The sequence below is a fragment of the Balaenoptera physalus genome (assembly GCF_965194825.1).
Source record: "Balaenoptera physalus genome assembly, chromosome: 13".
Classification (NCBI taxonomy): Eukaryota; Metazoa; Chordata; class Mammalia; order Artiodactyla; family Balaenopteridae; genus Balaenoptera; species Balaenoptera physalus.
In genome coordinates this window covers 80,817,687-80,961,865 of record NC_138892.1, presented here as the reverse complement: position 1 = coordinate 80,961,865, position 144,179 = coordinate 80,817,687, and the positions used below count along the sequence as shown (strand labels likewise).

Here is a 144,179-nt window from a genome sequence, read left to right as displayed (position 1 = left end):
ATAACCGTGCATTACATTATTCACCACATGCCTAATAAGCATGTACATTAAATCATTGATATTGCATCGTACATATAATTTATTGGTCGTACATAATACATTAGGTTAAATCAGTCTCTACCAATGTACCTGTAATCCTGTCCATTGGACCACGAGCTTGATCACCAGGCTGCATGAAACCATCAACCCTGCCGAGTGGGTTGATGTCCCTCTTCTCACTCCGGACCCATAACTTGTGGGGGTTTCTATTGGTGAACTTTATCAAACATCTGGTTCTTACTTCAGGGCCATTTCACCTAAAATCGCCCACTCTTTCCCCTTAAATAAGACATCTCGATGGACTAATGACTAATCAGCCCATGCTCACACATAACTGTGGTTTCATGAATTTGGTATTTTTTAATTTTGGCGGGGATGCTTGGACTCAGCTATGACCTTAAAAGGTCTTAACACAGTCAAGCAAATTGTAGCTGGACTTAATTAAAATTATTTACTAGCATGAACAACCTTCATTGTGCAATTCAATGGTCGCAGGACATAGCACTCCATTCTCCCCCCGATTTAAAATATTTACCTATCAGAATAAATTAACCTTTAACCCCCCATCATACCAATGAGCTACTTAGATATTCACCACCCATATAGACAGACAAATAGATTCGCCAGCCATTTTATCAAAAATTTAATACTAAATTTGACATAAACCACTCAACACAACCATACAAACACCACCTATATATAACAAGTTAATGCAGCTTAAACACTTCTTAAAGCAAGACACGGAAAATGTCTAGATGGGCTCACTGTCCCCATGAACATAAAGGTTTGGTCCCAGCCTTTCTATTAGTTTTTAATAGAATTACACATGCAAGTATACGCACTTCCGTGAGAATGCCCTCTAAATCACTGAGATTAAAAGGAGCAGGTAACAAGCATGCCGCACCAGCAGCTCACAACACCTTGCTCAATCACACCCCCATGGGAGACAACAGTGATAAGAATTAAGCCATAAACGAAAGTTTGACTAAGTCATATTAATCAGGGTTGGTAAATTTCGTGCCAGCCACCGCAGCCATACGATTGACCCGAATTAATAGAATTATGGCGTAAAGCATGTTAAAGAATTATACAAGATAAAGTTAGAGCTTAATTAAGCTGTAAAAAGCCATAATTAAAGTAAAAATAAACTATGAAAGTGACTTTAACATATCCTGATCACAAGATAGCTAAGACCCAAACTGGGATTAGATACCCCACTATGTTTAGCCCTAAACCCAAATAATCATAAGAACTAGACTATTCACCAGAGTACTACTAGCAACAGCTTAAAACTCAAAGGACTTGACGGAGACCCTCCAACACTAGCAGGTAGGTCTGGTTCAGTCTCCAATGGGGTCACTGCTCTTTCCCCTGGGTCCCAATGCACACACTACTCTGTGTGTGCCCTCCAAGAGTGGAGTCTCTATTTCCCCCAGTCCTGTCGAAGTCCTGCAATCAAATCCCGCTAGCCTTCAAAGTCTGATTCTCTAGGAATTCCTCTTCCCATTGCCGGACCCCCGGGTTGGGAAGCCTGACATGGGGCTCAGAACCTTCACTCCAGTGGGTGGACTTCTCTGGTATAAGTGTTCTCCAGTTTGTGAGTCACCCACCCAGCAGTTATGGGATTTGATTTTATTGTGATTGTGCCCCTCCTACCGTCTCATTGTGGCTTCTCCTTTGTCTTTGGATGGGGGGTACCTTTTTTGGTGAGTTCATGTCTTCCTGTCGATGATTGTTCAGCACTTAGTTGTGATTCCAATGGTCTCACAAGAGGGAGTGATCTCCCTGTGCTATGTGGTTGCTTCCCACTAGCTATCTATTTTATGTTTGGTAGTGTATATATGTCCATGCCACTCTCTCACTTTGTCACAGCTTACCCTTCCCCCTCCCCATATCCTCAAGTCCATTCTCTAGTAGGTCTGTTTCTTTATTCCCATCATGCCACAAGGTTCTTCATGACCTTTTTTTTTTTCTTCCTTAGATTCCATATATATGTGTTAGCATACTGTATTTGTTTTTCTCTTTCTGACTTACTTCCCTCTGTATGACAGACTCTAACTCCATCCACCTCACTACAAATAACTCAATTTCGTTTCTTTTTATGGCTGAGTAATATTCCATTGTATATATGTACCACATCTTCTTTATCCATTCATCAGATGATGGACACTTAGGTTGCTTCCATGTCCTGGCTATTGTAAATAGAGCTGCAATGAACATTTTGGTACATGACTCTTTTTGAATTATGCTTTTCTCAGGGTATATGCCCAGCAGTGGGATTGCTGGGTCGTATGGTAGTTCTATTTGTAGTTTTTAAAGGAACCTCCATACTGTTCTCCATAGTGGCTGTATCAATTTACATTCCCACCAACAGTGCAAGAGTGTTCCCTTTCCTCCACACCCTCTCCAGCATTTATTGTTTCTAGATTTTTTGATGATGGCCATTCTGACGGGTGTGAGATGATATCTCATTGTAGTTTTGATTTGCATTTCTCTAATGATTAATGATGTTGAGAATTCTTTCATGTGTTTGTTGGCAATCTGTATATCTTCTTTGGAGAAGTGTCTATTTAGGTCTTCTGCCCATTTTTGGATTCGGTTGTTTGTTTTTTTGTTATTGAGCTGCATGAGCTGCTTGTAAATCTTGGAAATTAATCCTTTGTCAGTTGCTTCATTTGCAAATATTTTCTCCCATTCTGAGGGTTGTCTTTTGGTCTTGTTTATGGTTTCCTTTGCTGTGCAAAAGCTTTTAAGTTTCATTAGGTCCCATTTGTTTATTTTTGTTTTTATTTCCATTTCTCTAGGAGCTGGGTCAAAAAGCATCTTGCTGTGATTTATGTCATAGAGTGTTCTGCGTATGTTTTCCTCTAAGAGTTTGATAGTGTCTGGTCTTACATTTAGGCCTTTAATCCATTTTGAGTTTATTTTTGCGTATGGTGTTTGGGAGTGTTCTAATTTCATTCTTTTACATGTAGCTGCCCAGTTTTCCCAGCACCACTTACTGAAGAGGCTGTCTTTTCTGCACTGTATATGCTTGCCTCCTTTACCAAAGATAAGATGACCATATGTGTGTACGTTTATCTCTGGGCTTTCTATCCTGTTCCATTGATCTATATTTCTGTCTTTGTGCCAGTACCATACTGTCTTGATTACTGTGGCTTTGTAGTATAGTCTGAAATCAGGGAGCCTGATTCCCCCAGCTCCATTTTTCGTTCTCAAGATTGCTTTGGCTATTCGGGGTCTTTTGTGGTTCCATACAAATTGTGAAATTTTTTGTTCTAGTTCTGTGAAAAATGCCAGTGGTAGTTTGATAGGGATTCTATTGAATCTGTAGATTGCTTTGGGTAGTAGAGTCATTTTCACAATGTTGATTCTTCCAATCCAAGAACATGGTATATCTCTCCATCTATTTGTATCATCTTTAATTTCTTTCATCAGTGTCTTATACTTTTCTGCATACAGGTCGTTTGTCTCCCTAGGTAGGTTTATTCCTAGATATTTTATTCTTTTTGTTGCAAGGGTAAATGGGAGTGTTTTCTTAATTTCACTTTCAGATTTGTCATCATTAGTGTGTAGGAATGCAAGAGATTTCTGTGCATTAATTTTGTATCCTGCTACTTTGCCAAATTCATTGATTAGCTCTAGTAGTTTTCTGGTAGCATCTTTAGGATTCTCTATGTATAGTATCATGTCATCTGCAAACAGTGACAGCTTTACTTCTTCTTTTCCAATTTGGATTCCTTTTATTTCTTTTTCTTCTCTGATTGCTGTGGCTAAAACTATGTTGAATAATAGTGGTGAGAGTGGGCAACCTTGTCTTGTTCCTGATCTTAATGGAAATGGTTTCAGTTTTTCAACATTGAGGATGATGTTGGCTGTGGGTTTGTCATATATGGCCTTTATTATGTTGAGGAAAGTTCCCTCTATGCCTACTTTCTGCAGGGCTTTTATCATAAATGGGTGTTGAATTTTGTCAAAAGCTTTCTCTGCATCTATTGAGATGATCATGTGGTTTTTCTCCTTCAATTTGTTAATATGGTGTATCACGTTGATTGATTTGCATATATTGAAGAATTCTTGCATTCCTGAAATAAACCCCACTTGATCATGGTGTATGATCCTTTTAATGTGCTGTTGGATTCTGTTTGCTAGTATTTGGTTGAGGAGTTTTGCGTCTATGTTCATCATTGATATTGGCCTGTAGTTTCCTTTCTTTGTGGCATCTTTGGTTTTGGTATCAGGGTGATGGTGGCCTCGTAGAATGAGTTGGGGAGTGTTCCTCCCCCTGCAATATTTTGGAAGAGTTTGACAAGGATAGGTGTTAGCTCTTCTCTAAATGTTTGATAGAATTCGCCTGTGAAGCCATCTGGTCCTGGGCTTTTGTTTATTGGAAGATTTTTAATCACAGTTTCCATTTCAGTGCTTGTGATTGGTCTGATCATATTTTCTATTTCTTCTTGGTTCAGTCTCGGCAGGTTGTGCATTTCTAAGAATTTTTCCATTTCTTCCAGGTTGTCCATTTTATTCACATAGAGTTGCTTGTAGTAATCTCTCATGATCGTTTGTATTTCTGCAGTGTCAGTTGTTACTTCTCCTTTTTCATTTTTAATTCTATTGATTTGAGTCTTCTCCCTTTTTTTCTTGATGAGTCTTGCTAATGGTTTATCAAGTTTGTTTATCTTCTCAAAGAACCAGCTTTTAGTTTTATTGATGTTTGCTATAATTACCTTCATTTCTTTTTCATTCTTTTCTGATCTGGTCTTTATGATTTCTTTCCTTCTGCTAACTTCGGGGTTTTTTTGTTCTTCTTTCTCTAATTGCTTTAGGTGCAAGGTTAGGTTGTTTATTTGAGATGTTTCCTGTTTCTTAAGGTAGGATTGTATTGCTATAAACTTCCCTCTTAGAACTCCTTTTGCTGCATCCCATAGGTTTTGTGTCGTCGTGTCTCCATTGTCATTTGTTTCTAGGTATTTTTTGATGTCCCCTTTGATTTCTTCAGTGCTCACTTGGTTATTAAGTAGTGTATTGTTTAGCCTCCATGTGTTTGTATATTTTACAAATCTTTTCCTGTAATTGATATCTAGTCACATAGCGTTGTGGTTGGAAAAGTTACTTGATACGATTTCAATTTTCTTAAATTTACCAAGGCTTGATTTGTGACCCAAGATATGATCTATGCTGGAGAATATTCCACGAGCACTTGAGAAAAATGTGTATTCTGTTGTTTTTGGGTGGAATGTCCTATAAATATCAATTAAGTCCATCTTGTTTAATGTATCATTTAAAGCTTGTGTTTCCTTATTTATTTTCATTTTGGATGATCTGTCCATTGGTGAAAGTGGGGTGTTAAAGTCCCCTACTATGTTTGTGTTACTGTCGATTTCCCCTTTTATGGCTGTTAGTATTTGCCTTATGTATTGAGGTGCTCCTATGTTGGGTGCATAAATATTTACAATTGTTATATCTTCTTCTTGGATCGATCCCTTGATCATTATGTAGTGTCATTCTTTGTCTCTTGTAATAGTCTTTATTTTAAAGTCTATTTTGTCTGATATGAGAATTGTTACTCCAGCTTTCTTTTGATTTCCATTTGCATGGAATATCTTTTTCCATCCCTTCACTTTCAGTCTGTATGTGTCCCTAGGTCTGAAGTGGGTCTCTTGTAGACAGCATATATGTGGGTCTTGTTTTTGTATCCATTCAGCCAGTCTATGTCTTTTGGTGGGAGCATTTAATCCATTTACATTTAAGGTAATTATCGATATGTATGTTCCAATTCCCATTTTCTTAAATGTTTTGGGTTTGTTATTGTAGGTGTTTTCCTTCTCTTGTGTTTCTTGACTAGACAAGTTCTGTTAGCATTTGTTGTAAAGCTGGTTTGGTGGTGCTGAACTCTCTCAGCTTTTGCTTGTCTGTAAAGGTTTTAATTTCTCCATCAAATCTGAATGAGATCCTTGCTGGGTAGAATAATCTTGGTTGTAGGTTTTTCTCCTTCATCACTTTAAATGTGTCCTGCCACTCCCTTGTGACTTGCAGAGTTTCTGCTGAAAGATCAGCTGTTAACCTTATGGGGATTCCCTTGTGTGTTATTTGTTTTTTTTCCCTTGCTGCTTTTAATATGTTTTCTTTATATTTAATTTTTGATAGTTTGATTAATATGTGTCTTGGCGTGTTTCTCCTTGGATTTATCCTGTATGGGACTCTGTTCTTCCAGGACTTGATTAACTATTTCGTTTCCCATATTAGTTAAGTTTTCAACTATAATCTCTTCAAATATTTTCTCAGTCCTTTTCTTTTCCTCTTCTTCTTCTGGGACCCCTATACTTCGAATGTTGGTGTGTTTAATGGTGTCCCAGAGGTCTCTGCGACTGTCCTCAGTTCTTTTCATTCTTTTTTCTTTATTCTGCTCTGCAGTATTTATTTCCACTATTTTATCTTCCAGGTCACTTATCCGTTCTTCTGCCTCAGTTGTTCTGCTATTGATCCCTCCTAGAGTATTTTTAATTTCATTTATTGTGGTGTTCATCGTTGCTTGGTTCCTCTCTAGTTCTTGTAGGTCCTTGTTAAATGTTTCTTGCATTTTGTCTATTCTATTTCCAAGATTTTGGATCATATTTACTATCATTATTCTGATTTCTTTTTCAGGTAGACTACCTATTTCCTCTTTATTTGTTAGGTATGGTGTGTTTTTACCTTGCTCCTTCATCTGCTGTGTGTTTTTCTGTCTTCTCATTTTGCTTGTCTTACTGTGTTTGGGGTCTCCTTTTCGCAGGCTGCAGATTCGTAGTTCCTGTTATTTTTGGTGTCTGTCCCCAGTGGCTAAGGTTGGTTCAGTGGGTTGTGTAGGCTTCCTGGTGGAGGGGACTAGTGCCTGTATTCTGGTGAGTGAGGCAGGATCTTTTCTTTCTGGTGGTCAGGTCCACGTCTGGTGGTGTGTTTTGGGGTGTCTGTGGCCTTATTATGATTTTAGGCAGCCTCTCTGCTAATGGATGGGGCTGTGTTCCTGTCTTGCTAGTTGTTTGGCATAGGGTGTCCAGCACTGTAGCTTGCTGGTTGTTGAGTGAAGCTGGGTCTTGCTGTTGAGATGGAGATCTCTGGGAGATTTTCACTGTTTGGTATTACGTGGAAGTGGGAGGTCTCTTGTGGACCAGTGTCCTGAAGTTGGCTCTCCCACCTCAGAGGCACAGCCCTGATGCCTGGCTGGAGCACCAAGAGCCTTTCATCCACACGGCTCAGAATAAAAGGGAGAAAAAATAGAAAGAAAGAGGATAAAATAAAATAAAAAGTATGATAAAATAAAATAAAGTTATTAAAATAAAAAATAAAGAATAATTATTTAAAAAAATTTTTTTAAGTAAAAAAAAAGAAAAAAAAAGGACGGACAGAACCCTAGGACAAATGGTGAAAGCAAAGCTATACAGACAAAATCTCACACAGAAGCATACACGTACACACTCACAAAAAGAGGAAAAGGGGAAAAAATAATGTATCTTGCTCCCAAAGTCCACCTCCTCAATATGGGATGATTTGTTGTCTATTCAGGTATTCCACAGATGCAGGGTACATCAAGTTGATTGTGGAGCTTTAATCCGCTGCTTCTGAGGCTGCTGGGAGAAATTTGCCTTTCTCTTCTTTCTTCACACAGCTCCCAGGGTTCAGCTTTGGATTTGGACCCGCCTCTGCATGTAGGTCGCCTGGGGGCGTCTGTTCTTCGCTCAGACAGGACGGGGTTAAAGGAGCAGCTGCTTCGGGGGCTCTGGCTCACTCAGGCCAGGGGGAGGGAGCGGTACGGAGGAGGCGGGGAGAGCCTGTGGTGGCAGAGGCCGGCGTGACGTTGTACCAGCCTGAGGCGCACCGTGCGTTCTCCTGGGGAAGTTGTCCCTGGATCACGGGACCCTGGCAGTGGCAGGCTGCATAAACTCCCGGGAGGGAGGTGTGGATAATGACCTGTGCTTGCATACAGGCTTCTTGGTGGCGGCAGCAGCAGCCTTAGCGTCCCATGCCCGTCTCTTGGGTCTGCGCTGATAGCTGTGGCTTGCACCCATCTCTGGAGCTCCTTTAAGCAGCACTCTTAATCCCCTCTCCTCGTGCACCAGGAAACAAAGGCAAGAAAAAGTCTCTTGTTTCTTAGGCAGCTCCAGACTTTTTCCCAGACTCCCTCCGGCTAGCTGTGGTGCACTAACCCCTTCAGGCTGTGTTCACGCCGCCAACCCCAGTCCTCTCCCTGTGATCCGACCGAAGCCCGAGTCTCAGCTCCCAGCCCCCGCCCGTCCCGACGAGCGAGCAGACAAGCCTCTCGGGCTGGTGAGTGCTGGTCGGCACTGATCCTCCATGCGGGAATCTCTCCGCTTTGCCCTCCGCACCCCTGCTGCTGCGCTCTCCTCCGTGGCTCCGAAGCTTCCCCCGTCCGCCACCCACAGTCTCTGCCTGAGAAGGGGCTTCCTAGTGTGTGGAAACCTTTCCTCCTTCACAGCTCCCTACCACTGGTGCAGGTCCCGTCCCTATTCTTTTGTCTCTGTTTTTTCTTTTTTTCTTCTGCCCTACCCAGGTACGTGGGGAGTTTCTTGCCTTTTGGGAGGTCTGAGGTCTTCTGCCAGCATTCAGTAGGTGTTCTGTAGGAGCAGTTCCACGTGTAGATGTATTTCTGATGTATCTGTGGGGAGGAAGGTGATCTGCGCATCTTACTCTTCTGCCATCTTCTCCTCCTTGTCCGATCATATGGTTTTTATGCTTCAGTTTATTAATGTGGCATATCACATCAATGGATTTGTGGATATTGAGCCATCCTTACATCCCTGGGATAAATCCTGCTTGTTCATGCTGTATAATCCTTTTTATATATTGTTCAATTCAGATTGCTAATATTTTATTGAGAAAAAAATTTTCATTTGTATTCGTCAGAGATATTGGCCTGTAATTTTCTGTTTTTATAGTATCTTTGTTTCTTTTTGGTATCTGGGTAATGGTGGCCTCATTGAATGAATTTGGGAATTTTCCATCTTCTTCAATTTTTTTGAATAGTTTGAGAAGGAAAGCTCTTCTTTATATGTTTGGTAGAATTCCTCTGTGAAGCCATTCAGTCCTGGACTTTTGTTTGCTGGGAGTTTTTTAAAATTAGAAGTTCATTTTCACCGTCCTGATTTAGTCTTGGAAGGTTGTACATTTATAGAAATTTGTCCATGTCTCCTAGGTTGTATAATTTGTTGGCATGTAACTATAATATTCTCTTATGATTTTTAAAAATCTCTGTTATACTGGTTGTTATTTCTCCTCTTTCATTTCTCATTTTGTTTATTTGCGTCCTCTCTCTTTTTCTTGATGAACCTGGCTAAATGTTTATCAATTTTGTTTATCTTAAAAAAAAAACTCTTATTTTCACTGTATTTTTCTTATTCATTTTTAATCACTATTTACTTCCTCTCTGATCTTTATTATTTCCTGCCTTCTGTTGACTTTGAGCTTGTTTGCTCTTCTTTTTCTAATTCCTGTAGATGGTATGTTAGGTCGTTTATTTGGGATTTTTCTTGTTTCTTGAGTTAGGCCTGTATCGCTATAAACTACCTTATTAGAAGTTTATTAGATGCTTTTGCTGCATCCTAAAGGAAAGTTGTGGGGTTTTCTTTATTTGTCTGGAGGTATTTTCTGATTTCCTTTTTGATTTCTTCATTGACCTCTTGGTTTCTTAGTAGCATATTTTTCAGTGTTCATGTTTGTGCTTTTCCCATTTTTCTTCCTGTAATCGATTTCTAGTTTTATACCATTGTGGTTCAAAAAAAAAATGCTTGATATAATTTCTATCCTCTTAAATTTGTTGAGATTTGTTTTGTGCCCTAGTATGAGATTTATCCTGGAGATGTTCCATGTGTACTTGAAAAGAATGTGTATTCTGCTGTTTTTGGATGGAATATCCTGTAGATATCTATTAAGTCCAACTGGTTTAATGTGTCATTTAAGACCACTTTTTCCTTATTGATTTTCTCTCTGGATTTTCTGTCCACTGATGTAATTGGGGTGTTCAAATCCCTTACTATTATTGTATTATTGTCAAATTTTCCCTTTGTGTCTGTTAATATTTGCTTTCTATATTTAGATGATCCTGTATTAGGTGCAAAGATGTTAATGAGTGTTATATTCTCTTCTTGTATTGATCCCTTTATCATTATATAATACCCTTCTTTTTATTTTTGCTATAGACTTTGTTTTAAAGTCTGTGGTCTGATATGAGTATTGCTACCCCTGCTTTCTTGTCATTTCCATTTGCGTGAAATATCTTTTTCCATACCTTCACTTTCAGTCTCTGTGTTTTTTTAGCTCTGAATTGTCTCTTGTAAGCAACATATAGGTGAGTCTTGGTTTTCTTTTTTTAAAAAATCTAATCAGCCCCTCAGTGTTTCAATTGGAGTATTTAGTCCATTGACATCTAAGTGATTATTGATATATGTGTACTTATTGCAATTTTATTACTTGTTTTCTGGTTGTTTTTGTAGTTCTTCTCTGTTCTATTCTTGTTTTAGTTTCTTCCCTTATGGTTTGATGTTTTTCTTTAGTGGTGTACTTGTGTTTGCGTCTCTCTAGTTTTTGTGTATTTATTATAGTTTTTTAAAAAAATAAATTTATTTTATTTATTTTATTTTTGGCTGCATTGGATCTTCATTGCTGTGAGCAGGCTTTCTCTAGTTGTGGTGAGTGGGGGCTACTCTTCATTACGGTGCGCGGGCTTCTCATTGTGGTGGCTTCTCTTGTTGCAGAGCACAGGCTCTAGGCACATGGGCTTCAGTAGTTGTGGCACATGGGCTCAGTAGTTGTGGCTCATGGGCTCTAGAGAGCAGGCTCAGTAGTTGTAGCATACAGGCTTAGTTGCTCTGTGGCATGTGAGATCTTCCCGGACCAGGGCTCGAACCAGTGTCCTCTGCATTGGCAGGCAGATTCTTAAGCACTGCACCACCAGGGAAGCCCTTATTATAGGTTTTTGATTTGTGGTTATCATGGGTTTCATATATTTTTACCAATAACGGTATCTACTTGTTTTAAACTGATAGTCATTTAAGTTTAAACACATTCTAAAAGATCTCCACTTTTAAGTTCCCTCCCCCAAATTTTATGTTTTTGATGTCATATTTTACATCTTCATGTTTATTCCTATACTAATTATTGTAGTTATAGTTGATTTTAGATTTTTTTGTCTTTTAATCTTTGTACTAGCTTAAGAGGTTGATCCTTAGCCTTTTTATATATTTTTGCCTTTACCAGTGGATTTTTCCTTTCCTATAGATACTTACTTCTTATTATAACATTTTCATTTCCACTTAGAGAAGACCCTTTACCATTTCTTTTAGAGTAAGTTTAGTATTGATGAACCCTTTAATTTTTGCTTGTCTGAGAGGTTCTTTATCTCTCCTTCAATTCTAAGTGATAATCTTGCTGTTTAGAGTTCCTACGTTGTAGGATTTTTGCTTTAAGCACTTTGAATATATCATGTCACTCCCTTCTGGTCTGCAAATTTTCTGCATAAAAATCAGCTTACAACCTTATGAGCATTCTCTTGTATATGACTCTTTGTTTTTCTCTTACTGCCTTTAGAATGCTCTCTTTAACTAACTTTTGTCATTTTAAGTGTGATATGTCTTGTTGTGGGTCTGTTTGGATTCATCTTATTTGGGACTCTCTGTGTTTTCTGTACTTGGATATCTGTTTTCTTCTTCATGTTTGGGATGTTTCCAGCCATAATTTCATCAAATACATTTTGACCCCCTTCTCTCTCTCTTCTTCTTCTGGTACCCTGACAATGTGAATGCTGGTACACTTGATGTTGTCGCAGAGGTCCCTTAAACTATTTTCTTTTTTTTTTCTGTTCTGAATGGGTAATTTCCATTATTCTATCTTTCATGTTACTTATGTGTTCTTTTGTGTCTCCTAGTGTGCTGTTACTTCCTTCTAGTGTGTTTTTCATTTCAGTTATTGTATTCTTCCATTCTGACTGGTTCTTTTTTATATTTTCTAGTTCTTTGTTAAATTTCTCAGTGTGTTCATCTATTCCTCTTCATAATTTAGTTAGCATTCTTATTACTAATGTTCTGAACTCTTTTTCTTGTAAATTATTTATTTCTGTTTCATTAATTGTTTTTTGGGGGGAGTTTCTTTTGTTCTTTTTATTGAAACAAATTCCTCTGTCTGTTCATTTTGCTTAACTTTCTCTGTCTCTATGAAAGTAGGTGAAGCAGTTACCTGTTGCTGTTTTGAAGGGTTGTCTTTATATGGGAGTGTCCCTATGCTGTCTGCACACTCACAGTGGCTTTGGTGGGAGAATTAGATCTGAAGTGAGCACAGGCCACATCTTTCCCCAGGGTGTGTTGTCAGCTATCACCTTGGTAGGATGTGGGGCTGGAGATGGAGGGGCAGGGCCAGAGCCACGTGTGACCTGGGGCTTTTCCTCTTCTCAGTGGCCAGCACCACCCTATTGGGGGTGGGGTCATGTCCCAAGTTGCTGAAGCAGAAGCCCTGAGGGTTATTTCCCAGCTGGCTTTATTCCATTTAAATGTGTGCTCCTTTCCCCACACCACAGTAGCACCCTTGCCCCAGAGGGGAGCAGAGCTGGAGCAAGAGGGGCTGGTTCATGTGCTCAGGTAGGTCTTGGAGTGGCCTGTGGCAGTCCCAGCAACAGTCAGAAACCTGGACTTCTTCTGAGGTACTGCCTGCATAATCACCAGTAATGGCTGCCCCTGCCTTGGTCAGATGCTGCTCTGGGTCTGAGCCACCTTTGTCTCTCACAGCTGAGCTCTCCTCTCAGTCTCAGCAGCCCTTACCCCATTGTGGAGCTGTGTCGTGAAGCAAGTGGGGCTGGAGCAGGCACTTGCCTTGTGCTGTGGCACGTGCTGGCATGGTTGCAGGAAACTGGTTAGCATCCTGTGCACTTTCAATCCGGCCTCTATGCCCTGTTTTGGGATTAAGCAAGCATGTGCGTGCTCCTCACGAGCAGAGTCCAGGCTTCCCACAGCCTTCCTGTTAGTCTCAATGGGCCTCCAACCAGCCAAGGAGACTTGTGTTCCTCGTGTCAGATCCCAGGGCTGGGGTGCCCAATATGTGGCTTGAACCACTCACTGCTTAGGGAGGATCTCTTCCTGTGCAATCCCCCACCTCTTCTGAGTCTCCTTCCAGGGGCACAGGTCCCAACCTGATTATTTCTCTTCCCTTACTACCTGATTCCGTGTGGAACTTTCTTACAGCCTTGGTTGTACAGGAGTCTTTCTGCCAGTCTCCAGTTAGTTTTCAGTGAGAATTGTTCCACATGTAGATGTATTTTTGATGTGTTCATGGGGTAAGGTGATTTCTACCTCCTCCTACTCCATCATTTTGATCTCTTCCCCAGTAGGACCATAGAACCTTAATACAACAATTTAAGCAAGCAACTTAGCTTGAGGTATCTGGGATAGCATCACAAAAATTTCTTTTCAGTTGCATCCTAAAGGATGAAAGGAAGTTTGTCAGGTGAAGAAATGGAGGAAAAGGTATTTCAGCTGAGTGGCACTGCACGAGCAAAGAAATAGAATTATGAAAGGACATGCATGGAAGGTTTGGAGAAGTTAATATGGCTGTAGTTATAGGACTGAAGGTGGTGGCTACTATTATATTAGCTAGTCATAATGAAATTGTTAATAGTTATAATAACAAGTTAGTTCCATTTATGTTAAAACCAGACTGGAATGCAGGTTGAGAAAGTCTGGGTCTAACAGAGTGAGAGAGAAAATTTCTATATATGATAGAGGTTATTAAGATAAATTAAGAGACGTTTCATATCAGAATGACTGACAATATAACCAAGCTTATTATTTCCAGAGTTTAAGGAAGTCTCTTCAACAAAGAGATAGCCAATGGATTATTTAACTCTGAGATAGCAGTGGTAAGTCATTTCTTGAAGACCAGATGAAACTTGGAGAAACCAGACGCAAAATATCATAGAATAAACAGAATGAATAAACAGAAAAATTTGTGCAGTACTCTTGAATTTTCTTTTTTCTGTTCTTTGGCCATACCACGTGGCTCGCAGGATCTCAGTTCTCCCACCAGGGACTGAACCTGGGCCACAGCAGTGAAAGGCCAAATCCTAACCACTAGACCACCAGGGAATTCCCATCTTTTTTTTCTTTTACTTTTTCTTTTTCTTTTTTTAATGGAGAGAAGTCAAGGAGTGAGCAGTCTTCTTGTGCCTGGGTCTGACTAGCTCTGTGGGCAAGTCACATGTTTATTAGTATAAATAATATTAATATTATTCTATTAACATATATTAATATTATGATAATTAGTATTAATATAAAGAGTTGATAACAGTACAGTTCACCCTTGAACAATGCAGAGTTTGGGGCACTGACCCCCACACAGTTGAAAATCCAGATATAACCTAGAGTTTGCCTTCCATATCAGTTGTTCCTCCTAATCTGAGGATCTGAATTCTCAGTTTCAACCAAATGTGGATCGTGTAGCACTGTAGTATTACTATTGAAAATAATCCGTGTACAAGTGGGCCTTCACAGTTTGCCCGTGTTGTTCAAGGGTCAACTGTATTTAAAAATATAATTTAATAGTATTAAATAAATAGTATTTACTTAATTATATAATTAATATACATGATTAATAATAGTATTCATCATAATCATCATTAAAATGTAAATATTTGATCATGAATGCTCACAGCAGCACTATTCACAGTAGCCAAAGGGTGGAAACAACCAAAATGTCCATCAACTGATGAGTGGAAAAACAAAGTGTGGTAAATCCATACAATGGAATTTTATCCAGTTGTAAAAAGGATTGAAAAACTGCTACATGCTACAAGATGGATGAACCTCAAAATCATTACAGTAGGTAAAAGAAACCATATGTAAATGTCACATATTGTATGATTCTTTTTATTATTTATTTATTATTTATTTATTTATTTTTTGGCCACACCACGTGGCTTGTGGGATCTTAGTTCCCTAACCAGGGATTGAACCCGTGCCCCCCTGCAGTGGAAGTGCAGAGTCTTAACCACTGGACCACCAGGGAAGTCCCTGTATGATTCTTTTTATATGAAATACCCACAATAAGCAAATCCATAGAGACAGAAAGTAGATTAGTGTTGGTCAGGGGGTAGGGGAGGGGTGACTGGGGAGCGAGTGCTAATGGGTACCCATGTTCTTCTGAGGTGATGAAAATGTTTTGAAGCTAGAGAGAGGTGATGGTTACACAGCATTGTGAATACATTTGATGCCACTGAATCGTGCACTTTAAAAACGTTAATTGTATGTTGTCAGAATTTCACCTCGATTTAAAAAAATGCATGTTTCAGTGCTTACTGCATGCTATGAATTTCTAGTTTACCAAGATCCTGAGACTCTGTAAAGATAGGTAATTTACCATATGTCATACAGGTAAAAAGAGAAAAAAGGAAGATGTACAGACTTCTCCTTTTCTGGCTTCTCATTCCTGGACATGACTCTCAAACACAAAAAATTGGGGTAGCTCTGAATCTGTGCCTCTTCCACCCATCCCTGCCGCACCAGGTCTCAGCGGAGACAGGTGACAGTGATTAGGGGTTATTATTGAAAAGACACATTCCTTGCTTGAGTGAAGACACTGACCCTCCCTCAAGTGTCTACTGGGCTTGTTGTCATCACAGATACACCAAATATTCCAAAAGACTTGCCTCATCCAGCACAGAGATAATAATTAACCCTGTGACCACAGCTGGAGGAAATGGCTTTCCATCACATTTTTAAAATGCCATTTTCCTCTATGGAGACCAAGAGAGGCAAGGTAATGGAACCAAAGAGCTAATTAGTTTATATGAAAGGAGACCTCTGTCAAAGGTGATGAGAACTGAAGATTCCTAGTGTCTCCTGCGGAGCTGTCTTGAGAGCCTCTGAAGACACCAGGGAGCAAATCTCTAGCCATCCTCTTGGATTTTCTTTTAAAGAACATGTCTAGGGAAAAGAATATGGCATTTGGAGTCTGAGAATCTGGGGTTTTGAATTCTGGCTCTGTCATTTACTGGCTTTATTGCTGCGGACATCTTACCTCAGGAAGCCTCAACTACTTCATGTGGAAAATGGAAATTTAAGAGGTGCCTTGACATCTACATGTGGAACAACTCCTAAAGAACACCTACTGAACGCTGGCAGAAGACCTCAGACCTCCCAAAAGGCAAGAAACTCCCCACGTACCTGGGTAGGGCAAAAGAAAAAACAGAGACAAAAGAATAGGGCCGGGACCTGTGGTAGGGAGCTGTGAAGGAGGAAAGATTTCCACACACTAGGAAGCTCCTTCGCCGGCGGAAACTGCGGGTGGCGGGGGCAGGGGCGGAGGAACCTTCGGAGCCATGGAGGAAAGCACAGCAACAGGGGTGCGGAGGGCAAAGTGGAGAGGTTCCCGCACAGAGGATCAGTGCCTCCCAGCACTCACCAGCCCGAGAGGCTTGTCTGCTCACCCGCTCGGGTGGGCGGGGGCTGGGAGCTGAGGCTCGGGCTTCGGTCGGATTGCAGGGAGAGGACTGGGGATGGCGGCGTGAGCACAACCTGAAGGGGTCTAGTGCATCACAGCTGTCTGGGAGGGAGTCCGGGAAAAAGTCTGGAGCTGCCAAAGAGGCAAGAGACCATTGTTTCGGGGTGCACGAGGAGAGGAGATTCAGAGCACTGCCTAAACGAGCTGCAGAGACGGGTATGAGACGCTAAGGCTGCTGCTGCCGCCACCAAGAAGCCTGTGTGCAAGCACAGGTCACTATCCACACCTCCCTCCCAGGAGCCTGTGCAGCCCGCCACTGCCAGGGTCCCGTGATCCACGGACAACTTCCCTGGGAGAATGCACGGCGCGCCTCAAGCTGCTGCAACGTCACGTCGGTCTCTGCCGCCGCAGGCTCGTCCAGCATTCTGTACCCCTCCCTCCCCCCGCCTGAGTGAGCCAGAGCCCCTGAATCAGCTGCTCCTTTAACCCCATCCTGTCTGAGCAGGAACAGACACCCTCAGGTGACCTAAACGCAGGGGCGGGTCCAAATCCAAAGCTGAACCCTGGGAGCTGTGCAAACATAGAAGAGAAAGGGAAATCTCTCCCAGCAGCCTCAGGAGCAGCAGATTAAATCTCCACAATCAACTTGATGTACCCTGCATCTGTGGAATACCTGAATAGACAATGAATCATCCCAAATTGAGGTGGTGGACTTTGGGAACAACGATATATATATATTTCCCCCCTTTTTCTCTTTTTGTCAGTGTGTATGTGTATGCTTCTCTGTGTGATTTTGTCTGTATAGCTTTGCTTTTACCATTTGTCCTAGGGTTCTATCAGTCCTTTTTTTTTTTTTAGTATAGTTTTTAGCACTTGTTATCATTGGTGGATTTGTTTTTTGGTTTGTTTGCTTTCTTCTTTCTTTCTTTCTTTAAATTACTTTTTTATTTTTAATAATTATTTTCTATTTTAATAACTTTATTTTATTTAATTTATCTTTCTTTCTTTCTTTTTTTCTCCCTTTTATCCTGAGCCATGTGGATGACAGGGTCTTGGTGCTCTGGCCACGTGTCAGGCTTGTGCCTCTGAGGCGGGAGAGCTGAGTTCAGGACACTGGTCCAGCAGAGACCTCCCAGCTCTACGTAATATCAAATGGCAAAAATCTCCCAGAGATCTCCATCTCAACACCAAGACCCAGCTCCACTCAACGACCAGCAAGCTACAGTGCAGGACACCCTATACCAAACAACTAGCAAGACAGGAACACAACCCCATCCACTAGCAGACAGGCTGCCTAAAATCATAATAAGGTCACAGACACCCCAAAATACACCACAAGATGCGGATCTGCCCACCAGAAAGGCATGATCCAGCCTCATCCACCAGAACACAGGCACTAGTCCCCTCAACCAGAAAACTTACACAACACACTTAACCAACCTTAGCCACTGCAGGCAGACACCAAAAACAATGGAAACTACGAACCTGCAGCGTGCGAAAAGGAGACCCCAAAAACAGTAAAAGTTAAGCAAAATGAGAAGACAGAGAGACACACAGCAGATGAAGGAACAAGGTAAAAACCCACCATACCTAACAAATGAAGAGGAAATAGGCAGTCTACCTGAAAAAGAATTCAGAATAATGATAGTAAAGATGATCCAAAATCTTGGAAATAGAATGGAGAAAATACAAGAAACGTTTAACAAGGACCTAGAAGAACTAAAGAGCAAAAAAACAATGATGAACACCACAATAAATGGAATTGAAAATTCTCTAGAAGGGAATCAATAGCAGAATAACTGAGGCAGGAGAACAGATACGTGACCTGGAAAATAAAATAGTGGAAATAACTATCGCAGAGCAGAATAAAGAAAAAAGAATGAAAAGAATTGAGGACAGTCTCAGAGACCTCTGGGACAACATTAAATGCACCAACATTCAAATTATAGGGGTCCCAGAAGAAGAAGAAAAAAAGAAAGGGACTGAGAAAATATTTGAAGAGATTATAGTTGAAAACATCCATAATATGGAAAACGAAATAGTTAATCAAGTCCAGGAAGCACAGAGAGTCCCATACAGGATAAATCCAAGGAGAAACATGCCAAGCCACATATTAATCAAACTATGAAAAATTAAATACAAAGAAAAAATATTAAAGGCAGCAAGGGAAAAAGAACAAATAACATACAAGGGAATCCCCATAAGGTTAACAGCTGATCTTTCAACAGAAACTCTGCAAGCCAGAAGGGAGTGAAAGGACATATTTAAAGTGATGAAAGGGAAAAACCTACAACCAAGATTATTCTACCTAGGAAGGTCCTCATTCAGATTTGACAGAGAAATTAAGACCTTTAATTTCAAAAGCTAAGAGAATTCAGCACCACCAAACCAGCTTTACAACAAATGCTAAAGGAACTTCTCTAGGAAGGAAACACAAGAGGAGGAAAAGACCTACAATAACAAACACGAAACAATTAAGAAAATGGTAATGGGAACATACATATCGATAATTACCTTAAATGTAAATGGATTAAATGCTCCAACCAAAAGACACAGACTGGCTGAATGGATACAAAAACAAGACCCTTATATATGCTGTCTACAAGAGACCCATTTCAGACATAGGGACACATACAGACTAAAATTGAGCAGATGGAAAAAGATATTCCATGCAAATGGAAATCAAAAGAAAGCTGGAGTAACAATTCTCATATTAGACAAAATAGACTTTAAAACAAAGACTATGGGCTTCCCTGGTGGCGCAGTGATTGAGAATCTGCCTGCCAATGCAGGGGACATGGGTTCGAGCCCTGGTCTGGGAAGATCCCACATGCCGCGGAGCAACTGGGCCTGTGAGCCACAACTACTGAGCCTGAGCGTCTGGAGCCTGTGCTCTGCAACAAGAGAGGCCACAACAGTGAAAGGTCCGCACACCGCGATGAAGAGTGGCCCCCGCTCGCCGCAACTGCAGAAAGCCCTCGCACAGAAACGAAGACCAAACACAGCCAAAAATAAATAAATAAATAAATAAATAAATAATTTAAAAAACCAACCAACCAACCAAACAAACAAAAAAAAAAAACAAAGACTATTACAAGAGACAAAGAAGGACACTACATACTGTTCAAGGGATCAATGCAAGAAGAAGTTATAACAATTGTAAATATTTATGCACCCAACATAGGAGCACCTCAAAACATAAGGCAAATGCTAACAGCCATAAAAGGGGAAATCGACAGTAACACAATCATAGTAGGGGACTTTAACACCCCACTTAAACCAAAAGACAAATCATCCAAAATGAAAATAAATAAGGCAACACAAGCTTTAAATGACACATTATACAAGATGAACTTAATTGATATTTATAGAACATTCCATCCAAAAACAACAGAATACACATTTGCTCATGGCCACATGAGTGAGAGGCCCGCGCACCGCGATGAAGAGTGGCCCCCGCTTGCCACAACTAGAGAAAGCCCTCGCACAGAAACGAAGACCCAACACAGCCATAAATAAATAAATACATAATTCTTAAAAAAAAAAAAAAATCTTCCAGCAAACAATAGCCCAGGACCAGATAGCTTCACAGGTGAATTCTATCAAACATTTAGAGAAGAGCTAACACCTATCCTTCTCAAACTCTTCCAAAATATAGCACAGGAAGGAACACTCCCAAACTCATTCTGTGAGGCCACCATCAACCTGTTAGCAAAACCAAAGATGTCACAAAGAAAGAAAACTACAGGCCAATATCACTGATGAACATAGATGCAAAAAATCCTCAACAAAATACTAACAAACAGAATCCAACAGCACATTAAAAGGATCATACACCATGATCAAGTGAGGTTTATCCCAGGAACGCAAGGATTCTTCAATATATGCAAATCAATCAATGTGATACATCATATAAACAAATTGAAGAAGAAAAATCATATGATCATCTCAATAGATGCTGAAAAAGCTTTCAACAAAATTCAATACCCATTTACGATAAAAACCCTCTAGAAAGTGGGTATAGAGGGAACTTACCTCAACATAATAAAGGTCATATATGACAAACCCACAGCCAACATCATCCTCAATGGTGAAAAACTGAAACCTTTTCCACTACAATCAGGAACAAGAAAAGGTTGCCCACTCTCAGCACTATTATTCAACATTGTTTTGGAAGTTTTAGCCACTGCAATCAGAGAAGAAAAAGTAACAAAATGAATCCAAATTTGAAAAGAAGACTAAAGCTGTCACTGTTTGCAGATGACATGATACTGTACATGGAGAATCCTAAAGATGTCACCAGAAAACTACTAGAGCTAATCAATGAATTTGGTAAAGTAGCAGGATACAAAATTAATGCACAGAAATCTCTTGCATTCCTATACACTAATGATGAAAAATCTGAAAGTGAAATTAAGAAAACAGTCTCATTTACCATTGCAACAAAAAGAATAAAATACCTAGTAATAAACCTACCTAAGGAGACAAAAGACCTGTATGAAGAAAACTATAAGACACTGATGAAAGAAATTAAAGATGATACAAATAGGTGGAGAGATAAACCATGTTCTTGGATTGGAAGTATCCAATGGCATGGACATATATACACTACCAAGTGTAAAACAGATGGCTAGTGGGAAGCAGCCGCATAGCACAGGGAGATGAGCTCGGTGCTTTGTGACCACCTAGAGGGGTGGAATAGGGAGGGTCAGAGGGAGGGAGAGGCAAGAGGGAAGTGATATGGGGATATATGTATATGTAGAGCTGCTTCACTTTGTTATAAAGCAGAAACTAACACACCTTGTAAAACAATTATACTCCAATAAAGATGTTAAAAAAAAAAGAGGTGCCTTGCAGAGATAATGCAGTGAAAGATGTAGCACAGTTCTTGGCACACACTGTGAACTCCCAACATGAGAGTTATTATTGCTGTGATCTCAGGGGTATTGCTTTGGCATAACTGAAGTTGCTGCCTCCTTCAAAAAACTCTAGAGTAAACCCTTTGGAATAAGCTGTATTTACCTTGAAACATCTGTGTCGGAAGGTTGTATTTGTTGAGTATATCTCTGTGGATAGGTGAGCAGCTATGAATGAACTTGGGATGAATACATGTGTTGAAAATTGGGGTTCAGTGTCGATTAATGCTTTGACCTAAGGTCTCTACAAGTATTTGTTTGTACTTCAATTTTTTTAAAAAAAATTGAAGTAAAGTTGGGACCTCCCTGGTGGCCCAGTGGTTAAGACGCCACACTCCCAATGCAGGGGGCCTGGGTTCGATCGCTGGTCAGAGAACTAGATCCCATATGCTTGCCACAACAAAGATTTCACATGCCACAACTAAGGAGCCCTAGAGCCGCAACTAAGGAACCCGGCTGCTGCAAAACTAAGACCCGGTACAACCAAATAAATAAATATCCATATATTTTAAAAAATTGAAGTAAAGTTGATTGACAATGTTCTGTTAGTTTCAGGTGTACAGCAAAGTTGTATATATATATATGTATACATATATACAAATATATATATATTCTTTTTCATATATATATGAAAAAGAATATACATATTCTTTTTCAGATTCTTTTCTATTATAGCTTATTACAAGATATTGAATATAGTTCCCTGTGCTAAACAGTAGGTCCATGTTGCTTATCAATTTTAACTACAGTAGTGTGTATCTGTTAATCCTAAACTCCTAATTTATCTGCTCCCCATTTCCCCTTTGGGAACCATAAGTTTGTTTTCTATGTCTGTGAGTCTATTTATGTTTTGTAAGTAAGTTCCTTTGTATATTTTTTTTAGATTCCACTTATAAGTGATAGCATATGATATTTATCTTTCTCTGACTTATTTCACTTAGTATGATATTCTCTAGGTCCACCAATGTTGCTACAAATGACATTACTTCATTCTTTTTTTATGGCTGATTAATATTCCATTGTATATATAAACCACGTCTTTTTTTATCCATTCATCTGTCCATGGACATTTAGGTTGCTTCCATGTCTTGGCTATGGTAAATAGTGCTGCTATGAACATTAGGGTGCATGTATCTCTCTCTCTTTTTTTTTAAACATCTTTATTAAGGTATAATTGCTTTAAAATGTTGTGTTAGTTTCTGCTTTATAACAAAGTGAATCAGTTATACATATACATATGTCCCCATATCTCTTCCCTCTTGCATCTGCCTCCCTCCGTATCCCACACCTGTAGGTGGTCACAAAGCACCGAGCTGATCTCCCTGTGCTATGTGGCTGCTTCCCACTAGCTATTTTACGTTTGATAGTGTATATATGTCCATGCCACTCTCTCACTTTGTCCCAGCTTACCCTACCCCCTCCCCGTATCCTCAGGTCCATTCTCTAGTAGGTCTGCGTCTTTATTCCCATCTTGCCCCTAGGTTCTTCATGACCATTTTTTTGTTTTTTGTTTTTCTTTTCTTTTATTATTTATTTATTTATTTATTTATTTATTTATATATTTAAACATCTTTATTGGAGTATAATTGCTTTACAATGGTGTGTTAGTTTCTGCTTTATAACAAAGTGAATCAGTTATACATATACGTATGTTCCCATATCTCTTCTCTCTTACATCTCCCTCCCTCCCACCCTCCCTATCCCACCCCTTCAGGTGGTCACAAAGCACCGAGCTTATCTCCCTGTGCTATGCGGCTGCTTCCCACTAGCTATCTATTTTACGTTTGGTAGTGTATATATGTCCATGCCACTCTCTCACTTTGTCCCAGCTTACCCTTCCCCCTCCCCATATCCTGAAGTCCATTCTCTACTAGGTCTGTGTCTTTATTCCCATCTTGCCTCTAGGTTCTTCATGACCTTTTTTTTTTCTTCCTTAGATTCCATATATATGTGTTAGCATACTGTATTTGTTTTTCTCTTTCTGACTTACTTCCCTCTGTATGACAGACTCTAGGTCCATCCACCTCACTACAAATAACTCAATTTCGTTTCTTTTTATGGCTGAGTTATATCCCATTGTATATATGTGCCACATCTTCTTTATCCATTCATCTGTTGATGGACACTTAGGAGGCTTCCATGTCCTGTATTGTAAATAGAGCTGCAATGAATATTTTGGTACATGACTCTTTTTGAATTATGGTTTTCTCAGGGTATATGCCCAGTAGTGGGATTGCTGGGTCGTATGGTAGTTCTATTTTTAGTTTTTAAAGGACCCTCCATATTGTTCTCCATAGTGGCTGTATCAATTTACATTCCTACCAACAGTGCAAGAGGGTTCCCTTTTCTCCACACCCTCTCCAGCATTTAATGTTTGTAGATTTTTTGATGATGGCCATTCTGACCGGTGTGAGATGATATCTCATTGTAGTTTTGATTTGCATTTCTCTAATGATTAATGATGTTGAGCATTCTTTCATGTGTTTGTTGGCAATCTGTGTATGTTCTTTGGAGAAATGTCTATTTAGGTCTTCTGCCCATTTGTGGAGAGGGTTGTTTGTTTTTTTGATATTGAGCTTCATGAGCTGCTTGTAAATTTTGGAGATTAATCCTTTGTCAGTTGCTTCATTTGCAAATATTTTCTCCCATTCTGAGGGTTGTCTTTTGGTCTTGTTTATGGTTTCCTTTGCTGTGCTAAAGCTTTTAAGTTTAATTAGGTCCCATTTGTTTAGTTTTGTTTTTGTTTTCATTTCTGTATAAGGTGGGTCAAAAAGGATCTTGCTGTGATTTATGTCATAGAGTGTTCTGCGTATGTTTTCCTCTAAGAGTTTGATAGTGTCTGGCCTTACATTTAGGTCTTTAATCCATTTTGAGTTTATTTTTGTGTATGGTGTTAGGGAGTGTTCTAATTTCATTCTTTTACATGTAGCTGTCCAGTATTCCCAGCACCACTTATTGAAGAGGCTGTCTTTTCTCCATTGTATATTTTTGCCTCCTTTATCAAAGATAAGGTGACCATATGTGCGTGGGTTTAACTCTGGGCTCTCTATCCTGTTCCATTGATCTATATTTCTGTTTTTGTGCCAGTACCATACTGTCTTGATTATTGTAGCTTTGTCGTATAGTCTGAAGTGAGGGAGCCTGATTCCTCCAGCTCCGTTTTTCTTTCTCAAGATTGCTTTGGCTATTCGGGGTCTTTTGTGTTTCCATACAAATTGTGAAATTTTTTGTTCTAGTTCTGTGAAAAATGCCGTACATAGTTAGATGGGGAATGCATTGAATCTGTAGATTGCTTTGGGTAGTAGAGTCATTTTCACAATGTTGATTCTTCCAATCCAAGAACATGGTATATCTCTCCATCTATTTGTATCATCTTTAATTTCTTTCATCAGTGTCTTATACTTTTCTGCATACAGGTCGTTTGTCTCCCTAGGTAGGTTTATTCCTAGATATTTTATTCTTTTTGTTGCAAGGGTAAATGGGAGTGTTTTCTTAATTTCACTTTCAGATTTGTCATCATTAGTGTGTAGGAATGCAAGAGATTTCTGTGCATTAATTTTGTATCCTGCTACTTTGCCAAATTCATTGATTAGCTCTAGTAGTTTTCTGGTAGCATCTTTAGGATTCTCTATGTATAGTATCATGTCATCTGCAAACAGTGACAGCTTTACTTCTTCTTTTCCAATTTGGATTCCTTTTATTTCTTTTTCTTCTCTGATTGCTGTGGCTAAAACTATGTTGAATAATAGTGGTGAGAGTGGGCAACCTTGTCTTGTTCCTGATCTTAATGGAAATGGTTTCAGTTTTTCAACATTGAGGATGATGTTGGCTGTGGGTTTGTCATATATGGCCTTTATTATGTTGAGGAAAGTTCCCTCTATGCCTACTTTCTGCAGGGCTTTTATCATAAATGGGTGTTGAATTTTGTCGAAAGCTTTCTCTGCATCTATTGAGATGATCATGTGGTTTTTCTCCTTCAATTTGTTAATATGGTGTATCACGTTGATTGATTTGCGTATATTGAAGAATTCTTGCATTCCTGAAATAAACCCCACTTGATCATGGTGTATGATCCTTTTAATGTGCTGTTGGATTCTGTTTACTAGTATTTGGTTGAAGAGTTTTGCATCTATGTTCATCAGTGATATTGGCCTGTAGTTTTCTTTCTTTGTGACATCTTTTTCTGGTTTTGGTATCAGGGTGATGGTGGCCTCGTAGAATGAGTTTGGGAGTGTTCCTTCCTGTGTTATATTTTGGAAGAGTTTGAGAAGGATAGGTGTTAGCTCTTCTCTAAATGTTTGATAGAATTCACCTGTGAAGCCATCTGGTCCTGGGCTTTTGTTTGTTGGAAGATTTTAAATCACAGTTTCAATTTCTGTGCTTGTGATTGGTTTGTTCATATTTTCTCTTTCTTCCTAGTTCAGTCTCGGCAGGTTGTGCATTTCTAAGAATTTTTCCATTTCTTCCAGGTTGTCCATTTTATTGGCATAGAGTTGCTTGTAGTAATTTCTCATGATCGTTTGTATTTCTGCAGTGTCAGTTGTTACTTCTCCTTTTTCATTTCTAGTTCTATTGATTTGAGTCTTCTCCCTTTTTTTCTTGATGAGTCTCACTAGTGGTTTATCAATTTTGTTTATTTTCTCAATGTACCAGCTTTTAGTTCTATTGATCTTTGCTATCATTTCCTTCATTTGTTTTTCATTTATTTCTGATCTGATCTTTATGATTTCTTTCCTTCTGCTAACTTTGGGGTTTTTTTGTTCTTCTTTCTCTAAGTGCTTTAGGTGTAAGGTTAGGTTGTTTATTTGAGATGTTTCTTGTTTCTTAAGGTAGGATTGTATTGCTATAAACTTCCCTCTTAGAACTGCTTTTGTTGCATCGCATAATTTTTGGGTCATTGTGTTTTCATTGTCATTTGTTTCTAGGTATGTTTTTATTTCCTCTTTGATTTCTTCAGTGATCTCTTGGTTATTTAATACTGCATGGTTTAGCCTCCATGTGTTTGTATTTTTTACAGATTTTTTCCTGTAATTGATATCTAGTCTCATAGCGTTGTGGTTGGAAAAGATACTTGATATAATTTCAGTTTTCTTAAATTTACCAAGGCTTGATTTGTGACCCAAGATATGATCTATCCTGGAGAATGTTCCATGAGCTCTTGAGAAGAAAGTATATTCTGTTGTTTTTGGATGGAATGTCCTGTAAATATCAATTAAGTCCATCTTGTTTAATGTATCATTTAAAGCTTGTGTTTCCTTATTTATTTTCATTTTGGATGATCTGTGCATTGGTAAAAGTAGGGTGTTAAAGTTTCCTGCTATGATTGTGTTACTGTTGATTTCCCCTTTTATGGCTACTAGTATTTGCCTTATGATTGAGGTGCTCCTATGTTGGGTGCATAAATATTTACCATTGTTATATCTTCTTCTTGGATTGATCCCTTGATCATTATGTAGTGTCCTTCTTTATCTCTTTTAATAGTCTGTATTTTAAAGTCTATTTTGTCTGATATGAGAACTGTCACTCCAGCTTTCTTTTGATTTCCATTTGCATGGAATATCTTTTTCCATCCCCTCACGTTCAGTCTGTATGTGTCCCTAGGTCTGAAGTGGGTCTCATGTAGACAGCATATATATGGGTCTTGTTTTTGTATCCATTCAGCCAGTGTATGTCTTTTGGTTGGAGCATTTAATCCATTTACATTTAAGGTAATTATCGATATGTATGTTCCTATTACTGTTTTCTTCATTGTTTTGGGTTTGTTATTGTAGGTCTTTTCCTTCTCTTGTGTTTCCTTCCTAGAGATGTTCCTTTAGCATTTGTTGTAAAGCTGATTTGGTGGTGCTGAATTCTTTTAGCTTTTGCTTGTCTGTAAATGTTTTAATTTCTCTGTCAAATCCGAATGAGATCCTTGGTGGGTAGCATGTATCTCTTCGTATTAGAGTTTTCGTCTTTTCTGGATATAGGCCCAGGAGTGGGATTACTGGATCATATGGTAACTTTATTTTTAGTTTTTTGAGAAACCTCTTTACTGTTCTCCATAGTGGCTGCAGTAATTTACATTCCCACCAACAGTGTATGAGGGTTCCCTTTTCTCCACACCCTGTCCAACATTTATTATTTGCAGACTTTTTGATGATGGCCATTCTGACGAGTGTGAGATGATACCTCATTGTAGTTTTGCTTCGCATCTCTCTAATGATTAGCAATGTTGAGCATCTTTTCATGTGCGTGTTGGCCATCTGTATGTCTCCTTTTGAGAAATGTCTATTTAGGTCGTCTGCCCCTTTTTTGATTGCATTGTGTTTTTTTTTGATATTGAGCTGTATGGGCTGTTTCTATGTTTTGGAAATCAATCTCTTGTCGGTAGCATCATTTGCAAATATTTTCTCTTGTTCCACAGGTTGTCTTCTTGTTGCCAATAAGTGGTGCCAGACAGTTACATATAGAAGAATGAAACTAGAACATTCTCTAAAACCATATACAAAAATAAACTCAAAACAGATTAAAAACATAATGTAAGACCAGATACTATAAAAAACTCCTGGAGGAAAACACAGGCAGAACACTCTTTGGCATAAATCACAGCAATATTTTTTTTCGATTTGTCTCCTAGAGTAATGGAAATAAATGCAGAAATAAACAAATGGGACCTAATTAAACTTAAGAGATTTTGCACAACAAAGGAAACCGTAAACAAAATGAAAAGACAACTTTCATTTTGTTTGGGAATGGGAGAAAATATTTGCACTTCACTTTTGTGGGTGATATTGAGCCACATGGAACCATCCTTGTCAGTCCAAATCCTTCTTTCAGAGTACTTTTGAGAGTAGATTGTCTTTTTTAAAATTTTTGTAGCACTCTAGGCCAAATAGCAAATATATGGATTTATAGCTTTCTTGGACTGGCCATAAGTGCACATTCTGCTTCTGCAGCTGTGCTGCCAGGTTCTTCAGGTAGAAACTAAGAAGAATGCTGGGCCCACTTTAAAGGCTTAAGAGAGTTTTTCATTGAAATAGTTTTAGAACAAAGAAAAGGAAATTCTACTTTACACAGTGGGCAAATGATAACTATGTGAAGCTTTTTGCCAGTTAATGTTATATGGTGACTGCCAATTCTCAGTGAAATCACAGACCCTTGTAAGCCCCACAAGAGCTGGGTCATCTTCATCTTGTCATCATATCCCTAGTGCTGAGCACTGTATCTGACACATCACAGGCACCAAATAAATATTTGTTGAATAAATGAATGAAGGATGAATAGTATTGAAAAGGTTTAGGTATGCCCAAAGATGGCAGAGCCTTAGTATAATCCGAGGGAAAGTTGATAAGTATTTTTTGGGTATACTGGCTTGTTTATGTTGACACTGATGTAATAAATGTCATACTATCCCAGTAAATATTCCTCAGTACCATTTTCAGAGAGAGAATATTTCACTGGATGAATCCTTGAGCAGATGAAGTTCTTGAGAATTCCAGGTGGGTCGGTTTAGAGAGTTCATATCTGAATGGACATTGTTATACAAACAGACTGAAGAAAGGAATCAAACGTTAATGAAGTTTTTACATTCCACTTTTAACCTGAAACCTAGGAGCCTTCAGATGATTTCTGTACTCTTTTGCATTTTAAGCCACAATAGATTATTTCTGCCTCTCTCAAAATTTCCCACTTGTTGTGTCATTTAGGAGGCCCCTTCAGAGCTTACTTTGTTGTTAAGCAGAACTGACCAAAGGTGATGCTTTTCTGTTTAATGCAGACCTTAGAAGTTACCGCCTGATTCTCAAACAGGGCTGAAAGACAAATGCTGGTATCATGTTCAAGATGCATTGTCCCTCGAATTCCTGTCTCTAAATATATCAGCCTTTCAACACCAGCATGGTGATAACTAACGTGGGATTATTTACATTGGTAATATTTCTTTAGAAGGCAAAATTAGGCTTTTATATTTTGTTTTCATTACATTTAAGAAAGAATGTCTCACATCCATATAAAGTAAAACTGGAAATTCCATTTTGGAGTTTTGTATTCAAAATGGTACAGCACCTTTGTTACTGTAAGAGGTTTCTGATGAAAAACACCTCCTCAGGTTAAAGAGGTTCTGGACAGTATGAAATTTTGATAACTTGTCATTTTATAGAATGATACCTGTTTTCAATAATATATAACTGGCATATTTTCTCAATGAACCTCAAATATTTCTAATATTTTACATAACGATTTAGAGCCTGTTTATGTCATCACATTTAAATTTTCTGAGGAAAAAAGGAGCTAGACGTTTATAATCTCAATTTAACCGATCTGTGGATATAGGCTTTCCCTGGGAAGGGGGTTTATGGCTGTCTCCAGCCAAAGTCAAGTCCCAAAGAGGGACTCAGCTGAGAGATGGTGGTCGCCAACACTCCTAGGAGCTGGGAGTGTGTGCTTCAGACCCAGGGTAAGGAAGGGATCTTGGTGGTATACAATGACCTCTGCTAGAGATGGAGGTGCAAAAACTGTGTGTGACTACCCATAGCTCGGGCTCCCTCCATTTTTCAATCATGGAAGCCCATATTTAACTTTAAAATTAGTTTTAAACTTTTAAATCATGACATATATCATACTAGAGAACTTGTAATACATGTATTACAAATAGACCATTTTCAATAACTTGGAAGCCCCCACACGAATCTCCTTAATTGTATTCTCTCCAGAGGTAACTGCTGACCTAAGTTTAGTGTTTATCATTTACTGGCTACTCTTCACAGCTTTTTTTTTTTTTTTCTTAATAAGAACATCAGGCAGATTGTGTTAGGGTACACAGTTCAGTCTATAATAAGATTGTTTTTTCCTTACAAACATCTTTATTACAAGTGTTCTTTTTTTTTTTTTTTAATAATCCTTCCTTCCTCCCTCCCTCCCTCCTTCCCTCCCTCCTTCCCTTCCTTCCTTCCTTCCTTCCTTCCTTCCTTTCTTCCTTCCTTCCTTCCTTCCTTCCTTCCTTCCTTCCTTCCTTCCTTCCTTCCTTCCTTCCTTTTTGGCTGCATTGGGTCTTTTTGCTGCACATGGGCTTTCTCTAGTTGCAGCGAGGAGGACTACTCTTCATTGTGGTGCACAGGCTTCTCATTGCGGTGGCTTCTCTTGTTGAAGAGCACAGGCTCTAGGTGCGTGGGCTTCACTAGTTGTGGCATGGGGACTCAGTAGTTGTGGCGAATGGGCTTAGTTGTTCCGTGGCATGTGGGATCTTCCCAGACCAGGGATCGAACCTGTGTCCCCTGCATTGGCAGGCAGGTTCTTAACCACTGTGCCACCAGGGAAGTCCACATGTGTTCTTAAGCACTTCTGTACATGCATTACAGAAAGGCTATCTCATGCATTCACTGATATAGTACTGATTGTTCTCAACATGGCAAGCAAGAAGCACTCTTACAAGCATCTTTCTTATATGTGTTCTTAAACGCTTCTCTGCATGCTTTCTTTTCATAGCTTTTTTTTTTTTTTTTTGGTTTTCACTACTTTATTTATTTATTTAACATTTTTATTGGAGTATAATTGCTTTACAATGGTGTGTTAATTTCTGCTTTATAACAAAGTGAATCAGCTATACATATACATATAGCCCCATATCTCTTCCGTCTTGCGTCTCCCTCCCTCCCACCCTCCCTATCCCACCCCTCTAGGTGGTCACAAAGCACTGAACTGATCTCCCCGTGCTATGCAGCTTCTTCCCACTAGCTATCAGTTTTACATTTGGTAGTGTATATATGTCAGTGCCACTCTCTCACTTTGTCCCAGCTTACCCTTCCCCCTCCCTGTATCCTCAAGTCCATTCTCTTTTTTATAGCTTTTTAAAGCCATATAAGTATCTATTCCTAATCAATATATTTTTTAGTTTAGTTTTGTTTTTGAACTTTATATAAATGGAATCACCCCATTTTTATTGCCTTTTTCTGCTTAACATGATCTAATTTAAGTTTATTTTTATGGATGCTTGTAGCTGTAGCTCATTCTTCTTTACTGTATATCATCTCATTGTATGATGATTTATTATGTAATGCTACTGATTCTTTTTATATGGTCTTCTGTTGTTGGTTGGACTTTTGGTGCTACCTTTCCTTTCTTTTTTTAAATTTTAATGGAAGTATAGTTGATTTACAATGTTGTGGCAATCTCTACTGTACAGCAAAGTGACTCAGTTATCCACATATAGACATCCTTTTTAAGTTTTTTTCCTTTTTAATTTAAAATTTTTTTTAAATTAAAAAAAATTTTTTATTGGTGCTACCTTTCCTATGAGAATTTGTATTTTAAGAGCTTCTAATTTAACCAAAGCCTTAATCTCTAATTGTTGACTTCCAAGTACTGTGACAAACTAGTTGTAAATATCTTATTCAAGTAGGGACCTTTTATTTTGATAGAAATGTCTTCCTTATACCACCTAATTAGACTCTGTTGGCCCACAAAGGATGGTTGATTTTTGTCAGGGCACAGTTAACATTATAAAATTCAACATTTTCTGACTGTACAGTTGAAAGACTATATTCAGGAATACCGTCTTTAAAAACGACGTCTCATTTTGAAAAATGAGATCGAAAGGTTAACCAGGCATCAGTAAATAACTGTGGTATATGGAAACAAATTTTGTGTATGGGTACCTCATGAATAATACTGAACATCATTTCTGAGTTTTATTGCTGTGATTGCCAAACATGGGGTCTTAGCCTGGAAAACAGCTATTCAAAATAATGAATCATGGGCAATGAATCAAGAAATGTTGAACTTAAGCCCGCAGCTCTAAGAATGAAGAATTCTGCTAATTGCTTGGGTTTTCATATTGTACTAATGTGGTGAATAGCTTTTCAAAAAAGATTAATTTGCCAAGCACAACATTTCTGGAAATGGCCTTTCTCTAATGATTTTCCTGATGCAGAAGAAGTTCCTACAGGAAACCTTGACCTTCGATGTAATTTCCAGTAGCTAAAGACAGAACAAATCAATAGCTTTTAGTTTGCTAAATGTCTAGGTCTACCCTGTTAGATCTATGAAGGCCCTGAGATACATTGAAATTTTGTGATTGTAGTTTAAACTGCTTATAATTAATGATGGTGTTAATTATTTGGATTAATTATTCTGTTAAACTTACCAGTTATTAAAATAGTAATCAAAGATCAAGTAAAAGGTTTTTAGAAAAATTACTAGATTTATATTGAAAATGACCAGATATTTAAATTACGCTTATGTTTAAGAGATACAAATATTTATGATATGCCAAAGATCCCTTTTTAACATTAAACAACTCAGTTAACAAACAAAATTAGGCTCTTCTGGGATACTAATTTCCCTAATTCCTAGAAAACATAAGTGACTGGAATACCATATCGGGGTTCAGTGAAGAAAACAGAATTCACTCTAGATATTTGAGTAGAGAGGACTTAACACAGGAATTTGGGTGTTTACACACTTGTGAAAGAGCTGGAGGAGCAGAAATCAGGAGGCCAGCTGCTGCTATTCCTGCCGTCACATGTGTCGCTGTCACGGCTGACAACTCACAAAGTTGGTAACTGGACACTGGCACACTTATATCTGTTGGGACTCGCTTCCCAAACACAACAGCAGCTGGAAAATGGCCTCCACATTCATACCCAACTGTGTCATCCTTGAGGAAACTAAGCTGCATCTAAAACCCCAGCTGTAAGACAGTCTGAAAAATGTAGTTTTTTGCCTTCTAGCCCCTATGGCACAGGAGGGAATTCAGAAGAGGTGGGAGTGGGTGTTAAGTGCCCAAAGACAAGATCCATGAAGCAAAAATTCCACAAATCTATATAGGTCGATTTATAATGACTTGGTAATGTTTCCTAAATACCATGATATGTAGGTCAGATATGGATGCCTTTTGTCAAACAGAGCCCCTGTGAGACACATGGTATTAGACAACTGTAGATGGTTTTCCAGTTGACCTTTTGAAAATGTTTATGACCTAAGTTAGGTGTCTACTTAAGTCTCTTTTCATTGCATAGAAACTATTTTCTCTTGACATTTGTCAGCAAATATGTCGTAGAAAATTGTATATTTTATAGTCACAATTTTATACAATTTTATAGTCACATAGCTTTATGTACTGTATTTCAGCTACTACTCCCCCCCCCCCCCAGGCAATATGCTCCAAAGCATGCTTCTCTGAGGAAATCTGATACCATTATTTATTTTTCCATTGAGTAGAATTAATTCCACAACACGGCTGAAGACTGCTTTGTAAAGAACGTTATCAACAGGTTAAAGGGATCTGAGGTCCAAAATTAACTCACTGAATTAACTTCCCTTTCTCTGTATTCTTGCTAACAGTTTAACTGTGTAGTTTGCATTTTGATCTAGGACAGAGGCATTGTATTGATATCTTCTAGTTTGAAATTTTTTTTAAATTTGATTTTGTGCTAGATAATGGTGTCAAGAAGCAGTAGTTAGGATTAAGTTTGATCATGAGTTATAAAAACTAAGATAATAATAGCATAAACCCAATAAAATTTTATTTCTCTCTCTTGTGTGCAATGTCTGAAATAAGTGGTCTAGAGCTAGTGTGACCAGGTTCCACTCAGGTCACCGTGCTGCCATACCAGAGCATGGCCTTCATCCCGTGGTCCAGGTGGGTATCATCAGCATTCCAGGAAGAATGGATAAAGGAGACAGAGCAAAGGGCACATGCCCACTGTCTCTTAAGGAAGGTTTTGAGGAGCTATTGGGTTACACTGCACCTATATCCCACTGGCTAGCACTTAGTCATATGACTTTACTCAGTTGCAAGTGAGGCAGAGAAATGTAGTCTTTATGCTGGGCACCATGTGTCCTGTTAAAAGTCAAGTCTATGCCATACCCAACTTTCATACAAACATTTACTCTTGAAGGTTATCTGAATACTCTCCCCCAAAATCACTTTTTTCAGAAAAGGAAATTAAGTTTTACTGTTTGGCTGATCTGACACATTATTGTTTTCTATTAAAATAATTTGTTATTATTATTTTAATAGAAAAACATACTCAATATTTCCACCTAGGTTAGCGAGAACACATTGTCTCCTGCTGCACCCCTAAGCAGCAAGAAGGGGAGTTGTTTCACTTTGTCCCCCTCGAAGTTTCCCCTGATTTGAATTCTTCAGGAGGATGGATTTTGGTGTAAAAATGGGCAGGATAAGGGACTGTGGGGTTGTGGATCTCAGGTCAGCAGAAGAACAGTAAGCGAAACCTGGTGGCATGAGGAAGGGCTGGAGGGGGCAAGAAAATTCAACACACAGGTTTTCCCTCCTCTATCATTTCCTGTTTTACCACTATGGAGTTTGCTTTCTGCTTTAAGATGATCCCTGGGACACTGAAAAGCAGAGAAATAAAACTGAAGGCAGAAACTGAAGCCTGGGGACCTTTGGGCAGCAGCCAGATCTACAAAAAGGAAGTAATCACTAGGAGCCAGGCATTTTGAAAACATCATCTCAGTTTATTCCCTCAACAATCCTATAATCAATAATTGATAATGAGGTAAAATTGACACTCAGGAAGTTAAAGTAACTCCCCAGAGTCACACAGCCATTGAGAAGTAAAGTCAGAATCCAAACCCAATTCTTTCTACTCAGCTAAACTAAGGTCTCATTGAAGTAACTGGAGATTATCCAAACACCTCAAGCTCAAGCCAACTTTCTTCCAAGGTAATTTGGTCAATGAAGGTACAACTTCTGTTCCATAATTAGCAGTTAAAGGTGAGGAATAGTAGATGTCAAGAAAAGGAGAGAATGAAAAAAAAAAAAGGAGAGAATGAAAAAGAGGCACAGTAGTTTCTGAAATGATTTTATTCTACCTCTACAGTTCAATTGAGCATCATCTTCTTTTATTGTTCTCCTTGAAATCATGATTATTCGCTTAACTGCAGTTCCTTGCTCTCCTATCATTCTTTAACCATAAACTTTCAAGGACTTTGTCCTAAATGCAATGCAACAGCCATAGTAGATAAACTTGCTCTTTTATCTGCAGCATTTGAAAGAGTTGTCTTATAAGTTAAATGAAATCAGTTTGCTAAAAAATGTTTAATTCTTTTTTCTTTGAGTGTCTCTACATAGGGCAGGCAATGTTGGTTGACTATTCTGCAGCCCCCTTTTTCCTTGCTCAATTATACACTGACTTTGTTCAAGTATTCACCATTCATGAGTCTCAGGGAAGGTAGCCCCTGCCTTCGGTGAAATATGATTGGTTTAAGAAAGGAATAGTAGGAACTTCCCTGGTGATCCAGCAGTTAAGACTCCGCTCTCCCAATGCAGGGGGCCCGGGTTCCATCCCTGGTCAGGGAACTAGATCCCACATGCCGCAACTAAAAGATCCCGCATGCCAGAACTAAAGATCTTGCACGCCACAAAAAAGATCATGTGTGCTGCAACTAAGACCTGGCACAGCCAAATAAATAAATAAATAAATATTTTTAAAAATAATAAATTTATAAAAAAAGAGAAAGGAATAGTAGTTTCATTTTTCTCACCAGGAATTGATTTAGGAATGGATGTGTGATGTAATTCTGGCAATATGAAATGAGGGATGTCTGATGGAAGCTTCTGGGAAATTTTTCTTTGTTTTAAAGAAAAAGAATGCAAGAAAGGAATGTTTACTTTTCTGGCCTTTGGACATGGCTCTGTGAAGATGAGATGTTTGGAGTTGCTGCAACCATTTTCTCAGCATGAAGAAATCAACCTGGAGACAAAACCTAATATGGTGAGGATGACAGCAGAAAGATTAAAGGAATCTGAGTTCTCTCTTTTTTAAAAAAATATTCATTTATTTATTTTGGCTGCGCCCGGTCCTAGTTGAAGCATGCGGGATCTTTAGTTTTAGTTTAGGCATGCGGGGTCTAGTCCCCTGACCAGGGATCAAACCCAGGCCCCCCTCATTGGGAGAGCAGAGTCTTACCCACAGGACCACCAGGGAAGTCCCAGTATCTGGGTTCTTGATGACCTCAATGAACTGCTGAAATAATCAAACCTGAGCCTAAACCTGATGTTCCTGTTCCTTAGGCAAAAATCATTTATTGCCTAAGCCATTTTGAGTTGGACTTTCTTCTTACTCAACTGCAAATGAAGCATCTTAAGTGATAAACTAAAACAGGAGAAACACAACATGAGATGAAGAATTGGGTCATTTTAGAAATGAGCCACCAAAAGTTGGAGTATGTTCGTATGCTATTTAATATGTTCACACCTAATTCTTTTAAAAAAAGCTGTTTTGACAGTACCACTAAAATAGATTACTTATGTCTTTTAAATTTAGGACTGCAAAAATCTCCAGTTAGAGCAAGGAGTAAAAGAAACAAGTTCCTGAGGAACATAAATTTTGTCAATTTTCAAAATATTAGAATTTTTATGCACTCTTATTACAGGAGTGTCAATTCTGACTTAACCTCTTCTGGCTTAAAATAAGGGTATTTTCTTAATAATTCTCTGCTTCTCACTCTAACCACTTCTTGTTTTATGAGAGCCATCTATTCCAGAAGACCTGTGTAGGTCTAGAGTGCCTTAACCCTCAGCACACAGTTGATGACTTTTCATTTCCCAGGTGAAGCAAAGAGCACTGTAAACTGTGAAACTGTCACAGTGAAGTCAGTTTCACGGAGAGCTGTGAGTGCTTCCTCAGGAAGGTACATCTCACTGGTCCTCAGCTCCAGGAACAAGTGCTCAATACATGTATGTTGAAAGATATCCTAATTGAAAATGGATACCCCTAACTTCCTTTCCAAAACAAGAAAACACCCCAAACACTGTTACTGGGAAGAACATACTGCAATGGTTCTAAGAAAATCTGCAACAATTTGGACTTGATTTTTATTCCTTGCCAGATGTGTGTTAGCAGCTTACAAGGAAAATTCAGGCTTCTGAGAGATTTAACTTCTTCTTGAAGTGGGATTTATGAGGAGGTCTGATCAGCCAGATGTAAGAATGTCTGTCACTGTCTCAACCTGCTTCTCTGGGCTAATACGTACCTCCTGAGTTACCTTCCCATCCACAGATGCAGCACTCCAGGTGGGAATGAGACAAAATGTTCAGGAACTAGTCCTAAATCTATTGAAATCGCTGATTTTCAGATTTTACTAAACCATGACTAAGCCCAGGTATGGTTTACTAGTAGTCCAGGCTTTAGCAAGATGAACTGGGCTAGACGGTGAACAAGATAAATGCCTTTTTTCCTCTTGACTATGGCTCAGATCACTGCTGGTTACAGTGTTTACAACAGAAGCACAGCTTCAAGAATCATCTAGGAAAAAAGGGGTTTATTGATTCAACCAAAGGTTTGTGACATGCAGCATACTCTAGCCCTTCTTGGAGATTTCACAATGTACGCTGCATATTAGGGGCTCTGAGAAGTCTTGTAATCCAGATTCTTTCAATATTTGTATAACTCAGCCCTTTTCAGACTTAAAGTATGGGATATTTCTTTTCACATAACACTTATAAATACTCCCAAAGAACTTGTGTTCTGAAGAACAGACTTTCAGGAACACTTGACTGGGCCATATTTATTTTCCTCATTTCTACCTGGCCTTCTGAGGGATGAATCAGTATGTGTATGTGTGGGTGTACAAAATGCATGGCTGGGGGGAAGGTCGGGCTTTTAATTGAACCAACCTATCTGAGAAGAGAAATTCAGTATATACTGTCAGGCACTGTTTTAAGTGCTTTATAATTATGAAAACATTCAATCCTTAAAACAATCCCATGAGGTAACTACTCCTATCATTCACATATAACAAAGAAAGAAAACTGAGGATCAGGGAGAGTGAGAAACTTCCCCCAACTAACCCTAACCTTAACCCTAACCCTTACCCTTACCCTCCCAGTAAGGAGAACAGTCACAATTTGAGTTCAGGCTGGCTGGTCCTAGAATCAATCCTCTTAACCATTATGTCAGACTATCCTCTTAACTTGCCAAGAGACAAGCCAAAGAGAGCCCCACGTTTCCCCAGCACGGAGACCTGAGTCTTGCATTCTTGGCTCCCAGGGAACCCAGAGAGAAGCCAACCCACCTGGGCTTACATGGCCCCTCTGCACTTTCTAGCTATGCAGCTTTGGAATGTGACCTAACCTTTCCCTGCTTCAGGTTATTTTCATGCGTAAAATGTATTAAAAAAAAAAAAAAAGAAAGAAAAAGAAGTACATACTTCATGAGGAGGCTGTGAGAAGTGCTCAACATATGTCCACTCTTGTTCAGTCAAAGCCAGTCACACAAGCCTCTGCTTACTGACCCTGGTCTGTCCTCTACTCTGTTAGAGGAAGACTGTGTCATCTACACTGTGGTCTCTCAGATATTTAAAGACAGATAACACAACACCCTTCTTCCAGGCTGGATATTGCTGGGTTCTTTGTGTCTCCCTATGACTTTCAAAATGCTTTCCCTTAACATATTTTAAACAACTTCTATGCCAGTGTGTGGCATTTTGGTCTCTCTTTCCGAATAGATCATAAAAAGAGAGTTTTCCTTTTAGTTACAGTTCTTAAAGGGTTGAAGTTTATTTCATAAGAGATGAAACTGTCATTTCCACTATAAATAAAACATTAAATCTAAAGCCGAGTTTTGAAGAGTTTGTTTCCTTTTTAATCTATTTTCACTTCCACAAGGAATACTTTAAAATGCAAGTTACTGAATCTGAAGATAGGCCAGTTACAGGGTCATGTTAGGCATTAGTTGAATGAATGATTGCATGTTTTTCTTCTCTGTTACTTTAATAAGAACTGAGTCTTTTATGATACAAGAAGATACTCTAAAGAGGACTTGACCAGATGCCCTCTAAATTCCCTCCTAATCCTCAGATTCTGTGATTCAAGGCTTCTGCAATTTTGTTCAAAGTACACACATACTGAAGTCCTCCTCATTCCAATGCAGTGCCTTCATTATATATTTTATTTAGAAGAAATTTCATTTGTAACTATAGTATATAAATTACATATATATACACACATATGTTCCAATATATATTAAAAATATATATACATATTATTTATATATTTAAACATATATATATATGTGTGTGTATATATATATTTCTCCCCCAGCATTTCCTTCTTTCTTCTAAGGAATTGCTTCTTCATAGGGTGATAAAATTGGTTTTAAAGTGGTTTATCTACTCATGCTGCTTATTTTCCCATTTGACATGTTAATCCCCTCTTTATCTTATCAGATAACCCTTTGGTTTTTTTCCATCTGGTATAAAATGTTTTTCATTTGATAGAAATCCAGGGCAGCAACCTCCCATATTCCAGAAGATCGTTAAGAATTCTTGAGAAGGCAGCAAGGCCTTTAGATCTCTTAACACAAATGCATGCAGAGTCCCAGCTCAGTGCCTTTGTTCCTTTGATGACATGGGTACAGTCTGGGACACATAGAAAAGAAAAAAAGCTTTGTGTATAGACCTGTGATGAAAAGTGATATTCAACTGCATAAGGACCTCCCTCAGAAGTGTTCATAGAAAGTAAAGAAGTGAGGTTTTTGTAAACAAAGGGACAAAGCAGGACATGGGGATCAAGCATAGTCTATCTTTTCATGGTCACAGACCCACTCAATTTACTGAAATCTAGCAATACCTAGATTTGTATGTCTCTCCATTTTTACATGTTTTAGTCACTAGCTAGTCCCATCTTTCTTATAGGAAGTGTTTCTTGGTAAAGAATTTAGGACTAATTAGGGAAGAAAGACAGCAATTACAAAGTATTAAACCCTTAGTAATTAAAGTTGAATTTCTGTCATGTCAATCATACCACATACACCAAGATACACAAATAAGTCAGATATACACAGATACCAAGGCAGGCAATGTTATTTTTGCCTCATTTTGTGTTTAATATTATTGAAGGCTCTACTAATGTCTTAAAAACACAGAAACTTCTTGAATATACATTAATTCTCTGGAGGAATAAATATACTCCAAATGCTTATCATCAGAATTCTGATAAAAGGGATATAATTTCTCTCTTCAGTATTTTAAAAATTGGTATCTAAATAATTTCATTTTGAACTAGGTTAGTAACCTAAGTCTTCTTCATTGAGCTTTTGAAATTGAAAAAAATTTTAAGTTCCAAATACAATAAAGACTTTGGGAATTCCCTGGTGGTCCACTAGTTAAGACTTGGTGCTTTCACTGCCGTAGGCTCGGGTTCGATCCCTGGTTGGGGAGCTAAGATCCCACAAGCTGTGTGGCCAAAAAAACAAAACAAAACAAATATAATAAACACTTAAGTACACATTCAAATTGAAAGTGGCAATTTATTTCCTATTACACTTTTCTGGCCAAAAGGAGCTGAAGGATTTTTTTCCTTCTTACTTTCTTACAACAGATATTGTCAGATTTTTTTTAAAAAAGCAAAATATAACAGAATTATAGTTAAGAAGACTAATTCTATCTGAATGGTATTAATCACAGCCCAGTTAAAATAACACTTAATACAGACTCACTTCAATAGATGATGTTGTCAACTTTAAAACATTAGTATTTCTCATATCATTTCTGGATGGCCTAGACACATTTTTCCTCAACATAACTTCATTTTTTTTCTAGCTTTTCCTTGACTTAAAATAATGGCCTAAGGAAAGGCACATGTGTTTAGTGGTTCTATTTTTAAAATGTTGGGCAAAGTAGGGCTGGTTGATAATGTACTTCATTAAAATAAGCTGTGTTTTCAGGGCCCTGACTGGTCCAGTAGTCTGAGAGGCCTAGGTTTCTTTTGTAGCCAAACAGTAGAGTCCATTCTTCCACCAGCCCACTGCAGTGGCTGAAGAAGTCCAGGAAATAGATTACACTGAATGCTACTGTCAGAAGAGATTTACATTTAATGGTGTTATTATAGGTGAAATATTTCCTTGAGTAAAAATCCTACTTATTCAGTATTTTGAGGGAACACTGAATTTCATAACCATAGTTGACTTTCTCTGTAGAAAAGATTTTTAAATTTGCTATGATCACTTCCTTTCAATTTCTTTTCCTTATAGTCATGCATGTTCTGTGATCTAAATTTCTTAAGTTCACTGAAAATCAGAGAAAAAATTCAAGAGGATAAAAACAAGCACAAAGTAAACGAACAAGTAATTTTGTCATTACATTTTTGCCTGGATAACCCCACAAATATTTCTTGTTGTTTCCATTCTGTTTCAACACTGCAGAACAATACACTCATGGCTCAGTGGTGAAGCAACGTGCATGTGAGTGACAAAACATGGAAACCAGAAAAGGAATATAAATGTAAATCAAACTTTTAAAATCCTAGTAATACAGCAGCTTCCTTCCTTATTTATTCTGTTAATGTCCATCCCACATGAACTCACATTTTGATTCCAGTAGGACATACACCGTCAGCCCTGATCAAAAAGACCACTGTTTGTAGAGGGTAAAATCGAGCCTGTTGCCAGTATCTACTCGTGTCAAACTTGCAAATGTCCTCTGGAAAACTAATAAAATTATATTTTGATTATTTGTTTTCTGGATCCTGGGGACCATGGAAATAGAAAAGGATAGAAACAGGACATGGTTTTTTGAAGCTTCTTGGGATGGGAAGTAGAAAAATAGGTGTTTTCCTTTGGGGCTTTTTGTGACTGAGAATAATGAGGTTCATCTTTCTGAGAGCACTTCTTCATGTTCCTCAGTCTTTCAGGGAGTGGTAGGCTTTGGCAGTCCGGCTGTTGACAAAATCTGTCTTCTTAAACTGAGCCTTTGGAATAAGCAAACAGAAATGTGAAAGGTTAACAACAATTTTCACACAAGAAAATGCAGTTTTTAGTGACTTCTCACCAGGGTCAAGTCAAGCAGGACATTATTATCTGGCTCTTTTTAGCATTCTTACCTTCTTGTAGGCATTATGGAGCTCCGTGTGGGTCCACAGAGAATATAGGAGAACAGAAGCAGCTTTACTTGCTTTGTTGGAAGCGTAGCTGAAAAGAAGAAAAGGACATTTTTCGGAGATCAGTTAGAAAGTATGAGGCTTCTGGATGCTGCCTTTGGACGTTCTGTAAATCTTCTTTAACTGCTGTCACTCAGGAGCCATCCATCAAGTCAGGCCACTCACCATGACAAGAGATTAGATGGTGAGCTTTAGGAGGTCAGGGGCCACGTTGGTGCTTTTGTGTTTTTAAAAATCCTTTTAAACCACTAGCAAGGTGCTAACAAATAGTTTATAAAGCAAATTCCTGATATTTATAAGGCATATATTCTTAGAGTTTTATAATTCCTTGAATTTATTTATAGAATAAAATTTATATTTGTACATTTATATTATATATTTTTAGAAAATACCTGTATATTTATAACGCATATTTATAGAGTACAAATGCATGAAAGTATGATTGAAAAATATGTATAACTCTTAGACTTAGTGACTCCATGAATGCAGGGGTTATGTACCTTTTTCAAATTAATAAATTCTTACTGGAGCAACTGTTATTTTAATACAGTTTCAAAATTTATGTCTTTGTATATAGCAAATGGAAAGTGTGTTACTGTTATAAATCCAAGTCTGCACTGAATTTGACATTGTACTTACTTTTTTTTTTGGCCACGCTGCGCAGCATGTGGGATCTTAGTTCCCCGAACAGGGATCGAACATGTGCCCCCTGCATTGGAAGCTTGGAGTCTTAACCACTGGACTACCAGGGAAGTCCCCTTACTTTTTAAAAAAATTTTATTATTATTATTTTTATATGTACTTAGTTTTTGATGTTCTGCTTTTAAATTTGTCTCAAACTTCTTGTTTCTGGCTAAGGATCAGTGCTTTCTTAGGTCTCTCTCTCTTCCATCACTTGAATTAGCACATGGCTGCATTTTTTCTTTTAACAAAGAAACAAAGATTTTATTTTTCCTATCATAGGAGTTTGTAAGCATGCAACCAAGAACAGAGAATGCAAAGCTGTATGAAGAAGCCCATGCTGGGTTCATTTAATAGCTAAAAGACCTCTTTCATACCAGCAGTGTAGGGAGTGTAAGTTAAATTAGCACCTTACAGATTTTTTTTTAGTACCTCAGGGACTTTTCAGAGTCTCTTGCTAATAACTGAAGTACTAATAAATCCATGAAAGCTGTGGATCTCTAATATTTAAAATTGGAAGTTCTTAAATTGCAAGGGTGTTATAGTCATGAAGTTTGTTCATAAGTTGGTTGCTTGGCACTTGGAACTCATTTATTTAAAGATGAAATGTAAATGGTGATTGGTTATCAGGCTAGCCCATAAATTATGGGTTAGCTATACAACACTCTAACAAGGAAGAGACAGTAGACCCAACTGGTAGGAGTTTCTTGTTGAATATTTTTTTTTCTTTTTGGAGACAGGGCATGTGAGGACTGGCTCACAAATGGGACACTCAGTGCAACGAAAAATAACAGAATAGCACACCCCGTAATTTGCTAAGCTACAAGAAATTTCCAAAAGTGATGGTGTATTCCCATGTGCTTCTTACGTCTGAATACTCAAATAATTAAAGTCATACTGTCTTATAGAGATTTGGTTAGAAATTTGGATGACTACTTGGAATAGTCGTTTCTGCTTTGCAGCAATAGTTCATACTTTCCACAAAGGCTGAGCAATTGCTACTTGGGAGCAGGTAAATATTCCCTGCTTTTGGGAAATGGACATTCTAACTCGGGCTCCTTTTAATCATGTGACTCTGAATGTAGTCCTCCTTCCATGTGAGCTTTGCCAGAGGGGAACTGAAGAGCACAAGGGGCCTAAATTGGGCGTGGCTGTGGGGGGAAGGGTTGTGCTCATTCGGGATACCACAGATCCCTATGCTAGCCTCTGTGCAGCCAAGCACACATTTGTCTACTACAGGTCAAGTCCATTTGCTTTGCAACTCATTAGAACTGGCCTATAATAACATTTGTTTTCTTTTTTGGTTACTTACAAAACTAACTTTATTTAACAAGTCAAACAATTCAGAGTCATATAAAGAGAAAAAAATAATAATCTTCATACCCCCTTGGGATCCCATCACTCTGAGTTAATTAACAGTAATAATTTGGTTACACAATGTTTTTCATTCTCCACCTTTTTTTTTTTTTAATGGGGAATATTTGAAGACACAGACACAAGGATGTGGGATGACTTACATGCATTAAACCTTCTACTTCAAAAGAGAATAAGAGATGGAAGAGATGTGATAAAGAAAACTGAGAAAGCAAGAATTTCTTGTTATGTTGCCTCCTACTTCCCCTCCTCATGCTATTACGGGTGATACCGGCTTCACATATTTAAGTGAGGAAAAGGGCATTCCTTGTCCATAGGACTCCAATTTGCCTACTTTCTTCTCTTTTTAAATCACAGCTGTGGCTCTGGGAAACAATTCATTAGGTCAATAAAATGCTGGAATGCACGACCCAGATAAGCTATGGAGTTTTACTATTTCTGGATATTTTAGAAGAGAATGAGCAACTACTTGGCTTAGAGGATTCAGCTTTCACTTGCCTGATCACCAAGGACTGGACCAGATGATCTGGTCCGGCTGTACAATCTTATTTTTTGGCCATGTTGCCCATGGTACTCAATTCCTGGACATTCACAACTGCATTATTTACATATGGGAGTGGTGGTGGGGAAAGGGGAGACGCTGACAGGCAGATGCTAAAGGACTTACGTGTCACCTGCGCTTATGGTCATAATTTTCTGCAGGCCCCCAGTGTTTAGAAGATCCCGTGCATTCTGGTAACTATTTTGGATTATATTGTTCAATGTGTAACAGGCAGAGGCTGTAGTTTCAATGAGAAGATCAGTGCTTGGGACTGTGTTGGGAATTATGGAAACCAAATCAGGTAGAGTTTCTCTGGCTACAAATGAAAGAAAAAAAGAACACTTGATTATAAAGATTGTTTCTTAACCTCAAGATCCCAGTAACATTTAAGAAGAAACATTTGGTTAACAAACATATGGAAGGATGTAACCACTTTAATACTCAAATTACCACAAAAAAAAAAAAAAAAAGATTTTTAGAAAGATGATACTTTGTGCTCAGTGCACTGGAGATCTTTCCAGAAAGTAATTTGACAGAAATGTCAAAAAAATTTTTAAATTTTCACATTTTTTGATTCAGTATTTCCACTTTTGAGAATTCATCCTGAAGACATCACTTTAAAAATGGAAAAAGCAGAGATCTTTATTATAGTATTATATATATCATGAAAAATTTTACACAGCCTAAACATCCCAATAATATGAATATGATTAACTAAAGCACATCTGCAAAGAATATTATGCATCCCAAAACATATCTATGAAGCATGTATAATAACAAAAAAATATTTGTTAATATTCTATGTGAAAATAACCGGTATACTTAAAGGACAAACACATATACAAGAAACCTGAGAAGAAATACACTAAAACAGTAACAGCCCTTGTTCTTCTACAATAGTATTAATGGTGACTTAAAAATATTAAAAAAAAAATTATCTGTACTGCCCAAAGTTTCTTTAATATGTAAATAACCATTATTAAAAAAAGATAAAGAAACTATTTAAAATTTATTTTTTCACTACATATATAAAATCTTGGTTATAGGGTTTTTGTTTAGCTTTTTCTGTAGTAACAAGAGAGGTATTAATATTTGATGATGTCATTATACCTTGTCCTATGGTATATATTTCGGGCAATATGAATTTATACTTGGTATTTTGCAAAAATTCTTTCCATGTATGTTTTTTTTTCCTGTAACTACTTTGGACTCTCCTTGAAAGACAGAGAGCATGCTTCTATTGCTTTGTACAAATACTTCTGCCTAATTTTATTTTCTTCATCTGAGTTTATGTGACGCCTTGAACTGCACTTCTCTCTCTGATACCGGACTGTAATTAGTTATGAGCCTGTCTGAATTCCAAATGGAGCCATGAGTTGCTTGAGGACAATGATTGTATTCATTTCTGGATTTCCAGCATCGATCACTATGCCTAAAATAGAGAGGTACTCAATAAAAGGAACGGAACCATATGTCTTCCTTTGATAACACCTGGACCTGATTGACAGGAAAGACATACCTTCTGCTCAAAGGCCTGAACACTTCCTTTTTCACTGTTGTCTAAGCATCTTGGCATAGTGTTAGGAGCTCAGAGCTCAGTCTCTGAAGCTATACTTTTTTAGTTTTAGTCTTGTCTCTGCCACTTCATGGCTGTGTGGTCTGGGTAAGTTACTTAACCTCTTTATGCTGCATTTTCCCAATTTGTAAAATGGAATAATAATAGTATTTACTTCACAGGACTGTTTTGAGGGATTAAATGAGTTACCATGTGTTAACTGTATCACAGTTCCCTGCGCACAGTAAGCTCTCCACAGATGTGAGTAACTACCAGAAGGCTTCCTCCTTTAGTAAGTTAAACCACAGAATGAAAGGCCTTGAGAACCTGAATTTTCCTTTTGCTGAATTTAGGTCGACAGCATGAAAACAAGTGTGAGACAATCACAACAGAAAATGTACAACTGATCTCTCTGCAGGATGCATCAATGGCTGGCTGAGACCAGGCTGCCCACACTGAGACTGATCCCTGCTGAGAGAGTTCCACCTCTCCTCCCTCAGTATGACCAACAAGAACGTCCAATTCTACAGATCAATTTTAAGGTTGAAACTTTGGGTTATGTCTGAGGAGGAGTGAGAATTAAGAGAAGTTAGGGTCTTTAACATTTTATATCATGTTTGTTTTTCTTAGAAAAGCAGTATAACTGTTTACATTGACAAAGTTAAACACTACAGTACAGTAAAGGAGGGGTCATTCTGTCTCTCTACTCACACACACACACACACACACACACACACACACACACACCCTGTGGGCCTGAGTAAATACATTCACTTTGAGACAAAGTTAGATCTTTAATAGTGAAATATAAAATCAAAGGCCCTATCATGATATTGGAGGGTTACAGCTCAATGTCATATTATTGAAGGAGATTTTAGTTAATGCTGGTGCTTGCACATACATTACGTTATCTGATCCCTGGAAAAACACTGTTCTGTAGTGATTACTAATTTCATTTGATTTAGGGCAGCTAAATGACTATCCAAGGTGACATGTGGCAAAGTAACATTATAGGATGCAGACCAATGTCTTCTGCATGAGACCTGTTATTCTGTCACCATGCTAAGTTGCCTATCTTCAAGTTTTTAAGAAAATATGTTTCAAGTTTATTTCTGTAAATCTAAGTGAAATGTGGTGACTTCATTCCAGGTCAGCCCATAGAAAGTTTTACTTGGCCTAGAAATCTCTCATGAAAAACACAAAGCTTGTATTTCAAACTGATTTTCATTTATTCCTGGCTATTAATACCCTGAATCAACACAAGTACTTCTACTCAAATTACATATTTGACATAAAGCCAATTTGGAATTCAAAAATTGCATTTATCTTGCTGAAGCCTCTCCTCACGATTGTCCTTAAAACGAGGGGAGGTTGATCAGTGAAATCACCTTATATAAATTGTGGGGCTACAGCTGTATTGTTCCAACAGCTGGAGGACTGTGGAACTTGAGACAACAGTATTTCTGCCCTGAAGTCACAGGCACAGTGTGCAGAGTGCAGTTCTTTTTTTTTTTTTTTTTTTTAAATATTTATTTATTTATTTGGTTGCGCTGGGTCTTAGTTAGTTGCAGCATGTGGGATCCAGTTCCCTGACCAGGAACCGAACCCGGGCCCCCTGCACTGGGAGCATGGAGCCTTAGCCACTGGACAACCAGGGAAGTCCCCCAGAGCGCAGTTCTTCTCATCAGCTATGCTCTAAAGATGGACTTAACATTTCATTTGAGAAGAAAAAAGTCAAAGGATAATACACATGATTGAAGTGCAGCACAAAAGTCCATGAAAGACAATGAGAAGAACACTTTCATAATTTTGAGACAGTGCCTTTGGCAAGGTTTCTTTCAGATTCACTGAAAAATTTCCAGGCTCTCTACGTTCATAATGGGCACAAAAGCATTGTATGAAACCTCCTGTTCAATGTTGTGCTATTGGCTGTCTTTGAAAATGACATTGTTAAAACATAACCACAGACTTCTGGCACTGTGTGAGTGTGTGTGTGTAGATTTCAAAATAATCTAATCCATTAAAAAAACAAAAAAAAAAAATTAGTGGAATTTTTGGAAAACTGAGTTTTAAATTGTCAGAAATGACTAATTTATGGAGCATTAGAAAGCATGATTAATTTTAGCATTATCTTCCTATTATCTAATTTTATAGTTTATGACTTAATTCACAAACATTTACATTTTCAGGTATAAAGAAAATGAATGAAAAATGTTATTTGAAAGTGTAACATAGTTATCATCTTTGTCAATAATACGGACTTACAAAAAAAGGAGCAAATGTGTTTCATCGTATTTATTCTAAAACCTATGCCAAATCTGTTATATTCATGATTCCTTCTTTTTGTGATTATCTGTCCAACGACTTTTTTCTAGTACAACAATGGCCAAGCTTCTGAGGTGAACAACCACTGTGTGTGTGTGTTTGTTTAATGTTTCAGAAGAGTGGTGCTTAAGCAGGCCACACAGAGAACATTCTGAAAGACGTGGGTTAAAAAGACTTCACTGGATGTCATAGCTGAGGGCTGAGAAATATCAAATATATTACCTGTCTCATTAATTATTAGTATGGTCTAAAACTTCTCTTTGGTAGTAATTAGAATAAAAACAAAGCTGGAGGGCTTCCCTGGAGGCACAGTGGTTGAGAATCTGCCTGCCAATGCAGGGGACACGGGTTCGAGCCCTGGTCTGGGAAGACCCCACATTCCGCAGAGCAACTAGGCCCGTGAGCCACAACTACTGAGCCTGTGCGTCTGGAGCCTGTGCTCCGCAACAAGAGAGGCCGCGATAGTGAGAGGCCAGTGCACCACGATGAAGAGTGGCCCCCACTTGCCGCAACTAGAGAAAGCCCTCGCACAGAAACGAAGACCCAACACAGCCAAAAATAAATATAAAAAAATAGATAAATTAATTACAAAAAAAAAAAAAAAGATGGGAGCCCTTTGGTGGGTTACCTAGTCCCATGTAAGTGTAAAAGAAAAAACTTAAAAAACAAACAAACAAAGCTGGATATTAAGAAAAATCCTATTTGAGACCAGTGCGAAAGCCTACACTTGATGTCTGGGTACACAAAAACCAGTTCTATTTATCACATTTTGCTCTTTATTCACACTTTCAGCTCATCACTGTAAAAAGAATGTGATAAGGACAATGTTTTATTGCATTTGTATTTTCAATATATACACTTTACATCTAGAGACTTACACTGACTTACCAATTTCATTCTGCAGAGAAAAATTCCGAGACAAATTCCTCAGCAGAGAGACGGCAGTCTTTTTCACACTTGGATCACCAACATGCAGCATCTTTCGTGTGTGCTGAAGGCCATTTTCTTTCTGGACAACTGTTTGAGCTACTGATGTTGGCATCTGTTTTGTGAGACATGTTCTATAAATACTATTGTATTTTACTTCATGGTTAAAATTTCTTAATTTCTGTAGATTACTAGAGATTGAGTGAGATGTTTTAAAAGCTAGAGATACTTTCTTTTAATTCTTACTAGGTTTTCAATTTAATTACTGGATAAAGACAGTTTATTCAGTAGTTTTAAATAAAATACTGGATTTGGTTAGCTATTGTGTTTTCTGCATCTGGTTATAAATAAAATGGGTCTGTCTTTCCCTTTCCTTTTTTATCATATTCTTTTTATTCACATTTTCAGTTCATCATTGTGAAAAGAAAAGGGCATTTTAGAATCAAAGTTACACTAATGTCATAAAATTTAGTGGGTAAGTTTTTTTCCCTTTTTCTATTTTCTTGAACTATTTGTGTAATGTAAGAATAATTTCAACTTTGTGGGTCTGGTAGAACTTAGCTATAAAGACAACTGAGCTGAGAAAAATTTTAAAGGGAGATGTCTGATTACTATTTCAATGTATTTACTGGTTGTTGGCTTATTCATCTTTTCTGTTTGTCTTGTTCAAATTTTGGCATTTTACATATTTTAATAAACGTATTCATTTCTAAAAAGCTAGTTTATTCTGAAAGAGATATTGGGCTTTTAAAGAAAGGAATGTATGGCTTGTCAGATTACCTGTAACTCTATTCTCTGTATCAGAGGCTGCATGCGCAAGTTGCTGGTTCAGGTCTAGGTCCACCAGAGGCAAATCTTATTTGGAATTAGGCTGGTCACCTACTTTCACAGGGTCTGAGTACCAACTAGGCCCTTCCTAGCATCAGCAAACCTCCAACAATACTAAGACCTTAGCTTGTGTCTGCAACTTTATATATTTTTATTTGAACCTAACATGAGGCTACCATGCCAAAAATCCGTGTATTCTTGACCATTCTTCAGGGTGTCTATCTTCTCTGTTTATCTATCTAAACTCTGCTTGCTTCCCCTACCTCCTGCACAGTGCCCTCTTTACATTCTGCACTGTACCGTCTAAAAAAGGGGTTCTTAATATAGGATTCAGGATAGGTTTCAGGGAGGGAATAGGAGGTCCTTAAAATTATTTTTGTGTTTATAGTAATCTTTTTCAGGGAAAGAGTCCGTAACTTTTATTTGATACTCAAAGTGTCCATGACTCAAAGAAGTTAAATAACCACTATTTTGCAATGTTTGTTCCAAAGTTACACTTTGTCTTTCACTAATTTGCAGAACATTCCATTAGACTCTTTTCTTTCCTCTGGGAAGAATCCTTCACCTGCAGCCAATCTGTACAACTCCTTGGACATGGAGGTAGACTTAGCATCCCTCTCTCTTCTCAATGGCCCATCTAAGTAATTACATCTTTCCTCATATGCAAAAGCTCTGCTCTTCTGAGTCAATGCCGTCCAGCTCTATCTCTCTCATAGAGTTTTCTTTGTCATCTCAAGGCCTAGTATATAAAAATGATCACAGAATTCTGATTCATTGAGGGAAATGGGAGAGGCTGATGTGGAATGATCTTTAGAATTTGCTCATTAAGGAAAATAAACAATCAGATTTACCAAATAGAGATTTCATATTCCAGCTTTAGGGAATTTGTGAGAATGACTGTTAGTCAATTATTTACAAACAGCACTTCTAGTTCATATTGCCCTCATTACTAATGAGGTTGAGCACCTTTTCAAATGTTTAATGGCCATTTATACATCATGTTTTGTGAAGTGCCTGTTCAAATCTCTTGTCCATTTTTCTATTGGGTTGTCTTTTTATTGTTAAATCGATGAGTTTTTTTTATTTCCTAGATACCAACCTTTGTTACTTATATATGTTACAAAAATCTTTTCCTCCTCTGTGCTTTGCCTTTTTACTGTCTTTTGATAGCTTAAGTTTTTAATTTTAATGTAGTCAGTTTATAAAATATTGACTTTATGTGCTTTTTATGTCTACTGTTAAGAAATCTTTCCCTATTCCAGGTCACGAAGATATTCTATGTTATCATTTAGAAGCTTTATTGTTTTACCTTCCACATTTAAATCTCATTGCTGTTGGAACTGATTTGTGTGTAAGGTGTGAGACAGAGAACACATTTTTTTTTTCCATTGGACATCAAATTAAGTGCCTTTAAAGTGTTTTAGAAACTTGAAAACTGTTTATTTCAATGATTTTTAACTTGTACAATGAATGTTTAATTTTACATGTGTATACAACATAATGAGTTGATATACTGTAAAATAATTATCACAATAAGTTTAGATAACATCCATCATCACACATAGTCACAAATTTTTTTTCCTTCTTGTGATGAGACCTTTTAAGATTCACTCTTTCAGCAACTTTCAAATATACAATACAATATGGTTAACTATAGTCACCATGCTGTACATTACACCCCCAGGAGTTATTTATACTGTACTTTATACTTCATACTTTATCCTTAGAGAATTTGCTAAATGGGTAAATTTTATCAACCCTTTCCTTATTTATTATTTTGGTTTTTTTTGTATCATTTAATAAATAATGACCATTATACCTGAACTAATAAAGTTTACATTAAGGTATTCTTACTGGCAAGAAATTACTGCCATAATTTTATACTAAAATTATAGAATTTATCTTTTAGAAGCTATTCAGTCCAGTTCAGGTTCTTTGCCATCTAAGGCACATGGCCATCAATGCTCAGTGCTGTCTCAGTTATGAACACAGGTGAATGGACTGGGTATTTTCTGGAACTATGTTTAATGGTCTGCTTTTCATGTTTTTCTATTCAGTGATTCCTTCTAGAAATTACAAAGTCAAGCATTTTTTTATCACACCATCTAAACATAGCAAAATTAGGGAAAGTAATAATTAGAAAAAATATACATGTAAGTCAAAATTTTAATAAAAAGCATCTTGTAACTTAAAAGAACAAAGGGTCCTCATATCATTGTCCCATGCTGCTAATGATTTTCTTCTATAAATCTCTAGTCAAGTTTAACCCTAATAGCCTTGAGTATGGATTAATACCAGTTTAGTGTAGGTCTCCTTTCAGGGGACTGGACTGGTCTAAGGTTAGGTATGACTTAAAATCCATTGCTTGGATTCCTTTTGGATTTGGAACTCTTAGATTTCTGTTTGTTTATTTCTTTTTCCCAGCTAGATTATTACCAAACACAGGGATTTTGTCTTATTCACCACTATATACTTAGCACTAGGCTAGTGCCTTTTATGTAGAATGTGCTCAAATACTGTTTGTTTGATAAATGAATAAAGGAATTACGTAGTCTGAATAAACTACATATTCAGAATGGCATATTCTTGTATGTTGGGTGGCAAATATTCCTGTATTGACAGAAACATGGAAGCACCTCTGGATAGTTTGGATTCCATGAAAGATTTTGGAGTGGAAGAGGCTAAAATCCAAGCTTAAAGAGTTAGCTCATATTGAACCATCCTCAGAGCATAGTGAGCTTAAACACATACAGACACAGCAATTTAATTTCTGACCTTTTCTATTAAGTTGGCTGGTAGTCAGTTAATAAGAGAGCTTCTGTAGTTTGGGAAAATGAAAGAAATGGTTTTGGGAAACTAAGCATGGGGAAATGGGAAGATAAGACAGTAAATTATGTCTTTCTGTCTGTCAGGGCTCCCTGGTCACTCCCCATTTCCTTCTCTTTGTGCACAAGTACATTCTGAAGAATTTCAAAGAGATTAAAATTGGGTTGTATTCTTAACCATGGTGCTAAAATAGAGAAATACTGGTTTTAGTATTTCACAATTTTATTCAAAACTGAGCAAAGAATGAACATGGTTCATTAAAGAATGAACATGGTTTCTCAAGTAAGGAATAAATAATATTTTTGTTATCAACAAGAGTGCTTTCCTCTATGATGATAGATAATTAGACTGGCCATAGAGTGAACTACTTGGGGAGAGTTTAATCATTTTATGATCAAGGCAAAGAATACAAGCTTAGTTCAAATAATTAAATATTTATAGAATCCTTTACTATGTTGCAAGCTATAAAATACATGGGGAAAGGAACAAATTTTTACTCTTTTTTAAAGTAATTTAAAAAAATTAATTTTATTGGAGTATAGTTGATTTAAAATGTTGTATTAATTTCTGTACAGCAAAGTGATTCAGTTATACATATATATACATTCTTTTTCATATTTTTTTCCATTATGGTTTATCACAGGACCTTGTAAGTTTTTACTCTTTTTAATATTTTAATTTTGCTGGTATAAAGTACATCTGGAAAGAGAAGTAACTATTTTATAGTTGACTTTCTGGGACACAAAAGCACAGATAGCCTTTCCAACTGCAGTGGACATGTGTTGTCTCTGCCTTCTAGGATTCATTCTTCCTTTTGGTAACAACACTCTGACTTTCCCTTAGGGAGCCACTCCATGTGGTACAAGTGGTAGTGACCCTCGCTCACTGAAACCCCTGCCCCTGAAATTCACATGTGAGCACATAACCCAGACTTGGCCAGTTAGAACATCACAGGCTCCTGGCCACAGGTACTGGTTTGGAAATGGGAAAGTGAGACTCATTCCCCAAGTTCTTAACAGAGCTATTGGGAAAATAGTAGTAGTTTCTTTTCCTGTGGAGACATTGAGCTGGATAAGAGGTAAGCCTGAAATCACTGGTGGCTATCTTTGCTGTAATATGAGGCTAGCCTTTGAGAATGAAACCAACAGAGGAAAACAGAGTCCAGAGATAGAGAATCACAAATATAATTGCTGGGCACCTATGTCCCACCATGACAGAAGGAAAACCCACCCTGGACTTTTCAGTTATATGAGTCAAGAAATTCCTCTCTTTTGCCTAAGCCAGTTCAGGTAGGATTCTGAGACTTGTAACAGAAAGAGTTCTGACTGATACTCATAAATACCAACGAGTCTTTCACTCGCAGTCTGACCTGGGTTTGCAGAAGCTGAGGCTGAAATTCCTGCAAAGCCGAACTCTCTCTGGCAATTCCTGAGAACTGTCTTGATTGAAGCGAGAAAACTTATGTTCTTACTTCACTGTCATTTCTGAGCTTAATGTAGGTGTGTCTACAATGCCATTATTTAAAAAAGTAAGCATGATACTCACTGGTCCACTTCCTGCCGTGAGATTCTGGAGAGCTCCCAAAGATGCTTCTTGAGTGTAGTTTCGGACACTCTTGGCGATCAAGGACAAATACATCCGTATCACGATGGAGTGCCACAGCCACTCCACGCCCTTGGGGTTGCTCTTTTCCTCTGGCATTGGCATGTCCTGGTATTGCTAATCACACACACGATGAAATCCAAAATTAATGCCTTCAAGTGATTTCTACAATTCCACACCCAAACCAAGAGACCAGAAAGTACTGTCTTGTCTAGGGAGACTAATAATTAGCATAATAAGAAGCCCTTAAAATAAAAATGAAAAAGCAAATATGTATGATTTACAGTCATTTAACTTTTAGCCCATGATGACTATTTCTCCCTCACAATACCCCATACTCACAACTTTACATTTCACAGCAAGAGAGAATGCAGAGAATTAAGCATTGACTGTTCTAGAATAGTTTTCAGGCTGCTGTTAAGCTAAAAGCTAAATTAGTCACATCCACTCTGAAGATAAGAAAAACAGGCCTCTTCCCTCAGAGTCTTGTGAAGTTGTCCAGGATAGCATCAGGATTCTAAATTTACCAGTTGTTCTCCAAGTTCACATACACCGTGATACTCTGAGGAGTAGGAGAGATCACATTCCTTCTATTTCATGAAATGCCAGTCTGGAGCAGTCCTTCCTATGTACAGGGTTTGCTTTTAGGATGTCCAAGTTTGTTTTTAGAATGTTTAAAGCTGAATGTCAGGGCTGCTTTTAATGTTAAAACAATGCTATGCCACTGGCCATGTGGCATTAAGCTTACTTCCTAACCTGCAGGGCATAGAGCAGTATGGTTTGATGGCTAATAGTGTAAATCTGGGGCCAGATTGCCTGGGATTGAATTCCATCTCCTCCACTAATTTGCTGAATTATTCTGAATTAACCTTTCTGTACCTCTGTTTCCTCATCAGTAAATGAGGCTATTAATAATACATACCTCATAGGGTAGATATAAGGATTAAAAAAACTTAAAATAGAGCCTGACGTATACTAAGTACTCAGAAACACACACACACACTTATTCTTTCAAAGGCCTCCCAACATACCTCTTTTACTTTCCTGCTTCTACTGCCAAAACACCCAATACTTTTGTTGTTGTCAGCCTGGATATTCCGGCTTTGAATATAGATACTCTGGGAATATTTCTCTGGGAGCTCTGCCTCCAGCTGGTAGGAGAGGTTATGAAGAATGCACACACAGTTCTCTGTGGCCTGAGAAAATAGGACATGAATATTGATCATATACATATAGATATCCCTTTGCAAGTATTATACCACAGGACCTCTGAGGCTTTAGATCTTACAAGGTTAACTGGACGCAACAGGGTGCGCTTGGACTGCAGGGTGGCTGGGGGAGTGAAATGAGTACAGCTAGAAAGCCTAGGGCTAAATCATAAATGGTCATGAGCACAATGCTAAGAAGTAGAGGCTGAATTTTTTAAAACATTGGGGAGCAGTTCTAGTTTACTTTTAAAGAGTGTTCAGAATGATTTTAGATTTTAGGTACATTGTTTAGTAGCCACGTGGACTTGGAAAATAGGAGGAGATATTGCTTGTAGAGACCAGTCGACTACAATAATCAGTATAAAAGATGCACAAACTATGACAGCAGTAGTAGCATTAAAGAGGACTGGCTAAACTAAAGAGCATTTCAGAAGTAAAATGCACAAGATTTGTTGTCCAGTGGATGTGGGATGTGAGGGAAGAGAGGAAGTCCAACATTACTCAGGTTTCTATTTTCATTTGGTAGACGGTAATAATTATTAAGAAGGCTTATACAGAGGAGTAAGTCCGGAGATGAGGGAAGAGATGAATTTCATTGCTGAATATGTAGCATTTGGGCTCCTTTCAAATATCCAGAGTTGTTAAACAGAAATTTGGGTCTGGAAAGTAGAAAAAAAAAGGGGCTAGATAGATATTAATATTTATGAGCATGTATGGGAGATCTTAAGCTCAGCAAATGAGTTAATAAATAAGGCCAAACCCAAACAGCTACTTCAAGAATACTCTGAAGAGTCTTAGTAAGACAAAATAAGTAATTCAATATGAGAGACATCTAATTCTTGTATCACCTTGTCATCTGGCTGGTAATCTGCAATGGTTCCTCTGACATAATGGACCAGTGAGTCAATCAGTCCATCACACCTTCTCATCACTTTCCTCCCTTCAGGGCCAGCTGAACTCATGTTTCTATCAGGAAAAACAAACAAACAAACAAACAAACGATCAATCATAAGACAGGCTGTGTATCTAATAGGTTTTTGTTTCAAAGTTTCTTCCAAGGTTTCGGAAAACTGGCAAATTTGTCAAAGTATGACAGACTTGTCCTGGGGTCAATAAATCATCAACTGCCTATGGTCATCAAATCTGGACAACTTGTAAATATATTCATAACACGTTATTATGTCAATAAAAGTCTTCTGTCTACTTCATTCCAAGCACCAAGGTCAGAGCATTATTTACTTAATCTTTACACCATTTTGGAGAGGGTATAAATATATGAGGAAAATATTTTGCAGTTAAAAGGAGAACAAGTGGCACATTAGCCATAGCAATATACATGTCCAAGTCCCAACTGTGCTGTGCCTTAATTCTAAGTAACTTAAAGCTACTTAAATTCTCTGGGCTTCAGTTTCCTCATTTGTAAATACAGGGTGTTAGACTATATTATTTGGAGGTTTTATAGGTTTCAGCATAAACTGTTATTGACAAATATTAAACCAAATGATCTAAAATATGATAATTCTATAATTAAAATGGCAGAGAGCTGTCACGAAAAATGCAGTTTTACACTGTGTAAGACCTAAGTTAAAAGCATGACCTATAAACATCTTTGCAATTAGTCTATTTCTTTTTTTTAAAAATAAATTTATTTATTTTATTTTTGGCTGCATTGGGTCTTCGCTGTGGTGTGCGGGCTTCTCACTGAGGTGGCTTCTCTTGTAGTGGAGCACGGGCTTCAGTAGTTGTGGTGCGTGGGCCTAGCTGCTCCACGGGCCTAGCTGCTCCACGGGCCTAGCTGCTCCGCAGCATGTGGGATCTTCCTGGACCAGGGATCGAACCCGTGTCCCCTGCATTGGCAGGCAGATTCCTAACCATTGCGCCACCAGGGAAGCCCTCTATTTCTAATTTGGCTAAGCCATGACACCTTTCTATAAACAGTGACTAAATCTACAAGTGCAAGTTGCTTCCTTATAGAGATTGAAGTTTATCAAACACAGCAAAGTAATACATTTAGGGACTATGTTTCAGATTCAGATCATGTTTATATTCTGGTATTACTGTTACTATGTTCCTCTGCATTAAGTTCTTCTTGACGGCATTAACTATTTAAAAAAATTTTTTTCCCCAAAATGTTAACAGCTCCATCAACAAGAATGGCAAAAGAACAATGCCTTCAGGTTTTTAGAATTTTGAGAACCACCCTTATTCCCTTTTGCTAACTTCACTTGCTAAGAATTATTCCTATAAATTTTATCAGACCAGTTCCTTTCACTGGTAGGTAGAGCATTCAAAGCATATTCTTTTTTATTTTTCAGTTTGCTCCTTTTGAAAAATTTTATTTAGAATGCTTACTTGTTGAAGTTAGCATCATTTTACAGATCATTAGAAAAATTCAATTCTTCTGTCTCTGCAAACATTTATAATAGGTTAGGAATAACAGATTAGAAATGTAATACATTACAAAACAGTTGCCTATGACTATCTGTACATTTACTATGCACCTTAAGGAAAAGAATTCGACAGTGTGCTGTACTTACACTGCAGATAACATCCTTTTATTCTATTTTACAAAACTGACCAGTGGTAGTGTTTGAATTTATAAATGGCCATTAAACAGGATATTTAACCTAGATATATAGTTAGCATGCTAAAAAGTGAAAATTTTCAACTGAAGTTCTGTGGCTCACAAAGCATACTTTTTTTGTGTATAATGTCTCAGCGTGATTCTGAACATCAAAAGAACTACAATTCTGAGAAATTTTGGGGTAGTATTTTCTTCTTCTTTAAAATAATATATTGCACTAAGTGATTTAAAAAAGCCTTTCTGTTCCCAAATACTGTTTTCAATACATCTTGTCAAAGAACAAATGTGCCCAGCATTATATCAAGAACTGCAGGGAACAAGGGAGGAGTATCCAGCATTGCACCCTGATCCCAGGGAGATCACATCTATAATACTCGAATGTTTTTAACCCATGAAAATGCAATTTCATAATCCAACCTAATACTTGAGGAGATAAGACAAATACACCTAAAACTAAGGATATACTAATAATTTAGTGGTTAATGAATTGATACAATGAGTTTTTGATTTTAACAAAATCCCTTCTGTGACTTTGGTTCTCATTTGAGGTTTCTAATGTAATTATTCACGTCCTTATTTTTCACTGTACCTGAAAGACTTTAACACTTAGTTCATTAAAAAGGAAGATAATGAACGGGCTCATAAACTGTAAATAAAACCATTTTTCCTATAGTTTTTTTTCAAGAAATGATTATTTGAACCAAGATCCTCTATCTACTCTCTGAGCCCTTTAAGGTCATGGGATCTTAAGAAGCTTGACAAAACTGAAAAAGCATCTTTTACGGTCTCCTTATTTTACACATGGAGAAACTGAGGACCAAAGAGTTTAAGTTACTTTTCCTGGTGAGATTAAATTACTGGTGAAGTCAGGATAGGAGAGCTGTTCTTTATTCTGTGCTAAGGGTGGCTCCAGAGTAGAGCAAACCTTACCTAACATTCATTCAGTATGCCATTTGTTTAGCAAGTACCATATGTCCTCCAACTCCAAGACAACGTTATCATATTTTAAAGCTCCCTTTGACCTTTTCAACATCTGGCTTGGAGAAATGGCAGTAGTTTTAAAATTGCTCTGACAAATCAAAAGCTCTCTCTCCCTAGCTAAGCCCACTACATACCTTGCAGATGGATGACTCAGCTTTGTTTTACTTCAAGTCTGTTTATTTTGGGTGAGAATGGTAATTCAGTTTGGCAGTACTGCCAGTTCACACACACTAACTGTTGTCTTGTCGTTTGGTATTATCCAGACTCTACTGGCTTGAAATGGGACTTATCAGTGGTTCCTGACAGTTGATACCTTTGCTGACAGAAAGTGCATGGAACCCCACTGCTTCAGTATTTGCTCTTGCATATCAAAAATAGTTCCTACCTTACTCAACTACCCAGAAATACGAATGATAAGGGTGGATTATTTTATAGCAATACATCCATGAATAGAGGTCACTAGTCAGAAAGGAATTTGTTATTGTACCACTCTGAAAATAATCAGAAATTATTAGAAATGATATATTCATCTTAAAGTATTTTTTAACAGCTAATACATAAGTTTTTTGGAATCAGAGAATTAACATGGCTAATCTTAGGCAGAATTGATCCTTTTACACTGTATCTCCTGAGTCCCGAGAAATATTTATCTATCACTGTTTCCTATATGCAGCCCAATAGAGGTTTAATCTGGAAAACTATCTCAAAACTATACATGAAATATATCAAAACAATGATCTTGTTGAAAAGTAAAAAAGAAAGAGCATAAAAACCACAGTAGTTACTCAATAAAAGTTGATTATCAGAGTTACCAATGAACATATTGGAAATGTTTAATTCAGTGTCCACGGTTTGAATTTGATTAAATGATGAGTTTATTTCCCCTGGTATAATCTAGCAGAAGTCTGAGTAAATATGTGAGTACCTTTTAGGAAATTAGAACTGCACACTGTTGTATATTGAAATTTAAATACCAGGTCCTTGGGGCTAGGGGTTGGGGCCTCAGGAGGAGGTGGGTAGAGAAGGATGTGAACTACTCTAAATATAAAAGCAGGACTGTTTCAGAGCTCTTCACCTTCACTGGGCCTGAGCGGGAGGATACCAGCACGAACTGTGGCTTGTGTTTGATATTAAGAAGAATTTTTCTGCTAATATGACTTATAAAGGGTGAGAAAAAATAGAATCTGAACCTCTGTATGTCTCTGAACAAAACTTCACATATTTAGGAGGCTTCAGGTGATTTATCTGAAAGCAAATCAGTGATTCCTGACTCTCTCCAGGACCATTTATCTCACACATTCCTGAGTGTCACAATGAAAAGGAGAAAAGAAAACCAAACACCCTGGACCTTGCTAGAATTAAAATAAAGAATTGTCTTTGTTAAGATTAATGACAGTGTGACTAAATCTTAAATTTGTATGGCAAACCAAAGAGTGAACAGTGTCAAATGATAAGAATAACTGAAATTTAGTGTGTGTGCTAGACATTATTTTAGATACTTTGCAAATATTATGTTTTTACAAAATTCCTTAAATTAGGGTGTGCTAGAATCTCATTCAGAACCCTGACCTATGACTGTTGTTTAAAATCAGAATTGCCTGCTTCTAATGGGATTTTTAATGGCTCTTCCATAAAAAGTTATCTGTGTGGGGCTACGTGCAGGCATGTTGTCAAATACAGCTAGTCTGCCAGCACTGGAAGGAAGTCTGTTACAACACAGAATGTCCAAACTTGGGGTATGGACAACTGGCCTGGCAAGATGATGAGCTAATATGAAATGTTTAAAGTAAAAGGCTATAGTTAGTTACCAGGGCATGAGAATGGCAGGCAATAATAAGGCAGGAGTGAATCTTTTCAAGACATTTCACCAACAAGTAATTCTAAGATACAGAGATTTTTTTAAAAAAATGGGGCTATTTCTACTGATAATAGGTGGTTGCCTACTAACATACAATTTACCTGTGTATTAATGTGACCTGTCTTAAAGGTCTAACCAGCATACTGAGATAGTGATCACCACAGTGGTTTTTAAAAAATTGTGGCTGTATCTTCATTTTCATCAATAATTATAGGCTTCCTAATACCATGTGTTATAAATTATATCCCAAGTGGTACCAGTCAATTAAGTGCTTGGTCCAAGTCCATTCAAAGACCCAATAGGTACTTGATAAGACATTGGCTGATAAGGAGGCATCCTTCTTCCTCTGGTTATTTGAGATTTAGGTCTGGGCTTTTGTTTAACTCTCAGCTGATACATATCAAACAGTTGGGCCTTGTCTGTGATTAACCTAGAGAAAGCAGCAGAGGCAGTTTGTGGTTGCACAGAACAAAAGGGGAGCCTCATCTGAACTGGCAGAGGAACAAAAACTCTATGTCAAAAGAAGGGTTTGTCTGTTATTCTGAGTCAACATCAGATCCTGCAGGTATCCGCAAACATCAGCCAAAGTCAGCTGTTCATTCTGCAAAAGGAAGCAACATTGGGAATAGAACAAAGCTGTACAACCCACACGTCTTGTTCCTTCCAGGACAAGGAACATCAACTTAATAAAGATGTGTTAGCATCTATTATACATCAAGAAACTAGAAGGTGTAGGAAGAGAAAATCTATCCTTAAAAATCCTTTAGTTCTGCTTTCCTACATTTTCAGGTCTTCCAAAAGTATTCTGAAGAGTCAGTTCAGCCAGAAATCATCTGGTTGGTCAGCAAGAGTCATTTCCCCTTGACTTAGCAGGCTGTTCAAGGTAGAATGTCAAATTCCATTTTAAATGAATTATAACAGCAAACTAATTTTAAAAATATGCCCAGGAGCTACTGGAACTTGAGTAGACATTCTTAACACCTAAAGGAGAAGTTTGGGATGCCAGACTAGGACAGATGAAGATGCTTAAGATCTAGAGTAGAATAATATGGTGCTCAGACAGCCTGTACATCCAAGATAGGCATATGTTTTTTAAAATTTATTTTTTATTGCGGTAACATTGGTTTATAATATTATACAAGTTTCATGTGTACAGCCTGATATTTCTACTTCTGTATAAACTACAGCGTGCTCACCACCAAGAACTGTTTTCATCCTTCACCATACAGTTGATCCCCTTTATCCATTTAACCTTCCCCTGCCCCCGTCCCCTCTTGTAAGCACTACTCTGTTCTTTGTATCTATGTGTTTATTTTTGTTAGGTTTGGTTTGTTTACTTAGTTTGATTTTTTCACTTTTTTTTTATAGGAGTGAAATCATACAGTATTTGTCTTTCTCCATCTGACTTATTTCACTTAGTGTAATACCCTCAAGATCCATGACGGCATAAACTTTAACCACAGGATAGCAACAAAGTCATCAGTGGCTTTATCCAAATATATCAACTCACTTTTTTTGATGAAGAATTTTAAAAAATTTAATAGTAGTTCTATGACAGTATTAATTTTTTTGGAAAATGACTTCGAGTGTCATAAGATACAGTTAATAAGACACTACCTTCAATTTAAGATACACACAGAATTTTTAAACATGAGGATGCTTTAAAAAAAATCTCTGACAAAAATACACACTTGGTTTCAGCCTAGCGCTGCACATATTATCTGTTGCAGAGGGAGACAGGACCTTTGTGGAGAGAACTGCCAGATCACCCTTGACCAAGTGATCAAGCTTGATATCATGGATAATAGGCCAAAAGGATATCATGCCACCCAACAGAAGTACACAGCATCACCCCCGACTTTTCTTACTAAAAAGTTTGACTTGAATCTAATCATGAAGAAACAATTCAATAAACCCATACTGATACAGTCTAAAAAAAAAAATCTCTGACAAAGACATTCTTGGGAATTTCATTTTCTGTTCAAGACTCATCTCATAAACTAACTGATGCAGAAAAACAAGCAAATACAGTCCTCTTGATATAATAAAAATTATTCTTCTGTTTCTTTCACTGATTCTTCTTCCTCCATATTATCCCTATTCATGTGTTTTCTTTTAACAATTATCCCAGGGGGGCTGGACCCAAAGTAGACAAATGATATTTATGAACTGGTTGGTAAGAATGAAGAATTTCTTTGGCAAACTGAAATGTCATATAATTTCTGTGAAGTACAACATTTAATCTGGGCCCACCTGCTAAGGACACGAATAAGATAGTGGAAAATTTACTCTGAAGAGTGGGGACCTTTGCAAGGGGGCTGCTTAACATTTCTAATGAGACAAATATTCTTTAAAACATTGGATTCAGGGAGACCAGAGAGGGGTGACCAGGTAATCATGGCCATATTTGCTTCATTTGTTTGATTTGTCTGCTTTAACAATTATCGTTGAGAGATTTAAAAATAATGACCTAAAACCCCTGAGGCTTAGTTTATAAAACAGTTATTTTTAAAAATCACTTATACCTTCTAAAATTACTTAAAGAGAAACTTACACAATAATTTAACTCATTAAGCCACGTTTGTTTGTACATCTAAAATATTCAACGTATAAAATGTGATTATGACCAACAGAGTAATATGACTAGAAATACTGCCAATTCCATTATTTATGGACTTCATATTGGTTATGTTTATACATCAAATGTGAAGAGTTTAAATAATTAACCAAATAACTGAGGCTGAAGTTGATAATTCAACTTTTTATTTCTGGAAAAGTCATTCTCCAGACTGAACTATCTGGATACTTCTATCAGGTTTCTGTGTTGTTTACACTGTCTCAGCTAGCATTCTTCTAGTTTATGTCAAACTATTTTCTAGAAGTAAATAACCACACATTTAGATTATGGTTTTAAAAAATAAGTTCTGGCCTGCTTTTAAATCTATAGTCTTACAAAAAAGGAAAATACTTATTTGATAATAAGGGAAATTAGACTCTCATTTAATTATCTAATTCTTAATTATTTAAATAACTAAATAGGATTATGCACAGACATAGACCAGATAAATCCTTTTCTGTCAGGAATATTTAGAATAAGGGATAACTGAGCAAAGGTAAATAGAATGAAAAGCATAATTAAGGAAATTCAGATTCAGCAAAGTTCTGAAGTTTGATATCCAGATATACATAAAAAATGAAATTCAGGAACACAATGACATGTTTTCTTGTGCAGGAGTAGATAGATATAATTGAATATATTAAAAATTTACATGGAGATATTATTTTTCCAGAAAGTAGTTGGTATTGATATTACCAAAAAACTTGCCCTTAACCCAGAGGCTCAACAGGATTAAGGCTGATAATTATAGCTTTTCTTTCTAAATGTACAGTTTGCTTCCTCTGACCCCTCCCCACCTTAGCTAGATTTATCGTAAGTGACAATGGAAGTTTCTTTTAAGACATCATAAATTTTAGTACAAATAACTATATTACACATTCATTAAAATACATTTACTACACTATGACACATATAGGAAAGAGTGAAGTTTAAGTCACTTGCAGGAGAAATGTACTACCAATTGCTCTTCCTCTTCAACTGGCATAAAATATAATTAAGAAAAAGGAGTATATTTCATAATGTTTTATAGTAATGTTTTGTCATTTTGTCCTATTATCCTAAACAAAATGGCAAATTCTGGGGTGGCCTTTACAATGCAGAAACAGTTGTGTGTTTTTTAACTTTTAATTTATACTGGAGCATAGTTGATTAACAACGTTGTGTTAGTTTTAGGTGTACAGCAAAGTGATTCAGTTATACATATACATGTATCTAGTCTTTTTCAAATTCTTTTTCCATTTAGGTTATTACAGAATATTGAGGAGAATTCCCTGTGCTATATAGTAGGTCCTTGTTGGTTATCTACCTTAAATATAGCAGTGTCAATCCCAAACTCCCAGTCTATCCCTCCCCTCCACCCTTTCTCCCATAACCATAAATTGGTTCTCTAAGTCTGTGAGTCTGAGAAACAGTTGTTAATCAGATTGTGGCGATAAGATTAAGGCAGCAAGTTTATAAGGCTTTCTCATAAGCAAATGGTTAACAAATAATAGGAGTTTAGGAAAACAACTTTTCAGAGTTTTATGAATTCATATTTTTAATGACTATATTGAAATAGGATAGAGATGAACTAGTGATAGCATGATGAGCTAAAGATTGAGAGGGACATTCAAACAGCTACTCTTCCTTTACCAGCTCCTTAAACGTGACTCTCGAGTCAACATTTTTTCCCAATCCCTAGGCAACATCAGTTAAGCAACTCAATGCCTGCATAACAGTCTTTTCAAACCTCTTCTCCACTTCTTATCAAATGGACTGTGATAATCTCTTCTGGTGCCTTTCCCCCACTAAAACTGGAGTTCCTCCAGGGCAGAGATAGGTCCCATTCCCCTTTGAAATTTCAGAAATTTAAACAGTGCTTTGGATACAGCAGGCACTCAGGTACTGGGAAGGATTGGATAAGAGCAAAAGAGGAAAGACAGACCAAGTGGTAAAATCCCAAGAAGGCTGGATTAGTTGCTTTTCTCAAATTTCTGATAACTGCTTCTATTATTGTGGAAGGGTCACTAGTACTTAATTTCTTCAACTTAAGAATGAGACTGCTAACAGAGGCTTTCTCAGATGAGTCTGTGTTTGGCCTGAAGTGTTTTCCAGAACTTTGAATGTCACTGCTCCTGGGGTAGGCATTTTTTTCCATCCTCTAGTCTGATAGCAGCCCATAGTCTCACAACTGTCCACTTAAGTGCCTGTCTGACCCCTGGAGGCATGTTAATTTCTGACCTCTAAATTGTTTTCACCTCTTCCCTTTTAAGAGAACAAAGAAGACTGAGGTAAGAAAGGAAAGAAGGAAAGAAGGAAGAGAAGGAAAGAGAAGGAAAGAAATCGTGAGAACCAAATGGAAGAATGGAGAAATAATGATAAATCTTTAGTAGGAATTTTGAACATACACCCTGATAATGACCATTGGTTTTATTTATGTCACATCCAAAGGTGTCCCAAAAGTGTGGCAATCAGTGAGGTGGAACATAGAGAACTGACAGCCATGTCACACCAATTCCCAATGAGTTACCCATACTAAATTGACAAACAGGGGCTCGCAATAAGTATGTGTAGGAGGGGTGTACAATCAAAGAAGGCAGCTAATGCTCTTTGGTAATTTACAATTCTATGGTTGTCACATAAGTCTTTTGCAGTTTGAAATGTTTGGAAGAGTATCCTACTAATCAAAATAAATTATTAAATATTTTAACTGTTATACTTCTTGTCCTAAGTAAATAAAAATAATTTTGAAAAAAAGAACGGGGCATTTTAGTAGGTTTTCTCCACTCAAAAAAAAAGGCAGGGTGGGTAATGCTGATGCTTCATAATACCTTCCAAGAAAACAAAGGAAATAATTCTTCTTTGAAAAGAGATATGTAAGGAGAAATATGCCTTTACCCTAATTATCCACATCTTGATGTTAATCAACTAATGGAAATTCAGTGCCAGCGGTATGCCAGTTTAACAACCAGCTTTCTGGGGTGGTGGAGTGGGGAGAGCTCTGATTTGTAGCATTTGCCAATTTCTATAATGTAAGTACTCCCACCATGGCTGATTTCAAGCTACCAACATGATATCACTGAATGTGGAGGTATGAGAAGATCCTGACAACTGCTCTTGACGGCTCTAGCACAAATCGGAATGTATCAATTTATTTTTCCTCTCCTAACTTGGATTTTATTATTCATTATGCTAGCATAGTGTTTAAGAAAAAAATTGAAACTTGCAATGAACATTGTTTTCCCTATTGCAAAATTTGTATCACCTGTCAGTGAGTAACTTTAGTCATGAAAAGTATGTAATTCCAAAGGAATTACCTACAGAAAGCACCAAGGCCCACGGTAAATGCTGTGGCAGGCAGATGCTAATTCTGTAGAAAAATGACCTGATACCTGACAGATATGGTGTATCTGACAGTTTTCGAAGGATAAGCTGTGCATGTTCTCCTGTCTGAATGCGATCGCACTGTAGCAGCTCCAGGTGGGCAGAACTGGAGTCACTGTCACAAGTTCATTAATGAAGCAAAGATTTTACCTGCTGAGCAGATTCACTCTGCACCACTGCTATATAAAGACCAGGGAAGTCCCTCTCAGAACTGATCTCACTGTCAAGTTAGTAAAGGGACAAAGTCACTGGTCTATGCAGAAGTTCTACTTCAAAGTAGACTGAAGGAATTTAGCTACACTAACCTAAGTCAACCACAATGCCCAAAATACTACTCATGTGGCCAGTTCACTGTTGGCTCTACACCCAGTGGGGGAGGCCATACCTCCAATGAACTTGTAGCAGTTACAATATTTGCTAACATTTATTTTTATGCAGTTAAGATTCACTCTTATTAGAGCTAGTCAACACCTGTCCTAAAATCTTTTTAGAGTAACTTGGAGTCAGAAATAAGCAACTATTCAGAAGACAGCTCTATTGTCGTGAAAATTGAAACTATTTGATTACAGGTTCCCTACAGGTCCCTTTCTAACTCACATCTCCTTACTGACTTTTATACTCATTGTGACAACATCTACCCGAAGTTGTCTACAAAGCCACCTCCTCTCTTGGAAAGACCTCCCAGTTCTTATGCTTTCTATCTTCTCTGTTAATAGGAAATGTAGTGCAGAGTTCTACTTGCATAGAACTCCTAAAAAAAGACAACACTGAAATGCAGACACAATGCCCATAATGAGACCTGAACGTGACTATACACTGGCCTACCTGACCCTGCGAGGTTGCGAGACTGTGAAGGGCAGAGGCTTAATCCACAGCAGAGCAGTCTGTAGACATGTGACTAATATCAATGTATCCAGCACACTGATGAAGAGCTTGGCCCTGGAGACAGCCTTCCTGGATTAGAATTCCAGCTTTGTCTCTTACTAGCTGTATGATGTTGGGAAAATCTCTTAACCTCTCTGAGCTCCAGTTTCCTTATCTATAAAAATGGGAAGGCCTACTTTACAAGGGTTGCTCTGAGAATAAACTGAGGAAATCCTCATAAAGCATTCTGAACAGTTTTTACAACGTAAATATTAGCTATTATTATTATAAATTAGATATACAGATGAAATAAGAATAGATATTTTAGTAAGCAAATACTATGATGCTCAATTTCCCAAATATTTTGTAATATTCTGCTTCTGAAAGTAGTTCAAATCAGTGGTTTGGATTGACTTTGCAAACACTGTTTAAAATGGTCTCATTATGATGGGAGTGGATTCAGGCAATAACATACCTGAAAAATGTGTGCCAACGAGGGCACTGCGTCACCCAAACCATGCGAGTCTGTTATTCCTTGTTCATAAAAGGAGACTACAGGAAAAGATCTGTAACCAACATCTTTACTTTTAGATTTCCACCTTCCCAATACACCTTTCATGTTGATATTATAATTTTTCTTCTTCATGCACAACTTATATTTCTATCCTCCCCACACTACTAACTTTGCTTACAGAAGAAAAATATTAACTTCTTAACATGATTTATAAGGCCCCCTCAGTCTGGCTTTAGCTAATGTTTCCAACTTCTATTTGATTACTTTCCATCACAAATTTGATACCTTGCCAGACATGATTATCCACCTAATTCGTAATGGATTTTCATTTGCTCACTCGTTCATTACTCATTTCACTCAAATACTTTATACTTGCTTACTATATGTCAGAAACCTTGCTATGTGCTAGGAATTAGAGATTAGAAAAATGCATAGGCTTAGCTCTTAGAGTTCACAATCTAATAAAAAAGGTATGTAAACAACTTCCCATAAAAATAGTAATGTAATACAAAGTCTGTACAGAGGTGACTTACCTGTAAAAAGTCCTGTTTGAATTCTTAAAAACAAGTAATGGCTTTTGCCTGAGGCAGGAGATTGTTTTACAGAAAAGATGAACTTTATCTTTGCTATTATATGATTAGGAGATTAAGTAATCAGTAGGCAGATAATAGAAAATGTTTACCAGGCAGCAAAATTGAATAAAGCCTTTACTATATGAAATTACCTACAATATCTAAGGAAAGCAAGTACTTTGTAGCTTGCTTGTACTTTGGAGTATGTTTGCGGGAAAATGGGAAGTAAGATTGTAAAGAAGGTTGTGGATAGACTGAGAAAGGTTGCATATGCTGTAATTGAGGAAGGTGTCTTCTACTATTTTTGTTTTGTTTGTCCAGCAAGTGTTCCCCTCCCTCTTGCTACTTTAACAGACCTTGTTGCCATTGTTGCCATGAAGCAAGTATCTGATCCAGGTTTGGTCAATCTAGGGGACAGAGGCTCAAACGATACACACCTCTCAGAAGCAGGGTCAGGGTTAAACCTTCCAGGGGATTGACATTTAAAGGAAGAAGTGCACTTTTTCTGCTGGATGGCTAAGCAAGGGCTGCCTGTGATTTAGGGATCAGCTATGTGGAGAAGGCTTGTTTGCATTTTTAGAGAATGAGCCCAGTAGTCTCCAAAGAGGACGAGTAAGCAGAGATGAGATATATAGGCATACCTCGTTTTATTGTGCTTTGCTTTATTGAGCTTCACAGACATTGCATTTTTTTTTTTAACAAATTGAAGGTTTGTGGCAACCCTGTGTTGTTAGATGATGGTTAGCATTTTTTAGTAATAAAGTATTTTTAAATTAAGGTATGTATATTGATTTCTTTAAGACATAATGCCATTGCACACTTAATAGACTGTAGCATAATGTAAACATACTTAAATAAGCACTGGGAAACCGAAAAAACTGTGTGACTTCCTTCATTGCAATATTCACTTTATTGCGGTGATTTAGAACCGAATCCATATCTCCGAGGTATGCCTGTAAATAGGAGACTGAGTCCTAGAGATGCTGAATTTCTGTCCCAGTCCTTGAGGCCATGGTTCCTGGTGCACTTCTTTCACTTCCACAAGTGACCATCAACATCTCAGCCAAATGAGCCACTTGATTTAAGGAACTTTGAATTGTGTATCTGCCATATTCAATTGAAAGAGTCCTGAGTCTGCCACGTTAAGAACTCTGTTGCACATGGTAAGGCAATGGGAGCGACAGAAAAATTATAAGATGCAAAATGTTTTTAAATGAATCAAAATGTTTTAATGAATGAAAAATACATTAAAAAGCGGTTCCAAGTGGGTGGAGTCAAGATGGCGTACTAGGAGGACGTGGAATTCACGTCTCCACAAAACTAGGGCACTTACCAGGCACCGGTGGGGGAACATGGACATCTAAGGGGACAGGAGGAACCCCCAGTGATCGGTTGTTAATTATAGTTTTATTTTTCCTAATATATTTTTCCTAATATATTTTTTATCTTTCTAATTTTATTTTGTTTTTTATTCTTGATATTGTACTGCTCCTTTTTTCTTTCTTTCTTCCTTCCTTCCTTCCTTCCTTTCTTTCTTTCTTTCTTTCTTTCCTTCCTTCCTTCCTTCCTTCCTTTTCTTTTCTTTTTTTTTTTTCTGCACCACAAAGCTTGCAGGATCTTGGTTTCCAGGCCAGAGGTTGGGCTGAGCTCATGTGGTGGGAGCTCCGAGTCCAAACCCCTGGACTAACAGAGAACCTCAGACCCCAGAGAATATCAATCGGAGTGAGGTCTCCTGGAGGTCCTCGTCTCAGCACCAAGACCCAGCTCTATCCAACTGCCTGCAAACTCCAGTGCTGGACGTCTGAGGCCAAACAACCAGTAAGACAGGAATACAGCACCATTCATCAAAAAAAAAAAAAAAGAAATGACAAAAAAATACCTTACAGATGAAGGAGCAAGGTAAAAACCTACAAGACCAAAAAAATGAAGATGAAATAGGGAAACTTTCTGAAAAAGAATTCAGAGTAATGGCAGCAAAGATGATCCAAAATCTCAGAAACAGAATGGAGAAAATACAAAAAAACAAGTACCTAGAAGAACTAAAGAGCAAACAAACAGTGATGAACAACAAAATTACTGAATTAAAAAGACTCTAGAAGGCATTAATAGCAGAATAACTGAGGCAGAAGAACAGATACGTGAGCTGGAAGATAAAATGGTGGAAATACTGCCAGGGAGCAGAATAAAGAAAAAAGAATGAAAAGAATTGAGGACAGTCTCAGAGACCTCTGGGACAACACTAACCGCACCAACATTCAAATTATAGGGGACCCAGAAGAAGAAGAGAAAAAGAAGGGTAAGAGAAAATATTTGAAGAGATTATACTCGAAAACTTCCCTAACATGGGAAAGGAAATAGTCAATCAGGTCCAGGAAGCACAGAGAGCACCATACAGGATAAACCCAAAGAGAAACATGCCGAGACACATATTAATCAAACTATCAAAAACTAAATACAAAGAAAAAATATTAAAAGCACAAGGGAAAAACAACAAATAACATACAAGGGAATCACCATAAGGTTAACAGCTGCTTTCAGCAGAAACTCTGCAAGCCAGAAGGGAGTGGCAGGACATATTTAAAGTGATGAAAGGGAAAAACCTACAACCAAGAGTAATCTACCCAGCAAGGATCTCATTCAGATTTGAGAGAGATAGCCAAACCTTTACAAACAAGTAATAGTTAAGAGAATTCAGCACCACCAAACCAGCTTCACAACAAATGCTAACAGAACTTCTCTAGGCAGGAAACACAAGAGAAGGAAAAGACCTACAAAAACAAACCCAAAACAATTAAGAAAATGGTAATAGGAACATACATATCGATAATTACCTTAAATTTAACTAGAGTAAATGCTCCAACCAAAAGACACAGACTGGCTGAATGGATACAAAAACAAGACCGATATATATGCTGTCTACAAGAGACCCACTTCAGACCTAGGGACACATACAGACTGAAAGTGAGGGGATGGAAAAAGATATTCCATGCAAATGGAAATCATAAGAAAGCTGGAGTAGCAATTCTCATATCAGACAAAGTAGACTATAAAATAAAGACTATTATAAGAGACAAAGAAGGACACTACATAATGATCAAGGGATCAGTCAAGAAGAAGATATAACAATTGTAAATATTTATGCACCCAACACAGGAGCACCTCAGTACATAAGGCAAATGCTAACAGCAACAAAAGAGGAAATCGACAGTAACACAAAAATAGTAGAGGACTTTAACACCCCACTTTCACCAATGGACAGATCATCCAAAATGAAAATAAATGAGGAAACACATGCTTTAAATGACACATTAAACAAGATGTACTTAATTGACATTTATAGGACATTCCATCAAAAAACAACAGAATACACTTTCTTCTCAAGTGCTCATGGAACATTCTCCAGGATAGATCATATCTTGGGTCACAAATCAAGTCTTGGTTAATTTAAGAAAATTGAAATCGTCATCAAGTATCTTTTCTGACCACAATGCTATGAGACTAGATATCAATTACAGGAAGAAAACTGTAAAAAATACAAACACATGGAGGCTACACAATACACTACTTAATAACGAAGTGATCACTGAAGAAATCAAAGAGGAAATCAAAAAATACCTAGAAACAAATGACAATGAAAACACGACGACCCAAAACCTATGGGATGCAGCAAAAGCAGTTCTAAGAGGGAAATTTATAGCAATACAATCCTACCTCAAGAAACAAGAAACATCTCAAATAAACAACCTAACCTTACACCTAAAGCAATTAGAGAAAGAATAACAAAAAAACCCCAAAGTTAGCAGAAGGAAAGAAATCATAAAGATCAGATCAGAAATAAATGAAAAAGAAATGAAGGAAACAATAGCAAAGACCAATAAAACTAAAAGCTGATTCTTTGAGAAATAAAAGAAAATTGATAAACCACTAGCCAGACTCATCAAGAAAAAAAGGGAGAAGACTCAAATCAACAGAATTAGAAATGAAAAAGGAGAAGTAACAACTGACACTGCAGAAATACAAAGGATCATGAGAGATTTCTACAAGCAACTATATGCCAATAAAATGGACAACCTGTAAGAAACGGAAAAATTCTTAGAAAAGCACAACCTTCTGAGACTGAACCAGGAAGAAATGGAAAATATAAACAGACCAATCATAAGCACTGAAATTGAAACTGTGATTAAAAATCTTCCAATAAACAAAAGTCCAGGAGAGGATGGCTTCACAAGCGAATTCTATCAAACATTTAGAGAAAAGCTAATACCTGTCCTTCTCAAACTCTTTCAAAATATAGAAGAGGGAGGAATACGCCCAAACTCATTCTACGAAGCCACCATCATCCTGATACCAAAACCAGACAAAGACGTCACAAAAAAAGAAAACTAGAGACCAATATCTCTGATGAACACAGATGCAAAAATCCTCAACAAAATAGTAGCAAACAGAATCCACCAGCACATTAAAAGGATCATACACCATGATCAAGTGGGGTTTATCCCAGGAATGCAAGGATTCTTCAGTACATGCAAATCAATCAATGTGATACACCGTGTTAACAAATGGAGGAATAAAAACCATATGATCATCTCAATAGATGCAGAAAAAGCTGTCAACAAAATTCAACATCCATTTATGATAAAAACCCTCCAGAAAGGGCATAGAGGGAATTTACTTCAACATACTAAAGGCCATATATGACAAATCCACAGCCAACACTGTCCTCAGTGGTGAAAACTGAAACCATTTCCACTAAGATCAGGAAGAAGACAAGGTTGCCCACTCTCACCACTATTATTCAATACAGTTGTGGAAGTTTTAGCCATAGCAATCAGAGAAGAAACAGAAATAAAAGGAATCCAAATCGGAAAAGGCGAAGTAAAGCTGTCACTGTTTGCAGATGACATGATACTATACATAGAGAATGCTAAAGATGCTGCCAGAAAACTACTAGAGCTAATCAATGAATTTGGTAGAGTAGCAGGATACAAAATTAATGCACAGAAATCTCTTGCATTCCTATACACTAATGGTGAAAAATCTAAAAGAGAAATTAAGGAAACACTCCCATTTACCATTGCAACAAAAAGAATAAAATATCTAGGAATAAACCTACCTAAGGAGACAAAAGACCTGTATGCAGAAAACTATAAGACACTGATAAAAGACATTAAAGATGCAAACAGACGGAGAGATATACCATGTTCTTGGATTGGAAGAATCAATATTGTGAAAATGACTCTACTACCCAAAGCAATCTACAGATTCAATGCAATCCCTATCAAACTACCACTGGCATTTTTCACAGAACTAGAAATAAAGATTTCAGAATATGTATGGAAACACAAAAGACCTCGGATAGCCAAAGCAATCTTGAGAAGAAAAATGGAGCTGGAGGAATCAGGCTCCCAGATTTCAGCCTGCACTACAAAGCTACAGTAATCAAGACAGTATGGTACTGGCACAAACACAGAAATATAGATCAATGGAACAGGATAGAAAGCCCAGAGATAAACCCACGCACATATGGTCACCTTATCTTTGATAAAGGAGGCAAGAATATACAATGGAGAAAAAATAGCCTCTTCAATAAGTGGTGCTGGGAAAATTGGACAGCTACATTGAAAGAATGAAATTAGAACACTTCCTAACACCATACACTAAAATAAACTCAAAATGGATTAAAGACCTAAATGTAAGGCCAGACACTATCAAACTCTTAGAGGAAAACACAGGCAGAACACTCTATGACATAAATCACAGCAAGATACTTTTTGACCCACCTCTTAGAGAAATGGAAATGAAAACAAAACTAAACAAATGGGACCTAATGAAACTTAAAAGCTTTTGCACAGCAATGGAAACCATAGACGAGGCGAAAAGAGAACCCTCAGAATGGGAGAACATATTTGGAAACAAAGCAAGTGACAAAGGATTAATCTCCAAAATATACAAGCAGCTCATGCAGCTCAATATCAAAAAAACAAACAACCCCATCCAGAAATGGGCAGAAGACCTAAACAGACATTTCTCCAAAGAAGATATACAGATTGCCAACAAACACATGAAAAGATGCTCAACATCACTAATCATTAGAGAAATGCAAATCAAAACTACAATGAGGTATCACCTCACACTGGTCAGAATGGCCATGATCAAAAAATCTACAAACAATAAACACTGGAGAGGGTGTGGAGAAAAGGGAACCCTCTTGCACTGTTGGTGGGAATGTAAATTGATATAGCCACTATGGAGAACAGTATGGAGGTTCCTTAAAAAACTAAAAGTAGAACTACCATATGACCCAGCAATCTCACTACTGGGCATAGGCCCTGAGAAAACCATCATTCAAAAAGAGTCGTGTACTACAATGTTCACTGCAGCACTATTTACAATACCCAGGACATGGAAGCAACCTAAGTGTCAATTGACAGATGAATGGATAAAGAAGATGTGGCACATATATACAATGGAATATTACTCAGCCATAAAAAGAAATGAAATGGAGTTATTTGTAGTGAGGTGGATGGACCTAGAGTCTGTCATACAGAGTGAAGTAAGTCAGAAAAAGAAAAGCAAATACCATATCACATATATATGGAATCTAAAAAAAAAATTGTTCTGATGAACCTAGGGGCAGGACAGCAATAAAGACACAGATGTAGAGAATGGACTTGAGGACACGGGGAGGGGGAAGGGTAAGCTGGGATGAAGTGAGAGAGTAACACTGACATATAGACACTACCAAATGTAAAACAGATAGCTAGTGGGAAGCAGCCGCATAGCACAGGGAGATCAGCTCGGTGCTTTGCGACCACCTAGAGGGGTGGGATAAGGAGGGTGGGAAGGAGACGCAAGAGAGAGGGGATATGGGGATATATGTATGCATATAGCTGATTCACTTTGTTATACAGCAGAAACTAACAACATTGTAAAGCAATTATACTCCAATAAAGACCTTAAAAAAAAAGAAGAGCAGTTCTAGTGGACTGTACAGCAGATAAATTTCAAGGGATATTACCTAGAGAATTTCTGTCTAGTGAAATAGCCCACCAAAGCCCAGCTCAATTTGGCAGCTCTGATCCCACTCAGCTGGCATGAACAGTCCTTTGTTCTGCATTCCTGCAGCACTTCACTTGTTCCTGACACGTGTTCCTGAAACTTCTGATTTAGTAGGTCTGGGATGAAATCTGAGAATTCTAAGAAGTTCCAGGTAATGTACATGCTACTAGTCCAGGGGCCATGCTTTGAGAATCACTGCTCTAACATATTTCATTGCATTCTAGTTTATTTGCTCATCTGCATGCCCTGCTAGATTAAAGGTTAGTCAAGAATTTTCTTATTCATCTTTGTAAAACTCTCAATGGCTAACATAATTCTTTATAAAAAACTGGCATTTGATATGCATTACTGTGTGATTAACTGTGGAGATAAGATAAACATCTTACCATAATAAATTCTCTCTGTTATCATCCAAACAGATTCCCTCAAAAAGTGAACTGTGAAACTAGAGAAAAGATCAAAAGGCAGGATATGACCGAACTTATTCTGGGCTGCCTAATTTTAATTACATATCTATCCGGTTTCTTTTAATCCTTGGACATAAAGGACAATGATTATTTTCAAATATATATAAGAAAGCTTGAGAGGCACACTTCTACAAAAGTTGAGACTAACGTTTCTTCCTCCTGCATGTGTTTCTATTTCCTCTTGGTTTAGCTGGCATCTGACAGCCCAGGGGAGAAAACATTTCTAGCATTTTTTCATCCCAATATTTAGAAATGCTGATCAAACTAACGTTTTTTGTAAGCTATTCTTGTCACAAGACATTCTATCCTTTTAGGCTTTGTTGCCTATTTAAAAACAGCAGGTTCAAAACTATTTTTTTAATCATGTCATTAAATTATATTTTTGTGAACTAAAAATACAGCATGGAGCCTGGCTTAAATCCTGTGAGACAGGGAAGGCCAGTGTGCCTGGACTTCTAGGTGTTCGGATTGGATTTCTAGTTTCTTTATTGGAAGACATGCTCTCTCTCATGAGCTAATGTGGGTAGCTTCTGGAATCAAACATGTCTGGAAAAAATACTCTTTCTACATTGTGCTTCTAGTATTTAGAGTGATCTTTATAATTTTTACCATATCTCCAGGTAATTGGGTAGAGTTTTAGACAGATCTGGATGCAATATTTAAAGTGTACAGAGAAAAGGTTAAGGGTGGTTGTAGAGTGGTATTACCTTAGGCATCCTGTGACATTGTAGAATATATCAAAATCGAGCAAACCATTCGCTTTGGGGTAGTCTCCTTCTGGCCACCCCGAAAAGGGGATGATGATATTCTCAGTCAGGATAAGCAAGGCTTCTGTTACCATGAGATTCTTAAGTCTGTCATTAGAGGACAAATTCCACAGCAAACCTAGAAAAGCAAAGAGTACCATCAAAACAGTGCAGGGTTGGGTCAAAATGACTGCTGAAAAGATCAGTTAAGACCGTCACCCCTAGAGCTATGGCTAGTTATAAAAGGAAAAAAACACAACAAGGTAGGAGGAGACAGCCCTTTTCCCAAGGGAAAGAACCTGTTTAGACCTCATTAGATGGCAATGGAAGCTGTTCCATAAGAATAATTTAAAAAAATATATATATATGTATACTAGTGGTGAGACAATGGAATATTACTCAGCCATAAAAAGAAATGAAATTGACTTATTTGTAGTGAGGTGGATGGACCTAGAGTCTGTCATACAGAGTGAAGTAAGTCAGAAAGAGAAAAACGAATACCGTATGCTAACACATATATATGGAATCCAAAAAACAAAAAAATGGTCATGAAGAACCTAGGGGCAAGACGGGAATAAAGACACAAACCTCCTAGAGAATGGACTTGAGGACATGGGGAGGGGGAAGGGTAAGCTGGGACAAAGTGAGAGAGTGGCATGGACTTATATACACTACCAAACATAAAATAGATAGCTAGTGGGAAGCAGCCACATAGCACAGGGAGGTCAGCTTGGTGCTTTGTGACCACCTAGAGGGGTGTGATAGGGAGGGTGGGAGGGAGGGAGATGCAAGAAGGAAGAGATATGGGGACATATGTATATGTATAACTGATTCACTTTGTTATAAAGCAGAAACTAACACACCATTGTAAAGCAATTATACTCTAATAAAGATGTTTAAAATATATATATATCTATATGTATACACACACATATACATAGAGAGAGAGATGAAGAAAGAGAACTTACAATGTAAAACTATACATGTTTGAGAGGATTAACCAAGATGGCGGAGTAGAAGGACGTGCTCTCACTCTCTCTTGCGAGAGCACCAGAATCACAACTGGCTGCTGGACAATCATTGACAGGAAGACCCTGGACTTCACCAAGGAGGATACCCCACGTCCAAGGACAGAGGAGAAGCCACAGTGAGACGGTAGGAGGGGCGCAATCAGAGTAAAATCAAATCCCATAACTGCTGGGTGGGTGACTCACAGACTGGCAAACACTTATACCACAGAAGTCCACCCACTGGAGTGAAGGTTCTGAGCCCTACGTCAGGCTTCCTAACCTGGGGGTCCGGATACGGGAGGAGGAATTCCTAGAGAATCAGACTTTGAAGCCTAGTGGGAATTGATTGCAGGACTTTGACAGGACTGGGGGAAACAGAGACCCCACTCTTGGAGGGCACACACAAAGTAATGTGTGAATCGGGACCCAGGGGAAGGAGCAGTGACCCTGGGGGAGACTGAACCAGACCTACCTGCTGGTGTTGGGGGGTCTCCTGCAGAGGCGAGTGGTGGCTCTGTTTCACGGTGGGGATAAGGACACTGGCAGCCGAGGTTCTGGGAAGTTCTCCTTGGCATGAGCCCTCCCAGAGTCTGCCATTAACCCCACCAAAGAGCACGGGTAGGCTCCAGTGTTGGGTTGCCTCAGGCAAAACAACCAACAGGGAGGGAACCCAGCCCCACCCATCAACAGTCAAGTGGATTAAGGTTTTACTGAGCTCTGACCGCCACAGCAACAGGGAGGGAACCCAGCCCCACCCATCAACAGTCAAGTGGATTAAGGTTTTACTGAGCTCTGACCCCACAGCAACAGTCAGCTCTACCCACCACCAGAGCCTCCCATCAAGCCTCTTAGATAGCCTCAACCACCAGAGGGCAGACAACAGAAGCAAGAAAAACTACAATCCTGCAGCCTGTGGACCAAAAACCACAGTTACAGAAAGATAGAGAAGATGAAAAGGCAGAGGGCTATGTACCAGATGAAGGAACAAGAAAAAACCCCAGAAAAACAACTAAATGAAGTGGAGATAGGCAACCTTCCAGAGAAAGAATTCAGAATAATGATAGTGAAGATGATCCAGGACCTCGGAATAAGAATGGAGGCAAAGATTGAGAAGATGCAAGAAATGATTAACAAAGACCTAGAAGAATTAAAGAACAAACAAACAGAGATGACCAATACAATAACTGAAATGAAAACTACACTAGAAGGAATCAATAGCAGAATAACTGAGGCAGAAGAACGGATAAGTGACCTGGAAGACAGAATGGTGGAATTCACTGCTGCGGAACAGACTAAAGAAAAAAGAATGAAAAGAAATGAAGACAGCCTAAGAGACCTCTGGGACAACATTAAACGCAACAACATTCGCATTATAGGGGTCCCAGAAGGAGAAGAGAGAGAGAAAGGACCAGAGAAAATATTTGAAGAGATTATAGTCGAAAACTTCCCTAACATGGGAAAGGAAATAGCCACCCAAGTCCAGGAAGCGCAGAGAGTCCCATACAGAATAAACCCAAGGAGAAACACGCCGAGACACATAGTAATCAAAGTGGCAAAAATTAAAGACAAAGAAAAATTATTGAAAGCAGCAAGGGAAAAACGACAAATAACATACAAGGGAACTCCCATAAGGTTAACAGCTGATTTCTCAGCAGAAACTCTGCAAGCCAGAAGGGAGTGGCATGATATACTTAAAGTGATGAAAGGGAAGAACCTACAACCAAGATTACTCTACCAGGCAAGGATCTCATTTAGATTTGATGGAGAAATCAAAAGCTTTACAGACAAGCAAAAGCTAAGAGAATTCAGCACCACCAAACCAGCTCTACAACAAATGCTAAAGGAACTTCTCTAAGTGGGAAACACAAGAGAAGAAAAGGACCTACAAAAACAAACCCAAATCAATTAAGAAAATGGTCATAGGAACATACATATCGATAATTACCTTAAACGTGAATGGATTAAACGCCCCAACCAAAAGACATAGACTGCCTGAATGGATACAAAAACAAGACCCATATATATGCTGTCTACAAGAGACCCACTTTAGACCTAGGGACACATACAGACTGAAAGTGAGGGGATGGAAAAAGATATTCCATGCAAATGGAAATCAAAAGAAAGCTGGAGTAGCTATACTCATATCAGATAAAATAGACTTTAAAATAAAGAATGTTACAAGAGACAAGGAAGGACACTACATAATGATCCAGGGATCAATCCAAGAAGAAGATATAACAATTATAAATATATATGCACCCAACATAGGAGCACCTCAATACATAAGGCAACTGCTAACAGCTATAAAAGAGGAAATCGACAGTAACACAATAATAGTGGGGGACTTTAACACTTCACTTACACCAATGGACAGATCATCCAAAATGAAAATAAATAAGGAAACAGAAGCTTTAAATGACACAATAGACCAGATAGATTTAATTGATATATATAGGACATTCCATCCAAAAACAGCAGATTACACGTTCTTCTCAAGTGCGCACGGAACATTCTCCAGGATAGATCACATCTTGGGTCACAAATCAAGCCTCAGTAAATTTAAGAAAATTGAAATCATACCAAGCATCTTTTCTGACCACAACGCTATGAGATTAGAAATGAATTACAGGGAAAACAACGTAAAAAAGACAAACACATGGAGGCTAAACAATACGTTACTAAATAACCAAGAGATCACTGAAGAAATCAAAGAGGAAATTTAAAAATACCTAGAGACAAATGACAATGAAAACACGACGACCCAAAACCTATGGGATGCAGCAAAAGCGGTTCTAAGAGGGAAGTTTATAGCTATACAAGCCTACCTAAAGAAACAAGAAAAATCTCAAGTAAACAATCTAACCTTACACCTAAAGAAACTAGAGAAAGAAGAACAAACAAGACCCAAAGTTAGCAGAAGGAAAGAAATCATAAAGATCAGAGCAGAAATAAATGAAATAGAAACAAAGAAAACAATAGCAAAGATCAATAATACTAAAAGTTGGTTCTTTGAGAAGATAAACAAAATTGATAAGCCATTAGCCAGACTCATCAAGAAAAAGAGGGAGAGGACTCAAATCAATAAATTCAGAAATGAAAAAGGAGAAGTTACAACAGACACTACAGAAATACAAAACATCCTAAGAGACTACTATAAGCAACTTTATGCCAATAAAATGGACAACCTGGAAGAAATGGACAAATTCTTAGAAAGGTATAACCTTCCAAGACTGAACCAGGAAGAAACAGAAAATATGAACAGACCAATCACAAGTAATGAAATTGAAACTGTGATTAAAAATCTTCCAACAAACAAAAGTCCAGGACCAGATGGCTTCACAGGTGAATTCTATCAAACATTTAGAGAAGAGCTAACACCCATCCTTCTCAAACTGTTCCAAAAAATTGCAGAGGAAGGAACACTCCCAAACTCATTCTATGAGGCCACCATCACCCTGATACCAAAACCAGACAAAGACACTACAAAAAAAGAAAATTACAGACCAATATCACTGATGAATATAGATGCAAAAATCCTCAACAAAATACTAGCAAACAGAATCCAACAACACATTAAAAGGATCATACACCACGATCAAGTGGGATTTATCCCAGGGATGCAAGGATTCTTCAATATACGCAAAGCAATCAATGTGATACACCATATTAACAAATTGAAGAATAAAAACCATATGATCATCTCAATAGATGCAGAAAAAGCTTTTGACAAAATTCAACACCCATTTCTGATAAAAACTCTCCAGAAAGTGGGCATAGAGGGAACCTACCTCAACATAATAAAGGCCATATATGAGAAACCCACAGCAAACATCATTCTCAATGGTGAAAAACTGAAAGCATTTCCTCTAAGATCAGGAACGAGACAAGGATGTCCACTCTCACCACTATTATTCAACATAGTTCTGGAAGTCCTAGCCATGGCAATCAGAGAAGAAAAAGAGATAAAAGGAATACAAATTGGAAAAGAGGAAGTAAAACTGTCACTGTTTGCGGATGACATGATACTATACATAGAGAATCCTAAAACTGCCACCAGAAAACTGCTAGAGCTAATTAATGAATATGGTAAAGTTGCAGGATACAAAATTAATGCACAGAAATCTCTTGCATTCCTATACACTAATGATGAAAAATCTGAAAGAGAAATTATGGAAACACTCCCATTTACCATTGCAACAAAAAGAATAAAATACCTAGGAATAAACCTACCTAGGGAGACAAAAGACCTGTATGCAGAAAACTATAAGACACTGATGAAAGAAATTAAAGATGATACCAACAGATGGAGAGATATACCATGTTCTTGGATTGGAAGAATCAACATTGTGAAAATGAGTATACTATCCAAAGCAATCTACAGATTCAATGCAATCCCTATCAAATTACCAATGGCATTTTTTACAGAGCTAGAACAAATCATCTTAAAATTTGTATGGAGACACAAAAGACCCCGAATAGCCAAAGCAGTCTTGAGGCAAAAAAATGGAGCTGGAGGAATCAGACTCCCTGACTTCAGACTATACTATAAAGCTACAGTAATCAAGACAATATGGTACTGGCACAAAAACAGAAACATAGATCAATGGAACAAGATAGAAAGCCCAGAGATTAACCCACGCACCTATGGTCAACTAATCTATGACAAAGGAGGCAAAGATATACAATGGAGAAAAGACAGTCTCTTCAATAAGTGGTGCTGGGAAAACTGGACAGCTACATGTAAAAGAATGAAATTAGAATACTCCCTAACACCATACACAAAAATAAACTCAAAATGGATTAGAGACCTAAATATAAGACTGGACACTATAAAACTCTTAGAGGAAAACATAGGAAGAACACTCTTTGACATAAATCACAGCAAGATCTTTTTTGATCCACCTCCTAGAGTAATGGAAATAAAAACAAAAATAAACAAGTGGGACCTAATGAAACTTCAAAGCTTTTGCACAGCAAAGGAAACCATAAACAAGACGAAAAGACAACCCTCAGAATGGGAGAAAATATTTGCAAACGAATCAACGGACAAAGGATTAATCTCCAAAATATATAAACAGCTCATTCAGCTCAATATCAAAGAAACAAACACCCCAATCCAAAAATGGGCAGAAGACCTAAATAGACATTTCTCCAAAGAAGACATACAGACGGCCACGAAGCACATGAAAAGATGCTCAACATCACTAATTATTAGAGAAATGCAAATCAAAACTACAATGAGGTATCACCTCACTCCTGTTAGAATGGGCATCATCAGAAAATCTACAAACAACAAATGCTGGAGAGGGTGTGGAGAAAAGGGAACCCTCTTGCACTGTTGGTGGGAATGTAAATTGATACAGCCACTATGGAGAACAATATGGAGGTTCCTTAAAAAACTAAAAATACAATTACCATATGACCCAGCAATCCCACTACTGGGCATATACCCAGAGAAAACCGTAATTCAAAAAGACACATGCACCCGAATGTTCACTGCAGCACTATTTACAATAGCCAGGTCATGGAAGCAACCTAAATGCCCATCAACAGATGAATGGATAAAGAAGTTGTGGTACATATATACAATGGAATATTACTCAGCCATAAAAAGGAACGAAATTGAGTCATTTGTTGAGACGTGGATGGATCTAGAGACTGTCATACAGAGTGAAGTAAGTCAGAAAGAGAAAAACAAATATCATATATTAATGCATGTATGTGGAACCTAGAAAAATGGTACAGATGAGCCAGTTTGCAGGGCAGAAGTTGAGACACAGATGTAGAGAATGGACATATGGACACCAAGGGGGGAAAACTGCGGTGAGGTGGGGATGGTGGTGTGCTGAATTGGGCGATTGGGATTGACATGTATACACTGATGTGTATAAAATTGACGCCTAATAAGAACCTGCAGTATAAAAAAACAAACAAAACAACTAATACTAAACTTTCATTGGGTTATTTGTATGGAAATATGTTAATATAAATGTTTCAGACATTACATGAAATTTCTAAAAATCTTATATTTGTATTTGTATGGAAATATGTTAATATAAATGTTTCAGACATTACATGAAATTTCTAAAAATCTTATATGTTCTGGTATAATGTTATAAGTAATAATCCTAGTTATTACTTTAAAATGTATATCTCAGAAATAACTAATTTTCTTGTCAACTGCATTATTATGAACTTTCATCAAATCTTTTACCGTGGTCATTTTTAAGTCTTTTGTCATTTACAGAAAGTTCTGGGTGTACTCTGATGATTTTGCAAATATGTTCCTATAAAAGGGTTTCATCTTCAAGAAATTCATGGAAAAGACTCTGACAAGTACAGGTTTCTGGTAACTGACTGTACTGCTGAACTGAATGAATAAGCATTTTCAGAACTCTGATGAAAAACTGATGAACTCATAAAAGTGCTAACAAAAGATCAAGATGAAAAAAAACAATTAATTACATGGGACTGAGTGAACTGATGAGGATGAGTATAATTTTTGTGACTTTCTGTCTGAATTAAAAAAAAAAAATCCCACAAGGACTCAGAGGCAAAGAATATACAAATCAATTTTCACTGCAAAGTAAAGGAGCTGTTACAGTGGAGGATTACTGGACTGAATGTCAATATTATGACATAGTATGAGTGTGTTTCATGTTTGGTAATTGCAATCATTGTTGCTTTTGTTGTGGTCATCCATGTACAATGCTTGGTGTCAGTCTATTTATCTCTTGTAATAATAAAATACAGTGTGTGTGTGTGAAAAAACAAAACCAAACAAAACAAAACTATACATGTTTAATCAAGAACATAAATGAATGCCAAAAATCCTTATTGCTGTTTCTCTTAAAAGACCCTACCACAAAGCTGACCTTATTAGTATAATAAATTCTGGGCTCACCAACAGGAAAGTCTGAAATGATCCTGTTGTAATTAAGAGTTCAGCATTTTAAAAGTCATAGTTTTCTCCCTTAGATACATACATATCTAAGGACATCTCTGCCTGCCTCCTGCTCCCCACTACCTGCAACTCCCACCTGACATCTGCCTTCCAATAATAGCAGGAAGAGCCTCTAGAAAGCTTTTGTCTATGCCTGTCAACAGTAGGCTGCTCAACATCACCAATTAATATTTATTAACTCCTACCCAATGGCAGACTTTATGTCCTCCCAGAATTTATGCTGGCTCTACCTCATCTACTTTTTATATTACAGTTTGGCAGAGAAGGAGAGACAAGAGCATTTTATCTACCTGCCAACTTGCATGGCCTAAGCATTGGTCTAAGACTGGTACCACATTTACTCACTTAACTTTCCTATTCCTCTTGAATCCCCTCCACCCACAATTAAAAAGAGAGGCCATAAAGCCAACTCAGGAAGAAATTAAGATAACAGAATACTGTATTTCCCAGGGCATTTGTGAGACAGGGACTGAAGCTGGGTACTGAGAGAGAATACAAAGTGGCATATACACTTAGGATTTGTTTTTCTCACAAATTTGGTGCTCAAATACCTCTGATTCAGTGGAAGGACTATACCCCTATTGCTTGCTATTCCAGTGACTCCCAGCAGGTGTCAAGTTGCTTTGCCATCATTCATTCTTCAGTAAGTTACTCTAACTCGCTATCATCCAGGAAAGGAGAAACAGAGAGGGGACAGAAAGAGAAGGGATCTTCATTTTCTTCCTATTTATGCCCCCACCGCCCAGTCAGTTAATTCTTACCTCTTAAATTTACTGCTTCATCTGCATGAAGGACAGAGGAAGCACAGATATACAGGACAGTCCACTTTATGAAAAAAGCAAACAAGGTGGTCTTGCCAGAATTACATGGTGATATCACCTCCCCTGATATTAATGACTGAAATAATAGTCTGTATGGTTAAAGCTTAGTAGTTAGTCAACCATACTTGTATTTGGCCCATCAATTAGAACACTCTAGGCCTAATGTAGTCTTTTGGGCTTAAACAGTTTACTTTGTGTACGAGTAACTGATTTTTTAAATAACCAAATTTCCACCATAGCTTACATCTAGCTGCCATTAGACAGAGCAATGCTGGGTCTAGTGCTTCGTGGGGACTAGAATTCTGGCTGATGAGAAGGTCTTTTCCTGATCAAACTGGCATTTGGGGTTAGTCATGAGCAGTGTCCCTCCGCCACAGGGGTTTTGCAACACAATGACTTCATGGGTCACACCTCATCTTAAGAGGCCCTGGAGGGGGACAGACAGAATAAAACTCCAAAAACTCCTAAGGTGGTTGAAAACAATTGAAAGGCAGGTCTGAGGTTGAGTTTTGGTTACTAAGCTACAAAAGAAAGCTAAAAAGAAAAGAAAGAAAAGAAAAAAACAAGCTTCCTGTCCTAAATAAGCAAACAAATTAACAGTCTCTGCCTGTCAGAGGCTTAAAAATGTGAAGCATAATGATATTTTCTCTCTTTAAAAAGGATCACACAGAGCACTCAAAGGAAAAGTACACCTTACAATAAAAACCAGAGAGGATTAGTTTGAACAAAGGGAGTGGAATTTTCCTCCAACAGTCAATGTCCTTTGTAGCCTGTCATGCTGTATTATTTCTACAGAAGTATAAGGTTTGGGGAGTTTTAGTATAATTTTTGAATTTTTAATGTAGGATATTGTACAGAAATGTCATGCTTGCCAAATTTCTGTATGGTACAAAGCTAAGGAAGAGCTTAAATGTTCACTAGAGATTCGGGATTGTACTTATACACACACACCCTCACACACATACATACAAAATCAATAAATGACCAATTACAAATTGGGAAAATGTGCATGCCAATATAGAACAAAGGGTTAAATACCATTAATATACAGAGTTCTTATAAATCATTAAAAATTCAATTACTAGTAGAAAAATTAACCCAAAGCTAAAAGAGTCTAATATACATAGGAATGCAGGCTCTCTAGTAACTAAAGAAATGCAAATTCAACAACTACATATCATTTTCTGTGGCTATAGAAGACAAAACCAGACAAATGAGCGGAAATTCTGAGGAAGGAGATTTTGGCTCAGTGAAAGTATAAACTTCTAAGAGAGCTTTGAAGAAAACAGAAAGATCTGCTTATAAGATCCAGCACTATCACTGGAGCCAATAAAAAAAATGAGCTCATCCTTTATCAAAATATCGACAAGGGGGTTTAATCTTAAAACTAGAGTGTTCGAAGAGACTAGCAGTCACCAAATGAGCCCAGTGACAAATTAGAATCACATATTCCTGGGCCACACCACAAATTTACTAGGCCTGACTCCCAGGATGAATTCCAGGAATTTATACTTTAAATATGATTCCAATTTCTCACATTGGGAAATCAATGGTTTAGATGACCCTAAATAGATGTCCCTTTCAATGATTAGATTCTATATTCCCTGATACTGTATTATATTTAGGGTTTGGATTTTCATTTGTTTCACCTTTAACTTCCGGTCAATTTAATCATAGTGCCTAAATTTCTATTATTATAGTTCTTTGTTGTAGCTGTTCTGTCTGTAATTTTCTATCACTAAGCTCTCATTCTAGCCAAAAAGAAGGGGAACTGGATTCTGGTAAGGGATATACTTTGAATAATTAGCAATTATAAGAAAGATAATGATAACTGCATTATCCAGAAACTTATTGCCAATTGATAGCTACAAAATGCAGCTACCTAGTAAAGGGATTTAATAGATATTGAAACCCATGTTTTATTAATATTGCTCTTTAGGACTGGAAATATAGCTATTTAAATCTGTATAATGTTTAGTAGCAAAACTTGTAAATTTTGAGATTAAATCTTCAAGGCGGAGCAGGAGGAGGAGAAGTGGTTCTTTTTAAACTTGTTTTTCAAAATTATCACAGAGCAGGAGGAATATACGTTTTTGCAATTTCCCTTGTATGGATCTACTCCTCCTTTCACCTAACTTCTGTAAGTCTTACATGGAATATCACATGATAGCAAAGGCCATTTATTCAAAACTATAAATAAACCCAAGGTACCTTGTTGCACCATTACAAATGCAGAATAAAATAATTATACATTTAAAGAACGTGCATAATGAATATTTTATATAGTAAAATGTTTTTGTATTTTATGAAAATACAGAAATCTAATTAAATATTTTCATAAAATTTGCAGAGATCAATATGCATTTTCAACATATTTCATTGACAATCATCCCCTGACTCTTCCTTATGCAATTTGCAGAAGAGGGACAATACCCTACTTCATTCTTATCATGACCTGTTTTAACCCAAGGCAGAGCCCTACTCACTCCAGTTAAGTGCTCATTATTCAGTGACCTTAAAGATGAACTTTTGAGACTAGTATGTACTGTTTTCATTTCAACTAAATACACTACCACACTCACTTGGTAAGGGAGGGGGAACACACTCATGGGAGGAAAGTCTTTGATCCTGAAGTCTTTTCTTCAGAAGAGGGAAGAGCTTCCCTCCTAGGCTGGTACTGAACATGCCAGAAAAGTTAAGTGAGTTGACTTTCTTTCCCAGCAAACAAAGCTCTGGTGCTGAACTTCTCATGCATATATAGAAAAAGATGGTTTATTTTTTTATATCCTGGCCAGAAAAGTCAGGGTCTTATCTGAAAACACACCTGATTCTCTCATTTGTGTGTAATCTAGATATTCCCAGGTCATAAAACTCTTTTTTTATATTTGGTCAGGCATCCACAGCTGTTGAGAGACTTATATGAGTACCACAGTTGTTACTGCAATAACATACTGGCACAAAATAAGTGGCAACTTAATATGAAAGGACACAAAGGTAGTTCAGAGAAGCCCCTTCCTTCAAAACTCTGCAGAGAGGAAAGGAGGGGCCTGAGAGTAAAGTACAGAAGGATGGTATTTGAAAATGCTTCAGAGAGAGAAGTGATACTTGAGTAGCTATTGAAGAATGAGACGGTTTATACCAGGTGGTCTAGGTATGAAAAAGGATTCCACTCCAAGACAACAGCAGAAGCAAAGGTATCGAGACAGATGAGACATGGAACAGAGCAGCAAATTCTTTAGGATTTCGGAGCCTGGGCTAAAAGGGTATGAAAAGAGACACTGCTGCCAATGGTCACCAGGCTCACATCATAAAATCTTTGTGTGAGATGCTACAGAGTACAGACTTCAACATAGGTAATGGAGAAAATAAAGGGACAATATTTTTATTTTAGAAAGAAATCACTAGAAGCAGAGTTGTGGACAGACTGGGAATGCGCAATACTGAATCATAGAGGCCAGGCACAAGGTTACTGCAAGAGTAGACCAGAGAGATGAAGAGGGTTTGAATCCAGGCAGTGGCAAGAGGAGAGAGAGGAAGGGCCGAAAAGGAGCAAGGGAGAGCTCTCTGATCCAAGATCTCAAAGACAAAGCCCATTCCCAAAGAAGTGTAAAAATGAGTCACTCTTTGCCCCCAAAACAGTAGGTGGGAGCCACTTTGATATACCAAAACACCCAGATAATACTGGGTTCAAATCTGGCCTTGTTCTTTGCTAGCTGTGCAACCTTGGGCAACTCACTTAACCCCCTGAGCCTCACACTGGTCATATGTAAAAAGTCAATAATACCATACCTTATGGAGCCATCAGGAAGAACAGAGATAAAAAATGGAAAGTCCAAGCTTATGACTAGCATGTAATAGAGGCTCAATAAAAAGATGTTTACAAAATAGACAAGAAAAGATTCACATATATGGTTACTCGCTTTGTGGTTTTTTTTTTTTTTTAAATTGGGGTATAGTTGTTTTACAATGTTGTGTTAGTTTCTACTGTATCGCTTTGTGTTTCTAAACAAAGATATAAACATGTCTAAATTAGTCAACAATTTATTTTTGAGGCCAAAAAAGCACTTATTTAGCACTCCTATTAATAGAGCTAAAGGAAGTTATTTAGTAGGATTTGTATCAAACATTCAACTATCAACTCAATTCAATTAATATGTAATGAACACCTTCTGGTAGGGATGTTTAGCTTATACTAGAAATCCTGGGAACTGCACAATCAAACTCCATTTATCAGCTCTGTAGATTATCTAAAGAAGACTGAATGGTTTCTGTGGCATCAATACCACAGAACATTCTCTGTCCTTAGTTTCCTTCTTCCTACACAAAAGAAGAGGAAGTTCATAAACAATGGATTATTTCCTTGACACACAGCCACACATCCTCCCAAGCTTTCTGACTACCACGCACCTTAACCTCGATCACTCTATTACCCAAGTTTCCTCTGAATGACCAGCAGCTTCTTTGCTTTGCTAGTGATTTTCACTTTGCTGGGAATAACTTTCATTCTCCTTCAAAACACTAGTCCAAAGCCTAACCCTCTTTTAAGGTCCATGGTGAAATATATCTCCTTCATGAAGTCTTTTCTGAGTGTAAAACAGAATAATCTGTTTGATTCTCTTTCGTGATTTATAACTGTTTTTTAATAAAGAAAATGTTAGGCTCTAAACATGAGGTTTGGTTGCTGTTTTTTTGTTTTTGTTTTTTTTTTAATGCCAACCATCACATAATTGTTTACGTTTTAGTAGATGGAAAATAAAATTCACAATCTCTCTAGACTGTGATTCACCCTGGTTGGCACTTGAAGGCTGCCCTCTAAATGTTGGCTGAATGAATGAATGAATGAATAAGTGATATCACTCTTAATTTCTGTAGGTATTTTAATGTAAGTAGTGGATATGAAAGGAAATCTCTCATGGGACATGACAGCATGCTGGCAGAAGGGTAGTACGGTGCAACCCTTCATATAGTTTTATAAAATTAAAATATATTGAGATAGAAAAATGTGATATTTTGAGATATAAATGGATAGAGAGGATATAATGACAACATTTTTATAGAAAAAAAGAATACTGTTGTATAATAAAGGATGGCAAAAGTGCAACGTATATTCAGTTCAACTTAAACAATATTTATAGAGTACCTCTTTTAAATAAGTATGAAGACTGTCAACTATTATCATTAAAAAAAACTTTTATATGATATATTAGAAAGGGTTAACTTCTTTGGACCTTAGTTTCCTCATCTGTAAAACTAAGATTTAATATCCAATAATACCTAAAAATACCTCAAAACCTAAGGTTTTTGTGAGAATAAATTAAAAATGTCTACTACCTGGGACACTGAAGATACTTAAAAGTTTCCCCAAGGCAATGCTACTGATGATTACACTCAGTGATGTTTCTTGCACTCTTTGTAATGTGTTCATGGAGCTTTAGCAGAGAGCTGATGAACCATTTTCATTTCATTTTCAATGAACTATTTTCTCTTCTATCATACGTACTATTCATTTAAATGAAACTAGGCCTCCTTTCTCCATGCTTCAAGAATTACCAAAACCATTAGTTTAGTTCTATCTGATTATTTTAGTTTTCCAATCCATGCACAGAAGGGAGATATTTATTTTTCCAAATCAGTATTTGAGTAGAAATATAAAATGGAGAACTGAAAAACATATCCAGTCATGCTTTTTTCTTTTTTGGGGGTGTAGAGGGACAGGTAAGCTAGGAAGCTCGTATTGAGAGAGGTCCAGGTGATGGAAGCTGCATAGAATTTCTAATTAAAAATATTAACCAAAAGCCTCAGAATAATTTCCCCTTCAGAAAAAAGGAATTCAAACTTGACTCGAATCTGGGGTCTAAGCCAGCAGTAATAATGTTCCTTGAAAGCCCTCTCAGATAACAATGAGCCCATCAATCATTTGTTCCAGGAAACTTCAGAAAAAACAGATGATATTAACACATCTGGCTGGGGTGCACTGCGCTACCACCTGTAATAGTCAGTAAGCACTACCTGTTATTTGTTTCTTAGTCTCCAAGTCTCTGGTTTGCTTCAGCACCTGGAGCAGCCGCGGTACTCCATTGAGTTCAGCTACCTCCAATTTGTTGTCATTATCTTCAAACACCAAGTTTCTCAAGGACCCACACACAGCTCGCTGGATATCTTCATTCTGAATTTTTAGGAGCTGTAGAAGCTTGGGGATGCCATGAAGCTGATTAACCTGGGGAAGAAGTAGATGCATATTTCAGATATTTATTAATTTTGATGTGGCATTAAAAATCTTCAACGTAATATGAATGAACAGATGAAGTTCACTGACTTTGTTGATAACTTCCACCAATCAATGTGTGGCACAACCTGGGACTCCAGTGTTCAATATACCCCTGCTCTAAGGCAGTATCTCTCATCAAGGAGCTTAGAATAAATCTGTGAAATTAAGACTGAAACCTATGAAAAAATTAAAGGGCAAAGTTAAGTGATAAAGGGTGAATAAGTGATAAGTGGATAGAAAGAGTTGAATAATAAAAGCCTTAATCATAATGAAGATGAAGAGAACTGGGAATCAGAGAAATAAAGTTTTATGGAAGAATACTACATTACATGAATTTTTTTCCAGGACAGAACTATACAGTCAATATAATATTTTATTTATTTATTTATTTTTGGCTGGATTGGGTCTTTGTTGCTGCGCATAGGCTTTCTCTAGTTGCAGCGAGCAGGGGCTATTCTTCGTTGCAGTGCATGAACTTCCAATTGCGGTGGCTTCTCTTATTGCAGAGCATAGGCTCTAGTCACGCGGGCTTCAGTAGTTGCAGCACATGGGCTCAGCAGTTGTGGCTCGTGGGCTCTAGAGTGCAGGCTCAGTAATTGTGGCACACGGGTTTAGTTGCTCCACGGCATATGGGATCATCCCAGACCAGGGCTCGAACCCGTGTCCCCTGCATTGGCAGGTGGATTCTTAACCACTGTGCCACCAGGGAAGTCCTATACAGTCAATATAAATAATAGAAATCACTCCCATCAGTAGTAGAAGTAAAAATTCATTTACCATGGCAACTGTAGTAGCAATGCAAAACTAACCTTAAATTCAAGCTATTTTTTTTTTTATCGAGGTATAAATGACATATAACTTATTAGTTTCAGGTGCAGAACATAATGATTCGTTATCTGTATATATCGTAAAATGATCATAATAAGTCTATTTAACATCCATCACCACACATAGTTAATTTTTTTTCTTGTGATAAGAACTCTTAAGATCTATTCTCTTAGCAACTTTTTACAGTCACCATGCTGTACATTACATTCCCATGACTTATTTATTTTATAATTGGAAGAGTGCAAGCTATTTTTATGATCAATTGCTTTCAGTATTTAAAAACATAGAAATAAATTATGTAAGCATTTTAGGTAAATAACATAACTTTACACTTTTTTAATGTGTTACTTTAAAAATATTTCTTCCATACACATACGCAAGAAAGGGCATGATATTGGAGAAAGAACCAGAGGGTCAGAACTAGGAATAAAAAAGAAAAATAGAAGGTTTTGATTCTGAAACCTAAGGCTGTTTAAGAAGAGGCCAAATAATGAGTCTGAATAAAGTGACTTTGTGTTTTAGGCTGCAAATATTATCTAAAGAAATCAGGAGGAGGATGCAGCATTGCTGAAGAGAAATGTTAAGTTGCAGACTGAGGGCTTTCTTTCTCAGAGGGTTCCACTAGCATCTGATTAAAATTTTAAGTTGGTAAGAGCTTTTGGTAAAGATCTCAGTCATTTTCACCATCTTAATGCAGAAATTTTTAGGAATTAAGTTGCTGTGAATGAACATAAGTTTCCCATTCAGATGATGTTCATCACTTATGAATGATGCCCTAACTGCACAACAGTTCCCACTCAGGAGAGAGCTGCACACCTGGTCCAGTGGCACATTTCAAATTTTCTATGTCTCTCATAGACAGACAAATGGAATTTAAGACATTGTCTTCCAATCTTACATCTTCCTTTGTTAGGACTGGGGAGTAGACTAGCAAGTCAGGAATAAAAGTCAAGGTTGTAAAATAATCTAGTAAAAATAATAAACAAAATAATAACCACAATAATAACAAAATAACAACTCTTCCTCCCACTTCTATCATTAGGAGGTATTGGTATAGTGTTAAGAATTTTATATACATTCTCTAATCAATAACTTGCAAGAACCTGAAGAGGAAAGTACTCTTTTGGTCCCTTTAAGGCTTCAGTGGCAGCAGTAAGGAAGAATACTTCCACTTTTGGCTCCCTTCAGAGGAGACATTTGCAGAACAGGAGACAACTGGGAGACTGGCTATCCCAATTTTGTTGGGCTATGTCTAAAGCCATTCTAATGTATTTGTATGAAAATGCTAACAATGATAGCTACCAATAAGATCTGGTCCAGCAGATCATCTATTTGATCACTTCATCTATTCCTATTATTACACTTCCTTAAAAGCAGAAAGGCACAACTTATTTGAAAACAGCCTGTAACTCATGTGTTTCACTAATTCTGTCAATTTCTATTTCATAGTTAGGTTTTATGATGGTTGAATTCGTATGCTCTACACTTCATAAATGGCAGCTAGATGACAGAAATATTTTATTACTTAATTTACAACTAATAAGTTGCCTTCTTCAAAATATGATGTGAAATGGCCTCCTGGCTAAATTGCATTTCCAGCTGTGATGATAGCGTGAGTGAGAAGTGGCTAGTGGAAGCCTCCACTGCCCTGCCTGGGTGGCATGAATGGTTGTCTTCTGCAAACAGCCCTCTAACCCATTCCCTTACCCTGTCACCTTTATCCCCTTGGCTTTCAGCACTTGCTCCAGTCTGGAAAGAAGGAACTGCAGACACCTGATACTCAGATAAATGCTGATATCCAGCTATAGCTCTGCTCACTGTAGAATGTGACCCCCTAGTATCTGGCACCTACCTCATATTTAAAAATAGATTTTAGTTACCTTTATCCATTTTATCAAATAGATATATATCATATCAAATACAAGAAGTTGATAATATTCTGCTCATTGCCTATAACTAAGGCAGTTGGTAGTGACTCCTATTCACATTAGGTCCAACGTTAAATGCACTGTTCTTGCCCCTCTGAATTCAGGGAAACAGGTGGGACCAGAGAGGTTGCATATGTTTGTTATACTGAATCCTCAGGGGATTTGTTCCCCCTTTGGGAAAGGAAACAACCAGACTAACACGAACATCTCAGAACTTTAAAAAAGCTTCATTTGAGATGGTTTCTAAATATGTGAAAGGGGAAAATCGTATATTAGAATTTTAACTTTCTCCTTGACTGTTCTGATTCTTTTCCCTGCCAACTCTAAAAGAATTAAATGATGAGGGTTTCTGGTGGCAAATAAGTTGAGGGAACAAACTCTGTTGGCTCCCTCATGCCTGGTGCCTTTGCTCTCAGTTCCTTTCCTATCTGGAATGCTCTGCTCACTCTGCTTTTCTTCTGGCAAAGTCCTACTCATCCTGCATAAGCCAGCTCAAATGTCACCTCCTCTGTGAAGTGTCACCTTCTTTCTCTCCCTTCCCTCCCATTAGAATTAATCACTCCTTGCAAATTGGTATAACCTTTCAGGAAGGCAATTGTCAATATGTGTCAAAAACTTCAAACATATTCACTTTTAGTAAACTTCATTAGGAAATAATTTGAAATGCAGACACAAACTAACATGATAATAGTAACTACATTATTTATAATATGGAAAAATAAGAAACCATAAATGTCCAAAGATGGGGGAAGACTGGTTAATGATTAATTGTCACATATCCATATACTGAGGTGTCCACAGGAGAGGCACAGCAATGTTTGAACTGACATTTTATTTGTCATATAGTTCCCTCATCAGTCAAATGGGGATTGTGCAAGATTAGCAGTGTGCTAGGCCCTGAGTAGTTACTCCACACATGATAGCTACTACCATTAATACGCCACCATTAAAATGAAGTTTACAAAATATATATAAATATATATATATATATATATATATATATATATATATATATATATATATTTTTTTTTTTTTGGCCATGCAGTGGCACGACCAGGAATCAAACCCATGCCCCTGCAGTGGAAGCATGGAGTCCTAACCACTGGACCACCAGGGAGTTCCATTTACAAAATATTTTTAATGTTATGAGAAAATGCTTGAGGCAATGTTATTGAAAAAGTTGAATAAAATATCTAATGCATTTCTGCTCACAGACATAAAGAAGGGAATGAAACTAGGGGGTTTGGGAGAAATGGTGGGGTTATAATGTATGAATGGGGCATGCCACTTTGTATTTTTTTAAACAACAAGCATGTATTTAGGCATGCTTTTTAAAAACAAAACATCCCCATAAACAAAGCTACATATTCAATTTGATGACAGCTATGTACATGTACACATTAAAAAAATCAGAGAGGAAAACCAAATGATAACAATAGAGGGACTGTGGGCTTTTTTCCTGTTTTCTTTCTTAATTTCTCAAATTTCTTATAATGAGTTTGTATTAGTTTTACAATAAGATTTTGCAAGACAGTTATGGCAGTCACTGCTTCGGTGATGAGATTTGAAGCAGGCATGGAAACAAAACCAGCTTAAGAAGGGTCTTGCAGATTAAATTAAGGGATTTGTCCTTTATACTGCAGGCAAGCAGGGCAGATATTGGAAAGGTCTTGCTGGATGCTGTGAAGAGACTGGGATTAGGAGTGGATAAGAATGGAGGCAGAGAGATTAATTAGGAGGCAGCTGGATTAAAAGGATGATGGTGACAGGGATCAGCATCTTGATTAGGGAGAGCAAGATGTAGGCAGATTCAGGACACTTTTTAAAAAAATATATTTATTTATTTATTTTCTTTTCTTTATTTATTTTTTGGCTGTGTTGGGTCTTAGTTGTGGCACGCGGGATCTTCGTTGAGGCATGTGGGATCTTGTGTTGTGGTGTTCTGGCTCTTCGTTGTGGTGCACGGGCTTCTCTTTAGTTGTGGCATGCAGGTTTTCTCTTCTCCAGTTGCGGCACGCGGGCTCCAGAGCACATGGGCTCTGTAATTTGTGGCACGCGGACTCTCTCGTTGAGGCGCAGGAGCTCAGTAGTTGTGGCATGCGGGCTTAGTTGCCCCGTGGCATGTGGGATCTTAGTGCCCCAACCAGGGATTGAACCCGTGTCCCCTGCATTGAAAGGCAGATTCTTTACCACTGGACCACCAGGGAAGTCCCCAGGACACTTTTAAGAGCAGCATTAATAGGACTTGAAGACTGCATGAACATGAGAAGTAAGGAAGAAAGAAGGTTCAAAGTCTCTGTTCCTATTTTGGTGTCAAACTACCTGGATGAACTACCACTCACAGAGGAGTGAGTTATTATTTCAGGGCAAGCATTGTATGATTATCTGATTGCATTCTCACAACAACTCTTTGTAGTAGGACTATTAGTTCCAGTTTAAAGGAAAGCTGAGGTTTAGAGTGGTAAAATATCTTGCCCAAGGTCACCCAGGTAATTAGGTTGCTGGGATTCACACCCAGCCCCTGGCTACTCTTGAGAGTCAGTGCTTAAACCACCACATACCCTACCTGCCAACCCAGCAGAAAGAACAAGTTTAGAAGGAGAACTGACTGAACAGTAGAGAAAAAACAGCAATGAAGATAATGTGTTCATTTTTAGATAAGTTGATATTGAGTTCAGTGGGATGTCTAACAAATAGACGGACATGTGGTTTGGAACCCAGGGAAAGATAAGGTCTGGAGATGCTGTGTCATTAGCACTCAGATCACACATTAGTGGAAGCCAGAGGAGTAGATGAGGTGGGTCAGGAGATGGTGTCAAATAAGAAAAGTCCCAGGAAAGCATCTAGGGAACATAAACATTTAAGGTACAGGTTGCAGACAATTTTTTTTTTTTTAACAGAAGAAACCTGAAGGAGTCAGAGAAATGGAAAAAGAGCCAGGAGACTCGGGGCCAAAAGAAGAAAGTTTCAAAAAGGAATGAGGGATTGACAGTGTTAAATGCTGAGTCTTAATCAAATAAAATAATAACTGAAAAGTTGACACTGAAGTTTATGATTTAAAATTTTGATCTTTATATTCAAACTGTAACTGTTTTTTGTAAATAACATTAAAAAACTATAGTACCATTCTTAATATTAATGGGGTTTTGTTAATGCCCTTGGGTTATATTTTCATTTCTTAGATTTTCTACCAAGCATATACATGTAGAGGTTTCATACAGTTTTCATGTTTCGTTACTTTAAAAACCAGTCTTTGTTCTAGCTTTATTACAATGAATAAGAGCTAAGAAGGCAAGCATAGGTTTAATCCTATATGCAAGCAAAATGATATTTACAATCAAATTAGTAATTTAAGAGATAGTGGAAATCTAGCCCAACTTGGGTAACAAGAGAAAATTTCATGTAATTCCACATTATAAAATGAAAGCATGTATAAAAATGCTGAGTTTTCAAAATTGGGAATAAAAAAAGATTTGTGTATAAAGAAGGTTTATTACTAGCTAAATGTATTATTTTTTAAAATGCTTACTTATTTTTTCCATGGAATAAACATAGGCAAAGGGTCAGTGAGAAATACCCAAGACTTACATAACTTTTAAAAGTAAAAATAGATGGGATAGGTCTTTTGAAGCAATACATAAAATACAGATATCATGAAGAAAAATATTGACAAATTTACTTCATAAGAATTTAAAATTAGGGACTTCCCTGGTGGCACAGTGGTTAAGAATCCACCTGCCAGTGCAGGGGACACGGGCTCCAGTCCTGGTCTGGGAGGATCCCACATGCTGCGGAGCAACTAGGCCCGTGTGCCACAACTACTGAGCCAGTGCTCTAGAGCCCGCGAGCCACAACTACTGAGCCCATGTGCCACAACTACTGAAGCCCGCACGCCTAGAGCCTGTGCTCCGCAACAAGAGAAGCCATGGCGATGAGAAGCCGGCACACCACAACGAAGAGTGGCCCCCACTCGCCGCAACTAGAGAAAGCCTGCACTCAGCAACAAAGACCCAACGCAGCCAAAAATAAATAAATTAATTAATTAAAAAAAAAAGAATTTAAAATCATGCACAATCAAAGATATCATAAGCAAAGTTAGGAAACAACACTGTCACATATGTAGCAATGGATTAACATGCATAATAGGTAAAGAACTCCTACAAATAATTAAGAAACAGACACACGTCTTGGGACTTCCCTGGCACAGCGGGTAAGACTCTGCGCTCCCAATGCAGGGGGCCCAGGTTCGATCCCTGGTCAGGGAACTGGATCCCACATGCATGCCGCAACTAAGAGTTTGCATGCCACAACTAAGGAGCCAGCAAGCTGCAACTAAGGAGCCCGAGAGCTGCAACTGGGGAGCCTGCTTGCCACAACTAAGACTCAGTGCAACCAAAATAAATGAATAAATAAATAAATAAAATATTAAAAAAAAAGAAACAGACACACATCTTAGAAAAAATAGCCAATGAATTAAAAAATGACAATTGACTGAATAAATACAAAGTCAAAAAAATATCAAAAAATGCTCATCTTCATGAATAATTAATGAAATGCAAGTGAAAAAAAAATCAGTGGAAGCTTAGTTGTCTGACTTACTAACTGATCTGCAGGATTAATCACATTCTCTTTTCCCTCTGTGACATCCACAGATTTTGAGTACTATCAAAGCTGTAGGTTAGTATACGTTGGCCTTTGCATTCTTATTTCTTCTAGTTTACCAAGAATAACTTAGGTTTCTTACTCAATGCATTTATGTCAGTTATACTTGTTATTGTAATTATGTAATTTATTTACCTATTCTGAAAAAGCTCTGTGTATCTGAAAACTAACTTGAATGCTTTAGAAAGACCAGAGAAAGGTGAAGAGCTTTAAAAAGCTCTGTAATTGGTTGTGGAAGAAATTAACCTAAAAGACTAGGTAAAAATATAAGAATCTAGAAGGATACGAACTCAGATGAATAAGCGCCACTAAGTTCTCATCTCACTCCAAAAAAACTAAAAATAGCAAATGAAACATAATCAGCATAGTTTATGTATGAAAGACAATGACAAATTCTGTGTGTGTGTGTGCATAATTTTTTAAAAGAATTTCTCTGTAACTCTGATTACCTGATCAGTTATTCGTCTTGATTTCCAGAAATGGAGAATTTCTTCTATAAAGAGATACCTTTCTTTCTCCTTATCAGATTAACAAAAATGAACAAAAAAGAATAATATGTTGTGGTAGTAATGGTGCATGTAAATAGGCACTTTGACATCATGCTGGTGGGAGTGTAAATTTGTATAATTTGGGGGAAGATTTATAGGAGGTTATTTACCAAAATTAAAAGTGACTAACTAGTAATGAGGACTGGATTTACCTACCATTTGAACAATTTTAAAAACCAGACAAGGCTTCCCTGGTGGCGCAGTGGTTGAGAATCTGCCTGCCAATGCAGGGGACATGGGTTCGAGCCCTGGTCTGGGAAGATCTCACATGCCACGGAGCAACTAGGCCCGTGAACCACAACTACTGAGCCTGCACGTCTGGAGCCTGTACTCCGCAACAAGAGAGGCCACGATAGTGAGAGGCCCACGTACCACGATGAACAGTGGCCCCCGCTTCCCGCAACTGGAGAAAGTCCTCGCACAGAAACGAAGACCCAACACAGCCAAAAATAAATAAATAAATAAATAATAATTAAAAAAAAAAGAAAAAGCTACAGAGACATACAGTATTTAAAAAAAAAAAAAAAAGCCAGACAAAACATACAATAGTTTCAATAACTGGACATGAGGCAATGATGGACAGTGATCCCTAAGAGATGGAGAACAAGCAAGGACAGCCCTACTGCTGCCTCAGATCACAGTCTTGAGAGAGTTCCCAGGCTATGGTGCGATGCGGGAAAAGCTAAAGTGGAATTCAACAAGCAGAGCTAAGGAGAAAGAGTGAAGAATCCAAGAAGAACAAAGAGGCTAATGTTTGCAGGGAGGAGTAACAGTAAGAAAAGAGCTGCACAGAAAGAGAACTCCTGAGATCTGCAGAGGGTCCCCATTTGGTATTCAGTAGAGTATTAATCAGTTCATCTTTGTGAGGAAGTTGCCTGAGGCCACGGAAGTAACAGCCTAAAAAAGTTACTGCTCCTCATGCTCACACAGGCCCGTGAACAGGGCCTATTCTCACTAGCCAGCCAGAAAGCCTCATAATTCATAGTACATTGGGTAGAGTTCTCAGAAGTGTCTTGCCTTAAGAAGTAGGGACTAATTAGTTCTAGAATAAATGCTGCTCTGGTCCCACCAACAAATCTTAAAAGCAAGATTTGAAAGAGTCAAACTGTTTTCAAGTAATTTAATTGTTATCCTTGAGTTTGTGAAGAAAACTCAAGAATATCTACAAATATAAAAATGTCCAGCATCCAACAAGATAAAATTCATAATACCTGGCATTTGATAAAAAATTTCCAGGCATGCAAAGAAGAAAAATATTATCCATAATGAGGAGTAAAAACAATCAAATGAAACCCACTCAGAATGTAAATTGGTGCAGCCACTATGGAAAACAGTATGGAGGTTCCTCAAATAACTGAAAATAGAGTTGCCATATGATTCAGCAATCCCACTCCTGGGCATATATCTGTTCTTTTTTTTTTTTTTTTTTTAATCTGTCATCAATTTTATACACATCACTGTATACATGTCAATCCCAATCGCCCAATTCAGCACACCACCATCCCCACCCCACCGCAGTTTTCCCCCCTTGGTGTCCATACGTTTGTTCTCTACATCTGTGTCTCAACTTCTGTCCTGGGCATATATCTGGACAGAACTATAATTTGAAAAGATACATGCACCCCTATGTTCATAGCAGCACTATTCACAATAGCCAAGACATGGAAACAACTGACAGATGAATGGATAAAGATGATGTGATAGATATAATGGAATACTACTCAGGCATAAAAAAGAATGAAACAATGCCAGTTGCAGCAACATGGATGGACCCAGAGATTATCATACTAAGTGAGTAAGTCAGAAAGAGAAAGATAAATACCATATGATATCACTTATATGTGGAACCTAAAATATGACACAAATGAACTTACCTATGAAACAGAAACAGACTCACTGACATAGAGAACAGACTTGTGGTTGCCAAGTGGGAGGGGAAGGTAGGGGAGGGAAGGATTGGGAGTTTGGGATTAGCAGATGCAAACTATTATATATAGGATGGATAAACAACAAGATCCTACTGTATAGCACAGGGAACTATATTCAATATTCTGTAATAAACCATAATAGAAAGGAATATGAAAAAGAATACATATATGTATACCTGAATCACTTTGCTGGACAGCAGAAATTAACACAACATTGTAAATCAACTATATTTCAATAAAATAAATTTTAAAAAAATGAAACCCACCTAGAATGGACACAGATGTTAGAATTAACAGACAAGGTCATTCAAGCAGCTATTTTAACAGTCTTCCCTATGTTCAGATATCTTAAGGAAAGATGAAACATGTTAGGTAGGGACACAGAAGATATAAAAAAGATTCAAATTTAACTTCTAGAGAGGAAAACTATAATTTATGAAATAAAAAGTACACTGAATGAGATTAATGGCATATTAAACATTGCAGAAGAAAATTTTAGTATATTTAAAGCATAGAAAATGAATTTATCTAAAAAGAAACATACAGAAAAAAGAAACCAACTAAAAAAGAAAAATAGAGTATGCATGAGCTGTGGGACAACTTCAAGCAGCCTAATATATATGTAACTGTAGTTCCCAAAGGTGGGACAGAAGAAAATTTCCCAAACAAAATTCCAAAATTTGATGAAAAGCAGAAATCAACAATTTTGAGAAGTCTAATGAACTCAAGAAGCCTATGGAAAACTGCACAAAGGTACATTGTGACCAAACTGCTCAACACGAATGATAAAGATAAAATCTTAACAGCAGCTTGGGTAGGCAGGGAGAGACATATCATGTACAGTACAAAAATAAGGAGGACAGGACGTTTCTTGTCTGAAACAATGCAGGTGACAAGACAATGGAGCAACAACTTTCAAGTATTGGAATTAAAACACCATCAACCTAGGGTTCTGTTACTAGTGAAAATATCTTTCAAAAGCAAAGATGAAATTCTTTTTCAGATATTCAAAGCTGAAATAATCGGAGATTTGCATTATAATATATGTTTTAAAAAATTCTTCAGGCAAAGGGAAATGACATCAGATGACACCACCTACAAAAAGAAATGAAGAGCACTGGAACAACTTAGATTAAATGAACAAAGACTTTGGTCTTTGAATGACATAAACTACCAAAGCTCAACAGGAAGAAATAGATAGTCCAAATAGCCCCATATCAGTTAAAGAAATTAAATTTATAGTTAATAACCTTCTCACAAAGAAGACTTATGGTTAAAATAGCTTCACTGGTGAATTCCACCAAACATTTAAGGAAGAAATAATACCAAGTCCAATCAAAATCTTTCAGAAAATTGAAGAGAAGAGGACACTTTCCAATTTATTCTATGAGGCTAGTATTACCCTCAATCTAAAACTGGACAAAGACATTACAAGAAAAGAAAATTACAGGTCAATATCATTTGTAAATTAGCTTTATAATTTCTTGACAAAATTTTAGCAAATCTAATTCAAAAATATAAAAAGTGACAGTATATCATGACCAAGAGGGTTTCATCATAGGAATGGGGTAACATTTAAAAATCAAAGTAATATATCATATTAGCAAAATTAAAATAAAAACCAGAGAAGTATTTCAATAGATGTATAAAAAGCATTTGACAAAATTCAACAGTCATTCCTGAGGGGGAAAAAAAATCTATTAAATTAGGGACAGAAGGGAAGTTATTCAACTTGATTCGGTGATTTATGAAAAACCTACACCAACAGCTAACATCATACTCAATGGTAAAAAGCTGAAAGCTTTTCCTCAAAGATCAGAAGCAACAAGGATGCCCACTCTTACCATTTCTGTTCAACATAGTATTGAAAGTCCTAGCCAGAGCAACTAGGCAAGAAAAAGAAATAAAAGGCATCAAATCAGAAAGGAAGAAGTAAAATCGTCACTATTTGCAGATGACATGATATTATGTACAGGAAACCCTAAAGACGTCACAGAAAACTGTTAGAACTAATCAACAAATTCAGTAAAGTTGTAAGATACCAAACTAATATACAAAAATCAGTTGCATTTCTTTATACTTAATAACAAACTATCAGACAGAGAAATTAAGAAAACAATCCCATTTACAATTGCAGCAAAAAGAATAAAATCCTAGGAATAAATTTAACCAATGAGGTGAAAGACCTGTACACTGAAAATTATAAGACATTGATGAAAGAAACTGAAGAAGACACAAGTAAATGGAAATATATTCCATGCTCATAGATTGGAAGAATTAATATCATTAAAATGTCTATACTACCCAAAGCAATCTCCAGATTCAATGAAATCCCCATCAAGATTCCAACGGTATTTTTCATGGAAGTAGAACAAGCAATCCTAACATTTATATAGAACCACAAAAGACCCTGATAGATAAAGGAATCTTGAGAAAAAAGAACAAAGCTGGAGGCATCATGCTTCCTTGATTTCAAACTATATTTAAAAGCTATAATAATCAAACCAGTATGATTTTAGAATAAAAACAGACATATAGATCAGTGGAACAGATTAGAGAGCCCAGAAATAAACCCACACATTATGATCAATTTACAACAAAGAAGCCAAGAATACACAATAAAAGGTTTTGGGGAAGCTGCACAGCCACATGCAAAAAAATGTAACTGTACCACTATCTTACACCATACACAAAAATCAACTGAAAATGGATTAAAGACTTGAACGTAAGACCTGAAACCATAAAACTCCTGGAAGGAAACAGGCTGTAAGCTCCTTGACGTTGGTCTTGGTGATGATTTTTTGGATTTGACATCCAAAGAAAGGCAACAAAAGCAAAAATAAACAAGTAGGACTATATCAAACTAAAAAGTTTCTGCACAGCAGAAGAATAGATCAACAAAAGGCAACCTATACAATGGGAGAAAATATTTGCAAATCATATGCCTGATAAGGGATGTATATAAAGTATATATATATATACTTTATATACTTTATGTATATAAAGTATACAAAGAACTCATACAACTCAACATCAAAACAAACAACCTGATTAAAAAATGGGAAGAGGACATGAATAGACATTTTTCCAAAGAAAACAGACAGATGGCCAATAAACACATGAAAAGATGTGTCACTAATCAGCATCACTAATCAACAAGGAAATGACAATCAAAACCACAATGAGATATTACCTCACACCCGTTAGAATTGCTATTACCAAAAAGACAAGAAACTTTTGTGTACTGTTGATGGGAATGTAAATTGGAGCAGCCACTGTGGAAAATGGTATGGAGGTTCCTCAAAAAATGAAAAATAGAACAACCATATAATACAGCAATTCTACTTATAGGTATTATCTGAAGGAAACAAAAACACTAACTCAAAAAGATATATGAACCCCCATGTTCACTGCAGCATTATTATTATTATTTTTAATAAATTTATTTAATTTATTTATTTATTTTTGGCTGTGTTGGGTCTTCGTTGCTGTGCACCGGCTTTCTCTAGTTGCAGTGAGCCAGGGCTACTCTTCGTTGCGGTGTGCGGGCTTCTCATTGCAGTGGCTTCTCATTGCAGAGCATGGGCTCTAGGCGCACGGGCTTCAGCAGTTGTGGCGCACGGGCTTAGTTGTTCTGCGGCATGTGGGATCTTCCCGGACCAGGGCTCGAATCCATGTACCCTGCATTGGCAGGCGGATTCTTAACCACTGCGCCACCAGGGAAGCTCGACTGCAGCATTATTTATAATAGCTAAGACATGGAAACAACCTAAGTGTCCATCGATGGATGAATAGATAAAGAACTTGTGGTGTGTGTGTGTAAATATATATATATGGAATATTATTCAGCTGTAAAAAGGAAGGAATTACTGCCACTGCAACAACATGTATGGACCTTAAAGGCATTATGCTAAGTGAAATAAGTCAGACAGAGATAGACAAACACCCTATGACCTCACTCACATCTGGAATCTAAGAAACAAATAAAACAAAAAAACCCCAAAATCATAAAATCATAGGTACAGAGTACAGTTTGGTGGTTGCCAGAGGTGGGGAGGAGGTTTGGGGCAGGGTGCAATGGGTGAAGGGGGTCAAAACGTACAAACTAAAAAAAAACTAAAAAAAAAAAAAAAAAGGTACAAACTTCTGGCTATAAAATAAATAAGTCCTGAGGATGTAATGTACAGCATGATGACTATAGTTAATAATACTGTATTGTATATTTGAAAGTTGCTAAGACAGTAGATCTTAAAACTTCTCATGACAAGAAAAAAAATTTTGTAACTGTGTGGTGATAAATGGTAACCAGATTTATTGTGGTGATCACTGCACAATATATACATATATCATACCATTATATTGTATACCTGAAACTAATATAATGTTATATGTCAATTACATCTTAATTAAAAAAACAAAACAAAAAGCTGGAAAAAACTGTTGTTAAAAATACTAAAGTATAAGCCTTTTCCCTTTCTTCCAAAAAAAAAAAAAGCAAGCAAGAAAAGAAAAAAGAAAAAGAAAAACCACAAAAATACCCCAGATTAAATTCCTCAAAAAACAACAACAACAACAACAAAAACTTACAGGTAGCATCATACTTAATAGTGTAAGCACAACTGAATGCTTTCGCCTACAATCAGGAACAGGACATGTCCACTCTCACTTCTTTTTAACATTGTACTGGAGGTTCTAGCCAGTACTAAATTAAAAAAAAAAAAGACATATAAGTCATACAGATTAGAAAGGAAGAAACAAAACTGTCTTTATTTACAGTTGGCATGACCTTCTATGTAGAAATGTGATGAATCTACAAATATGCTACAAGACCTAATAAGTGAATTAGGTAATAACACAGATACAAAATCAACATATAAAAATCAACTGCAGGGAATGTAAATTGATACAGCCACTCTGGAGAACAATATGGAGGTTCCTTAAAAAACTAAAAATAGAATTACCATATGACCCAGCAATCCCACTACTGGGCATATACCCAGAGAAAACCGTAATTCAAAAAGACACATGCACCCGAATGTTCATTGCAGCACTATTTACAATAGCCAGGTCATGGAAGCAACCTAAATGCCCATCAACAGACGAATGGATAAAGAAGATGTGGTACATATATACAATGGAATATTACTCAGCCATAAAAAGGAACGAAATTGAGTCATTTGTTGAGACGTGGATGGATCTAGAGACTGTCATACAGAGTGAAGTAAGTCAGAAAGAGAAAAACAAATATCATATATTAATGCATGTATGTGGAACCTAGAAAAATGGTACAGATGAGCCAGTTTGCAGGGCAGAAGTTGAGACACAGATGTAGAGAATGGACATATGGACACCAAGGGGGGAAAACTGCGGTGAGGTGGGGATGGTGGTGTGCTGAATTGGGCGATTGGGATTGACATGTATACACTGATATGTATAAAATTGATGCCTAATAAGAACCTGCAGTATAAAACAAACAAACAAACAAACAAACAAAAAAAAAATCAACTGCAATTCTATCTACTATCATTGAACTATCAAAAATTGAAATGAAAAGAAAAAGTTGACCATTTATAAAAGCATCTAGAAATATGGTATCTTTAGGGAAAGATCTGACAAAAAAATGAAAGATCTCTAGAGTAAAAACTACAAAACACTGTTGAGAGAAATTAAAGAAGACCTAAGTAAGTGGTGCAGTATACCATGTTCAGAGGTCAGAAGACTTGTTTAGATGTCAATTCTCCACATATTGATCTACAGATTCAATGCAACCTCAAAACAAAATCCCAGCAGTTCTATAAAATATGGAAATTGACAAGCTCATTTCTAAAATTCAAATGGAACAGCAAAATATCTAGAATAGCCAAAATAACTTGAAAAAGAACAAAGTCAGAGGACTAACATTACCTAATTTCAAGACTTAATATAAAACTATGGTAATCAAGACAGTACGGTATTTGTATAAAGATAGACAGAGATCAATGGAATAGAATACATAGTCCAGAAATAAACTCACATATATGTATATGATCAATTCCTTTTCAACAAAAGTGCAAAAAAAACTCACTACCAAAAGGCTAGTCTTTTTAACAAATCCTGCCTAAACAACTGCATATACATATATTTTAACAAAAGGAATTTTGGTCCACATCTTGCAATATATGCAAAAATTAACCCCAAAAGGACTACTGATCAACTATAAAATATTACACTTAAAAAACTTCTAGAAGAAAATATAGAAGAGTATTTTTTGACCTTGGAGTACAGAAAGATTTCTTGGATACACCATGAAAAGTATGACCCATAAGGAAAAAATTGATAAATTAGACTCCATCAAAATTAAAAACTGTTAAGAGAATGAAAAAACAAAACACAATTGAGAGAAAATATTTCCAAATCATATATATGAAAAAAGATTTATATCCAGAATCTATAAAGAAATATCAGAATTCAATAAGAAAACAAGAGACCCAAATAAAAAAATGGGCAAAAGATCTGGAAACACATTTCACCAAAGAAGGTATACAGATAATAAATAAGCAAATGGGGCTTCCCTGGAGGCGCAGTGGTTGAGAATCTGCCTGCCAATGCAGGGCACACGGGTTCGAGCCCTGGTCTGGGAAGATCCCACATGCCGCAGAGCAACTAGGCCCGTGAGCCACAACTACTGAGCCTGCGCGTCTGGAGCCTGTGCTTTGCAACAAGAGAGGCCATGACAGTGAGAGGCCCACGCACCGCGATGAAGAGTAGCCCCCACTTGCCGCAACTAGAGAAAGCCCTCACACAGAAACGAAGACCCAACACAGCCAAAAATAAATAAATAAAAAAATTAAATAAATAAAATTAAAAATAAATAAATAAATAAATAAGCAAATGAAAAGATGTTCAACATCATTAGTCATTAGGAAAATGCAAATTAAAACTACAATGAAATACTACTACAAACCTATAGGCTCTAATAAATACTGACCATGTCAAGTGTTAGGATATCGAGGAACTGGAACTCTCATATATTGCTGGTGGGAATGTAAAATGGTACAGCTACTTTGTAAAACAGTTTGGCAACTCCTTAAAAAGTCATACAATGTCCATATCATCCAGGCATTCCACTCCAAGGAATTTACCCCAGAGAAATTAAAACATTTGTTTGTATACATATGTTCATAGCAGCTTTATTTGTAATAGCCAAAACTCAAATGTCCATTAACAGGTAAATGGATAAACACATTATGGTGTATCCATACAACAAAATACTACTCAGCCATACACACACACACATCTTTTGATACATACAACACAGATGGATCTTAAAAGATTTAAGCTGAGTAAAAGAATCCAGACAAAAAATGCATATTTACTATATGATTCCATTTATATACAAATCTAGAAAATTCAACTTATCTATAGTAACAGAAAGCAGATCACTGGTTGCCTGGGGACTGGAAGTGGGTTGTGTAGGGGTGGGATGTATTGATTACCAAGGGGCACAAGGAAACTTTGGAGGTAATGGATATGCTCATTACATTGATTGTGATGATGGTTTCACAGTATCAAAACATATGTCAAAACTTTGTCATTTTGAACCTTAATAAGTCTGTTAAAAAACTGAACAAACAAAATTGGTGCACTTATACAAGAAAATCTATGTAGCAGTTTTAAAGAATGAAGTAGGGCTAATAAATACTGAAGATTTCCAAGATATAGTGTTAGATAAAAACATAAAGTACTGAGTACTGTAAATAACCTGTTACCATTTGTGATTTTATTTTAAACAAAAAAGGATATTCAACCAACCCATCCAATAATTGTTTCTACATGCATAAACTATCTCTGGAAAGATACCCCAAAATTGATGAGAGAGACAAAGAGAGAAGGAGGGAGGGAGGAGGAATGAGAATGGGAGGTTGATAGAGAAAGAGGGAAATGGGGGGTAGACTGGGGTTTGGAGTAGGAGAGAAACTTACTTTTCACTGCATACCTTTTTGAACTATGATTTTTTCCCCCCACAAATGTACCACTTTTTAAAACGAAGATTGATTCCATTTTGGAGGATCTGTCCTATAGCAACACTGGTGGAAATGCCAAAAGATACATGTACAAAGCTATCCATTGAACCATTGTTGTAATATGGTAAAGAAATTGTTTAAGGAAAACAAAAATTGGAACACATTGCTTACATTTAATATATTTTTTTAAACGTAGAAAATAATAGCCTAAAATGTACACTCATTTTCTCTCTCTCGCCCCCTTTCTCTCTCAGAAAATTCTGAAACTACACAGACTGATACAAACAATTATCTCTGGGGATGGTTCTAAAGGGTCAGACAAAGAAGGGAGAGGTATGTATAGTGATTTACATTCTAAGTTCTGGATTGCAGGAAAATTTTTTTTGGCAATCAGTGTATATTTCCTTTTAAATTAAAAGGTCTCAATAAAGATTTATTTTTATTTATTTATTTAATTAATTAAAAAAATTGAGCTATGATTCACATAACTCAATGAAGATTTTCAAAAATTAAAATAAATTAAAATTGGTTTCAGTTTGCAGTATCACTGTAATAGATGTGAAAGTGTGCTAGTTTTCATCAGACTTAATATGATATGCTCACCCTTTTCCGCGCTTCAGATTTCTGGAAGCACTCATGCTGTATGAAAGTAGCTGCAGCAGAAATCCTGGACGGCGGCGTGTGGTCTGCCTCAAGCATACTCACTGCTCGCTCCAGAGTCATCTCCGTGTCTGCATTCCTAGACAAACAGTCACAGATTCAGCAAAATTCCAAACCTGCCCTCTCCTGTCAACTTGATCCTCCAGAGATGACTTGGCTACTATCAGGAAGCACCTAGAACGTCTGAGTCTTGGCTCCTCTTCAGCCAAAGGAATAATCAGCCTCTGAGGCCAGAAGGTATAGGAAGCTAGCTGCAGAAACACTCCAGCTCTGGTCAGACTAGCCTCTGAAGATACCAATGAATTAAGAAGAAACTTAACTCTGTTTAAGAAAAGTATGTATCTTACATGAAATTTAAAAGAAATTTGGTCACAGAAATTAAAAATTATTCCTACCCTGGTAATGTCACACCTGTAAGTTAAACACCTTCCCTCAAAAATCATTAGATTTTTCTCACAGCTGCTCAAAATCTGTTATTTCACCTGAAAATAAGCTTTAAAAGAAGCATTCTAAAAGTGCTCTTATTTGATGAATATAGTAGTATGTAAACAGTACACGCCAGGAAAACTGAGTTTGTTTGGTTAAAATAAGTCATGCTAGTGTGACAGAATCCATCAGGAAAGGTAATGATTACATGCAACAATAAAAAGCCCTTTTTAAAGACAATTTTATAAACATTCTGTTACCATTTGCTTTGCCATTGTAATGACATTCAGTTTATGTCTATTTAGTAGCATAATTTGTCCTCTACTAATTGCAGGTGTGTACAGTGTTATGAAATCCAACTCAGTTTGATACTGACAGGATAATTTACAGAGAACAAATAAAATTGCTATGTGTAAAACAATACCTCCCAAATGCCTCACAGAAGTGGCATTTTTTTCCTCCCCTTTTACTTCTGCCTAGAAGGTGACTAGGTTAGACAGCCTATTACCAAGGTGGATTCGCACTTCCTTTTTTTCTTTTGCACATTTGCACATTTGCACTTCCTTAAGTATCGCCTCAGAGAAACCACACTCAGGATGGCAACACGTTAGGACTGTGGCTAAAGACATGCTTTAAAGGTAACCTAGGACTCTTTTTGGCTTCAAAGAAGGTTACACCTGATTCATTTCAGGTAATGGAGACTCCTAAGACATTATGGGAGGGAATTTTCCAGTATCTGCTAGCAAGAACAGTGAGGAAATTCTCTCTTATAGCTGGCTAACCCACCAATACATGCACCTGTGTACAGAGGTGAACATGTGTATGTTGAGAATGGCTGTGTGTGAGTGGGTGTGGCACAGGTGAGGGGATAAGAGTAATGGGCTTCATGACTAAAAACTAATTCCCACTGCTTCTGAAACACATGTTCAAACACAGAAGTGTTACCTCATGAGTATAAGGGTATTAAAAATGAAGCACTTCTGGCATCTATACTGAGAATTATATAATGATCTCATATTTTAAACTGTTGGGACTTAGCAATCAAGTTAATTGGTAAAAATGTAGGCTATTTTCACTAAAACTAGAATTTGAATCACTTTTATTTAATATAAACACCCTTTTAAAAGGAGATGGAACCTCCATCCTGTTTTCCAATAGTTAGCTAGTGGGAAGCAGCAGCATAGCACAGGGAGATCAGCTAGGCTTTGCGATGAACTAGAGGGGTGGGATAAGGAGGACGGGTGGGAGGCTCAAAAGGGAGGGGATATGGGGACACGTATATGCATATTCACTGATTCACTCTGGTGTACAACAGGAACTAACACAGTACTGTGAAGCAATTATACTCCAATAAAGATCTATTTAAAAAAAAAAAGAGATGGAAATATTTCATATGCATGGACTCCAATTCCTTTATAGGAAAATCAAAAGTGAAATTAGTTTTAAGTCTTTTACCATCCACCACTACAGGTGTTTAAACTAATGAAAGATCATTCATAACCTAAGAATAACCTCCTGTTTAACACTTCTTTTTTTAAAGATTCAGCCATTAATGTACTTCATAAGCCATAAATGACTCAGGAAAGTCTGAATTCCCAAGTCTCTAACACCAACAAATAATTCCATTCCTGAACATGATTCACAAAGAAGTTCTGCATTCACTACCAGCCAACCTAATGCTACTTCAAGTTATCATTAAAAACAATTCCCAAACATAACGAAGACCTCCTCAACAAGAAGGTCTGCCACAGCTGTCAGGGCATCAATTTCCTGTTTTGTTATTGTCTGTAAAGTCCAACTCTATAACATGGCATATGTTCTGACCTCAGTCTGACTCCATCTCCTGCCATCCTCCACCCCATCTCCTCTCCCTCCCCTGATGGACTAACCCATCCTCCAATCACACCAGACTTTTAATCCTTCTCTAAACACTGCATGCCTCTTCACAAGCCACTCTCTCTGATTTTTCTAGAAAGCCCACCCTTCTACCTAATTCTTAATTCTTCAAGACTCAATTCAAATATCATCATTTCTGTGAAATCTTTCCTGCATCCCTACCCCCAGCTAGAGCTATTGTTTTCCTCCTCTATTCTCCCACAGCACTCCTCCCCTGTTTCCCAACAAAATTGGAGTCTGCTAGTGCAACACACAGCAAAATCAATCTAATGACACAGGGTTGTGGTGAAGGAAAGTACAGCATTTACTTCAGGGCACCCAAGCAAGGAGAATGGGCAGCTCATGCTCAAAAGACCGGATGGTTGTCAGGGAAGGGTTTTTAAAGGCAAAATTAGGAGTGAGAGTTGCAGGGTGCCTGATCAGCTTGTGGACATTCTTCTGATGGTGGTGAGGTAACAGGATGATGTTCCAGGAATCTCAACAATCAACCTCTGGTTCCAATCAGTATGGGGTCTAGGTGTTGGTGGTCAGCATACAGTCACTATCCACAATGAGTGGCAGTCCTAGTTTCTGCAGAACAACTCAGAGATATGTGTTAGATTGTTATCTATATCCCTTCAGGATGAACCAGGAGTCCTGTGACTCCATTGTTCTAATCATTAACTACTTGAGCCTGCTCTTTGGAACTCAGAGAGGGCCTAGGAGATAAAAGCCTTTCTTCAAACAAGAAACGTGGGATATGGAGGGAATTTTGCACCCAGGCAAGGCACTGCAGGGTCCTGCTTGGTTTCACCTCAATCTCTCTTCCTCCCTACTTCTTTCCCTGCTTCCCTTTCCTCCTTCTTTCTTCCCTTTCTGCTCACTCACAAAACATTTCTTGAAGCTTGTAGAAATGTGGCTTGGGAGATGGGGTTGGGGAGGGAAGCATCAGGATGAGCAGTTGTTCCTTGGCCCCATTATCCACTGAGCATATTCTCCAGAAGTGAGTCTTTTCAACAACTTTAGTTAATATGTTAATATGATATCAATATATATTTTACAAAAATGTAAAGAGGAAGCAGTGTAAAATATCACTGGTCAGAATATGAGATATTATACGAAAAAATTAAAAACGGTCCTTTTTTTTTAGGTGTGCAATCCCTCAGCAACCGCATTCCTGCCAATAACAATATAGCCCTGCCCTAGGTTGGTTCCCAGATATTAGAATAGCTCTGAAGGCCAAGCAAACACCAGATGATGAATGAAGAGCTCCCTCGTGTTGTCAGATGCTTAGGAAATGCAAATTGCCCTACCTCACAAAGATTTTAGGTGTGATGAAAGCACTGCTTTGGAAAGATGACTTTGGAATGGATATGTGTCTCTAGACACAGTTTTGCGGGCACTACAAGAGTCTTAGCTGAAGCAATAAAGTTGTGAACTGGGCTGTTAAAAATGGAAATGGAAAGAAAGATATAATTAAAAGAGACCTGAGGAATCAAAGAACTAAAGAGGTTGCTAATTAAGAGGATGTGAAGGGAAGTTATAATGACATCTTTTCTGCTCTGTGCTGCTATATGTCACAAAGTTGACTGGTGATCCTACCAGAGATAAAGTCTCTCACCTTTCTCTCCCTCTACTAATACATCACTCTTTTGTTCTCTGAATTCCTATAGACACTAGTACAATCTAGCACTTGATGTGTCTTATTTTCTTTTTTACGGATCCTCTATGGTGCTTACTGCAGTGCTGGGTACACTGGAGCAACCTAATATTCATTTGCTGAACCACCAGTCTTCCATAGGTACAGAAATCATATTTTCAGTAAAACTGATTTACAGTGTTTTACTTGGTGATTTCTTAAACCTTTTTCATTAGTCTGATTTAGAACAGCTGTTCACTATCTCTCTTTACTCCAATGTTTTGATTTTCAGCTGCATTAGAAACTGACCAGCCATTCTTCTTTTAGAAACAAAGATCCATTGTTTAATACCTTATGTCATTATGTAGGTTTATAGTTTTATCTAACTACTCTATAGGAGTGTTCCACAAATGTGAAAGAACACTTCTTTACCTGTGGGACTTTCACTAGACATAAAAAAGCAGTTTCCAAATATAGGGACTGGATAGAGTTTGAAATGTGAGATACTGCAAGGCAAAGGAGAGCAGAGTGTGTGTTCTCAAGGGCAGAGCTCTCAGGGGGCAGCCCGGGGAACTGAAATGAGCCATGGGGCACACCAAAGGAGGAAGAGAATTAGATATGGATGCCACCTTGATCATTATAGGAAATATCCCTGATGCCCTTTCCTTTCCATACATAGCAAAATTTTCAAGAAGTGTTCATTTCTATGATTTCTGGTCTCTAGGATGGCAACTTTGGGAATCATCAAGAATAGATTTCTTTCCCTTTATTTTAAATTTCTTGATCCCAAGTATTCCTTCTAGTCTTTGAAATATGATCAATTATTGTAATAAAATCCACCCTATTAAAACAATAACTCAAATTTAGAGGGGGAACAGATAAGAAAACCAATAACCACAATATACTATTCTGGTAGAGACACACACACAGTACAGCTATCTGGGGCTCATAAACTAGATTGTGAGGGGAGTGGTCAGGGAAAGGGTGGTAACAGATAAATCCAGAATCATGAGTAGCCGGCCAAAGCTACTGGGAGGAGATAGATAGATAGACAGACAGACAAAGAAAAGAAGGAAGGAAGGAAGGAAGGAGGAAAGAAAGGAAGGAAAGAAGAAGGGAAGGCAGAAAGAGAAAAAGAAAGAAAATATGTGAATAAATACTTTCCATTAAGGGAAGTAAAAGAGGTTCGAAGTGGTTTGACAGTTTGGGGATGTGTTTGGGGAAGGTGATGATGATGGGTGGAGGACAGTAGAAAGAGATGAGACTAGAGTGATAAGCATAGCTGAAAACATGGGCCTTGTGTGCCATGGTAAAAAGCACAAAAATATGGTGGAATTATGGGAAGGTTATAAATTGGAGAGAGGAATCATCAGATTTGGGAAGATCATTCTAATGGTCCTAGAGAATGGCTGAGTGAGCAAGACCAGAGGCAGGGAGACCTATGCAATAGAGACAGAAAGAAGGGTAAAAATTTAAGACCCATTAAGGAGAATAAAATGTGGCTTGGTGATATGTGACTATGGAGGGAAAAGCTAAGAGTGACTCCCAGGTTTGTAAAGATAGGACTTTAGTATGAGAAGATAGGAGTACAGGGTAGGGAAGAGCAGATAAATTTAGTTTTGAACATACTGAGTCCATGACTTTGTTAGAAATACATACAGATCTAGAGTTCAGGATGGAGGACAGAGCTGAAAATAAAACACTGGGAATCACAGGATACAAGTGCAGTACACAGGGCCTCTTTAGAAGAGCACCAAGACCAGAAGAGAAGGGTTGATGAAGATGACTTCCTTGGGCATGTAGAAAAGTCTTCTCAGAGAAGACTAAGACATGGCTAGAGAAAACCAGGAGAAGCTGGTGCCCTGACAACCCAGGAAAGGGAGAATTTCACAGATAGTGGTGTCAAATGCTGTCCATAGACTGAGTAATATAAGGACTGCTTCAGATGTAGCATTAAGGCAGTCATTGGTAGATCTCTGGGGAGACTATTTCAGTGAAATGGTGGGGACTAAAGCCATACTGCAGTGGGTTGATGACAGGCTGGGAAGTGACAAGGTGGTGGAAGCAGTGTGGGGACACAGAGATGCAGGAAGAGAAGAATGCCAGTTGCTGGAGAACGTGGCACAATAGTTTTGTTATTGTTAGAATCATTTTGTTAAAACTATGCTTGGCACAAATCCTAGAATATAGTAGGCATTTAATACATCTTGAATTATCCATTTAAAAGACTTGATCAGCTTTTTCCTCCATAAATAATTACCTCATGTATTTTTCTTCTTTATAAGTGTGTCCATATTGACAAAGATCTGCTTTCTACAAGAAATGTTAGAAGTCTGATGCTCAATTTTGCTTTATAAAAAATATTTCTTGCTTCAAGATTAGATTAGCCCTAACATCTTTTCTCACTGGTGCCTACCTAATCAATGAGTATACTGCACAATTTCACTTAAAGGGATGATTAAAGGTAACAACTTCCATTAGAAATTTTAAAAAGTCATGTGTTTAATGTTTTACCATAATGATACCACATCATTATTTTGGGAGTTACTGATGTAATCATCCATCCATTTTTTAACCTTTCTCTTAGTGAGTTCCTCAGTTTATGAAATTTGTGCTCCAGCATCAAACTTGAATAAAGGTTAAAGTTCCAAAAACTAGATTAGTCAAGGTATAAAGTAAATAGGAGAGGCAAAGGAATGAATTTGAAACTTCAATTATTTTAATTATTCAGTATTGCAAAACAAAACCCCTCCAATCACTGATACCAGAATCAAAAAGTAAAATTATTAGGTATAAAAGGAAGGAAAGAGACATCTAGAAATTAGCTGCCTTTGCTTAGCTCCATCTTTTTGTGGTAGTGTTATCAAAACAGCATTTGAGGTTCACTCTTAGCACCAGGAATAAACACTTTTGCCTTTTTCCTTCCTTTATTTCAAGGAATGATTGAGAATAACTGATGCATGCAATTATCCATTTCTTGGTCTACTCTCGAGTTAGCTCTCATTCAAAGTAGATTTTCATATAGCCAAGGGGCAGCCATCCCTTTAGCCAGCATCTAATTTGGAACAGATGGATTAAAAGTCACATTGCCCCCGGAGAGCTGCCATACAAGCAGGTAGCTTGGCCCCTGCCCCTGAGGCAAACAGGCTAATCTGTCAATTAGGCAGCTGCCTGAGAAGTCATTGTTTTAATCACTTATCTCTGGAAGCCTTTCTCTGCAGCCCCAGGAGCGCCAGCTCACACGGTAAGAGCTGTGGGAACAGAATGTGCTGGCACCGACTGTGCTGCAGATTGAGAAGGGGACTCACCCAGCCTGGGCGTCGGTGAAAGTGCTTCTCTCCGCGAGCACGTTCCCACTTCCTCCTGCTGCCACTTGGCCCACGGTCATGTGGGTCCTCCTCCCGCCGAACTCGGCCTCCCTCAGTGTGCGGGTGCTGTGGAAGGAGCTCTGATGCCAGGACGACCGCGCCGCCCGGCCCTGCGTGCCCCGCTGCACGGACGCCGGCCTGGCCTGCCCCGCGGCAGGCCCCGCAGTCACGTAGTTCTCCTTCTCCAGGAGGTTGCCCAGGCTGTGGCTGGTCCCAGGCCTGGGGTACGTGAGCACCACCGGGTGGACCCGGGCGCCGTCAAAGACGGCGTCGTTCACAGACCGGTACTGGTAGCGCCTGTACGTGTCGTAGTGGCGCTGTCTGCCCACCGCCCCGGAGTGGCTGAAACCCACAATTTCTGAGCGGGCGTAGCGAGGCGGCACGAGAAGCGTGGACCTCCTGCTCTCCTGCCGCCGAGAGGTGTGCCCGGCCTGGCTTCTCTGGCTGGACTGGTGCTCGCTGTGTGCGTACTGAGCCCGCTCAGGGCTGCTGTCCGGGGAAATCTCAAGTCTCCTCAGAGGCTGCCTCAAGAACCTTTCTTCCACTGACTTCTGAGAGCTGTACTGCGAAGTTCCTCTCCCCCAGCGACCTTCATAAGTGGCAGCTGTGCCTGTCTGCACAAGAGAGAAATAAAGTTTAAATGAGGCATGAATCAATTTTCATCTTTCTTGAAGATTAACTATTCTAGGACTATTACACAAGGTGTTGGTTTCTCTGAATCACACGGAGAAGTCAGCTCCTTTCTGGGTAAAATCTGTTTTTAAACAAGACTTGGTTGTCTAGTTATTTGCACCAGGATTTAATACTGTTTAAAGTTTCCAGTTTTCCATGGTGTCCACTTCTCATAATTCATTTAGGAAATGGTAATATTTGAGAACGGTAAACATTAAAAAATAACCTACAGAAGTTTAAAAATGTTTTCTTGGTAACCTGGTAACTAGGGTTATATTCTTTGGTATCCTACCTTTAGCATGTCATAGGTTTTAGTAACAGGGGAACGTCCCCCAGCAAAATCATTTTCAACCAAGTGTAGATTGTAGACATATTCAGGAACACTGCTAGTTCGGTGAAGATTTCCTGTAATCAAGCATATATTAAAATAATATAAGTCGGCCAATCAGTAAAGATTATATAACAATAATATATTTTAAATTTAAGTAGTTAAGGTCGGGACTTCCCTAGTGGTACAGTGGTTAAGAATCCACCTGCCAATGCAGGGGACACGGGTTTGAGCCCTGGTCCGGGAAGATCCCACATGCCGCGGAGCACCTAAGCCTGTGTGCCACAACTACTGAGCCTGTGCTCTAGAGCCCGCGAGCCACAACTACTGAGCCCACGTGCCACAACTACTGAAGCCCTCACGTCTAGAGCCCATGCTCTGCAACAAAAGAAGCCACTGCAATGAGAAGCCCACGCACCACAACAAAGAGTAGACCCCACTTGCCGCAACTAGAGAAAGCCCATGCGCAGCAACGAAGACCCAACACAGCCAAAAAAATAAATATATTTATTAAAAAAAAATTAAGGTCAATGACAAGTACTAGATTTACATTAGTGTTTTTTAAGTGCTAGGTTAACAGGACCCTTGGATATGGCAAATGATTGCAGGTTATGACAACATTCTCCACAAGCTTTTCAAAATAAAAGTTGAATTAAAATTAAAAATATTTATTTAAAAATATTTTTTTTGAGAAAAGGGAAGAAAGGAGAGAGGAGATTTTCACAAAAATCTAAAAATGTTAATTACAGTTAACAGTTCGGTAAGTCAGAGGAATACCCAAGGCAGGAATTCTGAAGCTTCCTGAGAGGATGTAGGTGAAGGCAATAAATATAATGGGTCGGTGTAGTCAAAGAAAACATGGATCAGCTTGAAAAATGCCAACCCTGGGCCTGAGGCATTTGGCAACATGAGAGTTAGGCAGAAGAGGGAATCAACTTTTACACCACAAACGAATTGCCGGCTAGTTCTTAGTTTGGGGTGTAACAAGTCAGCCCTTTCCTGCAGACACTGCACAGGAGGCAGCCCTTCCTGCTCAGCTCTGTGGGGCCTGCAGGGACTCTCAACTGAGGCAAGTCTTAAAATGCTCCTCTTTGAGCTTAAAAAGCTCCCAGCTTTTTGTTTGTTCTTTTGCGATCTCCCACTGCCCTACAAAAAAAAAAAAAAAAGCCTAATCAAAATAATAAAAGATCTCTAAAACCTGGGTAATTTCTAGTTCCCTAACTTTAACCAAAATTACTCTGTCATGTAGCATTCTTTTAGAAATCAGAGGAAAAAATAAAATAATTAACTCTTGCAGGCTTGAGAGACTTGTGAAAGATGTTGGGAAAAAAACAACACAGGTAGACCCTTTCCAGTACAATTGGAACATAGCAACATACTTTTCCAATAAATTGTTATAGAGTCTAACTGACAATAGATTCACAAGTTATTTTGAGGGAGAGGGGGAATGGAGAGTGTTGTTGCCAGAGAGCTAAAAAGTATGAATCCATCCCAAAGTATGTTTGTATATGTGTCTTATTTCCTGGAGCCAAATAATCTGGCTGGTAAACAAGTTTCAGGCCTCAAGGGGTCTTGGGGGAGGCAGCTGCAGGCTTGTAACTGTCACCCTAAAGACCACAAGAGTTGAGCTAAGCCAGTCATCTCCTGTTTCCAGGGGCCTGATTTCTTCTCAAGGGTTAGCAAAAGGTCAGGCAGCCCCTTAATTTTTAACTTCAATGACAGAGGATGCCTGGAACCTGGACATTGAATAAGGGAAAGGAAACTTCTGTCCCACCCCAGAGCAAAAGCTGTGAGAGGCTTAAGTACTAGCTCTCAATGCCTGCCTGAGGCTCCTGCTGAGGCTGCCCAGGCTGTCTGTAGTCCCCAACTCGGGCCCCACTGTTCCTTCTCTCACACCCACCCCCACCCCAGGCTATCAAGAAGGCAGGGCTGCAAGGGTCTTGCTGGTGTGGGAAGGGAGGCTAAATGTTTAGTTTACATTCTTTAACTCACATTGTTGCTGGGGCTGGTAGCTTTTTAAAGCAACTCCTTACATTTCAATACTACTTTTCTTTAGGGAGCTCAAATTATTTTATTTTTCAACACTTTGTGATGCAGAGTTAGCTATTAGCATGTCCCTTAAAAAAGAGGGAAACAAATTACTTGCTTCAAATTGTGAAGAGATTTAATATCGGGTTTGAACTCTGGGCTCATCCTTTCCACTGATCTCTACTATTTGACTGCACTGTGGCTCTTCTGAAATTGCCATTTATCAAAACCCTGGAGAGATTATTATTATCATAGTTTTTTTTTGTGAGAACCAAAAACAGTCATTCTCTTTCCTCTAGAACCTTTACCTGGGCAACTCCAAATACTCTGTAAAAGTTCTTTATTTGCTGACATAAATCCTTATAAGGAAGCTTCTCCTTCAGTTTTCAGATGAAAGAATTGAGACCGATTTACTGGTTCCCAAAATAACTACAAGGTAGTTGGTAACAGGGAATAAAATAAGATTAGATCTTTAAACCACAGACTCTCCTCCTGTTCAAGAAAAGTTGTCACTCCTGATAGTCAACCTGCAGGACGGCTCAACAGATGGTTTCTCTGGAATGCCAATCTTAAACAGCAAATAATGCAGATTAATTTGCCTAGGCAGTCGTGAGTTTGAGATCAGTATAGTGGATTAATGAATTAGCAGCTGTGTTCTAAGATTTTTAAGAAATTTTGAACGGTAGAATTAAAAAATAAATATTAATCAGAATGGAAACTAATCTCTTTAAGGCAAGTCATTATTTTCTGTTCAATCGGAGAATAAAACACATAATAATATGACAGTTAAACATATAAAATAACTCAGCCATGCCCTTCTCCAAAAACAGAAATAAGAAAGCAACAAAAACATATTATACATACAGGCACATACTGCTTTAAATAAATCCAACATAAAAATCCACATTTTCTAACATGGAAAATTAGAGCATGACTATATTTCAAAGGGCTTCCTTACATCACAGAAGTATGTAGGTATCTTCCCTAAGCTGAAGAAATCTGTGGACTTGGTCTGGAGCCTCCAACTCTACTCCTTTCCGTGTGTCTGGACAAATCACCTAGATTTATTTCCCATAATTCCACCCACTAACAGAGTTGCTGAGAGAGAGGTTTACCTGAGAAAGCATACATTCAAATACTTTTAAAATTGTAAAGCAACATGCAAAAATGAGATACGGTTTTAAAACTAGAATTTGGGTCACAAAATTTGTTTTTCACACATTTTCATGAATTAATCTGTTGTAGAAAGAAGGATAAACTAGTTTGCATGCTCTAATTTACACTGTGTTGTATCTAAGAGTTTTTATTCGGGTACTGAATTTGGCTTTTTTTGGTTATTTTTGATTGACCCAGCCACTGAGGATGATCATGATGGCATTTTGTGGTTTTAACTGGTCATTCATTTCACTTACACACTGCATAATGTGCTTTTGCTGTTTCCTAAAGAAGGCAATGATTTCTAGGGACTATTTCAAATTATTAATAATACTGACTCAGGCAACATTATCCAAACCTTTTCTTCTAAGAACACTGTGGACATCTATGGAGCCCACTTTAAAGGAAATGAAGGACGCAGTTACAGAACTCCATCCTCCTCAAATAACAAGCAATTCAGGTCAAAGCAATTGTGGGGGCAGGGTGGGAGGGTGAGAACGAGGGGGGTTGGTTTTGATGGAAGGATTCCAAATTGCTCAGAAGACTGCAGAGGTGCAGACCTCACAGGAAATGTAATTTTCTCTCTTTCCAATTCTGAATGTTAATCTGAATGATGTGATCCCTAAGCAGCTGTTTGTGGGAAAATATCTTGATTTCTGGTCATCTATGCAAGTGTTGTCCAAAATAATAAAATATTGTTAGGGTTAAAAATAGAAAATTAATTTCCATAATCAGTTCTTTGTAGATTTTGTGACCAGCTTTATTACCCAATTGGTTAAATTTAATATAGTTATGAAATCAAATTGACAAGCCTCTATTGTGACTCCATTACCGGTATCCAGGCACGTTTAAAAATACAGCTTCCCTTATGGTAAGTAGATGATAGAGAGTTGCTAAACAAACAAACAAGAACTTTAAATAACCTGCTTATATTAGAGAGAAGAGAGTAGCATTCACGTTCAGAGAAGCATCTTTTCTTTCAAGCGTCTAGCACTCTCTGAGCATAGGTGAAAAACTGATTTGGTTCACACTGAGCTTTAAAAGGAGAATGTGTAGAGATGGAGGTATAAGAAATTCCCATGAAAACAGGTATGCATAGAAATCAGTATGTGTTCACTACCAGTACTGATTTAAATGATACAATTTATTGTGCTCACAATCACAAGCAGTTGCCTTCACTGTGTGGATTCACAATGGTCTTTTTGATGGAAAGAGATTAGATTCTGGAAGTCTAAAAGCTCTAAAAGCTTTCACTTTCTTGTATTTGGTCTTTTCACAGCAACCTCTGGGTAACAACATCTCTCTTTCTCCATATACCTTAAAAAGATTTAACTACATGACCTCTTGAAACTTATCAGAAGGAATTTGTATAGCAATTCATATTTAAATAGGTCCTTAAAATAATTTACTAACAAAAGTAGGTACTTAAAAGAAAACACAAAATATGTAAGGACCCATCAAGAACCATACATCAGGACTCCTGAGTTGGTGAAGGATTTTCCTTTGCCTGTGTGGGCATATAACATAGAATTCATTTTCCTGGACTTAACATTAAAAAAAATTATTTCTTTTATCTTCTTCTGTTTTCTACTTTCTAAGAAAAATGATCAGATATTCACGCAAACCGCAGTTCTGCAACCTTGTATACAACTCAGGTAAGCACTTGCTCAGGCTGGAAGAGGAGTGGAATTTGTTGGTTTAAAAAACTACGGTGAAAAATTGTTTTAAAGCAGACCAAAGCCTAATAGTGTTTTGCATTATTGAAAAATTAACAGAAAGTGTGCAGTGCTGTAACTTACCAGTTAAGAAAGCTCACATAATCAACCATGAGGAACAACTCAGTGTATTGAGTGTACAGTTGGAAAGTACTGGCTATGAGTTCTTACAAAGTGCAGTATGCCAGGAGTCAGTGTTGGTAGTACAGTGGTGAGCAGAGCTGGCTTCAAACAAAGTTGAATATGCCAGGGACAGACCAACAATCCTAGCAAAAGGGCCACACACTCCATGTGCCACTGTGTCACTAAGTCAATGGCTATCACCCACTAATAATATACTAACCAGCCACCAGAAGTCCTGATTTTTCAGGAGCCTCTTACGCAGTTTATGACATCAGTTTATGACATTTTTGGGGTAATCCTCAAATTACTGCTCTAGATAACCACAAAACACATATTTAAAAGGCCCTTTAAAAAAAAAAAGGCCCTTTTATACTGCAGGTGTCTATATCATGTATTTTGTTTGAGTAGCCAGAATATGTGATTATAAAATTTGTGATTATAAACTGGTAACTTAGCACACTAGTAAAGCACTAAGTTGATACACCCTGGAGGTTTCTAAATCTATATAAATTCCTGTAATTTATCACCTTACTTTGGCATTCTTGCCAATTCATTTGCTGAGATACCTCATAATGATCACTTGTAAAACTTTAGAACCACAATGACAAATAGCACATTGTACTCACAATGATGCAACTAATAGTCAAAAAGATGAATTTAAAGAACTTTTTGCTTTAAAAAACTTGCTATAGGTTTTTGTAATGACTCAAGACATGATATTTCCACTGCCCCTCACTTGCCAGTACTAACCTCTTCTCTCCCAACTGATTCATAACTGCTGTCCCTTCTTTAAATCCACCAAATCTGCCAAATGTATTTTCAGAAAACCCCTGCATTTTTTCATGTTTCTCCCCTACTGAAACATCTTGTGTGCCTCACGGTGATCAAATCTTTAACTTGGATCAGGATGGATGAGGGAAGGCTGCCTATACAGGGGCACAACAGAACTGAGTTTTCAGGGGCGTGTAAGAGTTAACCCAGCCAAAAGAAGGGAGAGAGGAGTGAGGGCAGTAGGGGGTAGGGCTAGGAATCGAGCAAGATAAATCGCTGGTGTTTGGGTGGGTGTGGGAGTAGTGGTGATAGGACCAAGTTTGAGAAGATGCAGACATCAGATCATGGAGAACTTGGAATGCCATGCTGAATAAGGATTTCACTCCTGTAGAGAACAGAAAGAAACCGAAGTAATTTAGATCAGGAAATGATGTGCTGAGATTTTAGAAAGTTTACTACCTAGGTGAAGAATGAATTGAAGTGAGGCCAGATTTACCTTCTTGATATAAAGAATCACATATTTTACTACCATTTCTGGCACAGTCCTTCATCAGCGCTTGACAAGTTAATGGTTGATTAGTCAATATTTCCTTGTACATTAAAAATATCCTAGTTATACACATTCAGTTTGCACTTAATCCTTCAGGCCTACATCTATCCTGTGGATTACCACAGTGGAGCCAAAATGTGAAGATGATAGTTGCATGCATGCTTTTGTCTTGGAGTGGATGGAAGGTGCTCAAATACTTCCTACTGTTTCTCTGTCATTCTGGGAATATAGAGAGAAAGAAAAAAAATTTTCCCCCAAATGCAGACAGACTCTAAGTGATTAGAAAAGATGACTATGTTTGTTGTGGCAAGGTTGATTCTACATCTGCATAATACATATTTACCGTCATTCTCTTATCTGTATGGCTTGTGTTTTATCTGCAATATTTTGGTATTCTATAATAAGTTCCTATGATCTGTCAAGAAAAGTTTCCATTATTTTCCTCCTTCAAAGAAAAAGGTAATCAAGATACAATAATTTGGATGTGATCCTCCTCACCCCTATCCTGTGAACATATTAGTGAGATTTAAGATAAAGTGGGCCTAGAAAAATGGTACAGATGAGCCGGTTTGCAGGGCAGAAGTTGAGACACCGATGTAGAGAACGGACATATGGACACCAAGGGGGGAAAACTGCGGTGGGGTGGGGATGGTGGTGTGCTGAATTGGGCGATTGGGATTGACATGTATACACTGATGTGTATAAAACTGATGCCTAATAAGAACCTGCAGTATAAAAAAACAAACAAACAAAACAACTAATACTAAACTTTCATTGGGTTATTTGTATGGAAATATGTTAATATAAATGTTTCAGACATTACATGAAATTTCTAAAAATCTTATATGTTCTGGTATAATGTTATAAGTCATAATCCTAGTTATTACCTTAAAATGTATATCTCAGAAATAACTAATTTTCTTGTCTACTGCATTATTATGAACTTTCATCAAATTTTTAACTGTGGTCATTTTTAAGTCTTTTGTCATTTACAGACAGTTCTGTGTGTACTATGATGCTTTTGCAAATATGTTCCTATAAAAGGGTTTCATCTTTAAGAAATTCATGGAAAAGACTCTGACAAGTACAGGTTTCTGGTAACTGACTGTACTGCTGAACTGAATGAATAAGCATTTTCAGAACTCTAATGAAAAACTGATGAACTCATAAAAGTGCTAACAAAAGATCAAGATGAAAAAAAAATTAATTACATGGGACTGAGTGAACTGATGAGGATGAGTATAATTTTTGTGACTTTCTGTCTGAATTAAAAAAAAAAAAATCCAACAAGGACTCAGAGGCAAAGAATATACAAATCAATTTTCACTGCAAAGTAAAGGAGCTGTTACAGTGGAGGATTACTGGACTGAATGTCAATATTATGACATAGTATGAGTGTGTTTCATGTTTGGTAATTGCAATCATTGTCGCTTTTGTTGTGGTCATCCATGTACAATGCTTGGTGTCAGTCTATTTATCTCTTGTAAAAATAAAAGACAGTGTGTGTGTGAAAAAAAAAAGATAAAGTGGGAATAATTTATTAAGCTTCTAATGAGCAGTATTTTCTTCTGGATATCAAGGAACTGTAGAACTTCGATTATGATGCTTTGGCCAATTAATATTGTTAAGCCTAAAGCTGATTATTTCAAGAAAACAAATATGTGAATTCTTTTAATGGTAACGGTGAACTGTGTTTTCAAATGCTCAAGATTCTTTTTTCTAAATATGCCTTTTCATTTAAGTCTACATATTGATTGGGCTCCCCAGCTCCTCTTTAAGCACTTTACTTAAGAATAGAGCAACTGTTTTTATGTCCTATATCCAATCACCATTAATGGCATAACACAAAATATACACAATAGATTTTTCAATCATTCTATTATAAGAGGACCTGAAATTCTGCTTATTGTTCTTATCCTAATAAGTCAGGGGAGTGAGATGGCTCATTCTAGCACAAAGATTAAGTTTTCTGCTAATTGTGTCTATTCCCCCTTTTACTGTTTACTTCCCCAGAAGGAGTATGGTATTTATGTCTTCATACATTTGTGTACAGGCACAAAATAGTTGGAGTCCAACATTTACCTCAGAATTGTATGACTTAAAATTCTTGAATGTCATCTGAGATAGTATCAAATGATCTTATTACAGACAATATTAATCAAGTCTGATATATAAATTCCAGAGGTTTTAGCAACATATTTGTTATACATTATTATCATAGATAGGTTGCCAATAATATATGCTTGCTCTCAGAAAAGAAAAAACTAAAGCTTTTAATAGTTTCTATTGATCAGACCAGAAACTCAATGAGTGTAAAATTAATGTTAACTATTTGAAGATAAAATAAAGTAAATATGTATGACCTTATTTTAACACATAGGAAAAAAATTTAAAGCTGATATCCAAAACAATTAGGAGAATAAGCCAATGTGAACAACAAATACCTAGAATATCTAATTCAAGTGAGCTGTTCCCATGATTGGAACTTACTAACACAGGGCATAAATAACATTAATGCAGTCTTTTAAAAAGCCTAAGTGAACAGTTGTTTTCTCTTAAGGAAATTTCTTGCACCTTATCTGGGACACATAGAGCAATGTACTTTTATAATCAAACACTGTTAATACTTCCATTGGTTCTGAAGCACCTCTACTCACGCCTTCACTCAAGACCTTATCCATAAAAGATGTGTTTTCACCACTTCTAGGGGAGGGGAGTTAATTTTTTTGTAATCACCATGCTGTTAACATTCTATTTCCTTTGACTTATTATAATCAGAAGAATTTCTAAAAAAAAAAAAAAAATGCAGTTTGTTTTTTTTTTTTAAGTCATTGCAATTGATCTGCTAGACATTGGCAGACAAGGAAGTACATTAAATCATGTGGCACTACTGACATTTTACAATCACAGCAGCATGGCCATGTCCCTGCCACCCCACCATCTAACTTTTTTTCCTTCTCTCCTGATTTCTCCTACTTTCTAAATAGCTAGTCGCCTCGCTTCCAGAATTGCTTCATTCCTGGCATTCCTTTTTTTGGCAACAAATAATTCATACAGGATTTAAACAATGTCTAACTACCCCACCCCCACCCCGCCCTGGGCCTCTGCCCCACAAATAATACCTACTAATTGCCTTTTTTGCTACCTTAGCCAATTTTCAGTCTTTTCTCCAAAATTCCTTCTGATCACAGATATTCAAAACATCTTGGCCAGGAAAACCATTTAAGTATACAGCATGCCTTTGGCTGATTTCCAAAGAAGCTGCAAATTTTATTAGGATATTGTTCATTGTGTTTTATAAGTATTGTATACATACAACAATTTAAAACATGACTTTCTTCCTTACCCAGGCACCCAAGGGGGAACTGTTGTAATAAGTAAAGTAGTAGTACTTTCAAAGTAAATGTAATAAATAGGATATGGAAACTTAAAATTCTTCCCTTTGCTAATACTGAACTTGCAATTCTTAAATGTCTTCTATGTGACTTTTATAAAAGAATTTTTAAAATTTCCTACAATACAGACTCATCTCACGATGCTGCTATACACCTCTGTTCCACACTGCCCCCCCACCCTGCCCCCAAGAGTTACAGCCAATTTTAAAATGTTCAACACAATTTAAAATAACAAAAGTTAGAGTAATTTACAATGAAAACCACTCACTCATATAAAGGCATTAGAGAGAAGTTGACAGTTTAAAGACCCTTGCAAGGTATTTATCAACAAATCAGTCACATTTATCTCATCTCTGTTTTCAGCAGATTATCTGCTGCCTCAATCTTACAGGTATGTCAACAATTCAGAATTCTCCAGGTCCCTGGAGCTAACAGCAGTTAACACCAGGGTCATTTCTTCCCGGAATTTATGTTGATACAGGATTCTTTCCAGACCAGCACTGTTTCAACAACTGCCTGTCTGTTTCAACTTTAGAGACAGGATAGTAATACGGAAATAATAAAAACAATACTCACAACCATAAGGAGCCCCCAAACCTTTTCAAAGAACTTTAATTAAACAACATACATAAACCACCCCTGGTAATTGTTCCATGGTGTGTTAATGCTAAATTCCTTTGAAGCTGATTTCCTCTTTGAGTCTCAGAAAGCTGGGGTTTAGAGTAAGTAGGTGTTGTTTGTTGCCTTATCTCTCTGCCTGACTGGCACTTCTGTGTAGGCTGAGTGTATTTCAGCTTGTTGGGAAGCTCCTGTTGCAATAAAAATATTTCAAACACTTTGTTCCTTAGTTGGACTCAAGCAGTTGCCCTAAGCATTGGAGCAGAGGCATCATGACAGTGCCCTTTGTTCTACCATATCAATTCTGTGAACTGTGTAATATTCCTGCTGTTCCCTCCTAGAATGCTCTTCCTCCAAACCCTTCCCTCTGTGCAATCCTACTGAATTTTTGAGACCTAAAATCCCAATTCCTCCAAGAAGCTTTTCAAAATTCCCTTCAGCTAGTAGTCTAACTCATTCTTCTAAACTCTATAATTCGTTGGCTGTTCTTCCTTTGGGTAGCTTACCATTTTTTATTTGATAACGCATTTTTTTAGAGAGAGCATTTTCCTTCTACAGACTTTGAACTCCTTGCTTTAAAGCAAGGAGAGTGTATGTTTAATTCAGTACCTGCATAGTGCCCTGCATGAAGAACAGACTCACCTGATAGTTCTTGAATTCACCAAACAACATGAATGTGCCATTGTCAAGAGAACAAATCATGTGTGGGTTTGGGACTAAGCGTCCAATAAATATTGAGAGACTGACGCATTCTTCATATGTGAAATGGATCTGCATATCTATCTCATATAATTGTTTTAAGGATATAATAAAATGCAAACATATTCTTGAACAGGGTTAGGCACATAGCAGATGCTTGGCAATGCTCCCTTTCCTTCTGTTCATTCCCTGCATTTATTGAATAGTTGATGTCTGGTTGCTCTTCCTGGCCAGCCATTCTCAGAGGGTAAGAAAGGATATTTCAGGTGCATCCCTTGTGTTCCCCTATGCAGAAGCAGCTAGTTTGGTTCCAGTTTGGCACTGGACCTGCACAGACTAAAGGGGTACAATGACCCCACTGGTCAAAAATTGGCCTCAGTTGTCCTAGGGTCTTTAGTCAGACTCCTAAATGTAAATATACGTTCTTTTTTTTCCGTGTGCTGTGGCAGTTCTGTGTCACTGAGACCTCCCCACTCAGAATTATCTCAGTTTTATTTAAAGGAAAATGGGATGGGGGCTTAGAGAGGCTTAAGGTTTAATTAAAATCCCACTTTCTATTAATTACCAAAAAGCTTAACAATATAACTGATGAGTGGTTTAAAAATTCAGGCTTGGGAATTTAAGTACTACCAGTTCTGCTACTTACTACCTGTGGGAAATTGAGTGTTACTTAACTGCTTAGTTTCCTCATCTGTACAATGGGGATTAAAGCACCTTACCTCACAAGCTTTTTTTTTTTTTTCTTTCTGGAAACATAAGTAACATAATGAATGCAAACCACAGAGTTCAATTCTTGGCACATAGTAGGTACACAATTACATCAACTGTAATTATTAAACATCTCTTTACCTTTCAAGTATGTAAATATTGATTGCCTGATCCTTTAAAATTCTTTTACATAAATGTAAAACAATACAGCTTCGCAGGGTCTGCTGTTTTAAATCTCTGATCTGGTCTGCAAGCATTTTTCTTTTTCCTAATGGGTTCTACATTTGCCATTTCTCAAGTTAACTTCCTAGAGAAACAGTTCAACATTGGAGGAAACAACTGATAACCAAACTTAACTGTTTAATTTCTTTCTTCTGGTTTCCATAATAAGCCTAGAATACTTTTATAATGAAAAAATAAATTAAACAACTAGTAAAAGAATTACTGAGTGGCTCTGATCATCTGACTTTTAGGAGGAGAGAAATGATATTTCACGTTCTCTAATTTTCACAACTGGTTTGCCATCTTCTTCCCCTTCCACCTCCTTTGACTATCAGTTACTAATATAGTGTTCTTTGTGTGTGTGTGTGTGTGTGTGTGTGTGTGTTGTTTTAACTCTGTTCACCTCCAAGTTTAATTTTTCGTAGATACCAGCGCTGTGCTCACGAGTGCGTCGGCGGGGCGCAGCAAGGCGGGCGGGGCTGCTGCCGGCGGGGCCAAAGTCCCCTTCTTTCTCCTCCTCCTTGTCACCCGCGGTGGGGGGGGGGTGATTGTTCCCCAGCCTAAAGCCTCCTACCCAATCTTTTCACTTCCTAGATCAACCACTCGCTCAGTACACTGGGTGGAGTGCCCCGAAGTACCTGGGCAAGGTACCACAATCGCAATTTACAGGTTGTAGGAGCGCCAGTGCTTTCAGGTTTTCTTTTTAAAAATATTTATGGAGGTCATAGATCCTTTAAAATTTTTAGTAAAAGCTAGGGGCGCTTTCTCCCAGAAAAATGATCTTACCAAATTTCTGCAGAGAATTTCAAAGTGTTTACAGACTCCCGGAGCCTCCAGATGAAGTCCCATGGGGTGGGGGTGGGGGCGGGGGGCCTAGGGGAACAGGTTAAGGAAGGGAATCTTGGACTGAATTCTTTTCATATATATATATATATATATATATATATATATATACACTTAATATACGTAGATACATATATGACACATCTGAGTAAGAGGTTGTTTTTAAAAACAGTGCTTTCCCAAAGTAAGCTGGTCTGAGTCCGGAGGCGCGACAGATCGTACAAAGGGCCGGCGACCCACAGGTGGGCAGAACACCAGGTCCCGCACCCTCAGGAAGAACCGAGTCGAAGCAACTGGGCGCTGAGGGGGAGGGAGGGGGAGGGAAGGGATAAGGGGCAGGGTGGGAGCGGTGCAGGGCACAGCGGGGCTCCACTCACCGTTGCCCACGAAACTGCGGCCCTTCCGGGCCAGGGTCTGCTGCACCTGCTCCTGGATCCGCAGGCTCTTGACCGCCTGGCCGCTGCTCCCCGCCAGCTTCAGCTTGGCCTCGGAGGGCAAGGCCAGGCTGGAGCTGTCCAGCTGCCCCAGGATCTGCTGGCCCAGGACTGTACGGATGTAGCCGCACTCAGCCGAGGAGCCTGGATCTGCCATGGGGCCGGAGCTAGCGACCAAGCCACGAGCCTGCCGCGAGACCTGCGGGATAAGCTGCGGCGGAGCCCCGGGCACTGGTGCGAGCCCCGCCCCGCCGCGCCGGCCCCGCCTCCGGCCCCGCCTTCGCGCCGGTGAGAGGCCAGAGCAGCGGCGAGCGAGGCCTCAGGAGTCCCGGCGCCAGGCCTTCCCCCGGGAGAGGGGGCGCGGCTCCAGCGCTGCAAGCGCAATCCGCCAGGGAGCGGGGCCGGGCGGGCCGCGCGCGCCGACACCTGACGAGTTGAACTCCTTGCAGGGAAGCGGGAGAGGGGCGCGGTCCGCCCCAGGGCGTGCACACTCTCCGAGTCACCTCGGATCCTGTGGGCCGGGGCCGCGCTCCGCTCTCTTTGCCTCGCCCGGCCTCGGCCCAGCCCTCGAAAAGGATGTGATTTCCGCTTGATTGCTCAAGGGCCGACCTCCAGGCAAGTGCATACTGGAGAGTCACTTCTGTTCTTGGGCTGGGGTTTGCCTCTGGGATCCCGGAGTGAGTAGTCTATCTGGTTAGACTCTGTCAGACTCTTCGAAACATTTCGTGGACCTGGGGTGAGAAGGGGCTATTTGGTCAAGCGGAAAAGGAAGTAGGAGGGAAATGTGCCAAGAAGATGTCTTGTGTAAAATAAGACATTTTAAAATAGTTTGTTTGTTTGTTTTGTTTTTCCTTTAGTACAGTTTCAGGGACTGTGTCCTTTTTGCACAGATGCAGTCCCGGAAACCTATGTTCTTCCTCACTGAGAGTTTCTGTTTTCTCTTGCACATACTCAAATTGTACCCAGTACACTCTTGCTCACCCACTCCTCTCTTAGGAACACACCCACACAGAGAAACTCCAATAAGAGAGCACACTTTCAATAGGTGATACTTTCTAACAGCCCTGCTAACGATGATGAAGTCCTGTTTATGATAGGCTCTTTGTAGGGGTCCCATGGAAGGAGCCTCTGACTTTCAGTATTATCTTCCACAACTTATACTTACCCGGCTATTAGTTATGTTTCACACTTAGTTGACTTCTGAGAATTTGAGAGCTAAGCTCAACAGAAAGAGTCCTTGACCTTAAAGTTTACAACAAAGCCACTCCTCCTGCTTTCCCTCTTTGGACTTGAGAGGCTGAAAGAAAAACATCTACCCCTGGTATTAAGATAATCTTCCCTTTGATTGCTTGGGACTGTATGTCCACTCTCCCTCAAATCACTCAATTATTGCAGAACCCCACTTATTCAGTGGCTGGAGAACACAGCTTCCCCTGTCCTCATTTTCCTACAGCATACCCTTCTATCTTTACACACACACTTAATGCACAGGTATAAGGCCTTCCAGGGGGTGAAGAGGAAATCAAGGGGCCCAAAGCCTGGACAGCTGGAGCGGTGATAGCTCTGCCACCCTTTCTCAGCTTAAGTGAAGCCATGTGGATGGTGGATCTTGGATGCAATTCCTTCTATCCCTGCAGGACCAGTCTTGAGGTAGATTATACCTTGTGAAGAACTCAGTTATATAGCCAGATGTAAACATCCAAACCTGGTGCTGAGATTCAACTGAAAAGAGAAGGGTGAACTGAAGGGGAAGTGATATAGAGACTTCCAACATCAAACTCCATTCCTGGTCCCTTCTTCTTCCTCTCCCCCCTCCCTACTCCTGGCCTCCTCTGGCAGCTCTGTGAATGCTGCATTGAAAGACAATTTCAGTACCTGCCCCACAGGGTCAGCTGGGTCATTCTTTGTTTTTTGTGCCTGGAGAGCCATAACTTACAAGGTCAGCTCTGTTTCCATCTAGATCCTTCACCACGGGGGTGGAGAGGAATGTTTCTCATTTATTTATTTGATTGAACCAAACTTCATTTACTTTTTTCCTCTCAAATTGATTTTTTTTCCAAGTGTGATGTTGTAACTGACTAGCCTAATATCCTATTGAGCACGTAGACATCTTGGTATTGGGTAGTTGTGTGATTTGACAGGATGGTTAAAAGCACAGCTTGTGAATGAGGCAGATCTGGGTTCAAATCTTAGCTTGTCCTTTGTATACAGTGTGGCCTTAAGCAAGTTTCTTTACATTTTTAAGCCTCAATCCTCTTAACTGTAAAATGGGAGTAATAAAAATACCTACCATGAAGTGCTGCTGTGAGGATTAAATAAGTGGTTCATAAGAAACACCCAATGAATAACTGCTCAATACTCTTTAACAAACATCCTCCTGAGATCCAGTTTTGGATTTCCTCACCTCCTTCAGGTCTCTGTTCATATGTCAACTTATCATTTGGATGAGATGCTTTCTCTCTCTCTCTCTCTTTCTCTCTCTCTCTCTCTCTCACACACACACACACACACACACACACAGAGTCACTATCTGCCTTCTCTGCTTCATTTTTCTTCATAGACTTATTTTCATACACAGGCTTTATATTTAATTTATTTGTTGTTTCCCTACTGGACTGTAAAATCCATGTAAGCAGGGACTTTGTTTTGTTCACAGCTGTCTCTAGGACCTAGAATAGGGAACATAGTAGAAGACAGAGATATGTTGAATGAATGAATGAATCATGTATAAAAACACATATATTACATGAGTGCTCAACAACTGTTAGTATTTAGGTATTCTACTAGTTAACTATGTAATAGTCCCTGTAAATAAAAAACAAACTAAACTGAGGTAATTTTTGAATGCTTTCAGGATTCAATGATTCATTAGAATAATCCCTTTGAAAATAAGATAAACATAGAAATTTATTAGAAGAATACCTTTGGAGGTGAGAATCCTATTGCAATAGCAATGGTTATTTACAAGGTAAGAAATGCAGATTCTGGCATTGTGCCCCCAAACATAGTCTAGATGTACTTCTGTTCCAACAGAGTGCAGGCCCTGTCATTTTCTCTGCATTTACTGGGAAAGCTGCCTAGCCGATTTCGTAAACTGTGAGCAACACGTGTGAGGTAACTGCTAATCGTAATTTCTAGCCAACAAATTGAAGCATGGAAGTTAAACACTATGAATACTTTTGTGGTGTTTTGCTGTTCTACAATCTGCTACTTTTTAGTGTTTAGGTTCAGTTTTGAAAACTCTTCCATCTCTTTTTTTTTCATTTACCAACAGAATCTGATAAAAAGAAAAAAAAAAGTAAAATCACAGGAAGATTGAAGTGGAATGTAAATAACAGATAACAATTATGAGGCTACAGTTCCTTCTGCTGGAAACCTACAATAAGGATTCAAAAATTCTTGAGTTTTAAACTTGCATTTTTATCTGATTTACGCACTATAACCTTAAAACACTAATCTTTTATTGTTTTCAAATCTTTAGTTAGGGCTTCCTCAGCGTAATCTCTACTTTCTTTAACCATATATAAATTCCAATATGAAAAATCCAGGAAGTCACTAAAAGACTAAACATGGTATAAATTTTAGAGCAGAAGTAATATTTTAGTAGGGAACATTAAAGAACATTAATGGCACCAAAACTCTTTGGTTCAGATTTAAAAAATAAACTCTAACATTTTCATGAGTATCTTCCCTTCTGAAATATTTTCCTGTTACTATTTGTAGGCTACTAATATCTATTGCTTTTAAAACCTATTTCCCGGCAATTCCCTGGCAGTCCAGTAGTTAGGACTTGGTGCTTTCACTGCAGTGGGCCCGGGTTTGATCCCTGCTTGGGGAACTAAGATCCCTGCAAGCTTCGCGGCCCGGGCAAATAAATAAATAAATAAATAAATAAATAAATAAATAAATAAATAAATAAAACGTATTTCCTAAATTAGTGTAAGAGACCTGGCAGATAGAAAATTTAATATAAACCACGGGCTTTATTTCCTCTTTTAGCAAATGGATATGTTGCCAAGGCAATGGTAACGGGTTTATCTTTAGCCACATATAATGAGGCTGGATCAGGAGTGGAAAAGGAAGCTCTGAACATGTAGATGCTGAACACCACTCTCTGATGGGGACTTTCAACAGCAGTGAGGGTTAAAGTGTTTATCTTTTTTTTTTTTTTTAATTTTATTTATTTATTTATTTATGGCTATGCTGGGTCTTCGTTTCTGTGCGAGGGCTTCCTCCAGTTGCGGCAAGCGGGGGCCACTCCTCATCGCGGTGCGCAGGCCTCTCACCATCGCGGCCTCTCCCGTTGCGGAGCACAGGCTCCAGATGCGCAGGCTCAGCAACCGTGGCTCAGGGCTCAGTTGCTCCGCGGCATGTGGGATCCTCCCAGACCAGGGCTCTAACCCGTGTCCCCTGCATTGGCAGGCAGACTCTCAACCACTGCGCCACAAGGGAAGCCCCAAAGTGTTTATCTTTAATGCAGACGTTCGTTTTATCTGCTATTTTGGATATATTGTGAGTGTGTAGGTCTGAAAATTATTCTTTTTAAAAGACCCCAAATATGATGTGGGAGATGGAAACCAGGTGGGCAACCATGAGGGCTGGCAATGAGCAATCTGTTCATACGGAGGCTTTCAAAAGTTCCTTTCATGACTCCTGGGCCTGTATGCTTTCGGTACATCAGTTAAAACGATTACCTTCTGGGTGGATGACTACAGCTGATACATTAATGGTTGTCAGATCTTCCATCTCATGGCCAAAGAGGCTGAAGGGAGGGAACAACTTGGTGGATTTCCACCATACATTTTTGGCTTCATATGAGACAATGTTTCTTACTTCTTTGTCTCTGCCACAGAACTTAGCAATGAGGTTACTAGCAGGTGCGCAATAAATAGTTAATTGAATGTAACCTCTCACCTATGGGCATTTTGATTAATTAGCTTGCCTCAGAAGGGGCCCAGGTGCAGCTGGGGATCCTGAAGGCGGTGGCTTGGCCTGAAACAAAAATCTCAAAGTGACTTGAGTGCCCAAGGGAGCACAATGTTTAGTGTTTTTTAAGCTTATGAAGCTATGAAGCTTAAGTTTATGAAGGTATCAGAGACAGTTGGTAGAACTGATTTTTTGTAACTTTGTAGAACAGCGGTCCCCAACTTTTTGGCATCAGGGACCGGTTTCGTGGAAGACAATTTTTCCACGGTGTTGGGGGCATGGTTCAGGTGGTAATTCGAGGGATGGGGAGCGATGGGGAACAGCAGACGAAGCTTTGCTCGCTTGCACGCCGCTCACCTCCTGCTGTGCGACCCGGTTCCTAACAGGAGGCAGACCGGTACCGTGGTTGGGGACCACTGTTGTACAGGATCTAGCACCTCAGCATCATGCATTGTTTAAATTTTAAAAATTACTGCACTATACACTTTTTGAATTGTTTGGAAATTATTTGAATATATGATACTGATTCATATACGTGTATGTATATTCAGTGACAAATAAATTATCTGTATTTTAGATTTGTCTCCTTTTTCCATACATACTATTATTTTTTTGCAATTCCAAAAACTGAAGTATTATATTCCATGTAGAAAAATAATACTGGCTTGGATTTTAAAGGCCTCATCACCCTCCTTTTTTCCTTCACAAACATTATCATAGAATGATATTGGGCTGGCCAAAAAGTGCCTTCGTTTTTTAAGTAAAAATAAAAGACACATTTATCATTTTCACCAATAACTTTATTGAACAACGTATTCACCCTTTTGTTCCCTACCTTTTGCCATTTTTCAAGCAAATTCATAATTCCATCTTCCCAAAACTTTTTATCTTTTTGAGCAAAGAACAATTCCAGGTGCCTTTTACAGTCTTTTACAGGGAATTGAAATTTCTTACATTAAGAGAATTTTGTAAAGATTGAAATAAATAGAAATCTGAAGGTGCAATGTCTGGTGAATATGGCAGATGACTCAGAACTTCCCAGCCAAGCTGTAACAGTTTTTGCCTGGTCATCAAAGAAACATGCGGTCTTGCGTTATCCTGATGGAAGATTGTGCGTTTTCTGTTGACTAATTCAGGACTCTTTTTGTTGAGTGCTGCTTTCAGTTGGTCTAATTGGGAGCAGTACTTGTTGTAATTAATCGTTTGGTTTTCCTGAAGGAGCTCATAATAGAGGACTCCATTCCAATCCCACCATATACACAACATCACCTTCTTTGGATGAAGACTGGCTTTTGGTGTGGTTGGTGGTGGTTCATTTTGCTTGCCCCACGATCGCTTCCATTCCACATTATTGTACAGTATCCACTTTTCATCACCCATTGCAATTTGTTTTTAAAATGGAGCATTTTCTTTATGTTTAAGTAGAGAATGGCATGTGGAAATACGGTCAAGAAGGTTTTTTTCACTTAACTTATCTGGAAACCAAACATCAAAGGGATTAACATAACCAAGCTGGTGCAAATGATTTTCAACACTTGATTTGGATATTTTGAGTATGTCAGCTATCTCCAGTGTGGTATTATGTTGTTCTCAATTAATGTCTCGATTTGATCGCTATCAACTTCAACTGGTCCACCTGACCGTGGAGCATCATCCAGTGAGAAATCTCCAGCATGAAACTTCACAAACCACTTTTGACATGTTTGATCAGTCACAGCACCTCTCCATACACTGCACAAATCTTTTTTTGAGTTTCAGTTGTGTTTTTACCTTTCTTGCAATAATAAAGCATAATATGCCAAAAATATTGCTTTTCTCCTTCCATCTTCTATATTAAAATGGCCACACAAAAATCCACCAATTTTGATATGTTTTTTTTAAATGCACGCTGATACGACAGCTGTCATATACAATCTAACAAAATTGTTTCCAATGAAGTTAAAGACAACTAAGTGCAACTAGAACCATCTTATGGAAAAAACTGAATGAAACTTTGGGCCAGCCCAATACTTTAAAACATCCTCATAGAATGGTAGAGTGAAATAAATAGTTTCTTGAGGCCAGAGCTTGATTTAATTTGTTGCTTTACCTTGAACAAGTTACTTAAATTCACTGAGCTTCAAGTTCTTTACTTGTAATGTGGTGTCTTTAATAGTATTGCCCTCACAATATTGTTAAGAAAATTCATTTAGATACTAAATATAAAACACTTAGATCTCCTAGTCCATACAAAGGATATCATTTATCTATAATTGCAAAAAATCCATCCCAACATTTAAGAGCTTAAAACAACGATTTTTTGGATTGGTTCAAGGTGGCAGAGTAAAGGACGTGCGTTCACTCCCTCTTGTGAGAGCACTGGAATCACAACTAACTACTGAACAGTCATCAAGAGGAAGACACTGGAACTCACCAAAAAGATACCCCACATCCAAAGACAAAGGAGAAGCAGCAGTGAGATGGTAAGAGGGGTGCAATCACAATAAAATCAAATCCCATAACCGCTGGGTGGGTGACTCACAAACTGGAAAACAATTATACCACAGAAGTCCACCCACTGGAGTGAAGGTTCTGAGCCCCACATCAGGCTTCCCAACTTGGGGGTCTGGCAATGGGAGGAAGAATTCCCAGAGAATCAGACTTTGAAGGCTAGCGGGATTTGATTGCAGGACTTGACAGGACTGGGGGAAACAGAGACTCCACACTTGGAGGGCACACACAAATTAGTGTGTGCATCAGGACCCAGGGGGAAGGAGCAGTGACCCCATAGGAGACTGAACCAGACCTACCTGCTAGTGTTGGAGGGCCTCCTACAGAGGCAGGGGGTGGCTGTGGCTCACTGCTGGGACAAGGACACTGGCAGCAGAAGTTCTGGGAAGTATTCCTTGGCATGAACCCTCCCAGAGTCTGCCATTAGTCCCACCAAACAGCCTGTAGCCTCCAGTGCTTGGTCAACTCAGGCCAAACAACCAGCAGGGAGGGAACCCAGCCTCACCCATCAGCAGACAAGCAGATTAAAGTTTTACTGAGCTCTGCCCCCCAGAGCAACACCCAGCTCTACGCACCACCAGTCTCTCCCATCAGGAAGCTTGCACAAACCACTTAGATAGCATCATCCACCAGAGGGCAGACAGCGAAGCAAGAAGAACTACAATCTCGCAGCCTGTGGAATGAAAACCACATTTACAGAAAGATAGACAAAATGAAAAGGCAAAGGACTATGTACCAGATGAAGGAACAAGATAAAACCTGAGGAAAATAACTAAATGAAATGGAGATAGGCAACCTTCCAGAAAAAGATTTCAGAATAATGATAGTGAAGATGATCCAGGACCTTGGAAAAAGAATGGAGGCAAAGATTGAGAAGATGCAAGAAATGTTTAACAAAGACCTAGAAGAATTAAAGAACAAACACCTAGAAGAATTAAAGAGCAAACAAACAGAGATGAACAACACAATAACTGAAATGAAAAATATACTAGAAGGAATCAATAGCAGAATAACTGAGGCAGAAGAACGGATAAGTGACCTGGAAGACAGAATGGTGGAATTCACTGTTGTGGAACAGAATAAAGAAAAAAGAATGAAAAGAAATGAAGACAGCCTAAGAGACCTCTGGGACAACATTAAACGCAATAACATTCACATTATAAGGATCCCAGAAGGAGAAGAGAGAGAGAAAGACCCAAGAAAATATTTGAAGAGATTATAGTCGAAAACTTCCTTAACATGGGAAAGGAAATAGCCACCCAAGTCCAGGAAGCACAGAGAGTCCCAGGCAGGATAAACACAAGGAGAAACATGCCGAGACACATAGTAATCAAACTGACAAAAATCAAAGACAAAGAAAAATTATTAAAAGCAACAAGGGAAAAATGACAAATAACATACAAGGGAACTCCCATAAGGTTAACAGCTGATTTCTCAGCAGAAACTCTGCAAGCCAGAAGGAAGTGTCACGATATATTTAAGTGATGAAACGGAAGAACCTTCAACAAAGATTACTCTACCCAGCAAGGATCTCATTCAGATTCGACAGAGAGAAATCAAAAGCTTTACACAAGCAAAAGCTAAGAGAATTCAGCACCACCAAACCATCTCTACAACAAATGTTAAAGGAACTTCTCTAAGTGGGAAACACAAGAGAAGAAAAGGACCTACAGAAACAAACCCAAAACAATTAAGAAAATGGTAATAGGAACATTTGTATGAATAATTACCTTAAATGTGAATGGATTAAACACTCCAACCGAAAGACACAGGCTTGCTGAATGGATACAAAAACAAGACCCATATGTATGCTGTCTACAAAAGACCCACTTCAGACCTAGGGACACATAGAGACTGAAAGTGAGGGGATGGAAAAAGATATTCCATGCAAATGGAAATCAGAAGAAGGCTGGAGTAGCAATACTCATATCAGATAAAATAGACTTTAAAATAAAGAATGTTACAAGAGACAAGGAAGGACACTACATAATGATCAAGGGATCAGTCCAAGAATAAGATATAACAATTATAAATATTTTTGCACCCAACATGGGAACACCTCAATACATAAGGCAAATGCTAACAGTTATAAAAGTGGGGGACTTTAACACCTCACTTACATCAATGGACAGATTATCTAGGCAGAAAATTAATAAAGAAACAGAAGCTTTAAACAACACAATAGACCAGATAGATTTAATTGATAATTATAGGACATAACCTCCGAAAACAGCAGATTACAGTTTCTTCTCAAGTGCGCACAGAACTTTCTCCAGGATAGATCACATCATGGGTCACAAATCAAGCCTCAGTAAATTTAATAAAATTGAAACCATATCAAGCATCTTTTCTGACCACAACGCTATGAGATTAGAAAGAAATTACAGGGAGAAAAATGTAAAAAATACAAACACATGGAGGCTAAACAATACGTTACTAAATAACCAAGAAATCACTGAAGAAATCAAAGAGGAAATGAAAAAATACCTAGAGACAAATGACAATGAAAACACAACAACCGAAAACCTATGGGATGCAGTAAAAGGAGTTCTAAGAGGGAAGTTTATAGCAATACAATCCTACCTCAAGAAACAAGAAAAATCTCAAATAAACAAGCTAACCTTACACCTAAAGGAACTAGAGGAAGAAGAACAAAGAAAACCAAAAGTTAGTAGAAGGAAAGAAATCATAAAAATCTGATCAGAAATAAATGAAAAAGAAACGCAGGAAATAATAGCAAAGATCAATAAAACTAAAAGCTGGTTCTTTGAGAAGATAAACAAAATTGATAAACCTTTAGCTAGACTCATCAAGAAAAAGAGGGAGAGGACTCAAATCAATAAAATTAGAAATGAAAAAGAAGAAGTTACAATGGACACTGCAGAAATACAAAGCATCCTAAGAAACTACTACCAGGAACTCGATGCCAATAAAATAGACAACGTGGAAGAAACTGACAAATTCTTTGAAATGTATAACCTCCCAAGACTGAACCAGGAAGAAACAGAAAATATGAACAAACCAATCACAAGTAATGAAGTTGAAACTGTGAATAAAATTCTTCCAACAAACAAAAGTCCAGGACCAGATGGCTTCACAGTTGAAGTCTATCAAACATTTAGAGAAGAGCTAACACCCATCCTTCTAAAACACTTCCAAAAAATTGCAGAGGAAGCAACACTCCCAAACTCATTCTATGAGGCCACCATCACCCTGATACCAAAACCAGAAAAAGATGCAACCAAAAAGAGAAAATTACAGACCAGTATCACTCATGAATATAGATGCAAAAATCCTCAACAAAATACTAGCACACAGAATCCAACAACACATTAAAAGGATCATACACCATGATCAGGTAGGATTTATGCAAGGGATGCAAGTATTCTGCAATATATGCAAATCAATCAATATGATACCCCATATTAAGAAATTGAAGAATAAAAACCACATGATCATCTCAATAGATGCAGAAATAGCTTTTGACAAAATTCAACACCCATTTATGATAAAAACCCTCCAGAAAGTGGGCATAGAGGGAACCTACCTCAACATAATAAAGGCCATATACGACAAACCCACAGCAAACATCATTCTCAATGGTGAAAAACTGAAAGCATTTCCTCTAAGATCAGGAACAAGACAAGGATGTCTACTCTCACCACTATTATTCAACATAGTTTTGGAAGTCCTAGTCATGGCAATCTGAGAAGAAAAAGAAATAAAAGGAATACAAATTGGAAAAGAAGATGTAAAACTGTCACTGTTTG

At 38.0% G+C, this 144,179-nt stretch overlaps 1 protein-coding gene across 2 annotated transcripts; it reads right to left on the bottom strand.

The window, feature by feature from the left end:
• Positions 1-30,198: 30,198 nt before the first annotated feature.
• Positions 30,199-133,330, bottom strand: PKP2 (plakophilin 2). Of its 2 annotated transcripts, XM_082419721.1 has the most exons (13): positions 132,937-133,323; positions 119,697-119,809; positions 118,673-119,346; positions 111,368-111,503; positions 92,609-92,816; positions 77,766-77,943; positions 57,028-57,145; positions 56,003-56,167; positions 54,915-55,088; positions 49,677-49,830; positions 45,035-45,224; positions 42,256-42,343; positions 30,199-42,123 (listed from the first exon to the last, which is right to left on the bottom strand). In XM_082419721.1, the coding sequence occupies exons 1-13, from the start codon at positions 133,148-133,150 to the stop codon at positions 42,055-42,057; spliced, it is 2,481 nt and encodes an 826-aa protein (XP_082275847.1). In that variant the 5' UTR covers positions 133,151-133,323; the 3' UTR covers positions 30,199-42,054. The 2 variants fall into 2 exon arrangements, with proteins under 2 accessions (XP_082275847.1, XP_082275848.1); XM_082419722.1 differs by lacking the exon at positions 45,035-45,224 and having other exon boundaries at positions 132,937-133,330.
• Between the last annotated feature and the right edge of the window lie 10,849 nt (positions 133,331-144,179).

Excerpts from the sequence above, each read along its gene's own strand:
- PKP2 (XM_082419721.1), bottom strand. The coding sequence starts at position 133,150 with ATGGCAGATCCAGGCTCCTCGGCTGAGTGCGGCTACATCCGTACAGTC. Across the intron at positions 111,504-118,672 it reads TTCACCGACGCCCAGGCTGG|GAATGCAGACACGGAGATGA; the intron begins GTGAGTCCCCTT and ends CTGTTTGTCTAG. Across the intron at positions 42,124-42,255 it reads TCCATAATGCCTACAAGAAG|GCTCAGTTTAAGAAGACAGA; the intron begins GTAAGAATGCTA and ends CTTATTCCAAAG.